Below are 144179 nucleotides of genomic sequence, written 5' to 3' on the forward strand. Positions count from 1 at the left end.
GTCGCCCCAAAATTCATATGTTGATTGAAATTCTAACCCCCATTGTGATGGTATTAGGAGGGTAGGGCCTTTGGGAGGTGATTAGGTCATGAGCTGTCATGAATGGGATTACTACTGTTATATAAGAGCCCAGAGAGCTCTCTCATCTCTTCTGCCATGTGTGCACAGAGCAAAAAGATGGCTTTCTATGAACCAGGAAATGAGCCCTCACCAGAACCCAACCATGCTGGAACCCTGACCTCAGACTTCTAGCCTCCAGAACTGTGAGAAATACAGATATACGTCGTTTTATTGCATCTTGCTTTATTGCACTTCACAGATAATGCTTTTTCTTTTTTAAAAATGGAAGGTTTGTGGCAACACTGCATCAAGCAAATCTATCAGCACTATTTTTTCAACAGCATTTGCTCACTTCATGTGTCTGTGTCACATTTCGGTAATTCTCACAATATCTCAAACTTTTTCGTTATTATTATACTTGTTAGGATGATCTATGATTAGTGGTCTTTGATGTTACCATTCTAATGGTTTTGGGATGCCACGAATCATACCCATATAAGATGGTGAAATTAGTAAATGTGTGTGTTCTGACTGCTCCGCTGACCTGCCATTCCCCCATTTCTCACTCTCTCTTCAGGAATTCCTATTCCTGAGACACAACAATATTGAAATTAGGCCATTTAATAACTCTACAATGGCCTCTAAGTGAAAGGAAGAGTCATAAGCCTCTCAATTTAAATCAAAAGCTAGAAATGATTAAGCTTAGTGAGAAAGACATGTCAAAAGTGGAGATAGGCCAAAAGTTAGGTCTCTTATGCCAAACAATTAGCCAAGTTGTGAATACCAAGGAAACGTTCTTGAAGGAAACTAAAATTGCTACTCCAGTGAACACATGAATGATAAGAAAGTAAAATAACCTTATTGCTGACATGGAGAAAGTTTTAATGGTCTGGACGGAAGATCAAACCAGCCACAACATTCCATTAAGCCAAAGCCTAATCCAGGGCAAGGCCCTAACTCCCTTCAATTCTATGAAGCTGAGGTGAGGAAGCTGAGGAAGAAAAGTTTGAAGCTAGCAGAGGTTGGTTCATGAGGTTTAAGGAAAGAAGCCATCTCCATAACATGAAGGTGCAAGCAGCAGCAGCAAGTGCTAATGTAGAAGCTGCAGCAAGTTATCCAGAAGATCTGGCTAAGATAATTAACGAAGGTGGCTACACTAAACAACAGACTTTCAATGTAGACGAAACAGCCTTCTACTGGAAGATGTCATCTAGGACTTTCATAGCTAGAGAAGTCAGTGCTATGGCCTCACAGCTTCAAAGTATAGGCTGACTCTCTTGTTAGGAGCTAATGCAGCTGGGGACTTTAAGTTGAAGCCAATGCTCGTTCACCATTCTGAAAATCCTAAGGCCCTTAATAATTATTCTAAATCTACTCTACCTTTGCTCTATAAATGGAGCAACAAAGCCTGGATGACAGCACATCTGTTTACAGTATGATTGACTGAATATTTTAAGTCCCTGTTGAGACTTACTGCTCAGAAAAAAAGATTCCTTTCAAAATACTACTGCTCATTGACAACGTATCTGGTCACCCGAAGGCTCTGATGGAGATATACAATGAGATGAATGTCATTCTCTTGCCTGCTAACACAACATCCATTCTTCAGCCCATGGATCAAAGAGTAATTTTGACTTTCAAGTCACATTATTTAAGAAATAGACTGTGCAAGGCTATAGCTGCCATACATAGAGATTCCTCTGATGGATCTAGACAAAGTAAATTCAAAACCTCTGGAAAGGATTCACCCTTCTAGAGGCCATTAAGAAACATTCATGATTCATAGGAAGAGGTAAAAATATCAACATTAACCAGAGTTTGAAAGAAGTTGATTCCAACCCTCATGGATGACTTTGAGGAGTTCCAGACTTCAGTGGAGGAAGTAACTGCAGGTGTGGTGGAAATACCAAGAGAACTAGAATTAGAAGTAGAGCCTAGGGGCCGGCCCTGTTGCCAAGTGGTTATGTTCGCACGCTATGCTTTGGCGGCCCAGGGTTTCACTGGTTCAGATCCTGGGCACAGACATGGCACTGCTCATCAGGTCAGGCTGAGGCGGAGTCCCACATGCCACAACTAGAAGGACCCACATCTAAAATACACAACTATGTACTCGGGTGATTTGGGGAGAAAAAGCAAAAATGAAAAAAAGGATTGGCAACAGTTGTTAGCTCAGGTGCCAATCTTTAAAAAAAAGAAAAGGGGGGGGGGTCTGTCCTCATGCCCAAGTGGTTAAGTTTGCACACTCTGCTTCTGAGGCCCAGGGTTTCACTGGTTCAAGTACTGGGTGTGGATATGGCACTGCTTGTCAGGCCGCGCTGAGGCGGCGTCCCACATGCCACAACTGGAGGGACCCACAACTAAAAATACACAACTACGTACTTTGGGAGAAAAAGAAAAATAAAATCTTTAAAAAAAAAAAAGAGCCTAAAGATGTGACTGACTTGCAATATCATGATAAAACTTTAATGGATGAGTTGTTTCATACAGATGAGCAAAGAAAGTGGTATCTTTCGATGGAATCTACTCCTGGTGAAGATGCTGTGAAGATTGTTGAAATGACAACAAAGGACTTAGAATATTACATAAACTTGGTTGATAAAGCAGTGGCAGGGTTTGAGAAGACTGACTCCAATTTTGAAGGAAGTTCTACTGTGGGTAAAATGCTATCAAACAGCATCACATACCACAGAGAAATCGTTCATGAAAGGAAGAGTCAATTGATGTAGCAAACTTCATTGTTGTCTTACTTTAAGAAATTGCCACAGCCACCTGTAGGGGAGGAAGACATTTCCTCTACCCACTTTAGGTCCTTCTGGCTGGACTACGAATTAAATTCACATGAGACAGAATAATAGGAGAAAATTAAATAAAGCTTTATAACATGTATACACGGGAGAGACCAAGAAAAACTGAGTAACTCACCAAAATGGCGGAAACTCTCACCTTAAATACCATCCTCAGCTAAAGACAAAGGAGGATGTTGGGGGTTGGGGGAGTCAGTTATGGGAGGTTACCAGAAAAGCACAGTAAACAAAAGTAAGGTTATTATGCAGATTTAAGTCCTTGCCTTCTGCATTGATAAGAGTTTCTAGAGATAAGGTCATCTTCCCTACTTCCTGGTACAGAGAGGGAGAAGCCTTTACAGATGGGATTTCCTTTACAAATGTAAATGCTTCAACAACTTTTCAGTTTCTCTCATGTCTGCAGTTTTTAAAAGTAACCAGCCCAAGATAATCCTCATGCCAAAGAGATGTATCTTGGGGTGGCCAATTCCAGTCCTCCACACACCCAAACCTTCAGCAACCACCTAAATCCTACTCATATCTGTAGGCATCCTGCTTTATCTTTGTATTTCACATTATGAATAAAGTTTAAAAAATTAAATAGAAACCCTAGCAGGCATATACAATTTATTCTAATGCCTGGCCACAAATAACAATGAATGAATGATGTGAATTTTCATGAAGGAGAGTGCCCAACTTTATCAACTATCTACTAAGTGCTGATTTATTCAATGTCATTCGATAAGGACACTAAAGTGCAAAGAGGTCAAGTGGCACATCTGATGTTTGATCTAAGCATTGTCTTACTTAAGAATACTGTACTTTTGCTTCTCCTCCAAATGGGATATTAAATCTGATATATTTACTTATTTTAAACTTTCCTTGACTCAAGCAGGCCTAAATTCATCAGAGTCAGGTCAATATGGGCATGTGACTATTCTAGGGAACTATTCAAAAGGACAGACAGTATGAAGCCTCACTATGACAAAAAAGATTGGTTTTATGAACTGGCGTACACTACTCCTTGTTCCACAACTTTAAATTAGACCTACTATTAGGTTATTTTTGAAGGTCCTTCTAAAATGTAGTCATTTATGTAAACACTGATTAACTTACCAAAGAAACATGACAGGCAGACTGAGTTTAGAGTGAGGTACTTCTGGGACATTTTTCATGGCTTTGTTTTCCCATGTTTTGAATTATCTGGGTGAGTGGTAAATGTAATCACAAGTGTCCTTATAGGAGAGAGGCAGATGCAAATTTGACCTGAGGGAAAGAAGGTAATGGGAAGTCTAAAGCAAGATGTTAATGGCTTTGAAAACGGAGCAAGGAACGCAGCTCAAGAATCCGGAAAAGGCAAGGAACTGGATTTTCCCCTAGATCTCTGGAAGGAGTGCCCTGCCAACACCTTGATTTGGGCATAGTGAAAATGATTGTGGACTTTCAACCTCCAAAACTATAGAATAAATGTGTGTTGTTTTAAGCCACAAAGTTTGTGGTATTCTGTTACAGCAACCATAAGAAACTAATACAAAGACTAAACAGCCTTATACTTACTAGTAGAACCACATTTTCTTTATGAAATTGCACCTAATCTTATTCAATTTCCATTTCTGATATTGTAGTAATCTTGATCTAAGCACCTACCAACCTACAAAGAGCTGTGCAACCTTTGAGCTTAAAAGATGATGCTTTTCATTTTAAAAATCCTTTATTGGTCTCCTCTATCCCTTATTTACCACCTCTTCCTCTTCACTTACCAAAAACATTTTCCCCAAAAGATTGTCCTTGACCTCTCCTCTTCATAATCTTGTACTTCTTACTTTATTCAGAGCTTTAATTATCACTGTACACCAATGCTCTTGGCCTGTCTGCTAAGCTCCAGAGCTACATTTCCAATGGTCTGCTGTTCATCTTCAGCTGGGTAGTTCACTGGCATATTCATTCAATATAACTCAAAATGAGTTCATCTTCCCATGCATAGATTTACAAACAGAAAACCAAATCACACCAGAAAATGAATGCTTCATCAAATAAGGTATGTTAAGAATTTTGCTTTGTTTTGTTTTACACAATAATGGAAAACTACAGAAGTATCTAATTTTTTGGTTTTTGCAGATGTCAAATTTGAGTAATATTTCTTACAACATTTCTTCACTTTGCCTTATTCCACATGGACCATCCTAGTCATGGCCAAAATGATTACAGGAATGGAAAATCTGACTTTCAGACAGTTCTGTATAGGAATTCTAACAATATGATCTTCTCAACCAAGTATCAACAACTTTATGTATCTATTTTTTAATTTATCCATCATAAGCCATATTAAATGCTCATAGATCAGGCATGTCATAAACTGCTGCTCTGACATCACACTGAGGGTCTTTAAAATATCTAAGTCAATTTTATTGAAGTACAATTTACATAGACTAAGATGTACCAATTTCAAATGCAAAACTGATACGGAGCACTTTCTAAGGTATACAGGAAATGTTATAAGGAAAAACAGCAAGGTACAAAAGAGTAGATAAAGTATGCTTCCTTTTGTGTAAGAAAGGGGAAAAATTAATAAGTATTTGCTTTTTATTGCAAAATGAAACGGAGGCAAAATCAGAAATAAAAATTGGTTGAACTTCAGAGGATGGGTAAGAAAGGAACTCCTCAGAATACAATTTTTTAATACAGTTTTGACTTTTGAACCACATTAAAATTTTTCATATTTAAAAAATAAAATTAGGGGCTGGCCTGGTTGCAGAGTGGTTAAGTTCACACACCCACTTCAGCAGGCCAGAGTTCACAGCTTCGGATCCCAGGCACGGACCTAGCACTGCTCGTCAAGCCACGCTGTGGCAGCTTCCCACATAAAATAGAGGAAGGTTGGTACAGACGTTAGTGCAGAGACAATCTTCCTCAAGCAAAACGAGGAAGACTGGCAACAGATGTTAGCTCAGGGCTAATCTTCCTCACAAACACACAAATAATAATGAATTAACTAATTAATTAACAAGAAAGAAAAAGCTCTAGAGGTGAATACAAAGGAACTAATGAACCTAATTATATATGAAAATTGATAATGTAAAGAATAAATTCAAGTAACTTGGGACACAGTACTGTAAGTCCTCTGCACTTTTTCTGAAAACAAAAAGAATTGTGGAAAAATCTTGAACTTTACCTTGTAGTTTTTTACTAGTGGTACTAGTGATTTTAAAACCATTTTGTGTGTAGTGTAGAATAGAATAAACGAGTAATACACTAATGTGGAGAAGCAGGATTCTCATTGTGAGAGAAGGGTGATAAAATATAAAATGGGGAGAAGCAGAAGAAGAACTCCGAGTGACTGGATTGCAATTTGAGGTTACCATGATATAAAGTATGTGCGTGTGTGGAAACTCTCTCCACTACATGGGTCTAGGTAGTACCCTAATCTTGATTTCTAAATATTATTTCCCACTAAAAGGAAACAGGTTCCTTGGAGAAATGATTGATTCCAGGTCTGAGGAAGGAATGTACAAGGTAAACCTAAAATATATTATTCCAGAAATCAAAGAACTGTTAAAAAATGGATGAAGATGTGCCAAAGGAACATAGAAGCCAGCTTAAAGGAGCTCCTAAGGGTCAAATCTGGGACATTAAATATGACAATAAAGTATATAAAATAAAAAAGAATCTATGTCAACAGTAATTAACAGCAACAACAACAAACCAGTGAGGCCACCTGGTCAGCGGAGAATTGACAGAACTAGAAAATGACCATTTGTAATCTCCAGTCTAATACCTGATTCAGGTATTATGTGCCTCCAGAAGTGATTCCTTGAGAAGAATATAAAATCACTAATTATTGGTGATGTTAATTTTGATCACTTGGTTAAGGTGCTACATGCCAGATTTCTCCATCATAAAGTACTTTTAGCTCTTTTAGTTACTACATAATCTATGGGTGAATACTTTGAGACTGCATAAATCCTGTTTCCCACCAAACGTTACCACATATTTTTAGCACTCTTTGGATTGTTAACAAAACTGTTTAACGTGAATGTCATCATGAGGAAACGAGGAAAAATCCAAATTGTGGAACATTTTATGAAATGACTAGCCTGAATTCTTCAAAAATGCTCAATATCATGAAAGAAAAAAAAAAGGTGAACTGTTGAAGATAAAAGGAAACTAAATTCAATGAATGATTATTGATTGGATCCTGGATTTTAAAAAATCAGTATAAAGAACAATATTGGGGCAACCTGGCAAAATCTGTGTATGAACTATATTTTGTTAAACTATCAACAAATTATTTTTAATTGTGACAATGTTATTGTGGTACGTAGAAGAATAATGTCTTTTTTCTGAAGAGATACATCACGAAGAATTTAGAGATGATATGTTGTCTGCACCTTACTTTTAAATGAAGGGGAAAATATATGTGACAAAATGTTAACTAGTAAATTTAAGAGAAGAGTAAACGAGTGTTTATTTTCAACCCTGTCTTTCTTTTAAAGATTGGCACCTGAGCTAACATCTGTTGCCAATCTTCTTTTTTTCTTCTTCTCCTCCCCAAAGCTCCTCAGTACATAGTTGTGTATTCTAGTTGTAGGTCCTTCTGGCTCTGCTGCGTGGGATGCTGCCTCAACATGGCTGGATGAGCGGTGCTAGATCTGTGCCCAGGATCCGAACCAGCAAAACCCTGGGCTGCCAAAGCAGAGCACGTGAACTTAACTGCTTGGCCACGGGGCTGGCCCCAACCTTTTTTTTAACAATAAAAATTTAGAGAAAATTCCAGTGAATAGAAAAGACTTTATCAGCGAACTTTAGATAAGGAGAAAATCTATTAAGTTATAATATATTATTACCACGTCACTGTTGGCAGGCTTTGTTCACAAAGTCAAGCATCATGTGCTTCCTACTTCCTGAACTTCTTGTTAAATTGACAACTGGAGACACTGATGCTTCTCCTCAGGTTTCCAGAGCTGCCATAAAATCCAGCATTCAATTTCCTCAGCCTAGATCTACCGCCACTAGGGTCCAAGGCACAGATGTAATCATGTCTGTATTTGTGTGCTATCAATTAAATCACAACTCATAATCTAATATTTTTTCAATTTGGTTATTTATCTTCATTACCCATGTGGGTTTCATATTTATCTTCCAAAGAAATCCACTGTAATAACTGTACAACTTTTTCCCGTTTTTGAGAATTTATGGGAGATTACTGTAACATTAAAAAGTCCATTTAAAAATAACTCAAGTGCTCAGTGTAATTTTTAGATGGGAGTAAACATCAACTCAAGCAGCTCTTGAGTAGTCCCAGTAAATACCCACTAACAGATTCAAAGACATTATCAACTGAAAACCAGAAGGGAATGGGACGTACCGGCTTTGGTCTGTATTCAGAATCATCTAAACAATCAAACTAACCATTGTTTTTTGAGCTTTCCCAGGAGCAAGCCTTTTTGGCACACACCAAAACAGGTATTACAATCCTTACCCTTCTAGTCCTTCAGTCTGGCTGGAAAGGTAACAGTTATACTTGTAAAAATATATAAGCAAAACACTGAAACAAATCTAAATGTTGAAGAATTAGAAGGTTAAATTGACCATTAGTTACCATGCTATAGAAAAATGTATTGGAAAACAATGATATACTCAGTGAAAAAAAGTGGTACCAATGCAATTTTGTTTCTTAAAAACATATATACCATCTTATTGCAATTTTGTTTTATTACAGCAACATACATGTATGTAGGGAACAGGAAAAAAAATACCAGAAACATATACCCCAACTGTATAACAATGGTTATCTGGGAGTGGTAGCATTTGTGATTATATTCTTCCTTATGATTTCTATATCCAATATTTTTGCAACACTTTTATAATCAGAGCACAAATATTTTAAAGAAGTCATTTAAAAACATAATTAAAAATAGAGAGCAGTATACGCTAAGCAGCAAACTGTCTCAATGGTTAGTTCTGTAAGACCAACTTCACAGGGCTGCAGTGCTCAAGGAGGCCTTCCTAGAAGAGGCAGAGCTCCCATACAATGCACTGCACAGTGCCCTGTACCTGACACAGGAAGAGCTCGATACACAGTCACTCTGATTCTAGCACTTAATCTTCACCTATCCCATTAGGTAGACACCTCCTTTTTGGAGTTGAGGAAACTGAGACTTAGAAAACTTTACTTAATTTTATAAGGTTCACAAAGCTAGTAAGCGGTCGAACCAGAATTGAAGCTCAAGTAGTCTAACTCAATCTTTACTCATACCAAGTAACTAGCAATTGCTGGCAGATTATAAACTCCCTCTTTAGGTCTCCAGGTAACATGAGAGCAGCAATCTAATCAGTCTTGTTCCACTGTGAACCCAGGGTGTAATAAAGTATATAACACAGTACATAGCACACAGCTGCTATCAAAGAAAAACTTAGTATGTTAATGAAAGATCACTTTTTTGTCACTATGGTTTACAACCAAAAACTGGATAACTTAAATCTGGGGTTCAGACTCAGTCAATAAAGGCAATAGCTTGGTATCTACAATCAAAATGGTGGTACAAAAATTTTTAAATTAAGATACTATAAAAAAGTAAGTTAAATATTTTAAAAGGTCATTAAAACATTTTTGTGTTGATACTAAATTTCAGGACTACTGGTGGAGTATTTGTTTTTTTGACGAAGAAAATTTATATCACAGGATCCCTTAGCATAAGACAGATACTATAAAAATGAGAGCCATCTAGGTTATTCTCTTTCTTTTTGGATTTGTCATACTTACCCCAAAAGGCAAAAATTCATTCAAAAACAACAAATGGGAGCCCCTTTATGCTAGTTCTACAGAAATAAATTATAGTATCGGCAGCACCTCTAGAATAATGAGAGAGATGGAAACAACCCAGAAACAGTTGGGCATTTATTAACTATGTAAATAAAGATAAGATATTACAAAAGCAAAGAACAATAGTGAATTTTTCAGCCAAGGCATGAGGTTACCTAGGAAGTTAGTTCTACCAGAGTAACAACAGATATAAAGAGTGCTATGTTAAAAACCAAAGTTAAGGTGGAAAGTATATCATTTTTTGAAGAAAACTTGCTTGTATTGCCTTATTGTATGGGATGTAAGTAGGTTTTTTTTTTTAAACTGAAATTTAAACTCATACTCATTGAAATATCTGTGCAACTTAGTTATATTTTATCATTTTGCAGTTTATTTACTTGAAATAAAACTCTAAATAAAATCATTAAGTAAAGCTTAAGATGGCAAGATATCATAGTGTAGAAGTACATTTATAATTATGTATTTAATTATACAAATAATACATCTGTACAGTAATATATTCAGTGTATTAAAAATTAAAATAAATGTGAAAGACCCCAGACTCCTCTCTGCCACAACCAGTGGTAACTAGTAAAATCACATTAATAGTTTCTTATATATCTCTCCTGAAATATTCTAGGTGCATAATGTAAGCATCTGCCATGTCACCTCACCCTCAGATATGTTATCTATTATTCGTTTGTTTTTTTCCACTTAGCAATATATCCTGAACATCATTCTGAATACCCTGTACAGTTATTTCTTGTTCTTTACAATAGCTGCATAATACTCCATTAAACTTCATTCACCTTTTAATAGACATTTAGATTGTTTCAACTTATTAGCTACTAGAAACAATTCTGCAGTATCTTTGTATATTCACCTCTGTGTACATCCATAGGCTGCTTGCCTAGAAGTAGATTTTTAGAATTAAATGGAATATGCAGTTAACATTTTGAAAAGAGACTGCCAACATGCTCTCCAAAATAAGATTGTACAAATTTATACTCAGATGTTTTCTTTACTGGGCTAGGTCAATGTGCTATTAGTGTTTTTATGAAATATAATTATGAAAGAATGTATTTAGTATATAACTTTTGAAACATCAAACAATGTATTAGCAATCCAAAGAGATCATCTGCCATTAATCACTCCTATTTCTTTATAACTAAAGCAATTAAGAGTATGGGGCTTTGAAGACAGACAAACGTGGGTTCAAGTCCCACCTTTGGCACTTAGGACCTATGTGATTTCGAGCAGGTTATTTAGTCCTTTTAAGCCTTGATTTATGTCTTTGCAAAATGAGGAACATAATAGTGCCTACCTAATAGAATTACTATGAAGCATAGTATACAAAGTGTTTATTGAAGAGCCTGACAAAGTATGGTTGCATGATAACATACTGTATGACTTAAATGATTAACATATAACAAAAGCCGTATCTACTTATATTTTCTAAAAACAGTGAACACTAAAAATCTCCAACAATGAACTGATTTTTATTTTCTCTGAGTCTCTCAATTCATAAGAATATAAAATCTCCATCTGAACCTCTCACAATCATGAAGCACTGATTTGTGGGCAGAGTTTAGTATGGAACATAATTCATTCAGGCTCAAAGAAGCTTAGAGAATATAAAGTTCTAATTAAAGAAGAGAACTTCAATAATAAGGAGATTTGGGTTTAGGTTTATCAGATTGCAACGTAATCACGAATTCCTCTCCCTATGATAAAACAGAAGAACTTCTAAGACAGCATTTTAATAATGATGGCTGGTAGTTTATAAACACTATTGAGAATGGCTATAAAAAGCAAGTGTAAACTTTAATGTTGCAGCTGATTTCAAGCATTCCTTTTAATGGATTCTACGTACTGAAACTGCTTAAAGGTATGATCACCTGAGATCTCCTCTATATATAGGGAATTGTAACATATTCAATTTGAGACATCAAAAAACATTTAAAATAGACACCACAAAATGTATCTGCAGTTTAAAGGTCAAATTTATTAGGAGATTAAGAGATGTATTATACATGGACTATAAATACTGCACAGCTGACTTTATTCCCAGTCAAGCACAGAGATATAGTCAGTGCCAACCTATTTTGTGGATACTCTTGTTCTTTTGTTCCAAGAAAAGTTTGCGCCATAAGACTTGGACTTGGGTTTCGGAACCTTCCTCTCTTCAACGTCATAGCTCCATCCTAGAAAACAAAAACAAAAACAAAAACAAGCCTACAGGAACAGAATTAAAGAGAATACCTGAAGAATACAGCAAGCAGAGGCTAACTTTCATAAATTTAATATTCATTTATCATCAGGAGTACATGTCAACACATCTGAAATATAAATACTTACTTAGTAATTTGTTCCCTTATAATCCTGTGTGACAAGAGGGTCCAAAACATTGCCTGAAGATGATTTACTTTATCTCAAATTAAGGGTGTGACCCATGATTCAATTTCTTCTTGCTCAGTATTCTTTGTTCAATTACCAGTGGTTATGTATAATGTAAAATTCTCCATTCCGTGTTGTTTAATATGTGACTTCTTGAATAACTGCAATGAGGAGCATTGAATAATATAACCTGTCTCACTGTATTCTAAAAGCTGGTCCATTTACAGCAGTTTGGAGCTCACTCGAAGCAATACAGAAAAACAAGTACATACTTATCTATAGAAAACACAAAGTTGAGATTACTTGGTTAAATTCCCTGGATTTTGTTGGGCTACTGATTAACTCAGAAAGTTTTCCTACATTTGCTTCAAGGGCTATCTACATTAGAATCCCATGGAAGTACTGATAATAATGAAAATTCTTATGCCTGCCCAAAGGCCACATGAGAATCTCTGGTGGGGCCTGGGAATCTGCACTTTAACTATTGATCCCAGGAGATTTTTATGCAGAGGTTTGAGAACCACTGGTCTAAAATATCTATTCTCTTCTAAGAGTTTCTCTTTTCTCAAAAGCCCTTTTCATGTTTTATAATTTTGAACACTGGATTTATTTATGTCTATTTCTTCTGCTTTAATTTAAGTCCAGCTCTTTAGTTCTAAAATATGGAGAAGAACCAAATCAACATCCTTAAAAATATAATTGTCACCTTTGTATTCCCTAGACCAAGCAACCTCTATAATTTTCACTTTTCTTCATACGATCCTTTTTCCATTCCTGTAATTGATCATTCTTCTCTCTCAGAACATTCTTCAAATAACTCATCTTGAAACATCTGATTCATAGCTGATCATGCAGTCATGTGTAAAATGTCCAAACTGAATATTATATAGTTGTCTAAGTGAGCTTCTTGATCCTGTGAGTTAGCACGAATTCTACTACCTCTTGGTGAGTACAGTATTTGTTGTCACAAAGCTTACATTTGAATTTGTTTTTGCCAGTGCCCTCGAGGCAATTTCAACTCCTAGTTACCCTGTGCACAGCAGAGCGGAACCCCGCCTGGTCTTTCTGCGCCATCCTCTCACCTTCCAGCACTACATCAGACAATGTTCCACTGCTACTCATAGGGTTTGTGTGGCCAATTTTTTCAGAAGTGGGTGGACTCCAGAAGCTCCGCTGAAACCTGTTCACCATGGGTGACCCCGCTGTTATTTGAAATACCAGTGTCATAGCTTTCAGCATCACAGCAACACACAGCAGCCACACACAGTATGATGGGTGATGTGGTTCCCTGAACTGGAAATGAACGTGGACCACCAAGGCTGCTTTACATTTCAACAGCCCCTTACTTAGAATTCAATTTTGCCACAAAAGTGAACCCTAAGAAACTCAAGTCATCAAAGTATACTGCTACTATTGCCTATTTCAGTGTCCAAAAGGGGGAATTAGCAATTCCACTGCTAGAACTCCACCTTTAAAGAAAGTCCATTTGCCATAAAAGGAAATGGAGGGCCCGCCCAGCGGCAGCGGCAGTTAAGTGCACACGTTCCGCTTCTCTGTGGCCCGGGGTTTGCTGGTTCAGATCCCGGGTGCGCACATGGCACCGCTTGGCAAAAGCCATGCTGTGGTAGGCGTCCCACGTATAAACTAGAGGAAGATGGGCATGGATGTTAGCTCAGAGCCAGGTCTTCTCAGCAAAAAGAGGAGGACTGGCAGTAGTTAGCTGAGGGCTAATCTTCCTCAAAAAAAAGAGGAAACGGAGAAGCAGAAAAGCAAAGGAAATAAATGGTTTAAAATTCAAATGAAACATCAGAAGCCAGGAGAGAAAATGCTGATTCAATTCACTTGCTTAACATAACCTTACTTTCACAGAGCAGAGAAAATGTTTTGAGAACTTTCCTACCCATTAAAACAAAAAAAATCACAAATATCTTACTTTAAGAGGACATAAAGTAAAAAATAAGTACATTAACAAGTGGTTATTTGCATTTCAAAAAATTTACTACAGGGCATAAAATAGTACCTACTTCCTTGGTTGTCATGAGGATGAAATAAGCTAATTCATGTAAAGTGCTGCGAAAGCACCTGGCACTTAACAGTTATTTGAGTTCTATGCGAAAGGTCCTTTTGTAAGACCTTTATATGAATTACTATTATTTCCTTTATATAACTGAAGAAACTGAGGCACAGGGTGATTAGGTAACTAGCACAAAGTCACTCAGCTAGGAAGGGGCAGAATCAGGATTTGAACACAGCCTGATTCTAGAGCCTGTGCTTCAACTATACTGTCTCTTGTGGTTTACAGTAAGTACTTGATAAATGCTAAGCGATTATTTCTCCCTGAAGTTTAATGTGCAACTTCCAAGAAACACATCTTCTATATGAAGTGAAGTATTAGTGTAAATAAAATTTCCATCACACTGGAATTCATGAATTTTGAATCTATGATGCTTTGGGTCTAGTTAGGGATAATTTGGCCTAGTTATTAACTATAGAATAGGGTTTTGGTAAGCAAATTAATACTGTGAACTGAGCATGACAACTTTAATATAAACTTCTCAAGCATTTCCTACATTAATCAGCAAATGATGCTGATAATTATAAAAATACTGAATTCAATGCAGCAGGTATAACAATAATAATTACTATTTACTGAGCATTTGCTATTCATTTAATAAATATTACTGATTGCCTACTCTGTGTCAGAAACTGTTTGGACACCAGAGGCAAAGCAGTGAATAAATTCCCAAACTTCCTCAAGTTAGTAGGGGAAGAGAAATTAATAAGTAAATGTATAGTATATTAGGTGCTAATACACCAATACCTAAGATTAAAAAAACATGCTAACAAGTACAAAGAAGAGAACATTTTAGAGAGGATAGATAGGCAAGCTTTCCCGCCCTGAGAAGGTCACATCTGAGTGAAGACGTGAAGGAGGTCAGAGAGTGCGCCCTGTGGCTATCGTGGACGTCACCGAAAATAGCCTGCGGGCAGCGAACAGCAAGTACAAACACTTTGGGGCAGGAGTGTGCCTGGTATTCTATGTTCTATGTTCTAGGCCCTGTGCTAAGTGCTTAAATGTATTTTTATTAAGTTTTAAAATTGAGTTGACATGTTGCTTGGCTTATGAGGTACACATTTTATATATCCTAATTTTATATTTAATTATGAGGAAAAATAAAGCATAGAGAAGATAAACAAGCAGCCTAAAGCCATACAGCTAGTAAGTGGCAAACCCAGGATTTAACTCAGGTTGACTTTAAAGCTATGCACCTGACCACCTCATAATTAAAACTCTATTTCTTTAGCCTGTAATTGCCATTTGTAACTATTCCATCCATTTCTTTTCAATCTCTGTGTTTCTGTAACTTTTTTTCCTTTTATTTCGGTAAATGTGTTGAAAAGACTATTTTAAGAATCCCTGGAAGGGCCGGCCCTGTGGCCGAGTGGTTAAGTTTGCACGCTCCGCTTCGGCGGCCCAGGGTTTCACCAGTTTGGATCCTGGGCGCAGACATGGCACCACTCGCCAGGCCATGTTGAGGGCAGCATCCCACATGCCACAACTAGAAGGACCCACAACTAAAATATACAGCTATGTACTGGGAGGATTCTGGGAGAAAAAGCACACACACACCCCCACAAAAGAATCCCTGGAAAGTCAGTCTGTAAGTTACCCAAGACTCCATGACCTTTTCTTGCCAAATGATGGGTGACAGAACCTATGTTCCCTCCCTGCTCTGCCTCCCAACACACATTCTCCAGCCCAGTAAAGACAGTATAAGAGGAACTGAAGAAGAAACGAAAAAGCATTTGGAAATATTTGGGAACTGGTATTATACACAAACACATACCTGATAATCACTCACTCATTTATATGGTTAATGTCTTTCAATCACCAGGGAGAGAAAGAATTTTTTTTTACTGCATCAGAAAGCAGACATAGCTCAATTATCTGTTCTGTTCATGGAGTCTCAAAATGCTGTCAGGGTCACTGCAATGTGAGAAGACTGGGCTTTTGTACACATAAAAGAACAACTGGTTTGGGTTTTCTTCTGGTAACTAAGGAGTGAGCTGGCTCTTGGGAATTGTGAGCCAGATAATACTTGCTGTTGATGGTGCTAACAACAATAAATAGAAGTATCATTATAGGGATTGGAATGCGGATGGGCAAAGCACCCTGTGAAACAAACAAAAACACACATGGAAGAAACCTGCCACGTGCTAACAGTACCAGCTCCATATTATCACTCCACCACAGCCACCCATGATTGTTAGGATGCAAAGGGGAAAAAGTTTCTTCCTCTCACGTTTTTCTACGGAAAACAACTTTGCTCCCAAAGCTGCACATGCAACAGTGCTTCTCTGATTAAGTAAAAGTGAAGAAGGGTGTGAGGAAGTCTAGTGACAATTCACAATAGAGACTGAAAACTCAAGTCAGTCTACATAAATCTCCCTTTGGATTTTCTGTCCACCATTCAGAAAACTTTTCTACTATGTATGTTACAATGAAAATTTGCTCTTTTTTGAGAACTCTGTTAAGAATCTGACCACATTTCCAAGCATCCCTCTCCGAAGTGTTTACCTTCCAGTACCTGGATGAACAAATTACTGGTCCCACTATCCTTCATACCACAATCTTTTCCAAATTACTTTTTGTAATACAGCGGCCATATACAGGCTACTGGAGCAAGCAGTGAGCTTTAGCTAACAACACAAAATAACTATAGAATAACACCACCTGAAAGGATACCAAACATTTATACTTAATGGGTAAGTTACATGAATTGTACTCATCTTTTCTACTTCCCATTTGAAACTTGTTCTAAAAAAGAAAGAACGCAATATAACTTGCAACAAATAAATGTAGAAATTTAAGAATGAAATCTTATTTGTGAAATATTTAAATGTCTATAAGAATTTTTCAACCCTAAAACAAGGGTTTTTTTTAAAGAAAAAACTCAAACGAGTTTCTGAGAGAGATCACGGAAGTGGAAACACTTGCACTTTCTGATGAATGCTTGTATAAAATCAAGGTGTGGTCTACGACAAAGGTCCCATATGTTATTCTATTAGGACGCTGAAAACCAGCCCTTGCTCTTCCCAGCTGTGCAACAGAAGAAGATCAAAGCAACTGAGTCCAAGGCAGCTGCCCCAGGGATGGGGTAAAGCTCCTAGGGCTGCCGTCACTTCCCACTGAGGAGAGCAGCCATATGGCATGGATTAACCACAAATCCAACCACCAGCACCTAAATGATGAGAAGCTGACTCGCTTTGCTGTTTCACACACTGGAATGCTTTCACGAAGATATTCTGAACTTTAAGCCCTAGTATCAGAGAAGTATCTCTGGCAAATGCTCTAGTAAACGTAAAACGTGATCTGTAACATCTATGCTCAATTTCTTTTTCAGAAATAAGCCCATTTATTTTGTTGATCTCCAGACTGTAGTTGGGATACTCTATTTCATATGATATGAATGTTTGATGTAATCTTTTCAAATGCCACCAAAAAAAAAAAGCCTCTGGAAAAAAAAACAGACCACAACAATTAACTTATGAATTCCATACATGAAACAGAAAAAGAAAATTAACTCCATTCATTTATATTTATAGAACCTTTTCATTTATGCTTCAGTAATGCAAAAATACAAAGTCACATTCATCAGTGCTTCTACTGCTTGTGAAATATGTTACCTCTAGTAACCTTGGTTCAAGTCCTGTAAAAGGTCTTTCGCCTCTAATAACCTAATCTCAAACCCTGACATTCGGAAGTGCACAGTTTAATGATTTTTCCTACTGTCCATTTGTGTACAAAGCAAGAACCACCACATAATTTGGCACAAAGTGACATAACTGGCAGTCACTGCTACCAGAGGCATGCGATCAGAATAGCAAAGGCTGTGGGAGGCCAACGCAAGCTATGTTGGTTGGTACTTGGAAGGTTTCAAGATTCCTCCTCAGGCTATGCACTCACATTATGCCTAAGTGAAAGCAAAGCATGCATTTAAAATGTAATTTCAAGGGGAGGGAAAAGGAAGAAAAATAGCTTTTCAGGAATTTCACTTTAAAAGTCTCTCTACTTTGAAATTCTTGATAATTCTAATATTTTGGGGGGAGGAGGAGGAAGTTCAGAACAATTTAAAAGTATCTTAGATCTTCTTTTAGAAAACATGGGGGAGAAATAACAGGGCTTTGGATACAATGGCAAAGCAATTCTTTCCAAGAACTTAGATAAAATGATTTAAGCAAGCAAATAGGGTGAAAATGTGAAGCACCTGAAATATTTATTAGATTAGTAACACCCTACACCTGCCACAGCTGCAACATCTCAAAAAAACCACCTTTGATGTGATAGTGAATGGCCCCCTTAAATTTTATCTTTTTAAATAATATAATTGCTATACAATATTATTATTATTATTTCCAAAGCAGTAATTAGAACCATACTATTCAGAACTTGCCACAAAACAAACTGGTTCCAAAAGTACATTTGAAGATCAGTCATTAGAAAGTTAGAACACATTTTTCTAGAGAAAAAAACTATCCAATGGTGGATGTCCAAAAATCACTCTCAGAGATTTTGATGCAATTGGTCTGGGGAGTGGTCTGTGCATGGGGATTTCCAGAATCTTATTTAACCTATAATACACTAGGAACCTCACTAAGCTACCATGTATAACGATATCTCTAAGAGAAAAATTATTTCAGACTTCCAATTGGGAATCTAAGGAATTCACCTCTTTCGCTCTCTCAGGAACCTTAGTAGTCAAGTTGAACATTTCCCTAGCCCCAAGACAGCCAGGACCTGGGACTGGAGATTAGGAAGAAAGAGTTCTGTAGAAAAAAAATTTTGTGCTTTAATAGAAAACCATGTAGTGTCCACAGCACGCCAGACGTTAGCCACGTTCACTATCTTTGAGTTATTTTGCAACTCTGTAAGCTGTAGGTACCAATAATCCTCACTATTTGCTGATTCTGTCTGTGAATTTGCGTATTCACTAAAATCTATTTGTAACCCCAAAACAATACTCACAATGCTTCCATGGTCATTGTGACATGCATAGAATGGTGAAAAACTTGTCACCAACACACACATTGCTAGCTGACGTCAAGCAAGGTAATGCTCTGTCTTCTTGTTTCAGCTCTCATATTGTAAACAAGTGTCCTTTTTGTGGTTTATTTACAGCCACTTTTTTTTTCATTTTTGTGCTTCTTGTTGGTAATTTCGCTGTTTACAATGGCCCCCAAATATAGTACTTTCCAGAGTTCCTGAATTAGTACTTTCCAGAGTTCCTGAATTCAAGAGGCTGTGATATGCCAATGTGTGGTGCGTTAGATAAGTTTCATTCAGACACAAGTTACAGTGCTGGTGACCATGAATTCAAGTTCAGGAATCAACAATATACACTAAATGAGGTGTTTTTAAACAGAAACATTCATAAAAACAAGATTACATATTAATCAGTTGACGAAGTTTTGTGATCAGAGGCTCACAGGAATCTAACCCTATATTTTCCCTAGGAGCAATATTTGAGTATTTGCAAATTTAGTGTATGTAGTGATTGTAGTGACTTTACAGAACATAACTACTATGAATAGCCAGAATCAACTGTAATTGATAGATACATAAATTCTGTCCTGTCTGGTGACTCCCCCAGCCCTCAAAACCCGTGTTGTCTCTATTTGTAATGATCTCAACATTCTTTTACTCTACAGAAATTAGTGTTGTATTGACTTTTCATTTGAACTGCTTATAACATCTCCCTGGCTCCCTTATTTCACGAGTAAAATAAATCCTTCAACACATGTTTATTTATATCTATATTAGAGTCATGGTTTTATTTTTTTTGGTAAATATCTTTTACCAATTTTGGAGGTCCCACTGAGACACCTATTAGATTCACCAACCAAAGCCAGGCAAACTTCTTCACCAGAAGAGGTACACATTATTTTAAGCCCAAGCAAGTCTTTTCTTGGCTCCAAGAAGTAAACACAAGAGAACTTTGCTGACTCTCTGGTTTTCTCATTTTAATTGTGCTGTCTACTAATTTTGGGAATTGGTTTTATGGTCTGATCATTTGATGACTCTTTTTAAATGGATTAACGGTTTTAGAGATGTATTATCTGTTAGGTGAGAAAAGACAGAAAATCTAGTTAGTCTTTTCTGTCTATTTGAACTCAAATAAATGAAGAACTTAAATTCACTGAGAAGAGAACAGCTCTTTAGTATGGACCAGTGAATTCATAATTCTGTGTTTCCTATTAACCCATAGCTGAAATTTTACGATTCAAGTTATAAGCTCTCTGTATGACTATATGTCTATCTACATGTCTGTTAATTCGGAAAGGTCTTTCTCTCCCATTATGTGGGTGGGTAATGTTTTTCTACCTCCAGATGATATTAATGAATTAGATTATAAAATCTCTTTAAGGGGCTCTGGGCTCTGTTCTGATTGGCTTACAGAGAAAAATAAGCACTTGCATAAGTGGAGTATTCCTAAAATTCCCAGAAACCAAAGAAATGGAACTTCGAATACTTTTAATGTGCTAGATTTAAAAAGTACTCTTATAGGACCTAGGAAACATTTAAGAATTCAAGTTCAGATAGTATACGCAGGTTTTTAGCAAACAAGACAAATTTAATAATTTTGGTTTCATAAAAACAGCTGTGCTGTCTATCAGGGTTAAATGTAACACAAACATAGATTTTTTTTTATTCCAGTTGGGTATGTTCTTTCTAAACTTATACAGGTTTACTGGTCAAATAAGCTAGTATTACTTCTTTCTAATGTTTATAATTCTGAAAAATGTAAATTTGTGTTTTTCCAAAATGATTCATTATTCTGAAAATTTTATTTCAACAGTAATTATGTTCTGTAATATGTCAGTTTGAAAATTAATTCCCAAGATCTCTGGGTAAATTAAAACATTAGATGATATCAACGGATATTTATTAGATACCCAGATCACTTCTAAGATAGGATACTGAACCACGGATTACTAAGCAGAAATTTTTTATATACTTTTTGCTTCCTATTTTTTATATGCTACAGAGAGACTGTATCTTTGGGTTTGTTAATGTACATCTTCACTTTTGCCACCTGGAGAAGCTGGACACTTTCTACACGCAGTTGTAGAAAGTTGTGTTATGTGTACTTAGGAGTTTTGCTAGTTTACTAAAATGCTGGTATGTAATAGTTTTCAATGATCTTTCAGTTTTCTTTATGAAATCAAAGTAACTTTGGTTAAAAGATATAATTAATATACATGAATGAAACTCTACTAGGAGCAATAGTGGCAAAGAGATATAACTTTGTATGCAAGGTAATAAGAGGTGTTTTCGTTTACTAAGGGAAAGAATATTTAGGTCCTAAAGTAAAATGACTGATTATTCCACAATGAGAAAGAGAATGGTGAAGGAAAAAACTTGAATGAATACAGAAAGTTGTTGTAAGAGATTTGCAAAAAGGACATTTTATTTGCCTTATAGTATGTCTAAAAAGTAAGTCTGAAAAGCTATGAAATGTATAAAAATCTCAGCAAAGTTTACTCAATTTTGATGGGCTTGTTTCATAGTTTACTGTTTATTGCCTTCCCTGACAATATGAAGAGTTATTCATTTTGTCTAATCTGCCCAGATTACAATGGGTCTGTGGTTTATCTGAATAACTGTACATGATTTATGCTGACTTTAAGTCCTTGGTGACTTATGTAAGAGCTTAAATTTTTTATAATCACATTACCTTCTATGTTTATAAGTTTCATTGTCACTTTGAAATGAGCAGCCAGAAAGTGCTTCCCGGGCACCCATAATCCTATTCCTATGCCAAGTGTTCAAATTTATGAGCCAAATACTGTTTCTAGGGCACCCATGATCCTATTCCTATCATAGTGTTCAAATCTACTGAAAAATTTTTATTTTTGCTTCTCCCAAATCAAATCCTAAATGTAAAATAAAATAAAACATTCAGAATACCTTTGCACCTTAAAACTATCTTTGAGATTCCCCAGAGGGCCTCCGGAAGATCACAAAGATATATTCTTTCAATCTTGTAAAAAAGGGAGGTGCTAGAAGTAATTAAGTTTATTTGACACATTACTATTGATGAGGTGCACTAAGAACAGTCAACTCAGAACAGATGCTTAACCATCCTGATGTTATTATCTTTATGGGTAAAATGTTATTAATAAGTATTTCAGAAATTATATGCCGTATGTGAAGTACAGAGATCTGTTAATGCCCTCAGCCTCCAAGATATGATGTTTTACTTATCACAGTCCTGGTACTGCTTTACCTGATATTAGACAACAGTATAGGTTATCAGTCACAATTTGAGTTATTTTAAAAAATATTAACTTGGTTGCATCTATCCTTCTTTACTTTGGATCTTGTATCTTCTAGGTAAGTATATGTCAACTGGAAATCCATATCATTTATTTATGGAATTTTATTAATACGCAGATGTTAGGACCTACCCCAGACTTACTGAATCTCTTCACTTGATATTCCTGATATATTTTTGGTATATTCTTACTATACGTTTGGCATATTTATGGTATGTCTCAGGATTATTACATCATATCTCAAGATTTTTTCTCTGTAAAGATTATGTTCATCCATTTTTATAAATCAGATAAACATTTATTGTCTTCTTTGAAAATAAGTTTAATGACTGTTTACAGATATTTTGTCTATAACATTGTTGGGATGACTTTAAGCTGCATATCTTGTTATGAACTCTTATATTTCACTTTTGAAATTTATCAGTAATGTTAACTATAGCCATTTTAAGTCTTTTATCATTTACGGATAGATTTTTTTGTTTTACTCTGATGATTCCCTTAAAGCTCTTGTAATCAGCTACAGGCCAGAGAGCTTTGTCATCAACGAAATAAGACTGTCTCAGAGCCCCGTGGAGAAGGACTATGTTAGGTACTTTTGGGTAGAGACTTCTGATGGCATCACTTAATTCTAAGCCAGTACCAGTGGACGGAGTCAGGATTTCCAGAACTTTAGTTGAGAAGCAGATAACTTTATGATCCAGTGAAACAAGAATTAATTTTATAGACTTGTGTGCTTCCTTCCCTGCTTCTACCTTCTATTACTTCCGAGGCGGGTTTTCTTCCTCAATAGACCCACTATGAACAGAAAGCAGTTTCACAGCTTATCCTCTGTCCTATTCGTGAAAGAAACTCTCCTCTATTTTGAGAATTTCAAAGAGTGTTTACAACTAACAACAATGAGAAAAACACAGGGGGTAAAATGGCATACCAGAGGAAAGTCACAAAGTTTCAAATCAGATCAAACGGAAAAAAAAGCCATTTCTGGTTTTCATTAGCATGTAAATAGTAGCAGAGCCTAGCCTTCTACCATTGAAATTTTCCACAGCTATCTTCCACCTCCTCTATCATTGATGCAGCTTCCTCCTCCTCCCCACCCACCCTTCAACTCTATCATGAAACACAAGGAAAGACAAAAGCCTCATGGGTGAGAGACAAAGAACTAAAGTAAGGTTCATCTACATTTCAGAGGAAACCCCAGATAACCTTTCTTTGTAAAAAGAGAAAGAGTATCTTGAAAGAGTTCCTCTGGAATATATGCTGAGCTCAAAAGGAGAGCTTTTGGATGAGGCCCTGAGGTTAAAGCCAAAAGACACAGGGGTATTTATATTTTCTTTACTTTGTGTGTAGGTTGGGGGATGAGAAGGAGGAGGTGGGGGAGTAGAAGGTGGGGAGCAGGGGGAGAAAGAAGTCATGGGAGGGCATTCAAGTCTTTTCTGCTTTCCCATTCCCCAGTTTCACAGAACCAGCCTTCCACAGGGAGTGAGGTCTGGTGGGGAGAGAGACCTAAGAAAAAAGACAGAAGCAGGGGGAGAGTAGCTGCAGGGATTATTACTAGCTGGAAGAAGAGAACTTCTTTTAGTCTCAGAGATGAAGACATTCATATATAAAATGATGGACTCACACAATAACTTTTTTTTTGGTGAGGAAGATTGGCCCTGAACTAACATCTGTTGCCAAACCTTTTTTTGCTTGAGGAAGACTGGCACTGAGCTAAGATCTGTGCTAGTCTTCCTCTTCTTTGTATGTGGGATGCTACCACAACATGGCTTGATGAGCAGTGGGGGCCCAGATTCTGAACCTGCAAACCCCAGGCCACCAAAGCAAGTGCATGAACTTAACCTCTATGCCACAGGGCTGGCCCCATACACAATAACTTATTTGCTTAAAAACTTGAAAACGTGTGGGGCCGGCCTGGTGGTGCAGCGGTTAAGTTAGCACGTTCCTTTTCGGCGGCCTGGGATTTGCCGGTTCGGATCCTGGGTGTGGACATGACACTGCTTGGCAAGCCATGCTATGGTAGGCGTCCCACATATAAAGTAAAGGAAGATGGGCACAGATGTTAGCTCAGGGCCAGTCTTCCTCAGCAAAAAGAGGAGGACTGGTAGCAGTTAGCTCTGGGCTAATCTTCCTCAAAAAAAAAAATTGAAAACGTGATTAACAGGTGATTTTTGTAATATAATATAGGTCTCTTTCAGCTATTTTATTTCTTTATTATAGTATATGTACTATAAGAGTTTCCACTTATCTGTGATTCATCCTGGGTAAGAGCATCGCAGAATAGAACTCTATTTCTTAAGTATAAAACGTGAACTTTTTGTTGGATAAGGTTCTCCTACTTATATCCACTATAGAATATATAAATGAAATATTTAGAATATGTATATAATGTATATCCTGTATATTGCTAAGTACTCTAGATTGGTGCTGTCCAATAGAAACATAATGTGAACCACACATATAATTTTAAATTTTCTAGTAGCCACATTTAAAAAATGGCTAAAAAGTTTTTAAAACAGGTAAAATTAATCATATGTTTTCCTAGTGCAATATATATCCAAAATATTCTAATTTCAATGTGATCAATATAAAAATTATTAGATATTTTATATGCTTTTTTATACTAAGTCATTGAAATCCAGTGTATATTTTACACTTACAGCACATATCAATTCGAACTAGAAACATTTCAAGTGCTAGACAGTCATGTGTAGTTACCATATTGGACAGTGCAGATCCTAGATGGTATTTTTTTTTCCCCTAAGGAAGATTAGCCCTGAGCTAACATCTGCTGCCAATCCTCCTCTTTTTGCTGAGGAAGACTGGCCCTGAGCTAACATCCATGTCCATCTTCCTCTACTTTTTTATATGTGGGATGCCTGACACAGCATGGCGTGCCAAGCAGTGCCATGTCCGCACTCGGGATCCGAACCAGTGAACCCTGGGCCGCCAAAGTGGAACATGTGCGCTTAACCACTGCACCACCAGGCTGGCCCCTAGATGGTTAATTTTTAAGGTCTACCAACAGCATAGTATCACAGAAAAAAACACGAGACTTGGAATCCAGAAACTTGCGCCCTATCAGTTAGGAACACATGATTGATCTTGGTCTTGTTTTATTAACTTCTCTAGGTCTTAATATCCTTAAAAAAGAAAGAGTTTAGAACGAATAACATACAGCTTGGAAACTACTCTAAGGTTATGAAATGATCATGTTGAGTACACTGCAATATACTTCAGGGTACTAACCCTTAATAAACTCAGGATAAATTCCAAATTAATTTGACATTAAAACATTTATTGGTTGTATTTTATTTTACAAAGACACCAAAATATAAGAAATTGCTCATCATTCTACTTGACAAGAGATTTTCACATATTGAGGTATATGGGCTATCTATTCAGGTTCAAAACTGATTCAGCTTGAACAAAAGAAGCCTGACTTAAGGCATATCAAATGTACATTGTACATGTGCTTTAACTATTAAAGAAAAGAATGAACTCTCTCAAGATAAGAATGCATACTTCCCCTCCTTTGCCCTATTGGTAAATATTAGTTCATTTCCAGACATCAGGTTCATGTTGACCTACTATTTTGCAACTAAATACCTCTTTGAAACTTTGAAAATGTACCCTGGGTGTATTTAATAAAGGTACACACTGTGCTGAAGACCATGCTTTTCTGGAAGGCGTTCTAAGGCCTTCCCGGTTATCATTCTCACTCTGGCTCAAGTAAAACTCACCTTATTTCTCTTGTCTATAGAATGGTTATTGGTTATTTTGCTAAAAATACTACAATTTTCTTTCTTCAGATTTCTAATTAGAGGGAATTAGCAGTTCTTCTAAAAGACAGAATAAGTAGCCAAATTAATTTAAAGTGATTTAAAGTAAAGTTTAAAACATGATCTGGAGAATAATTTATAACATCACTACGTGTACTGTTCAAATTCACCAATACTTTTACTGAGCACATTAAAAGATGAAGATGGGTGGGACTGGGTGTTTTCCCTGGTACGTACTTACAATCCAGTAGGCAGGATAAAATATTACACTTTGAGTAGGAGGACTATGCCTTATTTACTACTGATCCCCAGAGCCTAGCCACCAGCACTGGCATGTGAGAGAGTGCTCAACATACGTCTGATTGAATGCAATACAAAAAAAGTCAAATACAAAAACCACACTATAAGAGCTGTTAAGAAAAGAACAAATTATTGTGTAAGTGAAAAGGAAGAGACAGCACATCCAGTTGTGGGTGGGAGATGCAGGTGGGAAAGGGGAAAAGGGATCAGCAAGGAGATAACATTTAAAATGTATTTCGAAGACTAGGGTGGAGTTCATAAGCAGGGATAAGAATGAGAAAGGGAAAAGGATGAATAAGGTTGTGGATGAAGGAAAGTATATAGCCGGTTTGGGGACAAGGGCAGAAAGAGGGTTGGCATAGTAAGACAAAGATAGGCTAGTGCTTTACTAATTAAATTAGTGTTTAGATTGTGAAGAGCTTTGAATTACCAGTTCAGGAGTATATCTATTAAACATAAGCCCTTCAAGATGTTTGAATAAACAGTAGTTTGGATTTATAAAAATGTCAGAGAAGAAAGGGTCTCAGTATTGAGTCAGTATATATAATGGTTTAGACCAGGGGATCAGTAAATATTGTCTATAAATGGCCAAACAGAAAATATTTTTAGATTTTGGGGGCCATACAGTCTCCATTACAACTATTTAATTCTACTATTATAGCCGAGAAGCAGTCACAGACAATACATAAATGAATGAATATGATTGTTTAAATACAACTTGCTCACCCACTTATAGGTATGTGACCTTGTTAATGTTACTTAATGTCTCTAAAACCTCAGACTCCTTGAATTAGAAGAGGGGTAACTGTTCCTGCTTCATAGAGTTGTAGTGAGCATTAAATTAGAATGAACGAAAAGCACTTAGCAGAGTGACTAGCTCATGACTTAGTGCTTATGAACGTTAGCTTTTGTGATGATGATACTCATTACTTGAGTCTGAAATATAAACAGAAGGCATTAAAAATGTTTTCTAGAAAGCAACTGAATCTGAAAATCTTGTTTTTCATACTGATACTCTACAATACAGTCTTTTATGTCAAGGGAAATAATGCTTATAACTTTTTTGTTTTTTAACCATTTAAAAATAAGGGAAATGAGAAAACAGAGAAGAGGATGAAAAGTAGATTGTTCATTTTCAGAATAGTGCCTGAGTATACAAATTATCTTTTTTTGGTGGCAGTTTTACCCTAACCTCCTACTTCTAGACCCTACTGAAAGGCAAACATTTACTGCTCATAAATGGATAACCTTTCCCAGATTTCACTATCAACACAGAATCATCTCTATCAACAAAAACACATATTTCCCCTAGAGCATATAATGAATAAGCACTGGGCTAGACAGTAAAGACATAAAGATATATGTGAGCTAGTCCCTGGACTTAACATCCTTAAGTCTGTAGTTTTTGAGCATTACCCAATCCAACTTTCCATTTCAAAGATGAAGAAACATGCTTATCAAAGCCTACGTATAGTGAAACATGACTTGCTCAAGCTCTCCTGTGAGGCAGACAATTATGGAATGAGAATCCTAGTTACTATCCTCTTACTCCAAAAGTCTTTATATATCAGTGCTTCTGAACCACTTCTTTTTAATGCCTTAACTTACCAGAACATTGTTTCACCCAACTTTCAATAGCACTAACTCACAACAGAATGTTAGGTGTGGTAGGGAGAGAGGATTCATTTATATGTCTCCCACCACTATCCACCTACTAAGAGGCAAATCAGAATGGAGGGGATGCTGGGTAATTTGGGAAAGATTCTCCACCCCATGATTCTGTATCACTTCAACAGTGTTTGTTTAGGCTTGCTGCCACAACAGCTAGAGAAACAGGACTTGACTTATCTATTTAAGATATAAAAAGCTAAATGTTAAATAAATGAGGCAGATCACAATTAATACAGTGAATCCCAGAGTGGAATAATCATTGAGGACTTTCCCAGGAGATGACAGTGGCTTCAAATTCTTGAGTAGAGGAATACATTTTACAAAGTCAGTAATTTCACCAGATATCGAGTGTCCATTATGTAGGTTTTGTGCTGGGGACAAAGCAATGACTAAGAAAGATATAATTCCTGCTACCACTGTTAGCCTAGAGTTTTATAAGTACTATCCACTAAGCTTTTTCAAGTTTTACTGTCTATTGACTTTGATAACATTCCTCAGTTTTCTTTCCTGGGGAGGCAGAAATCAGATGGGAAAAGCACCTGATTTCAACAGCAGCAGTGGCTAGTTCACACCTGTAATTCACATGGCAACTGTAGTCAAGCAGTCCTTGTGACCACTTAGAGAGACACTAACCAGAGATTTAACAGTTTAATTAGATTTCCTGTTATTAAACTCATGTTACAGACCTCAAATGAATAATTTTCAAGGTGTCAGACATGAAATATGGTAGGCTGCAAAGATGGAAAACATTAATAGAACTGTTTTTGATAAGCTATATTACAGTTTAATTAAAAAGAAAGCAATGCTAATTTTAAGTCAAAATAATATTTTAAAGAATAGGACCACTTTAAGAATACTTAGGTAACTAAGAAATTTGGAAATTACCAAGCAAGTGTTAATAAGGAATTTTACTTACAAAATCTTAAGTTTTTAAAAGTCTATTCCTAATAAAATAATTGGATAAACTTATATACTATTTTATACTTGACTATGTTCCAAGCACTTTACTTTTATTAACCCATTGAATCCTCACAACAATTCCCATTGTACATAAGGGAAAATGGAAGTACAAAGTCACACAAATAGTAAGAAACGCAATATAAATTCAAACCCAGGCACTTTGGCTTCAGACTCTTAATCATAAACTATTTATAACACTAACTTGGGGTGAAAAGCAAATATTCTAGATAATAATAATAACCTTTATGGTGCTTTCACATTTATATGTCAAATATGTTACATAACACTCACAATCTTTTATATTTATATATTGACTCAGTAACAATACACTTAGACATTATCTCATTCAAATAGATAACTAAAATTAGATTCAAATTCAATATGACCAACTAGAACAACAGAATGCATTAGGTAAAAATGCATAGTAGTGCATGTAAACCAAAGAGAGGCAAACAGCAGAAATACCAGATGGAGGGAGGCAAGGGTCAGAACCAATAGGTACCAAGTGTCTACTATGTACCAGGTACTGGACTAGGTACACCATGAGATAAATACTGTTATTTCAACAATGAAAAACCATTAAGTCCATTATGAAATTAATCCAAAATCACATAGCTTCAAAGTGGCACAAAAAGGATTAGAATTCAGACTGGTCTGACTCCAAAGTCTCTTTTCACTACTGTGTTCCATGGCTTAACAGCAAAAAATGAGAAGAGACATTTTGCATTTCTGTTGGTAGCAAGATCAACATAAACCAATAGTGTTAGGTGGCTACTTCAAAAGCTAATATGCTCTTAGGCTGCATTAATATAATTGTAGAGTTGAGAATATGCTTGGTACTAGACCCACTATATCTAGATAAGTGGCAAATATAGACATTTAGGCTTACATGATATTTTAGAGGGAATATGATAATGATAACTATTTTCAAATAACTGAAGCGCTATTAGGTAGAATAAGAGACATGAGATTTTGGCTCAAGTAAAAAAAACAGAGGTGTCACAACTGGAGCAGGCTGCCTTATGAGATGTTCAATTAGAGTTTAAAAACAAATGTTAGGGATTTTGCAGAGGGATTCACAAACAAGGTAGGAGTTAGACAAGTAGTTTTATCCCCTGCCTCTACTTCAAATTAGAGCAGTTCAGCTTTTGCATGTTACATGGGCATTCCACGTTAGATTTTTTTTTTTGGAGAGGGAGTTCTGATACTGTAAAAAATCTGAGAACTACTGGATTAGATACATTGAAAGATTTCTTTCAACTCAAATTCTATATCCTTGACTGGTTGTAATTAACATTAAGAACTTAAAATCATATCTCGATTTTATTTGTCAAAGCAAAACAAAAACAGACCAAACATACCATTTTTTTCTGCAAAGGCAACTGCGTCTTCTTTAGTACTAAAGGTCAAAACCATGTTGGACAAGGGATCAGCCCTGTAAGAAACAATTTTTTTCCAGGATTTAACATTAAGCTTTGGCTGAAAAAAAACCCCAATATTTAAAATAAAGTATAGAAAACAAACAGTTGTTATAATATCAAATAAGCACACTACTGATGAAATATTGTGAATAATCTCTTTAAAACTGGTAACTGTTTGAAGATCTCTTTCTGTGTTAAATTTGGGAGATTTTCTAACAGGTGTTATCAAATTAAAAACTTTATAATTGCAAAGACATTCAGTAATTTTTAGTCTTTAATAAAATTATTTATTCAACTCGTAACAAAAGAGAGAGGGGCCAGCCCCTTGGCTGAGTGGTTAAGTTCGCATGCTCCACTTCAGCAGCTTGGGGTTTGCCAGTTCAGATCCTGGGCGCAGACCTAGCACTGCTCATCAAGCCATGCTGAGGCGGCGTCCCACGCAGCAGAACTAGAAGGACCTACAACTAGGATATACAACTATGTACTGGGGGGCTTTGGGGAGGAGAAGAAGAAGAAGAAAAAAAAGATTGGTAACAGATGTTAGCTCAGGGCCAATCTTAAAATGAAAAAAAAAAGGGGAGAAAAATAGAGTTGAATAAAAAAATCCAAGGGGATTCTCTAACTGACCTTATACATTCAATATAAAGAAAATTACTGATGAGTGCAACTGTCAGTACTATCATTACCCACCCCCCAAAATAGATGGCAAAAACATCCACTTTTCTTAATGAACCTTCAATCATTATGGACAATACTCTTCTAAGCATATGGCCATTTAACAAAATAAAGCTCCAAGATGTGACATCTAATTGAGTTCTTCAATTAGCATAATGGTAGTATTTACAAATCTATATAGACTCTTTACAAAATACCATTTAACTTCAGAAATGTCACCTTTATTTTTTTTGCAGTTTTGCTTTTTTTTTTTTTTTTTTAAGACTGGCCCTCAGCTAATATCTGTTGCCAATCTTCGTTTTTTTTTTTTTCCTCCCCAAAGCTCCCCAGTACATAGTTGTATATTCTAGTTGTAGGTCCTTCCAGTTCTGCTATGTGGGATGCCACCTCAGCATGGCTTGATGAGTGGTGCTAGCTCCACACTCAGGATCTGAACTGGCAAAACCCTGGGCCACCAAAGTACAGTGTGTGAACTCAATCATTTGGCCATTAATCATTATTAATATGTTTATGAAAAGGTAGAGCACTGTTTGCTACACATGTTTACTATGAATCTCTCAAAAGCAAATACAGCCAGCCCTCTGTATCCCCGGGGTCTGAATCCATGGAATCTGCATCCATGGATTCAACCAACTACACATGGAAAGGCCTACGATACCTGCATCATACTGAACATGTACAGACATATTTTTCTTGTCATTATTTCCTAAACAATACAGTATAACAACTATTTACATAGCATTTAAATTGCATTAAGCATTATAAGTAATCTAGAGATGCTTTAAAGCATATGGGAGGATGTGCCTAGGTTATATGCAAATACTACGCCATTTTATATAAGGGACTTGAGCATCTGCAGATTTTGGTATCCATGGAAGTCCTGGAACTAATCCCCTGCAGGTACCGAGGGACAGCCGTACAGCATTCTGTGAAACACTGTTTAGAAAGTGGAAGTAAAAAATATAGAAAAGAGGGTTCAGGAAGTAATTTGGATAGTGGAAAGATATGAGATATACACAGAAGAGAACACATGGGAAGTAGCTCTCACTGAAGATCCACAAGTTGTTGCTGCTTAAGTTCTGGTCATACACTGTGGTTACTATTCTGGGACTCCTATGAGATCCCTATAATGATCTTACCATGGTATGGTATTCTTACCGTAAACCCCACCTTGTAAGCAAAAGCGCTTCACATTGGCTGGCTGTATTAGTACTATAACAAATGGTAATTTTATATTGGTTCCTCCTTTTCAAAGCACATATGATTTCTCAGTTGATAGTTATATAAACTATAATGAGAACAGAAGTGTCAACATAAATATGATCCAATAATTTGATGAGTGTTGACATATATATAAGCTTAGTTGGGAATAAGAAATAATATAGAAAAAACTGTAGGAAAAACTTAGGAGCCAGGAGTTCTACTTCCCGCAAATGTGGAACAGCCTTTAGTATTATCCACACTTTATTTATGAAGAAATACATACATAGGTTAAATAGTAACCACTTGCATCAATAAGCCACCATTCACTCAGTTTCTACCCTTCTCATTTCCCTCATCTCCTATATTTTGCCGTTCTTTTTCTAGGTATGTTGCCACCACCAGCTTACACCATTTTTCACTCTTCACCAAACTACTATAATACTTTCCTAACCAATCTTTCTTGACTCCAATCCACCCTCTGCCATGTTGCCAGAATAATCTTCCTAAAGTTCATCTCCCAAACTCACTGCCCAATTCAAAAACTTTAGTTTCCACTGTCTACCAAATTAATTTCAATCTTCCACTCTGGCATTTAAGCACTTCTACAATATGATCAGAACCCACTTTCCAGCCTTCTTTTTAATTACTCCTCATGGAAGTAAACAAGTCAAACCACATTGCTAACTGTTCCTCTAAAGGTAGCCTGTATGTTCCCACCAGCTCAATCTGTTCCTTCCACTTGCAGTATAGCGGAAGACCACTATCTCAGCATATGGAAGTCTATCCCAATTATCTCTCATGGTTCACACTGAATATCAATCTTTTCCATATCCTACCCTCTTCCAATTGTATATAATCTCTCCTTTCAATCTTTACCAAATATAATTTGTGCTTATATTTTTAGATTTTATTAGCTCAATTTCTAATTACTGAGGTTCCAATTTGGGTAATGGCGGATATAACTGCCTTTAAAATCAATTTACCTGCCAAACAATTACATAGTAAGTATGAACTCTGGACAAAACAGGAAAAAAACTGTTTGAAGGGACTAGAGAACGACCAAAAACAGGAAAGAAAGTGGACCTCCCCAACCTTTGAAAGAAGAGAATCAAACTAGATTAGATCCAAGTTTACAGTTGTTCCCCTAAAGGTACTCTCTAGTCCAGACAGCTAGGGACATCAGGAACTCAAGCAGAAAGCCATAGTCTTGTCAGCACAAGGGAGTGTGGAGATGGACTGCCAGAGCAGCTGGAAATTTAGCGGGGAAAACAGTAAAAAGGAGGAATCTACTGAGCAGGGAACTGCTGAACTGCACGTGAATGCGCCAGGCTCTAAAACAACAGCTGAGAAGACTGAAAGAAATGAGCAGAGATTTCAGCAGCAGTCGGCTTGGTACAGAGGAGACTGCATTTGGAGTTCCACGGAGTCAGAAGGACTTGGTCAACACCCTGAACTTTCCATCGAAACTTCAGAAAGGCCATGCCTTTTTTACTTTTTAACACTATGTTCTAGGACTAAGATGAGGAGTAAAACTGAAACAGACCCACCGTAACAATTGTGGGGGACTGGAATTGGCCACCCCAAGATATGTCTCTTTGGCATGAGGATTATTTGGAGCTGGTTACTTTTAATAAACTGCAGACAGGAAAGCAACTCTAAAAAGTAGAATTTACTTACCCTTTGTTAAGAGACATTTACATTGTTAAGGAAATCTCCATCTGTCAAGGTGTCTTCCTCTCTGTACCAGGAAGAAGGGGGGGATGACCTTATCTCTAGAAACTCTTGATAAATCAATGTGGAAGGCAAGGACTTAAATCAGCATAATCTGGTAACCTCCTATAATTGACTCCCCCTACCCCCAACATCCTCCTTTATCTTTAGCTGAGGATGATATTTAAGGTGGTGGCTTCAGCCATTTTGGCAAGCTGCTCAGCTTGCCTCGGCCTCTCCCATGTATACACATGTTATAAAGCTTTGTTTAATTTTCTCCTGTTATTCTGTCTCATGTGAATTTAATTCGTTCTCCGGCCAGAAGAACCCACAGTGGGTAGAGGAAATGTCTTCTTCCCCTACACAATGCATAAAATATATCCTCCACAAGTTCAAGGTGATCTATCAGTAGTTTAACTGTGTGCTAGAACAAAACTCATCACAGTGCCATTATCATCAACTAGATAAGCATAAGGGATAGAGAATTAATAGATTATTGATACTTCTTAAGATAAGTTGGTTTGATTATTAACTAATAACTAATATTTCAGGGGTTAGTTAGCATATTAATAAGCAGTCATATGTTCACCAAAAGATATGTACAAGAATCTTCGTTTTAGTATTATGCATAAGAACCACAACTGAAAACTACCCAAAAGCCATCAATAAATAGTGCAATGGATAAATCTTGTATATAGATGAACACATAAAATCTCACGTGACTTAAAAAAGAGTAATCATAACATTTCAACCATTGGGTATGGACAAAGTTGTTCCTTATAAATTCCTTTAGTTTCTAGAAGCATGCAACTTACAATGCCACTCCATACATTACATGAAACATAAAATTTAAAGATACCAAAACACCTAAAAATCTGTGCCTATATATCATTTTGTCAAATAAAATATAATTCTATTTAAACTGCAAAATGGCAGATGTCTTTAACAAAAATTCTCCCAGGTACATCAACAAGAAAAGATGTTATATATCATACTTTTCTAAAATGAGACAAAATTTAAACTGATAACTACCTCCAACTGGAGACTGGACACATATAATGTTCTAGGAGTCTCAATAAGAATGACAATTTTCTAGCTTATCTGGCTGTTTTCTCTAGAAGCAGCTTCTTTTACTCGACTACAGGCAGTCTTGCTATTTTAACATTTGGGCCTTATTCCACCATAGAGATTTACGTCATTGACTTCATTGGTGCCACAGAATTTATGACTACTTTATTCCAAAGCACTGTAAATTTATTAATCGCAAGATCTCAGGGACTTACTAGTTTCCCCAAAATAGCTAAATTCTAAACTCACGTAGTCTCCTCTCCTTAAAAACAAAAAAATACTTTATAAAGAAGTTTTATTTTAGGGGGCCGGCCCCGTGGCGGAGTGGTTAAATTCACGTGCTCCACTTTGGCAGCCCAGGGTTTTACCGGTTTGGATCCTGGGCAGGAACATGGCACCGTGCATCAAGCCATGTTGAGGCAGCGTCCCACACAGCATAACCAGAGGGACCTACAACTAGAATATACAACTATGTACTGGGGGGCTTTGGGGAGAAGAAGAAAAAGAAGAAGGAGAAAAAAAAAAAGATTGGCAACATATGTTAGGTCAGGTGTCAATCTTTAAAAAGAAAGTTTTATTTTAATTTAAAAATAAGAAAGTGTCACTAAATTATTCACACTGTGTACCTTTTAAACTAAGATACATAGCTTGGGGACCGTGCTAAGAGTACTCACAATGTCAGCCATTTTATCCAATAAACAGTACTCTGAAAAGGACTGCTTCTATGGTTTGTTGTGCTGGGCTACACTTATATGAATATTAAAATATATATATGATACATGTAAATAAATGTAATATATCTATGTCATTGAACATAGTGACACCTATACAAATGGTCTCAAAAAGTATTATAAAGCATAGTATACATGAAAGAGTTTAAAAATCAGTATATTTAAAAGGAAAATCTACATAGAAAAAGAGAGTTGAAAACAATATTCAAATTAAACTAAAGTACTCACGTTGATGCCCAACCCATCAAAGGATTTTCCCATCGCTCCCTGGTATCAAACTCCATCTTCCATTTCTTCGTGTTGTTTACTCCAGCCTGCATGTTATTGCGAGCAGGAACAAAGATCCTGACTTTTCTAGTTTTGATATGCTCTTCTGGAACACCAGTTAAAGTAGTGATATCCTATAGAAAAACAAGCAAACAGTTTCTAACAGCCCATATACCCCCTAATGTACTTTTTTGCTTTCTATATTCATGCAACTCTATTCAGATTTATTTATAAACTGGGTTTTATTTATAAATTGGGCTTTTTAGCTTTCTGGCTTAGTTCACTACTCTGCTATTTTACCACATAAATTGCTATTTTGATATGTGGAAGAGGTATACTGGGGAGAGGGTTAGGGTACAGTGGGAAAGGATTCATAAAAAAAAAATTTAGGTCCCTCTTGTCCAACAAAGCATTGGTAATTTCTGAAGAATTTGCTGGTAGAAGACCCTCTGGTCAATAGATTCTTATTTCATGAGTAGGGGTTACTAGTCAGCAGAGAAAGAATGCAAAGGGATATTAAAAGTTAGGGAAGGGGCTGGCCCAGTGGTGTAGTGGTTAGGTTCACGTGCTCTGCTTCAGTGGTCCAGGGTTCGCCAGTTTGGATCCCGGGCCTGGACCTACACAGTGCTCATCAAGCCATGCTGTGGCAGCATCCCACATACAAAATAGAGGAGGACTGGCACAGATGTTAACTCAGCAACAATCTTCCTCAAGCTAAAAGAGGAAGATTGGCAACAGATGTTCGCTCAGGGCCAGTCTTCCTCACCAAAAAACAAAAAGGGGGGAGGGATAAAAAAAGTGACAAAATTTTACATAGGAAAAAATCTATTATCAGTGGCTTCTGTGTCAAACAGCTTACAACAAGGCATTCCCTTCAGAGGAAAGCCTGAATGTTTTTGTGAACAATTAAAATCAATTAACAACTTTAATCCCAGTTCTGATTTATCTCCCTTTGGTGAAACCTACTGAAGAGAAAATGATACATCAAATCTATCTGGCAAAGGTAAGCCAAAAAGTTGCAAGACTTTGGGGCTGGCCCCGTGGCCGAGTGGTTAAGTTCGCGCACTCCACTGCAGGCGGCCCAGTGTTTTGTTGGTTCGAATCCTGGGCGCGGACATGGCACTGCTCATCGGACCACGCTGAGGCGGCGTCCCACATGCCACGACTAGAAGGACCCACAACAAAGAATATACAACTATGTACTGGGAGGCTTTGGGGAGAAAAAGGAAAAACATAAAAAATCTTTAAAAAAAAAAAAGTTGCAAGATTTTTGCAGAAATGTGAGATGAAAACAATGGTAAATTTCCTTTCTTTATCTATAATTCTATCTAGTAACAAATGCTCAACTGATGAACGCATACCATTTTGATGCCTCAGATTAGATACATTTATCAAATTATAGTGGCAGCCAGGACACAAAATAATAAAGTAATTCAGAGTTTGTCTCCACTCAGTAATGGTAAAATACTTTATTCTGTCAAAATAAGATTATATTAAGGTCAACTATATCATTCTTATAAAGAAGTATTTTAAAATCATGGTTCACTTACTAAAGTATATTTTAAATAACTGGTTACAAACAAGAGTAACATGAAAATGATTATATCAAACTTGTAAAACTAGAAAACTAAAAAATTTAACCCATTTTGTGAATTTTCATTTTATTGTTAATAGCTCTCCTAATGAAGGCTAATGTTTATTTGTACTTCCACTCTAATCAATGCTATGGACCAAAGAATTAGTATAAATACTTAGCATTTTCCCAGTACATACTGCAGCATAAGTGTGTTTCTGACTTGATTAGTCTTTCTACCCAAAGATTAAAAAAACAATTCTTGAAAGTTATTTTAGCTGGCAACCAATCCTCTGCTTAACACAATACCTTTGCACTTGCACCAATACCTAGGTGTAGTTACTTTGTCACAGCTTGTCCGTTTGGAGAAACTATCAAAATGATCCATATAAATATTTACACAAACATGCAATTCTAATATGTGCCTACCTTTTTTAAAAGTTTCTTTGCATGTAGGATAAAAACAAAATGAGTGCAATTGGTACATGATTTTTAAAGGTATGAATATAACTTTTAATTGGTAATTTGTAATTGTCAAGTTCAACTTCAAAAAAAAATCATTTCAGGTATTATTACATTTAATGACTTTCTAAAGCATATTACTCTATTCAAGAAAGAACCTGAAAGAGACTCAGCTCCTGAGAAATCCTCAATGCTTATTTCCCCCTTTGAATCCACTACAGCATTTGTAATCTGTCATATTAACTTATTTAATATTAGATATTTTTGTGTTAATATATGCTATTTCTTCAGCTATTGCTGAAGCAGGGTATAAATAAACAATTTTTATGTGTTACAAAATTATGGGATAAGGCATCATTTCCAAACTCCACAGCAACCCCTCCATTCTGAGCTAAGTTCATAAAAACTGGAGCTATAAATTGGCTACTCCCAAAATTAAGACTTATAAGAAAGGAAACATATTACACTCTTAACACTAGTTACCTCAGGAAGACAAGATCATAGGAAAGAGACTTTTTCGTTATAAAATTCTATAATGTGATGCATATATGCCAAAGTAATTTAAAAACCAATAAAGTTTTTTAAAAATGGAAACTGTATTTCTTGATTTGTATTATCTTATTAAAGTACAAAGGGATAGAATGATTTTTTAGGATCGAAAGCCTCTTTAAAATAAGTGGCTACAAAATGTTGTGAACTCTTTATATTTTGAACTCCTAACAACCAGTGCTTCCATGCATTCTCAAATTATGGCAATTATTTATTGATATCTTCCCCCAATTTAAAGCTGGCACTCAAACAAATGAGTTTCTGAATTTTGAAACCCAAGTTCTTCTGACATAGAAGCCCTGTTTTTGCCTGCAGAAGACATGTAGGGTACTGCAGCCCAGTTGAGCTGCTGCCAAAGACAGAATAAAAAGGCTTGGCATCTCTCAACATACTTGACACCTAAAGGGCACAGAATCTCTAAAACTCCTAGTCCCTGTAGCCACACTCTTAGTCTAGACAAACTGATTTCTCACACTTTTAAAATGCATTACGACACTCTATTGTTATCATTTCATCCACACAGCTTCAGCAACTGACAGACGAACCTGTCCTTTAAGCGACATTTCAATGGGCTAAAGCTCCCACTCCAAGATTCCATTAAAACAATGTAATACTTGAAAAGAACTACGAGGCACTATGTTGAACTCTTTACTGTGTCTTCAACGCTTTGCTTTCTGTCAAAGTTCTCACTGATGTACCTGTGACTCAACTTTTGCAAAAAATGAATAAAACATGTGCAAACTACTGAAACTATATTGAACTAATGATATTCTCTCTAGATTGCTACTTCTGTATTGCAATATGAATCATCTGTAATTTTTCAAAAAAAACCTACCTATAAAAGAAAGAAATGCTTTGAAGATGTCAATATTGCCTTTTACAGATTTGTCATTTTATTACTAAAATAGACAATTTATAAATAATTCATAAATTTTCTGTGACTACAAACAAGTTAAATCACATAAGGTAGGAGAAGCCTTCAAGTTGGCACCTGAAGAACCTCAAGACTCACCAGTTAATAATTATCTATAAATTCTAACAAAGCAAGATAGCCTGTAGAAAATATAGACAGATTTACTGAATTTTAAAACTCTTAATTTTTAAGCAGTTGGGTCAAGCATGAAACCTACATTTCTATTAAAGAATGTCACTATCTTAATAGAATAAAGTTTCAGAAACACAATCTTACGTACAATATGCTATTTTATGAAATAGTAAGTAATTAATCACGATTCTTAGATTAAAAGGCACTCAAATAAACTTTGCTACTGAAAAGATGCATAATTCCAAAGTTCCACTCTTTCAGCACCATTTCTTCCACAATTTTAAATTCTGGAAGAGCTGATAGCTGATCTTCCATTTCACACGTCTAGTTAAATAGAATGGAGGAATTTAAAAATCATTAAGAAAGTATACGCCAGTATATGTAAAAAAACTTTATTCTTTCAAATACCAATTTCCATTACAAAATATTAGTTTTCCATATAAAAACTGTATGATTCGGTTATCAACTGTCCCCATTTATCTTATGTGAATTCAACTTTTTTTTTTAACAAAGGAAGCAGGGAACAAGCAATGGGAAGTTGGTGTCAAAATGCAGAAAAACCTCCCAGCAAGCTTCTTGCAACCACCCAGGATTTAGAGTCTTGCTGGCTGCTCTCTTTTCAATACCAGAATTTCACACATTTCAATGACTATTATGACTTCAAAGAATCAAATTTTCATCATTGTCCGTCATCTGCCGGTTGATTTGTATAAAGGAGTTCTTCTGCATGCACTCCAAACAAAAGCCTCCTTACTTTTGTGGCTATATATCAAGTTTAAAAGTTTTGTTTGTGACAGTTGTGTCTTTGGTAAATTAGGGTAACACTGAAGGAGTGCAGCTGCTCTGCAGGAACCTCCTTTTTGGCACCATTTCACTTAAATAAAAACTGAATAATTAGCTTCTGCCTTTATTAAACCACAAAAATGCCACTGGTCTTAGTAATTACTTCCGGTTGCCCCACCCACTTAACCTTAATAGTTTACACTAGTCATAAAGAGAAATAAATGAAAATGGTTTTTGCCACTCTGGATGAGTTTTTGATGGATCTCTTAATACACCTAGAAGAGCCAAAATTTTTATCAGGCTTTTGGGTGATAAGTTCACTAAACTGCATGTTATTATGAATCAATGTTGAAAAGTTTTAATAGAGCACATATTGGAAAATTAAGTAAAAATACTGCTTATAGAAATTTGTTTTATTGCAGGCTAGTAGTTACCAATTATGTGTTTAAATTTATTTTAGGGCTAAAACTGATCTAAGTTTGATGACTGTGTTTATATTCTACTTCAACCATGAAAGACGTTAAAAGGAAAACAATCTTAGATTTGTAATAAAAACTTCCTTTCAAGTACCCTACAGATACTTAACACAAGAAACTCATTAAATGGTCTCATAAATAATGAAGGACATTTCACAAAATAAGTTTTACAGTTTGGGAAATATAGAGTAGGCAGATATCATAACCATATATATTTACTTACCACGGAAGAACTTTAAACATTTCTAAAAAGTTAGTAGCCATACTCATTCAGATACAATCAAAACTGTAAAAGTAAGAGGTGTGCCAAAAAAAACCCAATTTTTGTTTGTTTAAGCAACACAGTGATGGGGAAGTCCATCAGGTAATGAAACAAATATTGGAATGTGACATCCATTATATTTTGAAAAGTGAGCAAAGCTGTCAGGGAACCAAAAGTTAAGTTTTAAATGGAATGTTGTGAAGATAGATTATGTAAATGATGCTGCCAATCATGTAACGGGTGAAAAACTAAGAAGTAGACACATGTGTCTCAATCTCAAACTATTTTCATTACTGCTAGGTCCTTCTGAGCAGGATAGGGTAGAGCAAAGGCTACAAGCAAAGGGCTGAGTCAAAACTGGGTTAGAATCCCAGCTCACAACTTTGGCCAAATTAATAGACTTCTCCTAATTCGTCATCCATAAAATCAATTAAATGAGATAAAATGGGGACTAAATCATGTATGTAAAGTGCTTACTTTAGGCAATAGAAAGAATATTGTCTCATTTATTCAACATATTTTTCAGCTCCTATATATTAGACACTGGATACAATACTCAACAGTATAGACATGATCTCTATTCGTGAAAATTACTACTGAATATTTTAGAAAGGACAGAGTGAAGAAGTAATGGGATGTTAGTGTCAAGATCCAGAAAATCTCCCACTTTCCTTGAAAGATATGAGTTAGGGGGCCGGCCCAGTGGCGCAGCAGTTAAGTGCGCACGTTCCGCTTCGGCAGCCCGGGGTTCGCGGGTTCAGATCCTGGGTGTGGACATGGCACAGCTTGGCAAGCCATGCTGTGGTAGGCGTCCCACAAATAAAGTAGAGGAAGATGGGCACGGACGTTAGCTCAGGGCCAGTCTTCCTCAGCAAAAAGAGGAGGATTGGCAGCAGTTAGCTCAGGACTAATCTTCCTCAAAAAAAAAAAAAAAGAAAGAAAGAAAAATAGGAGTTCGTAATTAAAATACAACAAACGGTTTTGTAATTAGAGTCAATAAGTTGCTTCAAGTCTGGAGGAGAGAAAAACCTAGCTTTTCTTTTTTAAGAAGGGCTTGAATGTTCCATTTCTTGTATACACCAAAAACACTTGAATACAACATATGTAAAATAAATTTGTTTTATTAAGTATGAAACCACATGCTGAAAAGCCTATGACATTCATTAAAATGAAGAAATAAGGTATAATTTACTTTGTTCGCTTCAATTCAAATTGAAAGATCCTACTACGCCAAGTTATCTATGCCAGGGGCAACAGAGGATCTAAGGATAAGACATCATTCCTGAACTTAAGAAGTATAATGTGTATACCCAAAGGAGGGAGGCAGGGGGATAACTAAATAATCATACTATGAAATACAATATTGGTTAAAAGCAAAGAATTAGGATTCAGATAAACCTGAAGGAACCCAAGCTCCATCATTTGCTACCTGCGCAGTACTGACAAGTTGCTTAAATACTCTCTATGTCAGTTTCCTCCTCTAAAAAATATACAACAAAATCTACCTCACAGCACTGTTTGGAAGGATTCAATTAGGATGTAAAGGAAAATATTATTAATGCCATGGGGGTCAAATAAAAGATAGATTGCATTTGATTTTAAGGGTGAAACGATATCAGAAAATACCTAACCAAAGAGAGAAACAGAAGATAATTTTTTCAAGGTACTTATGATTTTAAAAAGACTGTGTTAAAACATTATAACAATATTAAAGAGAAATTTAAAAAAATATATCCATATGCTTAATACCATAGCAACTGTTTTCTTAACTGTATTACCTACCAACAATCCATATACATATCTACTTTACACAGTTATAATAATGTTATTTTGCATTGATTATTTTCAAGTATCACTATTACTAACTTTTTTCCATTACCCAGTCTTCATTTTTCTTGTTTGAATTGTCTCATTAATAATCTATTAGGTTGATATGCCACCATTTCTTAGCCAATTTCTTATTATTGAAAAATTAAACTGTTTTGTTGTCATTGCTTTTTAAGTATAGATTACTGCAATGAAAATCTCACTAATCTAATTCCCTTACGGTTAGTCACTGAGGAGAGAATTAACTGAGTCAAAGGTTGTAAGAATTACCATGGTCCCTGACATGTTATCAAATTACTTCCCAAAAAGGTAGTAAAATTTTATATTGCCACCAACAAAGTAGGCCAATTTCCCTTTATCCTCTCAAGACACAGAGAAATAGGTATATATTAATTGGCTTGAATTTATTTAGTGTGTGTTCTTCCAAGCAAAACTATGAAAGAGACGATGAGGTTGATTTTTGACTTGTGAAAACATAAAAAAATAACAAAATTTCCTCAAAATTAATCCAAATGATGTAGGGGCTGGCCTGGCGGCACAGCAGTTAAGTTCACATGTTCTGCTTTGGTGGCCTGGAGTTCGCCAGTTTGGATTCTGGGTGCAGACCTACACACTGCTTGTCAAGCCATGCTGTGGCAGGCATCCCACATAAAATAGAGAAAGATGGGCACAGATGTTAGCTCAGGGCCAGTCTTCCTCAGCAAAAAGAGAAGGATTGGCAGCAGATGTTTAGCTCAGGGCTAATCTTCCTCAAAAAAAAAAAATTAATCCAAACGATGTAATGTTACTTTATAAGAGCTGCTACCAGAAGAAAGAGGCACAAAAAGGTAACACTCACCTAAACTCTAATTAACTGCTCAAATTATAAGTCTCGGACATCACAGAGTTGTACAATCTCTTTGTAATGGTGCTGGGATGGCAAATATTTTCAGATTTTTACTGCATATATAGTTATATTCTGTAGCACATGATTTGACATATGGCATAACCGAATCAAGTCTACTAAGCAGCTGTTTAGGGCAGAATGCTACAATTTTTAAAAATGATATAGCAATAAACTGTTTTCCCTAAAATCAGGAAAATCCATTGGAAGACTCCCCTCAATTTTACAAGGAAACACTTGAAACAATCTTCATTTTCTACTAACTTTGAAACAAATGAAAGTTACTAAAAAAAACAAACCATGCTTAACAAATAAATGAATGATCAAGACAGCCTCAATGAAAACCAGCAGGCTCCACTGAAGCATTTTGGAAGTATTAAGCTAATAAATTTTTTTAACTCATAAGAAGAAGGGTACAACATATTAATAATGATCAACTTTTTAACAGCCAGAAAGACATTTTTCTTTTTGGCTTTTTAATCTAATGATCCAGAATTTTTTGAATTTCTAAATCACTAAGTCACGTAGCTATATTAGGGTCACACAGAAGCTTTTTCAGAAACTAATATAAAAGAGAAAAAAGTTTGGCCACAAAGCATTGGAATATATACAGCAAATTACATTTCAAAAAGATCCAATCTGTTATTTCTTAATCAAACAGCCCTCCTCATAACCCTTGTGACAAATCAAAAGGCTGACACACATACAACGTACATTAAGAGTTGTGAGAGTAAAAGCCACAGCAGCAGAGAACTAAATATGAAATAACTGTTGAATAAACACCACGGGAAAGGAACGGAAGGTAAACAAACTTCCTAAAGTCAAGTGATGGTTTAAGCAATAAATGAAACTAAGCCTGGAAAGGAAGCTGGAAATAACAGAAAATAATGGATCCAAAGGTGAATGCTTCTGGCTTAATAAAGCAATATTCAAGAGGCAATGTGTGAAAGTCCAACTGGATTACAAGGAAGTACACCTAAGTTTAAGACAAGCCCTTGTTAACTTAGCATAAGAATAAAAGTAAAACTATGTAATAAAAGTCTCTTTTCTGACTTAGGAACTGATAGTTTGTCAGTTACCTGAAAATATCAGTGAAAATGGGATCGCCAAGTAAGTAAATGCATGCACGTGTGCATGTGTGCACACATACACACCCACACCTTAAACACTATATTATAACTCAAAAAGCATACATGTACATTCTTTTAATAATCTTCTGACATATGGCCAGTACCTTTGCTTTGAGTATACGTCCAGTGATAAGAATTCCAAGTGTTGTTTCTTCCATAAACTAACAAGAAAATACATCAACTACAATTTATAGTTGTGGTTTTTTAAAATGCGAAATGAGAATATAAAGAGATCTGCGAAACAATGTGAGTCCAAAATCTGTCTAGAATTTTATGATTCCTTTCACATTACAACCTTTTATAATCGCTTCACCTCTACCTAATCTGACAAAAATTGTTTGTTAGAAATTCACCAATATTGTCTTTTCAAAGTATTCAACAGAACTGTCATAGAAAGAACTCTTTGTCCCTGACATAGCATTCAGATTGCAGTATTCAATTAAGTTATATAATTACAATGTCAAATAAAACTGGCATAGAAAGGTGTGGAAACAAGCACAACTGAGTCTTTTTCTTTTCTTAAGGTTGGTTGAAGAGTACTATTCTTCTTCCTTCTTCTCCCCAAAGCCCCCCAGTACATACTTGTATATGTTAGTTGTGGGTCCTTCTAGTTGTGGCATGTCGGACACCACCTCAGCATGGCCTGATGAGTGGTGCTAGGTCTGCACCCAGGATCTGAACCAGTGAAACCACGGGCTGCTGAAGCAGAGCGCACAAACTGAACCACTCGGCCAAGTGGCTGGCCCCACAGCTGAGTCTTGGTAAGCCTAAGTCTGAACTACTGAGAAATGGTAGTATACTAAAACAAAACTTAAATTAAGCCATAGTGTGTAGCGTGTCAGGTGTTAGTATGTTTTATAGAAAGAATTGAGACCATCAATAACTATTAAAGTTTGCTTAAAAAAAGTAAAGATTTGGGGCCGGCCCGATGGCTGAGTTGGGTAAGTTTGCGTGTTCTGCTTCAGTGGCCCAGGGTTTCACCAGTTGGGATCCTGGGCATGAATATGGCACTGCTCATCAAGCCACGCTGAGGCAGTGTCCCACACAGCACAGCCAGAGGCACTCACAACTAGAATATACAGCTATGTACTTAGGGCCTTTGGGGAGAAGGAGAAGAAGAAAAAAAAATTAAAGACATAAATAAATGGAAAGATATCTCATGTTTATGCACTGGAGTTAAGATGATTGTTAAGATGACAATACTACCCAAATCAATCTAAAGATTCAAGGCAATCCCTAGCAAGATCCCAATGATGTATTTTACAGAAATAGAAAAATCCATCACAAAATTCATATGGAATTTTTGCTTAAAAACAATTTTGAAAAAGAACGAAGTTGGAGGACTCACATATCTTGATTTCAAAACTTACTACAAAGCTATAGTATTTGAAACAGTGTGGTACTGGCGTAAGGACAGATATATAGACCAATGAAATAGAATAGATTGCCCAGGTCTTGCATATATAGTCAAATGATTTCAAACAAGAGTGCCAAGACTATTCATTATGGAAAGCACCAACGAATGGTGCTGGGAAAACTGCATATCCAAATATCAAAGAATGAAATTGAATCCTTACCTTACATCATATATAAAAATTAACTCAAAATGGACCAAAGACCTAAATGTAAGAGCTAAAACTATAAAACTCTCAAAAGAAAACATAGAAGGAAATCTTCTCGACATTGAATTTGGTGAGAATTTCTTGGATATGTCAAAATCAAACGGAACAAAAGAAAAAATATATAAATTGGACTTGATCAAAAGTAAAACTTTTGTGCACCAAAGGACATATATCTGATAAAGAATTAATATCCAGAACAAAGAATTGCTACAACTCAACAAAAACAAACAACCCAAATTAAAATGTGCAAAGTACTTGAATAGACATTTCTCCAGAGAACATATACAAACGGCCAATGAACATATGAGAAGATGCTCAACATCACTAGTCATTAAGAAAATGCAGATCAAAACTATTAAAAATAATCAGCCACTACAGCAAAGTTGCAGGGTGCAAAATCAACATACAAAAATAAGTTGCATTTCTACATACTAATAACAAACTAGCAGAAAGAGAAGTCAAGAAGACAATCCCATTTACAATCACAACAAAAGGAATAAAATACTTAGGAATAAATTTAACCAAGGATATGAAAGTCCTATACACTGAAAACGCTAAGACATTATTGAAAGAAACCGAAGGTGACATAAAGGAATGGAAAGATATTCCATGCTCCTGGATGGGAAGAATAAACATAGTTAAAATGTCTGTATTACCTAAGGCAATCTACAGATTCAATGCAATCCTGATCAGAATCCTAATGACACTCTTCATGGAAACAGAACCCAAAATTTATAAGGAACAATAAAAGGTCCCAAATAGCGAAATCAATCATGAGGAAAAAGAACAAAGCTGGAGGTCTCAGACTTCTTGACTTCAAAATATACTACAGAGCTATAGTAATCAAAACAGCATGGTACTGGCAAAAACACACAGATCAATGGAACAGAATTGAAAGCCCAGAAATAAAACCACACATCCACATACACCTAATCTTTGACAAAGGAGCCGAGAACATACAGTGGAGAAAGGAAAGTCTCTTTAATAAATGGTGTTTGGAAAACTGGACAGCCACATGCAAAAGAATGAAAGTAGATCATTATCTTATACCATACACAAAAATTAACTCAAAATGGATAAAAGACTTGAATTTAAGACATGAAACCATAAAACTCCTAGAAGAAAACCTAGACAGCACATTTTTTGATATCAGTCTTAGGAGAATCTTTTGAATACCATGTCTACTCAGGCAAGGGAAACAAAAGAAAAAAATAAACAAATAAGACTACATCAGACTAAAAAGCTTCTGTAAGGCAAAGGAAACCCATCAACAAAATGAAAAGACAACATACCAACTAGGAGAAAATATGTGCAAATCATATTTCCAACAAAGGGTTAATTTCCAAAATATATACAGAACTTATACAACTCAACAACAAAAAAACAAACCTCATCAAAAGACGGGAGAGGATATGAACAGACATTTTTCCAAAGAAGATACACAGATGGCTAACAGGGACATGAAAAGATGTTCAACATCACTAATTATTAGAGAAATGCAAATCAAAACTACAATGAGATATCACCTTACACCTGTCAGAATGGCTATAATTAAAAAGACAAAAAATAACAAATGCTGGAGAGGATGTGGAGAAAAGGGAACCCTCATACATTGCTGGTAGGAATGCAAACTGGTGCAGCCATTAAGGAAAACAGTATGGAGATTTCTCAAAAAATTAAACAGAGAAATATCATATGATCCAACCACCCCATTACTGGGAATTTATCCAAAGAACACCAAATCAACAATTCAGAGATTTGTGCATCCCTATGTTCACTGCAGCATTATTCAGAGTAGCCAAGACGTGGAAGCAACCCAAACGCCCATCAAGGGATAAAGGGATAAAGAAGATGTAGTACATATATATATATGTGTATATATATATACACACAAGGGAATACTACTCAGCCATTAAAAAAAGACAAAATCGTGCCATTTGTGACAACATGGATGGACCTTGAGGGTATTATGCTAAGTGAAATAAGTCAGACAAAGAAAGACAAATATGGTATGATTTCACTCATATGTGGAAGATAAACAAACACATGGATAAGGAGAACAGATTAGTGGTTAGCAGAAGGGAGGAGGGTAGGGGGAGGGAGAGAGGGGTAATGGCAACTTACGTATGGTGATGAATAAAAACCAGACTACTGGTGGTGAAGACGATGCAGTCTATACAGAAACTGAAATATAATAATGTACACCTGAAACTTACACAATGTTATAAGCCAATATGACCTCAATAAAAAAAAGTGCAGAACAAAACCACAATAAGATGCCACTTCACACCCATTAGGATGGCTATTATCTAAAACATGGAAACTAAGTGTTGGTGAAGATGGAGAGAAAGTGGAACCCCTGTGTGTCACTGTTGGGAATGTGAAAATGGTACAGCCACTGTGGAAAACAGTATGGTAGTTCCTCAAAAAGTTAAACATAAAATTGCCATATAATCCAATAATTCCACTTCAGGTTATAAACCCCAAAGAACTGAAAGCAGGGGCTGGAAGAAAGATTTGTACATCATGTTCACAGCAGCATTATTCACAACAGCCAAAAGGTGGTAACAACCCAAATGTCCATCAATGGATGAATGGATAAACAAAATATAGCATATACATGCAATGGAATATTATGTAACCTTTAAAAGGAATAAAATTCTGACAGACACTACAACATGGATGAACCTTGAAAACATTATGCTCAATGAATTAGGCAAGACAGAGAAGGAAAGATATTGTATTATTCTGCTTATATGAGGTACCTATAGTAGGCAAATTCATAGAGACAGAGGTATAATAAAGGTGACCAGGGACTGGGAGAAGCAGGTAATGGGGAATTATTGTTTAACAAGTTCAGAGTTTCTGTTTGGAATCATGAAAAAGTTCAGGAAACGCATAGTGGTGATGGCTGTAAAACACCGTGAATGTACTTAACATCACTGAATTGTACACTTAAAAATGGTTAAAATGGTGAATTTTGTTACATATATTTACCACAATTACAAAAAGTAAGTGGAGTGATATCTTTAAAGTGCTAAAATAAAAGGCTTCAACCTAGAAATCTATATCTAATAAAAAGGTTGTTATAGACTGAACGTCCGTAACATTCAGTATCCCACTGACCCCTAAATTCATATACTGAAGCCTTACCCCCAAATATGATGGTATTTGAAGACAGGGCCTTTGGGAAGTAATTAAGATTAGCTGGGTCATGATGTGGGATCCTCATGACGTGATTAGTGCCTTTAGAAGAAGAGAGGCTGAGTGCTGCTCTTTCTCTCTCCCTGCCATGTGAGGATGCAGTTGAGAAGGCAGCCATCTACAAGCCAGGGAGGCAGTCCTGATCAGAAACCAATCATGCTGGCACCTGGATCTTGGACTTCTAGCCTCCAGAACTATGAGAAAATAAATTTCTGCTATTTAAGCCACTCAGTTGATGGCATTTTGTTATGGCAGCCTGAGCTAACACAAGGTCTTTCAAAGGCAGAGGCAAAATCAAGGTATTTCCAGATAAACAAAAGCTGAGAGATTCTGTCCCAATAGATTTGCACTGCAAGACATGTTAAATGAAGTTCAGGCTGAAGAAAAGAGAGACGAGATGAAAATCTGTATCTATATGGATAAATTAAGAGCATCAGAAATGGTAAATCTGTGATAAATATAAAAGATTTTTCTTCCTGTTTCTTCATTTCTTTAAAAGATAACTGATTATTCAAAGTGGTATTAATAATTTACTATGGAAGGGGCCAGCCCCGTGGCCAAGTAGTCAAGTTTGCACGCTCTGCTTCCGTGGCCCAGGGTCTCGCCAGTTTGAATCCTGGGCATGGACATGGCACTGCTCACCAAGCCATGCTGAAGTGGCATCCCACATGCCACAACTAGAAGGACCCACAACAACAACAACAAAAAAACAACAAAAAAACCTATGTAGCAGGGGTCTTTGGGAGAAAAAGGGAAAAATAATAATAATAATAATTTACTATGGGATTTATAACATATGTGGAAGTAAGATGTAAGTCAACATTAACACAAAGGACTAGAGTGATAGTTAGAAGCATTGTTTTAAGATTCTTATGTTACATATAAAGTGATATATTATTAGTTCACAATAGATTGTCAAAAGGATGCATACTGTAATCCCTAAAGCAACTGCTAAAAAAAAGAGATACAGCTAAAACATCAATAGAGGAGATAAAATGGCTTTCTAAAAATGTACCCAATACAAAATGAAGATGGGAAAGGTGGTGAGGGGGAGTGGGAGGAGAAGGGGAGAAAAGAAATCAGATGAGAATTAAAAGTCAGAGATAACACATTAACAGAGATACACCACATTAACAAAATGAAGAATAAAAATCATATAATCATCTCAATAGATGCAGAAAAAGCACTTGACAAAATTCAACATCCATTTATGACAAAAAACTCTCAACAAAGTGGGTACAGAGGGAACGTACCTCAACATAATAAAAGCCATATATGACAAGTCCACAGCTAACATCATAACATGAAAGTCTTCAGCTTTTTCCTCTATATCAGGAACAAGACAAGGATGCCCACTCTTACAACTTTTATTCAACACTGTAGTGGAAATCCTAGCCACAGCAATTATGCAAGAAAAGAATAAATAAATAAAAGACATCCAAAATGGGAATGAAGAAGTAAAACCGTCACTATTTGCAGATGACATGATATTATATATAGAAAACCCTAAAGACTCCATGAAAAAGCTGTTGGAACTAAAAAGGAATTCAGTAAAGTTGCAGGATACAAAATCAATACACAAAAATCTGTATTTCTATACACTATAAACAAACTATTAGAGAAATTAAGAGAATAATTCCATTTACAATTCCATCAAAAAGAATAAAATAGGAATAAATTTAGTCAAGGAGGTGACAGACCCGTATATCAAAAACTCCAAGACACTGATGAAAGAAATTGAAGATGACACAAATAAATGGAAAGATATTCCATGCTCACGGATTGGAAGAATCAATATTGTTAAAACGTCCATATTACACAAAGCAATCTACAGACTCAATATTCCAATAGCATTTTTCACAGAAACAGAACAAAAAATCCTAAAATTTGTATGGAACCAGGAAGGACTCCAAATAGTCAAAGCAATCTTGAGAAAGAACAAAGCTGGGGGTGTCACATTCCCTGATTTCAAACTATATTACAAAGCTATAGTAATTAAGACAGTGGCATTGGCATAAAAACAGACATATGGATCAATGGAACAGAGAGCCTAGATATAATCCACACAAATACAGTAAATTAATTTACAACAAAGGAGCCAAGAATATACAGAGGGGAAAGGACAGTCTCTTCAATAAATGGTGTTGAGAAAACTGGACAGCCACATGCAAAAGAATGAAACTCAATCACTATCTTACACTGCACACAAAAATTAACTCGAAATGGATTAAAGACTTAAAAATAAGACCCAAAACTATGAAATTCCTAGAAGAAAACATAGGTGGTAAGCTCCACAGGTCTTGTTAATGATTTTTTTCAATCTGACAACAAAAGCAAAAACAACTAAGTTGGGCTACATCAAACTGAAAAGCTTCTGCACAGCAAAAGAAACCATCAACAAAATGAAAAGGCAACCTACTGAACGGGAGAAAATATTTGCAAATAGTATATCTGATAAGGAGCTAATATCCAAAATACACAAAGAACTCTTACAACCCAATAGCAAAAAAAACCAAACAAACAGATTAAAAATGGGCAGAAGATCTGAATAGACATTTTTCCAAAGATGACATACAGAGAGCCAACAGATACACGAAAAGATGCTCAACATCATTAATCATCAGGGAAACGCATATCCAAACCACAATGTGATATCACTTCACACCTGTTAGAATGGCTGTTATCAAAACGATAAGAAAGAATAAGTGTTAGAGAGGATGTGGAGAAAAGAAAACCCTTGTGCACTGTTGGTGGGAATGTAAACTGGTGCTGCCACTATGGAAAACAGTTTGGAGGCTCCTCAAAAAATTAAAAATAGAACTACCATATGATCCAGCAATTCCACTTTTGTGTATTTACCTGAAGCTAATGAAACATTAATTCAAAAAGATATGTGACCCCCATGTTCACTGCAGCATGATTTACAAGAGCCAAGATATGAAAACAACCTAAGTGTCCATCAATGGATGAATGAATAAAGAACCTGTGGTGGGGCTGGCCCCGTGGCTGAGTGGTTAAGTTCACGCACTCCACTGCAGGCGGCCCAGTGTTTCGTTGGTTCGAATCCTGGGCGCGGACATGGCACTGCTCATCAGACCACGCTGAGGCAGCGTCCCACATGCCACAACTAGAAGGACCCACAACAAAGAATATACAACTATGTACCAGGGGGCTTTGGGGAGAAAAGGGGAAAAATAAAAAAAAAAAATCTTAAAAAAAAAAAAAGAACCTGTGGTATAGGTAAACAATGGAATATTATTCAGCCATAAAAAAGAATGAAATCTTGCCATTTGCGACAACATGGATGGACCTCCAGGGCATTATGCTAAGTGAAATAAAACAGAGAAAGATGGATATTGTATGATCTCTCTTATATGTGGAATCTAGAAAAAGAAAAAAGAAAAAAAAACCCACTAAGCTCATAGATACAGAGAACAGATTGGTGGTTGCCAGAGGTGAGGGGGTGTGGGGCTAAAGGAGTCAAAAAAAAAATCAGATGGGAATTAAAAGACAGAGATTTTCAAACTAGATAAAAGCAGGAATCAAACATATGTACAAGGGACAAACTTTAAATACAAGCTCACAAATAGGTTAAAAGTAAAAGGGTGAAATAAGATGCACCATGCAAAACTAAAAATAAGAAAACAGGAGCAGCTATATTAACATCATCAAAGTAGATTTCAGAACAAGGATTAACACCAGAATAAAGAGGGATGTTACATAAGGATAAAAACATGAATTTACCAAGAACACACAACAATCTTCAATGTCTATGCACCTAATAGTAGAGTTTCAAAATAAGTAAAGCAAAAATGTGATCTAACTAACAGAAGAAACAGACAAATTATAGTTGGAGATGTTAATACTTCTCTTTCTGTAATTGACAGGAGATGTAGACACAATATCAGCAAAGATAAAATTTGAACAACACTATTAACCAACTTAAAACTTAATTGAAATTTATAGAACACTAAACCCCAAAACTAGAAAATGCACATTGTTTCCAAACATACATGGAACATTAATCAAGATAGACCATACTCAGGCCATAAAAAAAAAGTCTCAAGAAATTTCAAAATCGAAATCCTAAAGAGTGTGTTGTTGGAGCCGGCCCAGTGGCATAGTGGTTAAGTTCGCCCACTCCACTTGGGCGGCCAGGGTTTGCAGGTCCGGATCTCAGGCATGGACCCACACACTACTCATCAAGCCATGCTGTGGCAGCATCCCACATACAAAGTAGAGGAAGACTAGCACAGATGTTAGCTCAGCGACAATCTTCCTCAAGCAAAACGAGGAAGACCGGCAACAGATGTTAGCTCAAGGCCAATCTTCCTCACTTCCCCAAAAATAATAAATAAATAAATAAAATGGCTAATTTTTTTTAAAAAAGTGTGTTGCTGACTACAATGAAATTAAATTAAAAATCAATAATAATGTAGTTCACCAAAAAAGATGATGAAGGTAAGTATTATAGATATTTTAGAGGATGATCACCTTGCATTGTTCTGGAAAGGCTTCGTAAAAAGAAAAATATAGACTGACCCATAAGATAGGGAGAATGTTTCATAACTTCCTTAGATACATTCTTTATAATACAAACTCTATTACAATGCATTACAAAATAACAGTAATAGCAGTCGTGGTACTAATTGCTATGTGTTAACCTAATATTTGACATATAGTTATGATAGAAATCTCATCAACCTGTGTATCCACCAATTGATAATCCACCAATGATAGCTCGGTTCATAATGTTGATCCTCAGGATATACTAAGCTCTGAAGTACTTCCTAATTCAATGCTACATCATTTAAGTATTATGTGTTTTTATTATTTTCTAATTCTTAGATGTATAGTATTTACCTATTATCTTAGAGGCAGAATTTGTTACAGCCCCGCGTCAGAGTCTGAAAGTCACCCACAGAACTGGACCAGGCATACCAGAAAAAAGCACAGGCTATGAAGAGCCCTATCTCTAAAATTACATAGAATTCAGTAGTAAAAACCTTTCTAGAACTACTCTGTATCAATTATCTCTGGGTATTAAAAAATATTTAAAATATTAATACTAAGCCCTTCGATTTGGTAATTCCACTTCAAAGAATCAATCCTAAAATAAATATGTTATCAAAGATTAGACTTAGGTATAAAGATGTTCATTCCAGAACTGTGTATAATTGTGAAAAATTGTAAACAATATGCAGCATAACAACAGATATTATGGTACAGTCATACAATGGGAGATCATATGTCCATTTACAATTATGCTTTTGAATAATTTTAAAGACACAAGGATATTCAAAATATAATGCAAATAAAGTGAAAAAAACAGGACATCAAACTATAAAGCATGATTTGTGTTATATATAAATATGGTTGGATATTGATATGTTTAAATATTCACATAAAAAAGAAGTAAATTCACCAAGACTATGAAATTAAAGGTGATTTTAATTTTTTTATATTTTAACATTTCCAACTTAATGTTCCTATAATGTGCATATTAATATTAAAATCAATATAAAAAATTTTTTAATTACATACAGTTTAATGACCAAATATAATGTAAAATAATATGAATAAGGGGGCTGGCCCCGTGACCAAGTGGTTGGGTTCGCACCCTCCAATTCCGCGGCACAGGGTTTCACTGGTTCGGATCCTGGGCACAGACATGGCACTGCTCATCAGGCCACGCTGAGGCGGCATCCCACATGTCACAACTAGAAGGACCCGCAACTAAAATATACAACTATGTACTGGGGGGGATTTGGTGAGAAAAAGCAGGGGAGAAAAAAAAAGACTGGCAACAGTTGTTAGCTCAGGTGCCAATCTTTAAAAAAATAAAATAAAAAATAACAATAATATGAATAAAGCCTTCAGAAACTTCTTTGGAGTAATACAGTTTATAATTCCTATCATTAAAAATAGGTTATAAATGACTACAGAAATTTCTCATTGGAATGATAAGCATATAGTAATACATCTACACAACTGATTGTCAGAAACTATGTCATGAGAAATAGTAGTATCACAGATGATTTAGTAAAATGCCACAGGCTGTCCGAAAAGGCAAGTTACACAACAAAAATTGTTAAATACCAACTATACACACATGTACATACACAAATTAACATATCTTTCTAATATAAGACCATTGTAATTGAGGCCAATATTTTGCTCCACGATCCCCTAGAACTCAGCATCTGAATAGTAAATGTGCAGAATACTAATCTTCTCAATTAATTCAGATTCAAATAAGAATAACAATTATATTTCCAGTCTGCTTCTGTCTTCAGACAACTCAAAATACGAAAAAAAAATAGAGGAAAAGAACTTTCATGAATGATGAAATAAACAAGATATTGCGTTCTCCTGTTGCTTAATGCAGGTATTCTCAAACATTGAAAACAACTCTAAAAAGGTGCTTTCATTTTATAATATGAAGACATTCACAGAGGTTAAATAACTTGCTAAAGGTTACACATCTAAAAGAGGGGGTTTAAAGACCTAATGCTAAGTCTATTTAATAAGTCCATGGTCTTCCCAGTATCCCAAGTTTCTCATTAGGGTGAAAATTTCAAATAATGTACAAATCATGGCATTTCTTTTTCCAGTTAGTAAATGTCTTCAAAAGTCCTGTATATTCCCAAAGGGGGAAATAAGACAATGGGAAAAAAAGGAATTAGAGAGTAGGGCCATCTCTGTCTCCGTCTAGATTTGATGTAGCTCTCCAGTCATTTTGGGAGAAGGAGAGGAAAAAAGAAGTAAAGAAAGAAGAAAAAGGACAAAAGCAACAGAAGTGTGGAAGAAAGGAGAGAAAGGGAAGAAGAACAACAAAGTGAGCAGAAGAGACATAGAGGACTGGAAAAGAATTATGATAGCCAATGAATTGACCAGAGAGCCATAACCAGACAGACAGAGGTGAAAGGGGCAGAGGAAAAGAAAGAAATAGCCAGCCACTGGAAGGGAGGACTTAAGGTGATGGGAGGAACACAAGCAGCTAGAAAGGGAGAGAGAGATGACTACCAGCTAAATAGTCAGCAAAGGAGGAACAGAGAGTCACAAAGACAGAGGGGAAAAGACATACAAACAGTGGAAAGAGAAATAAATTCCAAGAAGCAGAGAGAAAGAGGAAGAAAGCAGAGGCAGAGAGAGCAGTAGAGTCAAAGCTAAATGAAGACAATCATCACCATCAGCTGAAAGCAAGGTACAGAAGCTTAAATGTATTTGGGGCTTTGTCAGCACCTACCTGGTGGACAGCAGCTTAGTCAATTTCTTATCTTCCGCTACTGTGATGACAAATCTCCATCTTATCTTCCCTTCTGTGTTGACTAACTTGTTTCCCCCTTTTTGGGGGAAAAATTCCAGTTCTCAATATGACCTTTATTAAAAAGCAATTTCAACTTCAAAAGACGCTTTAATGGAAGAATCAGTGAATTGTTATACCATATGTAAAATCAAATGCAAAGACAAAAACTGAGATCCTTTAAAAAAAGTAGTTGTTAAAAATCCCATCACTTGCAGAAACCTTAATGTAGAAAAGTTCACGAAAACTATAAAAATTATTTCCTGAATGTCAAAAAAAGGCATACGAGTAACTAAAAATGGCAACAAATTAATCACTTCTTTTCAGTGTCTTTGAAGTGACCTTTGACCATAATAGCTAAGTAATTCTCAAGCTTTTTTATTAGTAAATCAGATCAAATCACTTTCCTACTTAAAACCCTACAATGGGGGCCGGCCCGGTGGCGCCTCGGTTAAGTTCACATGTTCCGCTTCTCAGCGTCCCGGGGTTCTCACAGGTTCGGATCCCGGGTGCGGACATGGCACACTTGGCAAAAGCCATGCTGTGGGAGGCATCCCACGTATAAAGTAGAGGAAGATGGGCACGGATGTTAGCTCAGGGCCAGTCTTCCTCAGCAAAAAGAGGAGGATTGGCAGAAGTTAGCTCAGGGCTAATCTTCCTCAAAAAAAAAAAAACAAAAACAAAAAAAACAGCCTACAATGGCTTTCCATTATAACTAAGATAAAATTCATATTTCTTACTATGGACCTAAAAATCATACCTGATCCCCTCTGACATTTTATATAACTGTCCCCCTTTTTCATTATGTCATAGGTTTCCTTCTTTTCTTTGACAACTACCAGATACTTTATACTTTTGGGCATCATGCTTTTTCCTCTACTTGGAATGCTCTCACCTTGGATTCTCACATAGCTGGCTCCTTCTCATCATTCAAATCTTAGTTCATATATCATACCTTTTCAAGGTGGCCTTCCTTGATTGCTCTATAAATATACCTTATTCCACCAAAAGCCCCCAACTACCCTCTATCCCATCACCTTGCTTGATCTTCTTCTATAACATTCACTAATCTGTGAAAATATCTTAATTATCTATAAATAAAATTGGCATATTCTTACACATGAGAATATAAATTCTAATGCTATATCCCCAGGAGCTAAAATATGGCATATAGCAGGTGCTTAAAATAACTGAATGAACCAATGAAAAAGTACAGTAATATTTTATATTCTAAATAAGAGACGAGTAAAAAATCCCTTGCAAGATCTTCACAAAAAACTACAGATTGTCATGGTTGACAACTCCTAGCCCTAGAGAAGGTTTACTCTCTACACAGTCTAGGCACAGGCCACATCAACCATATTTGAATGTTTAATACATTATAATGCTTACTAATCTGGAAACACTATTTTAATTTTTTGGATGTCACATTTCAAACTACTCAATTAGGTTTGAAAATCTTTTTAATTGATAGATTTTAATTACAACAATAAACAGTAGTCAATGTAATAAGTGCAAGTCAGTACACTAATCAGATTCTCAGTTCTTGAATTCAAATTAGTGTTCTCAGCCCAAGATTTTGGTATATCTGTGTCTCTGTGTTGCATGGAGAAAGCCAAGATCATTTTTTATACCTATTTTATTGGAAGCATTAAAATAAAATTTTTTAAAAACCTCATTAACTAATACGCAATATACTCATAGCTGAAAGAAACAAAGTATTAAACACGAAACAGGAACTGAACAAAAAGCCTATTCACACATTTCTGGAAAAGTATGCCTTATAAAGAGGCAGAGTTCTGTGGAGGCATAGTACACTGTATACAGTAAAGTTTCCATGTCATTACCCTGTTTTTTAAACTTCTTCATCTTGTAAAATATGAACGATATTTGCAAGCGTGCAAGTGGTATTTTGAAGAGTAGAACTGGAGCACAGACTAAGTCACACAAGATTAGAAAGCCTCAACACAGAAACAATCGAAGTTTGCTAGTCTCAAATTCTGAGGTCTACTTCTCCTTTCCTTGCTCCAATTCTATTCCCAGAGATAAACAATATAAAGAGAAAAAATAATTGTCACCAAAAACGTTGCTCCTATTTTTTTCACTTCCTCTCACCCCTGCCTTCATTAATAACTTACTATAAAATGACAAACATGAGGCATTAAAAATTTAAGGTAGGTATTTGGGTGAATTCTTGAGTTTTGAAATTATCTGGTAAGCTAGCCAATTAGAAAAACTATAACTCTAAAAACAAAATACTCTCTACTATCAATGAAACAAACAACAAAAAGCCCCACCTACATTCAAATACAGTATAAAATAAAACATCATGTTATCTCCATAGTCTGATATAAACCTTGATGATTAGTTTATAATTATATTCAGTTAAATGAATAAAATTAGACAAGCAATTTCCAAGGAGATAACGCATAGCTTACGTATTCTGAATTCACTAAAGAAAAATAGATAATGTATTTTCAAATATAAATTGTATAGTCTCTAGAATATGACCAAAAAATCCTGATATAAAATCCAAATAAATAAAATATTATCAATTCTACTTTATTGAAAGCCAAAACTCCTACATAATAACATGCAAGAATTTTAAATTCTTGAAAGCAAGTGTCAAGTACTATACACAATTTCCATACACAGCAGGTAGTAAAGCAAGAAAAGAACTGACACAGTTACTCTCCTTAAAAGAGACATACAATGGAGAACTGTTACACAGCGCTAGCATACCACAGATCTATGCATTAAAGATGTTGTGGCTATTAACAGTTTAAACCTTTACTGTATTTTGCTAATTGGTACATAGAACTTTAAAGCTTTTGAAAGATAAAACATTCCAGTCAGTTCAATTCTACAGCATTGTTCAAGTATTCCAAATAGGAACAAAGAGGAAAATAAATCTGCTTTAATTGCTGAAGAATCACAGATAATAGAGACGGCTGAATACTGCAGAGGAAAGAGCTTTTGTTCCTTAAATAATTTTAATATAGAAAGATCATTCTCTATTTTAAGTTTAACTGGTTCCTGTCTGCATATAAAAACTATTATTAAACATTCATTTCCTCTGTAAGCAGTAATAAGCACAAGTTTTATATAGCTTGTAATTGGGAGTACATTTTAGAAAACAAAGTTCTGAACTTAACAATATAATTTTATTTAAAATAATTGTATGTAATAAAGAATCTGACGTTTTAATCAACGTTAAATGTAAAAGTTAACTGAAGTTGTTTAAAACTAATGTCATTAATGAGAGTAGAAATATTTCAATTTTAAACACTGATTAACTCTAGATAAATTTTCAGTAAGAGCATGTTTTACCCAAAAACATAACAAGCTATTTTAATATTAGTTCAAATGCTTAGGTATATATGTCATGTGATAAGAATATTAACTGCAATTTAATAATGTTCTAAACATAGAAGCAATCACTCATTACGTGATTAATTTTATAGGTACGTAATACACTTACTGATTAACCTATCCCAAAAGTATAGAAAGAAGAACATTTACTTGTAGCTATACTAAGTCTTAACATTTTTTATTACTTGAGTTTTTGATATTTTTCAAAAGCACTCTCTCCGGCACTAACACACACACAAAATAGTACTTGAAAAAAGGCTAATTAAGGAATTGCCATTTCACTATAAAATTTACAGTTCTAAAATCATTAGTTATTACTATTTCTTTAGAATTTTAAGCAATAGCATTGCTACAATCCTAAAGGCTATTCACCAATTTTTTTTTCAATAGCTTGTGGGTAGTATGTATAACCAACAGAGAGAAGTACATTGTAAAAAACTACAGTTGTTTTTAAAACATAAAACTATACTGCAAATCAACATTTATATTTAGTCAATGCCTTTTCTCTTTTTATTTAAACGATCTCATCTAAATACAAGAATATAAAAAGCATCTGTAAACTGAGAAACATGAAGAAACATTATTCCATATTTAGTGAAAGTCCTAACGGAAAAAAAAACCCATGATAAACAGCCACCACGGAAGGTTCTCAAAGGCTGCAATTCTTTGATGTAAAATGAAATACTACTTAGTGAATAAAACATAAAAAACTCCTGTCTACCCTTCAAAGAGACATATCCTTTGACCCAGTGCTCCAGACTAAAGCCTTGAAATTTTTGCACAAGAATGCTGCACGAGGAAAGTCCAGACAAAACAGACACTTGAGATGCTAGAAGGCTGTATAACCCCAATCGCAGACACTACTCGCTCCAATAATCTAGCAGAGATAGCGCTGCCATACACCAAAAGAAAGTAACCTCACCAAAAGAAAACTGACCCCTTTAAAAAAAAAAAGAAAAAAGCAAGCAGTCAGAGCAAAGCTAAGCCTTTAACTTAGGTTTATCTTTTTGTGCAGGTCACCTCTTAATGACCGATTTTTAATTCAAGTTTGCAGACTTAGAAAAAAAATTTTCATCTATAAACTTTTAGTATGTTAGAACGCAAAAGCAAGATAAAACAAATACTTGTGTAGCAAATATAATTGCTTAATTTTTAAAGGCTTGAAAAAATCATTCATTTTTACAAATTTCTTAGATTAAGTTCAAGCAATGGAAAAATTTTAAACCTAATAAAGTGACAAAAAACTTCTATTAAATAACTTGCTGCTTGCAGACATTCTAAAACAGCAATAGTATCACCCAGCTGGCTGAGTGTGCTATTAATACACGTGTTTAATCAAACAGCAAGTACTTACTGCAAACATCAGCAAGTAACAAAGCTTTAACTGTTATTGTTATTTGGAAAAAATTGTTAAGCAATAAAACACAAAAAATTGGCAACATTCAAAACACTGACTATTTTACATGCATACCTAACTTCTAAATAAAGACGTCAATACAGACTACTTAAAATGTCCACAATAGTACAATTTAACATTAATGGTGTGTACTATAATTTCTCAAAAAAAGCTTACAAATAATAGCCATCCTTCCCCATCCCAAAAATTTGAGATAGTATTACAGACTGCTAAATAAAAAGTTTCCTTTTTCATATGCATTTATGTTGAGGATGCATGTATACTCATAATACCTTTGCAAGATTTCAAACAGGTGGTGCTTAATAGTTTTGAAACAAAATAACTAAGCTCCTAAATGAAAACAAACCACTGAAGTGTCAACATAAACACTGAAGCATAGTACCTAGCACATGTAAATACTCTGTAAGTATTTACTGAATAAATAAATGAAGTAAGGAAACATGGCAGCCAACATAATTTACAGAATTAATATACTAATGTAAACTCTTAAGGCTTATTTCACATTTTTCAATTAATAAATTGAAACAATTCCTACATTTTATGAGGGTATTTTTGCATTAAAATTTTAACTATATCAGTAGATAGTTAATATAAGGTGACTGTGACAAACAGGAATTAGTATTTAAAAATACCTAAGAAAAATGATTTTAAAACAAATAAAAAATATTATCTATGGAGGTCTAATTTATGCTTTGGTCCTTTTGTGGGGGAGCACCTACTCAAAATCTTTAGAATATTGAAAATCTAACTTCTCTCTTTTGTATAGTCGAAGTGAATATAAAAAGACAACATATTCATTGGACTTGAGTATTCACCAAATGTACTGAAAGGAGATTGGGGTGGGGTGGCATAAAGGAAAAAAAGTTACTCTCTTATAAAGCAGAAAGGCAAAGACATTCTTCACCCCACCTCCATAGCACAGCAACTCTTGCAACAAAAACCAAGGGCCAAGCAGACAACCATTTGTAAGCTGATAAATCTGGAGGAAGTATCACATATTTGGAAATAAAAATGGTGCAACCCACAAAAAGTTTTTTTTAAATCATTGTGCTTCTACATAAGTTGACAAGATTATTTTAAGATGCTGTCATCTACTCTTTCGATATTTAAAAATGTATTAGTTCTGAGACTAAATGTAAAGGATAGTTAACACTTTATACATAACAAACAAGAGAGAAGGCAGTCTTAAGATTGATTAGAAATTTATCATGTGCTCTGATATAAAATTCATTATTAAGAGTAATCCAGGAATTGCTACAATTTTATTATCTGAAGATTTGTACTCTAACAACGTCAACATTGTACATAGTTATAAAATGAGAGAACAGATTCTTTACACTAGAAAATGCCAGGCAGACTTTCCCCCTCTACATTCTATGCCTAATAAAAAGATAGGATACATATTGTCAATATACAATAGATGCCCAGAATAAAACATTTTTTCCTTTGTACTTATAATGGTACTGACATCCACAAAACACTATAAAAATTCCTTTAATTTGCTGTGTTCTATATATTATATTCTGCCCGTCAGACATAACAATTAAAAAAAAAGAAAATTAAGCTTCACTTAGTAACATGCCCTTTGAGCTAATCTGAGAATGAGAGTTAAAAATAATAAACAGCATACACTTAAGATGCAAGAAATGAAACATGACTTGATAATAGTACAAATAAAAAAGGATCTGAGGTTTTAGCTCTCCATGAAATCCACATAAGGAAGAAGTATGAGAACCTAAATTTTAAGTTGCCTTACTAGAACTGCTGAGATTAAAAGGAATAGAGATAATTCCCACCATACCCTGCACCATACATCTGGAGTATCAGAGAAATCCTGGCAACATTTTAAAAGGGATTCAGTCAAACTGGAAGATAATCAAGATGACGAATTAACTGGAACTCATGTGAAATGCATCAAAGCCCTGAGGATGTTTAACCCAGAAAAGAGAAGACTTAGGAGAACAATTGTCAAACATTTTGGTCTCGGGACTCTTACACATTTTTAGAAATTATTGGGACTCCAATGAAGTTTTGTTTATATGAGTTATATCTATAGATACTTAGCATATAAGAAATTAAAATAAAGAAAAATTTAAATATATACTTAATTTAAAATAAGAAACTGATTATATAGTAACATAAATAACATTATTATGAAAAATAACATTTTCAAAAACAAAGGTTAAGTGAGAAGAGTGGCAATGATTTGCATTTTTGAAACTCTTTAATGTCTAGCTAATAGAAAGTTGAATTCTAACATCTTGCATTCCAAGTGTTGTGCTAAGTTGTCTTGGTTGCAATATATGAAGAAAATTCATCCTCAGACAGATATGTAATTAGAAAAGGGAGCAATATTTTAACAGCCTTAATATTTTCATACTCAGTTTCATTAAATCCATTGTTCCCTCTTGTGCTTTAAATTAAACTTTTACCCATGTGTGATTTTATAACATCATACACTGGTCATATGGAAAATACTGGTTCATAGAGGTATGCAAATCTTCCAAACATTAACATATTTCATTACACAGTATTTTTAAAAATCACATTCATTAATACCACCACCAATCCCATTAGAACAGTCTTTATGAGGAAGTTGTCAAGTGTTGGAGAGGATGTAGAGAAAAGGGAACTCTCATACACTGCTGGTGGGAGTACAAACTGGTGCAGCCACTATGGAAGACAGTATGGAGATTCCTCAAAAAATTAAGAATAGAACTACCATATAATCCAGCTATTTCACTGCTGAGTATTCATCCAAAGAAGAGGAAAACACGAATGCATAAAGATACATGCACCCCTATGTTCACTGCAGCATTATTCACAATAACCAAGACTTAGAAGCAACCTAGGTGCCCATCAAGGGATGAATGGATAAAGAAGATGTGGTATATACACACAACAGAATACTACTCACCCACAAAAAAGATGAAACCTTGCCATTTGCAAGAACATGGATGGACCTTAAAGGTATTATGCTAAGCGAAATAAGTCGGGGGGGGGGGGAATCAAATATCATATGATCTCACTCATAAATAGAAGACAAAAACAAGAAAAAAGAAACACATAGAGACATAGATTGGATTGGTGGTTACCAGAGGGGAGGGAGGAGAGCAAAACGGGTGAGTAGGCATGTGTGTCTGATGACGAATGGTAATTAGTCTTTAGGTGGTGAACGTGATGTAATCTACATAGGAATGAAACTATAGTGATGCACACCTGAAATTTACATATTGTTATAAAACAATGCTACCTTAATAAAAAAAAAAGATTCTAGCTTCTATCCAATTTCACGTACAAATATAACAGTAATCTACTAACGAGTAGTTAATAAAAATGGTATACTAAGTTAATAAACAGGTTTACATTATGTAATAGTGACATTAAAGCACTATTTCCATATCTCCTTTTAAAATACTCATAAGGGTTTACTTCACATTTTGAAAAGTTATCATCATCGATGTTGAGATATATTTTTAGAATAATTTTTGTTCAAAACGCAAATATAATCAACTGCAATTGCTCAATATTTCTAGAAGTACCCTTCGGCCCCTGGTCTTGTCATTATGCTACTTACTGGACCCTCCATCTGACAGTGTGTAGGAACATGGAAGCCCTATGAGCATTACGTTACCTATTTGCTTATTTAATACTTTCATTTTAATATAAACCTAAATGAATGGCTAAAACTAAGATTTGAAAACTACCTATGGGTTTCAGTAATGCATATTAAATATTACTTCAATAACTATGAATAATTATACATAAGACTTCAAGTGATTTCAACTGGAATACCATACTGACATTTTGATTAATATATTCAAGAAACACATAACAAAGTTGGGGGAAATCTATACAGGGCAACAAAATTCATTGAAAGTGTGCAACTGATTTTATGAGATAGAATTAAAAACACAAAACTCAAAGTAGTCTGTATACCTCCTTGGTATGCTTCACAGTACCTTATTTAGAGCAATAAGTTGCTGTCTGACTCATTCATTCTTCAAACTAGAAAGAAGAGAACTTAGAAACATTACTAATGAACTCTGTAAAATTAAAAATTTTATATAGAGCAGATCCCATAACAGTGAAACAAGAAGGCAGTCTCCTGGAGCTTAAAAGAGACGTCACTAGAAAAATTAAAATAATAGTACTTTCATTAATTAATGAACACATGGCATGTGTAAATCATCATCCTCTCACACATACCTGCCTCATTTCTTTTATACTTGACTAAGCAAGTGATGTTTGATTAACATTTGAAGAATAAATAGACGGTACCTGGATGAAGAGCTAGAGGATTGGTAAAAAGCATCTAGGCATGGTGAACTGGAATCTGAATGCCCTGAAGCAGGAAAAAGAACAGCAAGTTCCAGGCTTTGTGAGAGTGGAGTACAGAGTATAAAAGACAGTGGCACAAGATAACCCTACAGAGGAAGGCAGAAGTTAAATCATGCAATACCTCAAAAGCCAGGTTAGAATTTTAATGTTTACTTTTAGGTCAGTAAGAAACACCAAAGGATTTTACACAAGAGGATGATAAAACTAGCATTTTAAAAAAGACTACTTTGGTTATCCTTTGGAAAATGAATAAGAGGAAGATTCAAGCATCTATGGAGATCAATCAAGAAACTACTGCAGCGGGGCCAGCCCCGTGGCTGAGTGGTTAAGTTCTCGCACTAGGCTGCAGCGGCCCAGAGTTTCACTGGTTCGAATCTTGGGTGTGGACATGGCATGGCTCATCAGGCCATGCTGAGGCGGCATCCCATATGCACAACTAGAAGGACTGACAACTAAGAATATACAACTACGTACCGGGGGGCTTTGGGAAGAAAAAGGAAAAAAAAATCTTTAAAAAAAAAAAAAGAAAGAAAGAAACTACTGCAGCAATCTAGGTGAAAGATACTGGCAGCCTAGACTAGCATGATGGCAGCCTAGACTGGGATGATGGCAATGTCAGTAAGTAGATCAAAGAGATAACTAAAGATAAAACCAAGCAGCCTTAAGCATAAGATGTGAGTTTTCCAAGTTGTCTGTTTGTTTACTTACTATTTATTTACCTGTATTATATCTTTAATGGTATAAATAAAAACTTAAGTGTGACCTAGTATTTAACTTATGCTTACAGGTTCAAAATTGACTGATAAAAGAATGTCCAACAATTATAAGGGGAGTAGTTAAGAAACACACCTAGCTATTTGATAATAGTAAACCAGATACAAAATGAAAAGCATGCTTATACTATTACACATTTTACTAGGAGTCTTAGAAACTTTACAAAATTTATGCTATTGTACAATATAAGCATAAACAACAAGTTGCATCTAAACTAAGATCACATTAAAAAATTTCAGAAGTGACAATTCTATCTGCTACTGATAACAGAAGAATATTATTCATTTGTTGCCAGTTGTAATCTCTCATGCATAATGTAGAAATGGGATGTATACGTGTGTAGGTACACATATACATACGCACAGTAACAACAACAATAAATGGTTCCAGAAAAAAAACAATATACTTAATTTTGGATAGTACCGGTGTCTTACAACTTATCAAATAAGAGAGTAACTGAGAAAATAAAAAATACATTTATTACAAAAATAAAAATGTTCTGATTGCTACTTATAAACATCACAAAAATGGAAGCCTTTTATAATTTTAATTTCTTAATGTATGACTTAATATTTGTGCATAATGCTTAACACAAATTATCTTTTAGTGATGAGCATTTCTTCCTAAAATTTACATATGATCTAGAAATTCAAATTTAAATCACTTTCTTAGAAGAACCCAGAACATCATACTGAAGATCTACTGCACAAAAATAACCCTGAAGGCAGAATCATAGCAGTGTGTAACAGAAAATTCTTACCAATTTTTCATCAACTGTTATGAGTTGCGTGTCTCGAGTTTGGTCCTGTGCCAGCCTCCATGTGGAAGTGCTCAATGACCTGCAGTGCAAAACTTTAAGTTAAAAAATGATCCATGCAATGAGACAAGAGAGGCAGACAAATGTTACATAAACAAACTACCTACTAACAATATCTGTCTTATAAGACAAAGAGAATAGAAAGAAAGAGAAGAGGGCACAAAAATCCTTTTTCTCCCCAATTAGTTCTGTCTGCTGAGTTTTTGGCAGACTCTCACTTGACAGTTGATAACAGGCTGCACTTAACATCAGTCTATAGGCTCTCCGTCACAGAAAGGCCACCAGTGACAAGTATTGTACTGCTATGAGTGTACAGTGGCTAGTTTGTCACTACCAGGAAGAAAAATGCAAAACTATATCAACTCTTCCAGCATGCTGATTCCTAAATTATGGCAGCAGAAAGAAAAAGAAAAAGCTCAACCAAATTCTTAATGGCCTAAATTAAGAAGAAAGAAAGATATGGAAGAATTATCCATACTTACTGGTTTGTAAAAGCTCTTTTACTTATTTTGGATATTGATTCTTTACTGTTTTATGTTGTAGATACTTTCTCCTTGTTTGTTATCTTATTCTTCATTTATAATACCTTTGGTTTAGAGGTTTTTATGTAGTAGCTTCTGTCATTTTTTCGTTTATGCTTCCCAGATTTTGTGTCTTTTTAGTAATGTTTTTATACTCTAATATTATTAAAAATACTTTTTTTACTTGGCCATTTCACTGATGTGACATTCTTTACAGGCTAATCAGTAAATAGATAGTTGCTATATAATTCACATTTAATCTAAAATTAACTGTAGATTATATTTTGTAGGTATAACTAATTAAATGCTGTGTTTGTAATTGACTCTGGACCTCTGTTGCTACCTTAACTATCTAGAATTGGAGGGGCATTTTTCTCCACATCTGAGATTTGATTTTTTAAATAATTTCTCTCTCCATGTTTGAGGAATAGTTACTTAGCAAATGACCTAATATAACCTGCACACACACACACACACACACATACGTATACATATACATACACGTGTATTATGTGTCCTTTTTACTTAAATTTTTCTGAAATAAATTATATGAATATATTGTTTCAAATAATAAATAAAAATTCTTTTTTATGATCTCTTTGCAATCTAGCCTATCAAAAGTTTTTTCTGACAAAAAATTTTGTGATTTTTAACTCTTTCTGGTAGGATTATTTTACTTAACATCTTTTGTCTTTTTTTTTATTGTGCTGCCTTTTATATATAGCCTGATAAAAATATGAGATTATGTGTTGTTTGTGTATTGGTTTATAAAAATTATCTGTTTACAGAAAATGATATATAACTTAATTCTTCTGATTAATTGGAAATTAAGTAAAATTACTAAAATATATCTCTGAAGCATATATGTTTTAAAAATTTAAAAATTTACCTTGTGTTATGACTAATGTACTTTAAGATTTTTTTTTTTTTCTTTTTGGAGGAAGATTAGCCCTGAGCTAACTACTGCCAATCCTCCTCTTTTTGCTGAGGAAGGCTGACCCTGAGCTCACATCTGTGCCCATCTTCCTCTACTTTATACGTGGGACGCCTACCACAGCATGGCTGCCAAGCAGTGCCATGTCCGCACCCGGGATCCGAAGCAGCGAACCCCGGGCCGCCGAGAAGCGGAACGTGCGAACTTAACCGCTGCGCCACTGGGCCGGCCCCTACTATAAGATTTTATTACACAATTTAAGAGAATATTGTTTAAATCGAATCTACTGTGCAGTCCAAAATTGCAGAGTTCATGGATTGTGGAGTTTTAATATATCTAATAATTTGCACTATTTTGATCTAATACCTGTTAGAGAAACTTCATTTTCTTAAAATGTAGCTAGATTTTCTAATATTTCAAGTTCTCTTAGTTTCTTTATCATTGCCTAATTTTTTCCTGTAATATTTGGATTTGGTTAAAAGTATTCAAGACGTTTTTAGTGTCATGTTGTTGGTCTTAATGATTTCCAGAGGAAATAGATTTTAAAAGGTGATTAATTATGCTTTAATATTATAAAAACCAGAATGTGTATTTTAACGGTTTGTATAAATGATTTAGAATAACTTCCATGTAGATGTATTTTGTGTAGATACGTTTCTGAGCAGGGTATTTACAGTGGTAAAGAATTATATTAATTTTGGGAAATAATTGACATAGATATTTCTAAAAACATTTTCATAAAGCAGAAGAGCCTTTTGTATTATGAGTTATCTTTAAATTATATTAGTAAGTAGATTTTCTCTAAAGCTGTGTACACCATAGCTATTGAAAGTTGAACCTCTGGCATGAAGTTTTGCATCAATTATTAGTGATTATGTTACAATAAAATTATGGTGATTATATTGCATTTAAAAAAGAACTGAACACTATATATTCATTTGGTTTATAAATTTGAGTCATAACTGTATATACTAACTTACTTTCAAAAGAGAAATCTCCATAAGATGGCTTAATGTTTTGGAAAACTTTAAAATGCTTAATTGTCACAATCAGTGATAGCTATGGCATCCATTACTGTAAACTACAATGTGTACATGAAATAAGACATCTGTTAGCTTTAAGTAATTTTTGGGGGGTGAGGATAGGACAATGCTAATATAAAAGAGCTAGATTCTGTGCCCATTTTATTTTTGACTTAATATTTCTCTTTTAACTATTCAGACTTTCTTCAATTCTGTGAATGGGATATAGGACTAAACTCATAACATTAGTTAAAATGATCATACAAATCCTTCCTATTTAAACTACTTTTGTTTTGAAATTAAAGTGAAGAAACTTTTTATTTGTTAATTAAATAATTAAATTCTACAACTTTTACTGGGCGAACCCCAGGCCGTCGAAGCGGAACGTGCGCACTTAACGGCTGCGCCACCAGGCTGGCCCCTATGGATAATTCTTAAGTTTCAAAAGAGGGTGTCACACAACAAAAAACAAACTACCAAATTAAAAATGAGAAAAGGACTTGAATGGGCATTTACCCAAAGATCTACAAATAGACAATAAGCACATGAAGAGATGCTCAACATTACTAGTCATTAGGGAAATGGAAATCAAAACTACGGTGAGATACCACTTCATACCCAACAGGATGGTTATCAAAAAAACAAGTCTTGGTGGGATATGGAGAGATTGGAACCCTTGTGCACTGTTGGTGGGAATGTAAAATCATGCAGTCGCTGTGGAAAACGGTATGGCACTTCCTAAAAAAGTAAACATAGACTTAACATATGACCCAGTGATTTAACTTCTGGGTATATACCCAAAAGAACTGAAAGAAGGGACTCGAATATATACTTGCACACCAAAGTACATAGCAGGGTTATTCACAATAGCCGAAAGTAACAATTACCAAAATAATAATCATATTTTACTGGACAACGTCTAACACTAGGAAGTTAAGTGTACATGGAGAAATGACTAATATGTAATCATCAGCAAGTAAATGCTAATTTTACTTTGCTATTTAGCAACCATTTTCAAGAAACTTAGAAATTTTATTTGCCTCGTGAGCTTGCCTTTCTGGCTACCCATTTGTTTTGTTAACTGGCCTGTTCATATTTCCAGGTTTCTCAAGTGTCAACCTTAATTCTGAGCCCAAAGGATAAACTCTGAGGGCTGTGACTGTTATCATCAATTATCACTATTAGAGTGTAAAAATCATTTATTATATTTAGTTTTTCTTTATAAGCTTCCTGGTAAGAAAATGATATATCCTGGAAATGGATATCAAGAGATCTTATTTCCAACTCTGGTTTTACTACTTACTAGTTGTGTCTATGGACAAATCACTTAACCTCTCTGCATCTCAATTTCATTCTCTGTAAATCTGTAAAATGAGGATTTATTACTCTAAAGTTTCTTTTAGTGATGAGTCTATGTGATGCTAAAAGTGGAACTGAGTATAGTTCTAGTTTGTTTTAATAATTCCCTATGGAAATGCTGTATCATAATTACTCAACTCATAATCTGTTTTCCTTTAAAAACCTAAGGAGGTACATCCTTCAAAAACATGTATATACACCACATTTGTTTATCCACTCATCTACTGATGAACATTTGGGTTGTTTCTCCTAATTCATTTGCAAGTTTCTGTGGGGGTCTAAGTTTGAAACTCATTTGGGTCAATATGTAGGGACCAATTGCTGGATTATATGTTAAGACTATGTTTAGCTTGTAAGAAACTGCCAAACTGTCTTCCAAAGTGGCTGTACCATGGTACATTCCCACCAGCAATGAATGAGACTTCCTGTCCTTGTTCTTGCCAGTGCTTGGTGTTGTCAGTGTTTTCGATTTTACCTATTTTAACAGGTGTGTAGTGGCATCTCACTGGTTTTCAATTTTCTAATGTCATAGGATGTTGAGGCACCTTTTCAGAAGCTTATTTGCCATCTATATATCTTCTTTCATGAGGCGTCTGTTGAGATATTTTGCCTATTTTTTAATTGGGTTGTTTGTTTTCTTGTTGAATTTTAAGAGTTCTTTGTATATTGTGGAGGCAAGCTCTTTATCAGATATGTGTTTTGGAAATATTTTCTTCCGTTTTGTGCTTGTCTTTCATTCTCTTAAAGTCTCTTTCACAGAGCAGAAGCTTTTAATTTTAATGAAGTCCAACTTACCTATTCTTTTCTTTCATGGATTGTGCTTATGATGTTGTATCTAAAAACTCAGCACCAAACCAAGCTACCTAGATTTGTTCTTATGTTAATTTTTGTGAAAAGTGTAAGGTCAATGTACGGATTCGTTTTTTTGCACGTGGATATGTTCCACTTCCACTTATTGAAAAGATTATCTTTTCTCCATTGGATTACCTTTGCTCTTTTCTCAAAGATCGGTTGACTATATTTCAGTGATCTATTTCTGGGCTATTGATTCTGTCCATTGATCTATTTATCTATTCCTTTGCCAATTCCACACTGTCTTGATTACTGTAGCTGTGTACTAAATCTTGAAGTCAGTTAATGTTAGTCTGCTGACTTTGTCATTCTTCTCCAGTATTATATTGAATTTTCGGTCTTTTGCCTTTCTATATAAACTTAGAATCAATTTCTTTTTTATTCCTCCCCAAATCCCCCCAGTACATAGTTGTGTATTTTAGTTATGAGTCCTAGTTGTGGCATGTGGGACGCCACCTCAGTGTGACCTGACAAGAGCTGCCATGTCTGCGCCCAGGATCTCAACCAGTGAAACCCTGAGCCACCGAAGCAGAGTGTGCGAACTTAACCACTCGGCCACACAGCCGGCCCCTAGGAGCAGTTTCTTGATAGCTATGAAGTAGCTTGCTGAGGTTTTGATTCAGATTATGCTGAATCGGAAGGGGCGGAGCAAAATGGCGGGGTGAGCTGAGCAGATTATGCTGAATCTATAGATCAAGTCAGGAAGAACTGACATCTTAACAATATGGAGTCCTATCCATGTATATTTATTAGGATCGTCTCTGATTTCTTTTTATTTATGTATTTATTTTGCTATGAAAGATTAGCCCTGAGCCGACATCTGTTGTCAGTCTTTCTCTTTTTCTGCTTGAGGAAAATTAGTCCTAAGTTAACACCTGTGCCAATCTTCCTCTATTTCACGTGTGGGTTGCTGCCACAGCATGGTGTGTAAGCCTGCAGGTACAGGCCCACGCCCAGGATCTGAACCCACAAAACCTGGGCCACTGAAGCAGAGCACGCTGAACTCAACCACTAGGCCATGGGGCCAGCCCTGTCTCTCTGATTTCTTTCATCAGAGTTTTGGAGTTTTCTTCATATATATCTTGCAAATACTGTTTTTATACTTCAAAATATACTCTTCAAAAAGTCTTAATGGTGAAAAGATAAAAAGAAATCATTTGCAATGGAAAATAGTATCTGAATAAGAATAATATTACTGACAAAGCACTAACACAATTCTCCCTTTAAAGCAAATTAAACTTATCAACCCCGAACAGTAAAATTCCCATATCTCTTGTAGCAGTTTGAATACCTGGCTCCAAATTTCTGTGGACACTCCTCTTTCCCACCAAGAGCTAGAGGTCTTTGTTCCCTGTTCCTAGAATCTGAACCTTGTGACTCCTTGATCAGTATAATACAGAAGTGAGGCTATGCATGTTTCCAGGCTCAGGCCTTAAAAAACTAGCAGCTTCCATTTCCTGTCTCATAACATTGTTTCTTGGGATATTCACTCTTGGAATCCAGTCACCAGGTTGTGAGGAAATCCAAGCTGCCTCACAGAAAGACTCCCGTGAAGAGGAATCAATAGCCAATATCACTTTGCCAGCCATGTGAGTGAGCTGTTGGACATGGATCCTCTAGTCCATTAAGTCATCCCAGCAGACACCACATGGAGCAGAGACAAGCTTCCCTGCCAAATCCTGCCCAAATTACAGATCTGTGAGCAAAACAAATGACTGTTGTGTTTTAAACAACTTAATTGAGTAGTGGGGTAGTTTGTACCTAACTATAGATAATGAAAACATCCCTACAAATAATTAAATATGGTTTTATTTTATTTTCAAAGATTGGCACCTGAGCTAACATCTCTTACCAATCTTTTTTTTTTTCTCCTCCTTCGTCTCCTCCTGATGGCCCCCTGGTACATAGTTGTACATTCTAGCTGTGGGTCCTTCTGGTTGTGCTGTGTGGGACGCCACCTCAGCATGATTGATGAGCAGTGTCATGTCCGTGCCCAGGATCTGAACTGGTGAAACCCTGGGTCACCAAAGCAGAGCCCACGAACTTAACCACTTGGCCACACAGCTGGCCCCTAAATATGGTTTTATAAATATTAAAACTGAATCAGCAACTTCAAGGGACGAGAAGTAATCTGCTGGACTCGTAGACAAAGTAGAATTCCTAATTCTAGAGAAATTATTAAGGAATCAATTAATCCTCAGCCTTTTGATTAAAACCAATTACGTTTGTTGTCCATAAATTGCAAATTGAATTAACCCAAATTCACATTAAATCCGAAAGTGTTTATAGTTCCATACTAAACCAAAAGGAAACATTACTAAGAGTTTTAACTGAAATAACCCAATAACAATACATACATATACTCTATGCCACAATAATTATCTCAGACTTAGAATATGTTGATATTTGGGTAAATCACCTTCAAGTTAATGACCTTGAAGCTTTTCAAGATCTTGACTCAACAGAAAAAATTTAAACTGTCTTCATCATACTGTACTCACTAGACAGAAGCAACAAAGAACTAATTGTTAACAGAAAAAATAAAGATGAGGGGTCAAGGGATCATTTTAATTTGGGGGGAAAATCTGTGGAGAAGGCACATATGTCCCTACACAGACATACAGAGAAAGGCAAAGATCCTACAAATGCTTTGATTAAGTTCAATGGAAATAACAGTGAAGACAGTCTATAACCTATTCACAAGTTCTTTGATTCTAATTCAGGTTTATGACATCAAGTTCTAATCTTCACCTACAGTACTTAATATTATCTTAAAATGTTCGACTGGTCAAGTCAGTAAAAAATTAATAATCTCCTGCTCATAGATGTCCTTTTTCCCATTCTTCTGAGCCAGGTGGAACGTGTAGGAGGAACTAATAGCAGTTGTGCCTCTGGACACAACTCAAGCCAAAAACTTAAAATAATCCTTTGAGAATCATCCAACAACTAAGGAAAGATTTGTGCAAGAGGGATAAGGGTAATTATGCTCACATACCAGACTTAGGAATGGAACTGAGAAGTAATAAGGAGAATGTGGGCAAGGTTTTAGAGGGTGATAACAAAGAAACTCGAGGGCATGATGGAAAATGTAAAGGAGAAAGACATATACCTAAGTTTACAGCAAGAGGTTATCAAAATAAATATAAATGAGGTGAAAATAAAGTGAATAAGAAATATAGAAGTCATGGTGATGATAATTATATTATAAAACACAATTAATACATGAAAAGTTCATATTTAGGAAGGTCAAATCATTGAGTTGTTTTGGCCACTAAAGAATAACTCTACTGGTTTGGAATGCCGTAAAGGAAGGAACTGAGTTGTACTTTAGCACGTCTTGTAAATAGCTGGAAGAAAATTTACCATGAAGATATCAATTATTAATCTATAAATTAAATATAATAATAATAATTCTAACCAAATTTTTATAAAATTACATGATTCTCAACAGGAAGAAAAAAATCACAAAAATAACAAGAAAATTTTGAAAAACAACTATAAGGCAGGATTTGCCTTGCCAGTTAATGACCTACAGTAACTAAAATATCATGGTATTAGCAGAAGCACACACACATAGATCAAATAAACAGGGCAGATCAGAGTAAAAAGATTGACTATGCAGATCTTTAAATTTATTATATAATAAAAGTACAACTTCAAATCAGTGGTAAAAGGCTGAACTAGTCAATAAATGATACTGAAACATCTGGCTATCCCTTCATGGAAAAAATGTTTGCATCATTTTATAAAATAGTTATATCATATACCAAAGAACTCCAGAGGGATTAATACATACACATATATACACATTGTGTTGTGTGTGTAAATTACTGGAATAAAGTATTAGAGTTTTTAAAATAACTTTTGGGCGTAAAAGTTTTCTTAATCAAGACACAATACCACAAACTGTGAAAGAAAACTAACTTATGAACAATAAAAGGTGCTACAAACTAAATTAAAATAAAGGAAATATCAGAGATAATAGAAATAGACATACCAGATAAAAGACTAATATCTAGAATATACAAAGGACTTTTAGAAAGCAAGACAAAAATCACCCCAAAAAGGGAAGGAGAGCAGAGGATATGAACATGGTAGATATTAATACCAACTACAACAATAATCACTTTAAAATCAAATAGTCTAAATACACCAACTGGAAGACAGAATGTGTCGGAGTGGTTAACAAAAACGAGGATCCAGGATCCAACTATATGTTGCCTAAAAGAAATGCATTTTAAATACAAAGGCACAGATAGATTAAAAGTAAAGAGATGGAGAAAGATATACTATACTAACAATAATCAAATCTTATAGCAGTAGCTATAATAATCTCAAACAAAGTGGACTTCAGAACAAGGAAAATTATCAGGAATAAAGAGGGGCATGTCATCATGATAAAGGGGTCAATTCTCCAAGAAGACATTAATAATCCTTAAGGTGGATACACCAAAGAAGAGAATATCAAATTATGTGAGGCAAAAACTGAAAGAAGTACAAGAAGAAAAAGACAAATTCATTATTAATAGATAAGACTTCAACACTCTTCTAATAGTAACTAACAGTGCCAGCAAGCAGAATATCAGTAAGGATATAGCTGAACTGAACAGCACCATCAATAAACTGGATTTAACTGACATTTACAGAATACTTCAAAATACAACAGCAGAATATAATTCTTCTCAAGTTCATATGGAACATTCACCAAGATAGGCCACATTCTAGGCCATAAAGACCCCTTAACAAATTTAAAAGAAGAGAAATCACACAACATACGCTCTCAGTCAAAAATGGAATTAAACTAGAAATCACTAATAGAAAACTGGAAAATCCCCAATAATTTGGAGATTAAACAACACACTTCTAAATAACTTACAGCTCAAAGAAGTCTCAAGAGAAATTTTCAAATATTTTGAACTAAATGAAAATGAAAACACAACTTTTCAAAATCTGTGGGATGCAGTAAATGCAGTGTTTAGAAATTTATAGCATCGAATACATATATTAGAAAAGAACCCTTGGCGGCCAAGGGTTTCACTGGTTTGGATCCTGGGCGTGGACATGACACTGCTTGTCAGGCCATGCTGAGGTGGTATCCCACATGCCACAGCTAGAAGGACCCACAACTAAAATATACAACTATGTACTGGGGGGATTTGGGGATAAAAAGAAAAAAAAAAAGATTGGCAACAGTTATTAGTTCAGGTGCCAACCTTTAAAGAAAAAAAAGAAGAAAAAAAGAAAAGTCTAAATTCAGTAATCTAAGTTTCCACCATAGGAAACTGTAGAAAAAAGAGCAATACAAACCTAAGGCATACAGAAGAAAAAAATAATAAAAATTATAGCAGAAGTCAATGAAGTTGTAAACAAGAAATTGGTAAAGAAAAATTAACAAAACCAAGAACTGGTCTTTGAAAAGACCAGTAGGATTGAAAAGTCTCTAGCCAAGCTAACCAAGAAAGAGAGAAGCCACAAATTACTGATACCAAAAACAAAAGAGGTGTCATCACTACTGATACCATGGAAATTAAAAGAATAATAAAGAAATACTATGAACAACTTCATGCCCACAAATGTGATAACCTGGATGAATTGGACTAATTATTTGAAAAACACAAACTATCAAAACTCATACAAGGAGAAATTATCTGAATAGGCCTACAACTATTAAAGAAACTGAATCAATAATTAATAACCTTCCAAAAAAGGAGGCACCAGGCCCAGATTGGTTTCCTGGTGAATTCTACCACTTAAGAAGAAATGACACTAATTCTCTATAATTTCATACAGAAAATAGAAGCAAGAGAACATGTCCTAATTTATTCTATGAGATCAGCATCACTTTAATACCAAAACTGGATAAACAGACATTTAAATAAAGGAAAACTACAAACCAATATCTCTTACGATTACAGATGCAAAAATCCTCAACAAAATATGAGCACATCAGATCCAACAATGTATAAAAAGATTTATACACTATGACCAAATGGGATTTACTCCAGGTATGCAAGACTGGTTCAGTATTCAAAAATCAATTAACGTAATCCAGCACCTAATCCAGGCTAAAACAGAAAATCACATGATCATATTGTCACATAAAAGGCATGTGACAAAATCCAACACCTATTCATGCTAAAAACTCTCAGCAAACTAGGAATTGAGGGGAACTTTTACAACTGGATAAAGAACATACACATAAAATCTACAACTGACATACATAATGGTTAGTAACTAGACGCTTCCTCTAAGACTGGGAAAAAGGTACGGATAGCCCCCCTTGCTACTCCTGTTTAACATTGTACTGAAAGTCCTAGCTAAAGCAATAAGACAAGAAAATGGAATGCAAAGTATGCATATTGGGAAGGAAGATATAAAACTGTCCTGGTCTGCAGATGACATCATTGTCTATAGAGAAAAACCCCAAAGAATCAACAAAAAAACCCCTAGAACTAAAAAGTAATTCAATATCAATTTGCAGGATACAACGTTAATATACAAAAGTCAACTGCTTTCCTATATAACCAGCAATGAATAACTGGAATTTAATACTAAAAACACAATACCATTTACATTAGCACCAAAAAATAAATAAATATTTAGGGGTAAATCTAACAAAATATGTATAAGATCTATATGAGCAAAACTAGAAAACTCTGATGAAACAAATCACAAAATATCTACATCAATGAATATTCCCTGTTCATAGATAGGAAGACTCAATATCATTAAGATGTCAATTCTTCCCCTAAATGATTGATCTATAGATCCAACACATCCAAATCAAAATTCCAGCAAGTTATTTTGTTGGATATCAAGAAGCTGATTCTAAATGCATATGGAAATACGAAGACTCAAACTAGTCAACATAACACTGAAAAAGAATAACAAAGTCAGAGGACAGACACTAACTGATTTCAGACTCACTACACATATTAGTAATCAAGATAGTATGGTATTGGTAAAAGAACAGATAAATAGATCAATGAAATAGAATCAAGAGCCCAGAAAGAGACTACTGAAATACAGTCAACTGATCTTTGAGAAAGGAGTAAATGCAATCCAATGGAAAAAAGATAATCTTTTCAATAAGTGGAACTGAAACATATCCACATGCAAAAAAATGAATCTACACAGTGACCTTACACTTTTTACAAAATTAACTCAAAATGGATCATACACCTAAATGAAAAAAGCAAACTATCATACTGCTAGAAGATAACATAAGAGAAAAGTCTAGAAGAACTTGGCTTGGTGCTGAGTTTTTAGATACAACATCAAACACAAAATTCATGAAAGAAAAAATGGATGAGCTGGACTTCATTAAAATTAAAAGCTTCTGTTCTGTGAAAGAGACTTTAAGAGAATGAAAAGACAAGCACAGACCAGAAGAAAATATTTGCAAAACACGTATCTGATAAAGAGCTTGCCTCCACAATATACAAAGACCTCTTAAAATTCAACAATAAGAAAACAAGCCCTTTAAAAGGTAGGCAAAAGATCTGGTTAGACACCTCACCAAAGAAGATATATAGATGAGAAATAAGCATATGAAAAGGTGCTCAACATCATATGTCACTAGGGAATTGAAAATTCAAACAACAATGAGATGCCACTATGCACCTATTAGAATGGCTAAAAATCCCCAAAAGTGACAACACCAAATACTAGTGAGCATGTGGAGCAACAAGAAGTCTCATCCATACTGCTGGGAGTGCAAAATGGTACAGTCACTTTGAAAGACAGTCTGGCAAAGCTAAACATAGTCTTAACATACAATCCAGCAGTTGTGCTACTAGGTATTTACACAATTTAACTGAAATCATATGCCCACACAAAAATCTGCACAAGAATATTTATCATAGTTTTATTAATAATTGCCAAAAACAAATCTTTCAATCAGTGAATTGATAAATTGTGGTAGAGCTATACAATGGAATGTAATTCAGTGATAAAAAGAAATGGGCTGGAGAAAATATTTGCAAATCACATATCTGACAAGGGATTAATGTCCAGAATTATAGAGGGAACTACTAAAATTCAACAACAAAACAATAATCCAATTCAAAAATGAGCCAAGGACTCAAATAGACATTTCCTCAAAGCAGATAATGAATGGCCAATAAGCATATGAAAAGATGTTCAACATCACTAATTATCAGGAAAATGCAAATAAAAACCAAGCAATACCACATCATACTCATTAGGATGGAGAAGGAAGGAAGGGAGGGAGGGATGGAGGGAGAGGAGGAAAGGAAGGAAGGGAGGGAGGGGAAGGGAGGGTGGGGGGAAGGGAGGAAGGTGCAAGTGTTGGCAAGGATGTGGAGAAACTGGAACCACTGGTGGGAATGTAAAATCATATAGGCACTAAGCAAAACAGTATGATAATTCCTAAAAAGAATTAAAAATGGAATTACCATCAAGCAATTCTACTTCTGGATATATATCCAAAAGAAGTGAAAGCAGGGACTTGACTAGGTATTTGTTCACCAATGTTTATAGCAGCATTATTCACAGTAGCCAAAAAACGGAAGAAACCCATGTCCACTGATGGATGAATGAATTAAAAACAATGTGGTATATACATATACTGAATTATTATTCAGCCTTAAAAAGGAAGGAAATTCTGATACATGCTACAACAGGGATGAACCTTGAAGAAATGCTAAGTGAAATAAGCCAGTCACAAAAGGACAAAGAGTGTACGATTCCACACATGAAGTACCTAGAGAAAATCAGAGACAGAAAGTAGAATGGTGGTTGCCAGAGGCTTGGGCAGAGGAGAGTAGAGAGTTATTGTTTAATGGTCATAGAGTTTCAGTTTTGGAAGATGAAAAAACATCTAGAGATGTATGGTGGTGATGGTGGCACAACAATATGCATGTACTTAATGTCACTAAACTACACTTAAAAATGATGAAAATGTTAAATTTTGTTTATGTGCATTTAATTTTACACTTAAAAAAAAAGAATACGCCTTGTGAGAAAACTGTGGTATTGCTTGGTTTTTATTTGCATTTTCCTGATAATTAGTGATTTACACCCCAACAGAGAGGAACACACACATAAAAGTTTGATAAAACTGAAGATTTATGACTTTGCCTGAGAAAGCCTCGTCATGTATGTATGCATGTATATATGTAGGAGTACGTCATATATACCTATAGCAATCACGAATCTCTTCACAAATTTTTAGAAGACCAAATTGAAGCTGTTGACCTTCAAGAGGATTATTCATTTCTATTGCCTCATTAGCATATTTTCCAACATCATACACTTTTAAAAAATTTCTAGTGCGTGTCTATGTAAACACAAAATAAGTGATACTTTGTTACCATACTTAATACCAATTACCACCCTTCTGATTTTCAGACCATTAGCACCATTATTGAACACATTCTGCATAAAAATAGCTGATAATTTTGAATTTTTCTTCACTAACAGATTTATGTCACAAATAAGCACATAAGAGCAAATCCTCTTTAATATATTTACAAAAATGTAAAGGACAAAGCAGAAAGAAAAGCAAGCCCATATAAACCAGCTGACTCCTCTAAGCAAGTAAGTACTGGACATTTTCAGTTATCTATCTTGTTCACCTTTCAGCATCAAGACGCTTACTTCAATTACAGCATTTAGAGGTACTTAGCATCTTTTGCAAAATAATGATTCTACTGATCAACCATGCACAATTCTCTATGCTCCTCATAAGGCCTGAGTGCTAGTCATACAGCTGCGCACCAGTATTCCAGCCCCTTCCAAGCAGACGGCGAGGTAACACTTCACAGCCGTCTCTGAAGTTAGATGTGGGCTACTGACTTACTTTGGCCAACGAAGTGAGAGGAAGTGACGCTACCTAGCAGAAGCTTTAAAAGTCAGTGCATAATAGCCTATCTCTTTTCCTCAGTCAGAATAATTAACGGTGGTCAGTCTGGGTCCCAAGCAAGGACAAATGGAGGAGTAGTGCTCCAGGCTACCCTACAAGGTACATGCAGCACGAACAAGAAATAAATTTTTGTTATTTTAAGCCACAGATATTTTGGGGTTTAGTATCCTGACTGATAGAGCTTCATAAGCAATTCTCTATTCATGTACTCCTCCAGGGAATGTCATATAAGAACTTAAATTGTATGACATCTGTTTTACATTGACTGTTTGAGGTTGAAAGTGTTACATATTGATAGTTTACTATTTTCAAGTAAATCAAGATGTCACTTTTAAAAAGCTACATTTTTGGTCTAGAGGGGAACAGTATTTATTTTCTTATGCCTCCAAAGCTTAGAAAGGGTATAAAAGTCACTCGATGATTTGCTTCACATGAGCTTTAATGCTACTGTTTCATTTTGGATAGCTCAGCTAATTTATAAAAAAATGGCTACGAGGCCAGCCTGGTGGCACAACGTTAAGTTCACAGGCTCCGCTTCACAGCCCAGGGTTCACAGGTTCAGATCCCAGGCGCAGACCTACACATGACTCATCAAGCCATGCTGTGGTAGGCATCCCACATACAAAGTAAGTAGAGGAAGACTGGCACAGAAGTTAGCTCAGGGCCAATGTTCCTCATCAAAAAAAAAAGTATGTATTTTATCTTCATTTCACTTTGAAGTATTCCAACTTGTTGCTTATTTGCTTCAGTTTAGGAATCTTTTGGTTTAAAACTTCTGCCATAAAACCACTGGAATTATGTTTATATCATGTATTTAAAATAAATTAAATAGTAAATTTGGGGCTGGCCGGGTGGCACCGTGGTTAAGTGCGCATGTTCCGCTTTGGCGGCCCAGGGTTCGCCAGTTCGGATCTCAGGTGCGGACATGGCACCGCTTGGCAAGCCACGCTGTGGCAAAAGGCCCACATAAAAAGTAGAGGAAGATGGGCACGGATCTTAGTTCAGGGACAGTCTTCCTCAGCAAAAAGAGGAGGATTGGCAGCAGATGTTAGCTCAGGGCTGATCTTCCTCAAAACAACAAAAAACAAAAAAAAACAAAATAGTAAATTCAATCACAGAAAATATGCTGACATTATAAAACATGATAGTTGAACAGACCAGCATTCATGATCCAGCAAAGAGAAAGCCAGTTGGTAGGTGTCACTTATTCTTCAATTCAAAGATGAAATATCTATCCATCAGCAAATCTGGCACTCTTGGGGACACTATTTCTTAAAGACTGATGATTACATGATTAAGAATAATTACAAATACATTTAGAAGAAAAAAATCATAACATTCAAATTTTTTTTTAACTTCATGAAACAATTTAGAAAACAGCCATGTAGTGACTTCAGAGTTAGTCAGACCCATGTTAATATTCCAGATCTGCCACTTAAGAGCAATATGATCTTGAACAAATTACTTCACAACTCCGCACTTCAATTTCCTCATCTGCAAAAATAAGGATAATAATACCTCACAGAATGACTGGCAGAATTAAATAACATGTTAAGTAATTGGCCCATGGAGTGCCTGGTGTAAAGAGAAATAAATGTTCATTTCTTTCCCTCTAGAAACAAGCAGGACCAGTTCCTTTAGTGGCAAGAGAGGGAAAGGGAACCCTACAAAAGACTAACAAACACATCTTTTCCATTTTCTCTCAAACATATAAACAGCTAATTTTTCTTTTTTACTAAATCTACTACTCTATGTCATTCCCTCTCACCTGGACTAATACAACAATCACTTAATGGGCCTCAGTGCCTCTAGTCTTATCTCCCTTGAAGGCATCTTCCACATCACCAAGTAATTATATTCAATCATGCCACTCTTTTGCTTAAAATCCTTCATTGGCTGGTGATAACGTATTTTAAAAAATGGAAGTATTTAGGGATGGAGCACCACGATAGCTATAATTTACTTTCAAATAGCTTAGGTAAAAAAGAATTTATGTATAAGTACATTTTAAACATATATATGTATATATATGCATATATACTCCTATATCTGCTTTTTGCTGATCTATATGCATACAATACAGAAATATGCAAAATGAGCAAAAAACAGAAAAATATTAACAATGTTAAAGCTAGGTGGTGAGTTTACGGATTCACTGTATTATAACTTTTTTGGATGTGTGAAGATTTTAACAAAAAGTAGAAAATTGAAAGCAAAACGAAAAATATTATCATTAGGATGCTTCATTTGTGGAAAACGGAAAACAATAAAAATGTATTTGCTTTTTGGGGCCGGTCCTGTGGCCGAGTGGTTAAGTTCATGCACTCCGCTTCAGCGGCCCACGGTTTCTCAGGTTTGGATCCTGGGCAAGGACATGGTGCCGCTCATGAAGCCATGCTGAGGTGGGATCCCACATGCCACAACTAGAAGGACCCACAACTAAAAATATACAACTATGTACTGGGGGGCTTTGGGGAGAAAAAGGAAAAAATAAAATAAAATCTTTAAAAAAAAAAAAAAGAGAGAAATGTATTTGCTTAAATATACATAGACAAACTCCAAGTATAAGAAACTAATAACAATGGTTTCTTGGGAGGTGGGGAGAGCAGTGGTAAATGAGCAGATTGGGGTGAGAAATAAGAGGAAGACTTTTACATCTAATTTACTTTGTATACGCATAACTCTGTGATTGCATTGTCTATCCAAATATTGCACTGAAAAGCAATGTTGATTATTTTTACTTACTGCATATGGTTACTATGAGGGCTAAATGAGACTACCTATGTAAAGCCAAGTGTTTGGCACTCGGTCAAGGTTCAACAAATCTTAGCTAGTTCGGCTGTTAAAGTAAGAAAAAAAAGTCGTCAGTATTAATAGTACCATCTATTGTGCACAAGTTATTTTTAACCCACATCCTAGGGATGGTTAGTTATACTCTCCAGAAGTGGCTACTTACAGATATGAATTTCAAATACTAGTATCAAAATTTACATCAAAGAACGTTTTTGATTTGGAATACATCAAGATTGAAATTATTTTTTCTTGATGAAATGAGTGGTATTTGAAATATATGACTGGCTAGAAAAACTGCATGGGCACCACTGAACAAGGTTTAACAATCTAACAAGCTCAGCAGCCTAGACTTTCAGAACAACGCTCAAGGGCTACAGCTCCATCTGGGCCTAGGATCGCCTACTTTGAGGAAGACACTGCTGCCTGACTTGACCAGTCCTGCCATCAGACTACTATTATTATTTATCTTTAGTGGACCACAATTCTCATCATAGGGCCAGTGAATCACCTCTTCATAGAGGACCCCGCTACCTGAACTGTCTAGATGGCAGGCCATTCCTATCATCAGAATTTATCATCCACCTTGAGTGAATCCAGGTATCGCCTCATAGAGCTACTGAAAAGATTAAAAGAGATCCAAATGATAAGCACTTAGCACAGTTCCTGATATATTCTAAGAATATTATTAGCAATCATTATTATTTATTTTGAGAAACTCAAGTTGTTAAATTAACAAGTAAATTCTGTATACAAGTTTTAAGTTTTTATTCGGTTACCCTGAAATTCATGCCAATTCTAAGACATGGATTCAACTACAAAAAAATGTTCAGATTAAAAATAAGTAAACGACAATTCATGTCCCTAAGCAGCCACAGTAGATGTCTGTTACCTATGACCTGATTTTGAAATCAGGCACAAATCAAGGAAGGATTCAGTAAACTACTGTAACTAGAGGTGAGTTGTTAAAAGAAAAACTGAAAATATCCTGTACTAGTTAACACAGCAGTGCCACTTTGAAATATAATATTTTTTTTAAATAATGCATGTCTGTAAACTGGAGAGACCTAGTGATTTGTTTAAACAAATTCAAAGAGAATTTTTTTTAAAAAAGTGTAAAATACAATCTAGACTTTATCACCTCCTAAACGTAACACAACAAAATATATATTCACTAGAGCACAAAAGGCCACATAAAAATAAAGACACACACACACTAAACTTCACTATGGTTAGCTTAATAGCCTGTTATTCAATTAATAGTTTTACAGAGCTTTATACCATTTAAGAAAAACTGGACAATCACTATTAGATTTATCCAAATCTAATCAGTAAAGCTGCAGACTACTAGACCTGAAAAGAGCAATTAAAACTCCCGCTGACTTCTCTGAGTAAATTACTTAAATACCTAAGTTTATGACTTTTAAATAAAAAATAGTCAGAACTGTATATGCAATTTGATTTCAATCACAAAACTAATATAATTAATAAGAAAATGAGACATGAAACCAGTACTTTTTCCAATGATTTTTCATAAAAACATTCCATCTTTTAAAAATATTCACTTAGGGGGGCTGGCCCCGTGGCCGAGTGGTTAAGTTCGCGCGCTCCGCTGCAGGCGGCCCAGTGTTTCGTTGGTTCGAATCCTGGGCGCGGACATGGCACTGCTCGTCAGACCACGCTGAGGCAGCGTCCCACATGCCACAACTAGAAGAACCCACAACGAAGAATACACAACTATGTACCCGGGGGCTTTGGGGAGAAAAAGGAAAAAATAAAATCTTTAAAAAAAAAAAAAAAAAAAAAAAAAAAAAAATATTCACTTAGGGGACCAGCCCGGTGGCTCAGCGGTTAAGTACACACGTTCCACTTCGGGCAGCCCAAGGTTCGCCGGTTCGGATCCCAGGTGCGGACATGGCACAGCTTGGCAAGCCATGCTGTGGCAGGCATCCCACATACAAAGTAGAGGAAGATGGGGGGGCCAGCCCCATGGCCGAGAGGTTAAGTTCGAGTGCTCTGCTGCAGGCAGCCCAGTGTTTCGTCAGTTTGAATACTGGGCGTGGACATGGCACGGCTCATCAAGCCATGCTGAGGTGGCGTCTCACATGCCATAACTAGAAGGACCCACAACTAAGAACATACAACTGTGTACCGGGGGGCTTTGGGGAGAAAAAGGAAAAAAATAAAAAACTCTTTAAAGTAGAGGAAGATGGGCATGGATGTTAGCCCAGGGCCAGTCTTCCTCAGCAAAAAGAGAAGGATTGGCAGCAGATGTTAGCTCAGGGCTGATCTTCCTCAAAAAAGAAAATTCACTTGAGATTTTTTTAACTGAAGTATAATTACCATATAACAGTATATTAGTTTCAAGTGTACAACATAATGATTCAATATTTGCATATATTGTGAAATGATCACCACAATAGGTCTAGTTATCATCCATCACCATACATAGCTACCAAATTTCGTGAGATGAGACGTTTTAAGATCTATTCTTTTAGCAGCTTTCAAATATGCAATACAGTATTATTTACTATAGTCACTATGCCATACCTAAAGAAGTCGCTTTAACTTTAAAATATTTTTTGTTATGTTACCAAACATCCAGGCAATAAATTACTTGCTGAAAAGAAGTTTGGAAGATCTGGCAAGAGTTAATACTTATCAACTAAAAAATAGTGTATGTATGTTCAAAAAAGCCCAGCTGAACTCTGTTGACCACATATACTTAAGAATGTATACCAAGATTCTAATTCCTATTCTTAATTCATCAAACATCTATTGAAACATCTACTATGTCTGGTGCACAATGCTAGATCCAGTAGCTGGCTTTAAAGATTTTATTGGAGGAAGGCAGACATATAAACAACAATTTCAATGTCACTACTTTAAATGCTAGTGGTAATTTCTATGATAAGAGAATATACAAGGTGTTTTTCTATGAATGGAGGAACAACTGCTTCTTCTTCAATTGTGGTTTCACAGCATAACACCGTGCTTAGTATATAATAAGCATTCAGTAAACATGTTTAGAGAAACGAATTGTTGTGGGTATTTTTGGGGGTTTTTTTAAAGATTTTATTTTTTCCTTTTTCTCCCCAAGCCCCCTGGTACATAATTGTATATTCTTCGTTGTGGGTCGTTCTAGTTGTGGCATGTGGGACGCTGCCTCAGCGTGGTCTGATGAGCAGTGCCATGTCCACGCCCAGCATTCGAACCAACGAAACACTGGGACGCCTGCAGCAGAGCGCGCGAACTTAACCACTCGGCCACGGGGCCAGCCCCTGTTGTTATTTTTAATCTGAACAGTTTTTGTAGTTGAATCCATGTCTTAGAATTGGTCTGAATTTCAGGGTTAAGCTAATAAAAATGTAAAATTTCTAAACAGAATTTACTTGTTAATTTAACAACTTTAGTTTTCCAAAATAAGTAACAAGATTGCTAATAATTTTCTTGGAATATATCATGAACTGAGCTAAGTGCTTATCATTTAGATCTCTTTTAATTTTCTCAGTAGCTCTCTGAGGTGATACCTGGGTTCACTAAATGAATAGGACTTAAATAGGCAATGGGTGTAGAGGCAGGGAGAACAGAGGGGAAGGCAGAAGACTGACAACGGAATTAAAAAACATTTAGCATATCACTTTGATCCATTCACATATTTAGTGCCTATTATGTGTGTTATACAGTTTTATTACTAAATTAGGTATAGTACCACAAAACCAGTAGTTTACATTCTGGTCATGAATTCTTTATTTTCCCAAAAATGCTTATCTTTTCACCAATACTTCTTATTTTGCCTGCTCCTAACTCCCTTCCAGTAAATTAAATAAAATGGTAAAATTTAACAGTATCCAAAATATTCCAAAATGACTTAAACTCTAATAGATTCCATTTTTTATTTGCTTTTATTTCTAAAATAAATAGAACTGAACAAATTTAACTAAGCAAAATCACGTGGTTTGTTTAATGTGGACTGTAACAGCAGAATGTGTAATTCTCAATCTCAAAGATCAGGGTTTATTCTGTATATTGAGCATTCTGCCATCCCAAAATCTATAGTATAATAGCTACACAGCTATTTATTACAGAAAAAAAATTACTTTATTATTGACAATTCTTTAAATTTGCAATACATTTCCATCTTTTCCATTCTTTCTTTGATGGAAAATTTTGGAGTCCTAGTAAAAACGCAAATCACACAAAAAGCTATCTTTCTGACAGAATTCCACTTACACATTTTAGTAAATATTGCCTTAAGATAAAGTCTGCAATACTGTTATTCAATATACGGAAGAAGCAGGACTCATCATAAAACTATAAAAGTCATCATTTTTCAGTAATCTAAAACATCATTGTCCATGATGGTTACATTTAAAACCCAAATAGTCATTCCATAAGGAAAACAAAAATCTAAAATGCTATGCTGCTTAAGGAGATGCTAGAAAATATTTTTAAATTTCTACACTATTCCATAATCAAATGAGCCCACATGTTTACTAAATATTTATCATATGCTAAGCACTGTGTTACGCTGTGAAAACACAAAGGTGACAAAGAAACAGCTCCTGCTCTCAAAGAACTTAAGTCTAGTGGGAAACACAGACAAGGAAACAGGCAATCACAATGAAGCATAATAAGTACTAGAAAGAGGTAAGAGGTAAGAACAGGGGGCTCTAAGACCACACAGGACTAGTATTTAATCTAAGATTGTGACTCAAATAATGCTCCTTACAAAAAGTGATGTTTAAAGTGCCACCTGGTGCCGGCCCAGCAGCTAACTGGGTAAAGTTCCTTGCTCTGCTTTGGTGGCCCCTGTTCATGGGTTTGATCCCAGGTGCAGACCTACTCCACTTGTCAGCCATGCTGTGGAGGCATCCCACATACAAAGTAGAGGAAGACTGGCACAGATGTTAGCTCAAGGCGTATCTTCCTCACCAAAAAAATAAAGTGCTACCTGAAGGATGAATAGGACTTAAATAGGCAAAGGGTGTTGAAGTTGGGTAAAGGCAAAGAGAACAGAGGGGAAAGCAGAAAAACAGTCTAGGGAGACAGGACCTTAATTATAGGAGAGGGGGAATGGGGGCGGGGGGGAGACAGAAGATGAGCGTGAGCAGTGTGGGATTGCAAGTAGTTCAGAATCATTAAAATATAGTTTGTGTATGGGTAGAGATTGGGCCAGAAGGAAACTGATGAGAGAATGCCAAAGAGTAAACAATAGATATGAGCAGGGAATATGAAGGACTCTGTGGCATGCTGAGAGGTTTGGACATTAGCCTATAGGCAACAGAGAATCAACTAAGACTGATGACATGGAGACCAGTTAAGAGGTAGGATGATAGTAACCACAGTTGCATTAAGGATGGAAATTAAATGATAGTTAGGAAAATGAATGCTAGGACTGAATGACTGATAAGAAAAGGCTTAAGAGAGGGAGGAGACAAGAATGTTACACAGGTTTCTGGCTTAGATAACCAGCTGGCTGTTGGTGACAGTACTAAGAGGGAAAACGAGCGGAGCGGTGAGGGGGTGATCATCAAACTGTTTCAGATATGCCGTGACTGAGACAGATGTCTGTGGAAAATCCAAGTGGAGATGTCTTGGTTAGACCTAAGGGGTCTAGAATCAAGACAAAAGATTCAGAGTTACATCTTACATGGACAGTAGGTCCTAAAGTGAGTGTGTTAGGCAAAAATTGTAAAAAGTAAAAATTATCTTTGGAAATCCTTTCGGAAGCGCCCTCTCCCCTCAGTGGAGACCCACATACCATCTCTTAATGAGCCAGTCCTCTATCACTGGAACCAACTGCTGTTTTTTTGGTTGGGTACTAAATGATCACTAAATAGAATAATGAGAGAATTAACTTGAATTTCTAAATGTTTTAAAAAACCTTTTCTACACTTTTTTAGTTACCATGTGCGTTGACTTTCTTGAGTGAAAAGTGTATACAATGCGAATGAACTATATACATTTAAGCTTTAGTGTAATTAGTTGGTAACTGAAGTCATGGTAGATAACAAGATATAGGCAGAGTGCATTAGGTTCCTATTGCTACTTAACAAATTACCACAAAGTAGGTGGATTAAAACATCACAAATTTAGGGGCTGGCCCCATGGAGTAGTGACTAAATTCATGTACTCTGATTTGGTGGCCCGGGGTTCACTGGTTCAGATCGCGTGCACAGACCTAGCACTGCTCATCAAGCCATGCTGTGGCAGGCACCCCACATATAAAGTAGAGGAAGATGGGCATGGATGTTAGCTCAGGGCCAATCTTCCTCAAAAAAATAAAAAATAAATAAAAACACAACACAAATTTATTGTCTTATAGTTCTGAACATCAGAAGTCCAAAATGAGTCTCACAGGGCTAATATCATATGTCAGTAAGGCTGGTTCCCTCCGGAGGCTCCAAGGGAAAATCTGTTCCTTGTATTTTCCAGCTTTGAAAGACCATTTGCATTCCTTAGCAGGTGGTCACAGCACTCCAGTCTCTGCTTCCATAGTGACATTTCCTTCTCCTCTGACTCCTCCTGCATCTTTCTTCTTAGAAGAACCATTGTGATTACATTGGGCCCACCAGAATAATCTCCCATCTCAAGATCCGTTACTGTATCTGCAAAAGTCCCTTCTGCTATCTAAGGCAACATTCACAGTTCTGGGGATTAGGACATGGACATACTGGAGGGGGAACATTATTCAGCCTACCAGAGAGTATGCAAAGAATAAAGGTACTGGTAATTCTCTCGCTTTTAAATTGGACAGTGGGTTCATACAAACTCATTTTGCCATTATGTTTTCTAACCTTTATATGTTACATATATTCATACGTTTATAAAATATTATATAATATAAAACATTTTAAAAAGAGTAAAGGGCTATAAATCAAACTCTGAGAAACACTGACAGTTCAAGGAGTGGGCAAAAGATGATGGGCATTCAAAGGGAAGTGAGAAGGAGGAAAGCCAAAAGAGTAGTCAAAGGAAGAATCTCTCAAGAATGACAAAGTCATTTTTTTGGATTGCAAAGATCAAGTAAGATAAGGACTGAGAAGAGTCTAGAGTCTATTCATGTATCAAGAGGATCACTGTCGACCTTGATGAAAGCTATTTCCACAGAATGGTGGATGCCAAAAATAGACTGCATTGAGCTGACGAGTGCATGGGAGGTCACAATCTGGAAAAAGCCAGGTGCAGATAATTCCTTTATATACTCATGAATAAAAACTGTAAATAGACAAAATCCAAGATGCTCTGATAAGCCAGGAAGAGGAACTAAAATCTAGGTAAGATTTACAAAAGGAAAAAAACAGGGTTTGGGGGTGGGCAAAAGGGCTAAAGGGGCACATATATATGGTGACAGATAAAAATTAGAATATTGGTGGTGAGCACAATGCAGTCTATATAGGATACTAATGATCAGGGCTGGCCCCATGGCTGAGTGGTTAAGTTCACACACTCTTCTTCAGCGGCCCGGGGTTTCGCCGGTTCAAATCCTGGGCGCAGACATGGCACTGCTCATCAGGCCATGCTGAGGTGGCATCCCACATACCACAACTAGAAGGACCCACAACTAAAATATACATCTATGTACTGGGGAGATTTGGGAGAAAAAGGAAAAAATAAAATCTTTAAAAAAAAAAAGAATACTGATGAATAATAATGTACACCTGAAATTTCATAACGTTATAAACCATTATGACCTCATTAAAATAATAAAACAAAACAAAACACCACGATGAGATATCACCTCACACCTGTTAGAATAGCTGTCGTCAAAAAGACAAGAGATAAGTGTGGCAAGGATGTGGAGAAAAGTGAACCCTGATGCACTGTTGAGGGGAATGTAAACTGGTGCAGCCATTATGGAAAACACTACACAGGCTCCTTAAAAAGTTAAAAATAGAATTACCATTAAAAAAAATGGTGGAGAAGAAACAAAGGAACAAAAAGGAAAAGAAAAGGGGCTGGCCTCATGGCTGAGTGGTTAAGAGTTCCACATGCTGTGCTTTGGCAGCCCAGGTTTGTGGGTTTGGATCCCAGGTGCAGACCTACATCACTCACCAGCCATGCTGTGGTAGAGGCCCACATACAAAATAGAGGAAGACAGGCACAGATGTTAGCTCAGGACTAATCTTCCTCAAGCAAAAAAAGAGGAAGACTGGCAAGAGATGTTAGCACAGGGCAAATCTTCCTCAGCAAAAAGTAAAAAGAGAAGGGAAAGAAACAAGTCAGCAAAGAAAGAATAATGCTGTTGAGGATGATGATAATGTTGTCATTACAATTTATCAGGCACTTCGCATATGCCAGGCACTGCCCTAAACACTTTATGTACTTTTTGAAGCAAAGATTATTATGTCCATTTGACTGAAGAGAAAACAGGCACAAAGTAGGCACAGAGCTAGGAAGTGTCAGATCTGGAACTCAAATGTAGGTAGAGCTCACTGCAAAACATGTGCTCCTAACTACTATTTTAGACTGATGTGATGGATCCAATAGAGTAGTTCAAGTGTGAGGAAGCTAAGAACACAGCCTGGCAGCACAGCTAATATCAGGACCTAATAGGAAATCTCTGGAAAGCAGTTTTTCCCAAAGCTAGAGTCAAGGACGCTAGTAAGAGATTATTAAGGGAGTTGGAAGAGTTTGAACTCAAAGCCAAAAGATTAAATTTGAGACCAAAATAAAAACTTGAGCCCTAATGAGGGGCCACTTACAAGCAGTAACTAAGATGAACTTAAATCCTCTGTTGTTCCTTAGCAACAGAATAACAACGTTTTTAGTCTCAACTAAGGGAAGAGGAAATTGAAATTTGTGAAATAACCTCAGACGCACGTTATACCCCTCCCAGTGTTAACAATGCATGAAAATGGTATGCTAAAACACATTAATAAGATGGAAGACAAGGCCACTACCACAGTAATCAGTTAGACATGACAGTGGGACAGGAGCAAGAGCTTAAAAGGCAACTGTAGAAAAAAATTCCCTTAACTATCTTTGAATCATTTAGGTAGTATCAGTGAAGAGAAAATATATGCTCACCCAGAGAATGAGATCATCTAGGTTACTGGCTACTAACCTTATCTGTTATAGTCTCAAATTCAAAGAAAACGTTGTAGGTTGATCTTTGTTTGCTGGGATGTTGTTATACGCAGTTCCTGGTCAACCATCTGGTAGAGAATATGGGAGTATTCTGCCTTTACGAATTTTTTAAACATGGAATTGTATAGAAGAAACCATCTCTTCCCTGGAGAACTTCTATTATTATTTACAGTTAAGTGAGTTATAAGATCTCAGCTTCCTGATCCTTTGTCATGTCCTTCAGAATACTGGTGAATAAAGCAAATTCCAATAAATATGAGTTATTTACAACCCTAGGAACAGATTAAACTATAACATAATTGTCAACAGACCATCTAAAATGAGATCATTCACTTTCATGAGATGAAATAACATATATAAAGCAATTACCTCAGTGCCCAAGTGCTCAATATATGATAGCTATTCTTATATATAGAACTCATTATTAGAATTCTAGAATTATTATTCTAGAATAGAATTCTTATCATTAATAATCTTTATTAATGATAAGAATTCTTACTATTAGCACCCCCTAAAAAAATAGGTTACAGGGACTCTTGAGTTGTAAGGAAGCCTGTAATGGACACCTTTGGTACTCAAGTCACATTCCCTTGACCCATCTGTCATTCAGCCATAGCTATAGGAGCTCAGACTCAGGTCCTCCTCCAGCATACCACCTCAAGCGATCCCATTATGCTTCAGGGTCTTTAGAAGCACAAGTATAGCTCAAAGTACAGAAGAGTTAACACCTTCAACCAAAGAGAAATGAGAACCAGTGGATAAATGCTCAAGCCTTCCATCTTTCAAGTGGACAATACTGAAAGGCATTCTGTAAGCTTCTCAAGAGGTGCCAGTGGAACTGAGCCTCTACTGCTCACAGCAGCAATCTCAGCATCACACTTTTTTCCTTCTTCCCTGTCTCATTCCTGGGCTCCTCACTTCTAGTTCCTAGGTCAACTCTCAAATAAACCACCTACACCCAAGTCCTTGTCTCAGACTCAACTTTAGGAAATGCCAATCTAAGACAAAGCCCTTCTGCAAGACTCTTGAGAAATGATCAACTAGCCTTTGCTTGACTATTTCTTCCCTATACATTCATCCTCAAAGCAGAAGTTCCAAAGGCATATATCCTAGTAAAGTCTGTAGAAATGCAGTCCTCTGAGACTAGAAAAGAAATACAAATATTTCTATAACGAGTGAACAAACTTTAGCAAGCAAAGACCCCAGAGTTCATTAGGAAAAAAGTTAAGAGGTCAGCTGCCACAATTATATATAAACATTATTTGTTCCCTAAAGATATCTCAATATAAAATATTCGTGTTCATAATTTTTGTTCAGGGAGCCCAGCTTTCACTATACCTGACTTTCAGGGTTCCATGATCTACATGCATATGATACAGCAGTGTAAGTAAAATTACAAACAATGACCGTACCCTTAGTCACTTTAATCTAACTCAATTCAATATTTCCCCAGGATTTTCCAAACATGGTACCAAAGACACGGATTTTCAGTTCCTCTCGAGAACTGAAAAACCTTCCATCAGCTATGATACCTGCCACATAGGAAAAAACAATCTGAAGTAGTAGCTGTCACTCAAGAGAATGACAGAGACAAACCAGAAAGAGAGCCTAGTTGCTTTCTAGCTCTGGTCCCTGAGACCAGTTAGCTATACCCTTGCCCTTTCCATTGCTTGGTGACGTAAACCAATTCCCTTTTCTTCCCTAAGTCAGTCATCTGAGTTTCTAGGATTCTGTGACTTGTTACTGAGAAAGGTCTAACACAAGAGCTAGTCATAAACAAAACTTGTAAGATCTAATACTCTCTACAGGCTGTAAAGCCTGGGATCCATGAATCCCCTAAAAATTCTGATATTATATATATGAGTATACATATTTCTAGAGAGAAGTCACCAAAACTTCCATCAGTTACTCAAAATAAAACTCTGACTCCCACATTCTCACAAAGAAGTTAAGATTTATTGGTTGATGGTCTAAACCAGTGACTCAATGTATTTTTCTGTCCACTTATATGGACAACAAACTTCCATCTTTTATTAAATGCCATGATTTTCAACCCAGGGCACACGTATTTTGAAACCCTTTCTCTGCCCCATTTCTAAGATTCTGATATGTTAACTCCTCCCTTCCTCCCACCACAGTTGAGAATCAATGGTGTAGAATCTGAAGGTATGAACAACTTTTTTGAATCATTTTTAGATCTTCCAAATCTATTTAGACGTGCTAAAATATAAGAAATATTAGAATTTAGCTTTAAAAATAATTCGTCTTAGAGGCCGGCCCCGTGGTCAAGTGGTTGAGCTTGCACGTTCTGCTTTGGCGGCCCAGGGTTTCGCCAGTTCAGATCCTGGGAGCTGACATGGCACCGCTCATCAGGCCATGCTGAGGCGGCGTCCCACATAGCACAACCAGAAAGACCTACAACTAGAATACACAACTATGTAGTGGGGGGCTTTGGGGAGGAGAAGAAGAAGAAGAAAGAAGATTGGTGACAGATATTAGCTCAGGTGCCAATCTTTGAAAAAAATAGTATTAAAAATAATTCCTCTTAGGATGGCTGGTCCTGGTAATATGTAGTTAAGCACACTCTGGCCTCTCTCCCCCGCTGAATGCAACCACGAACTGTGGACAGGATGCACAGAACAGTTATTTGACGACTCTGAAAAGCAAATAGCAGGCAGCTCAGAGATCACCAGAATTGGAAGTACCACTGAACCAGCAGTGAGTTTACCATGTTTTTTCCCACCAGTATCCCCTGCTTGAACTTCTTTTTTTTTAAAGATTGGCACCTGAGCTAACAACTGTTGCCAATCTTTTTTTTTTCTTCTGCTTTTTCTCCCCAAATCCCCCCATTACATAGTTGTATATTACAGTTGTGGGTCCTAGTTGCGGCATGTGGGACACCGCCTCAATGTGGCCTGATGAGCAGTGCCATGTCCATGCCCAGGATCTGAACCAGCGAAACCCTGGGCTGCCCAAAGTGGAGCGCATGATTAACCACTTGGCCAGGGGGTCCATCGCCGCCCTGCCCCCCACGCCTGAACTTAATGCAGCTGGAAACCCAAAAGTGAGCACTACTCCAAAAGAAGCACTCTGCTCCAAAGAACTAGAAAGGGAACTAATAGAAATGGGTGAGAGTGCAAGTCAACCATTTTTTCTCTTTTCTCCGTTCTCTCATCACCATATACCAGCCAGAGGCAATCTTGTGGCCACATGGAAACCTGCAAGAGCCAAAACTCTGAGAGAAGGAAACCATTCTCTCCATTCACTGAAGTTGCAATTCTAAGAAGGTAGAACCAACATCTATTTTCCTGTTGTTTTTTCTCTCTGTCCTCCTGTTCCTTAGCCCCTGATACGAGTGTAACTGTAGGACTGCACTACAGAGCAGGCTAACAACAGCCACAAGTTTCTGGATGGAATCTGCAAAGGGAAATCCCAGGGAATTGCGTTTTCAAAACATAGGAAAATCTCCAAATACTTGGAAATTAAATAAAACATTTATAAATAATCCATGCATCGAAGAGGAAGTTTCAAGGAAAATAAGAAAATACTTTGAACCAAAAGAAAATAAAACACAACATATCAAAATTTGTATGAAACTAAAGTAATTCAAAAGAAAATAGAAGATTAGGAAAGACTTCCAAGCTCATTTTATGAGTCTAGCATTACCCTGATACCAAATCTAAACAAAAACAGTACAAAAAAGAAAGCTACAGACCAATATCCTTCAAAAACATAGACATAAAAATCCTCAACAAAATACTAGCAAATCAAATATGGCAATATATAAAAAGAATTAACACAATCAAGTGGGGCCTATCCTGAGAACACAAGGCTGGTTCAATATTTGAAAACCAATCAATATAATCCACCATCGTAACAGTTTAAATAAGAAAAACCACAAGAATATATCAATTGATGCAGAAAAGGGATTAGACAAAATATAACACCCATTCTTGATAAAAAACTATTAGCAAACTAGAAGTAGAAGGAAACTTCCTTGGGGCCGGCCCTGTAGCGGAGTGGTTAAGTTCGAGCACTCTGCTTTGGCAACCCAGGGTTTGATGGGTTCGGATCCTGGGTGCAGACATGGCACCACTCATCAGGCCATGCTGAGATGGCATCCCACATGCCACAACTAGAAGGACCCACAACTAAAATATACAACTATGTACTGAGGGGATTTGAGGAGAAAAAGGAAAAAAAAAAAAAAAGGAAACTTCCTCAATCTGATAAAAGGCATTTCTACAAAAAAACTTTAGCTAACATTTTACTTAATGGTGAAAAATTGAATGCTTTTCCCTAAGACTGGCAAATGCCAAGGGTGTCTACTGTCACCACTCTTATTTAACATCCTTCCAGAAACCAAAAAGAAACAAAAGCCATAGGGATTGGAACAGAAAAAATAAACTGTCCCTATTCACAGAGTGCATGACTACCTATTTAAAAAGTCCCAAAGAATCTACAAAATATTTATGGAACTAACAGGTGAATTTAGCAAGGTTGCAGGATACAAAGTCAACACACAAAATAAATCCTATTTTTCAATGCAGCAACGTAAAATTAGAAATTGAAATTTTAAAAACAATGCTATTTACCATAGTCCCCCAAAATTCAGATACTTACGCGTAAATCTAACAAAACATATACAGGATCTGCACATTCAAAACTACAAAACTCTGATGAAAGAAATCAATCAATAAGTGAAGAGACATACCACATTTATGGGTTGGAAGACTCAACATAGTAAAAATGACAACTCTCCTCAAATTAATCTATAGATTTAAAACAACACCAATCAAAATCCCAGATGAATTTTACATAGATAATAGACAAGCTGCTTCTAAAATTTAGATGAAAAGGCAAAGGAACTAGAACAGCTTAAAAATTTCTGAAAAAGAATGAAATTGGAAGAATCACAACTATGCAATTATAATACACATTTATTATAAAGCTACAGTAATCAAGACTGTGATACTGGCAAAGGGATTTAAAGCAATGGAACAGAACAGAGAGTACAAAAACTGACCCAGACAAATACAGACAACTGATTGTTGACAAAGGTACAAAAGCAATTCATTGGAAAAGGATAGTCTTTACAATAAATGGTGTTGGAACAAGTATACATCCATACGCAAAAACACTAACCTCAATCTAAATTTCATAATTTATAAAAAAAATTCATTCAGCGGCTGGCCCAGAGGCGCAGCAGTTAAGTTCACATGTTCCGCTTCTCGGCAGCCCAGGGTTCGCCGGTTCAGATCCTGGGTGCAGACATGGCACCACTTGGCAAAAGCCATGCTGTGATAGGCGTCCCACATATAAAGTAGAGGAAGATGGGCATGGAGGTTAGCTCAGGGCCAGTCTTCCTCAACAAAAAGAGGAGGATTGGCGGTGTTAGCTCAGAACCAATCTTCCTCAGAAAAAAAAAAAATTCATTCAGGGCTAGCCCTCGTGGCCTAGTGGTTAAGTCCAGCACGCTCCACTTCGGTGGCCTGGGTTCCGTTCCCAGTGCAGACCTACATGGCTCTGTTAGCAGCCATGTTGTGCTGGTGAACCACACACTGAAAAAAAAAAAATAGAGGAAGATTGGCACAGATGTTAGCTCAGGGTGAATCTTCCTCAGCAGAAAAAAAAATCCACTCAAAATGGATCAAAACTTCAAGAAGAAAATATAGGAAAAAACCTTCATGGCCTGGGGTTAAGCAGAGTTCTTAGATATGACAACAAAAGTACAATCCATAAAAGAAAACAACTGGTAAATTGGACTTTATAAAAATTAAGAATGTTTACTGTATGAAAACTACTTCTAAAAGAACGAAAAGAAAATCTACAGATTAGGAGAAAGTATCTGCAAACCACATATCTGACAAAGGACTTCTATCCAGAATATTTTAAGAACTCAAAGCTCAACAATAAGAAAATAAACCACCCAATTAAAAAATGGGTAAAAGACATGAATAGACACTTCACCAAAGTCCAACATCATTATCCATTGGGGAAATGCATATTAAAATCACAATGAGTTAGCCACATGGAAATGCAAATCAAAACCACCAGACACCACTTCATACTAACTAGGATGGTTATAATAAGGAAGATAATAATAAGCATTGATGAGTGTAAGGCTGCACAACCAGCTGAGCTAGGGCAGTGGGATATTGTGCCGAGAGACCGAAGAAACGACCTGGAGACCACAGGCGAGACACAGAGATTTACTGGGACTTACGTAAAGGGAAAGAGTTCAGGGGCTGCCGGCTGGACGTATATCTGCGCACCACTACAGCCTCCCCAAAGAAGTTTGTTTAAGTAGGCAGAGGAACAAAGGCTGCGTGCTTGCCAAGGGGGATCATACCTGTATCACCTGCATTCCAAGGACCAGAACCCCTCCTCCCAAAGGGCCTCTGTTTTCCTCCAGACCTCGATGGTCTTTGTGCCAATTATCCCACAAGAAAGCAGCTGGGTTGACCAAGCCCAGGACTGTTACCATGATGTGTTATCATGATGAGTGCTGGCACACAGCCCAGATAAGGAGCCTCAAGGACACATGGGGGGCCGCCAGCTAATGCCCCTACAATGAGGTTGTGAAGACACTGGAACCTTTATTCACTGCTGGTGGGAACGTAAAATGGTGCAACCATTTCGGAAAAAGAGTCTGGCAGTTACTCAAAAGACTAAACATAGAGTTACCACATTACCCAGCAATTCAACTCCTCGGTATATAACCAAAAGAATGTAAACATATGTCCATGCAAAAACTTGTGCAGGAATGTTCATAGGACATTATTCATAATAGCCAAAAAGTGGAAACAAACCAAACATTCATCAACTAATGGATAAATAAAATATCGTCAGGCCGCCATGTGGCTGAGTGGTTAAGTTCGCTCGCTCTGCTTCAGCGGCCTGGGGTTTCGCAGGTTCAGATCCTGGGCGCAGACATGGCACTGCTCATCTCGCCACACTGAGGCAGCATACCACATGCCACAACTAGAAGGCCCCAAAACTAAAATATACAACTATGTACTGGGGAGATTTGGGGAGAAAAATCAGGAAAAAAAAAATACATCAGGGCCAATCCAGTGGTGCAGCGGTTAAGTGCACACATTCCACTTCGGTGCCCCGGGGTTCACTGGTTTGGATGCCGGGTGCGGACATGGCACCACTTGGCAAGCCATGCTGTGGTAGGCATCCCACATATAAAGTAGAGGAAGATGGGCACGGATGTTAGCTCAGGGCCAGTCTTTCTCAGCAAAAAAAGGAGGATTGGCAGCAGATGTTAGCTCAGGGCTGATCTTCCTCAAAAAAAAAAAAAATCGTATGTCCTTTCAATAAAATATTTGTCATCAATAAGAAGGAATAAAGTACTAATAGTTGCTACAACTTGGACAAACCTTGAAAACATTATGCTAAGGAAAAGAGGCATCACAAAAGATGACACAATTGCATTCATAAGAAATATGCAGAGTAGACAAATCTATAGAGATAGAAAGGAGACTGGTGGTTACCTAGGGCTAGGGGGAAGGGAGAAACAGGGAGTGTCTGCTGGTGGGCATGGGGTTTCTTTTTGGGGTGATGAAAATGTTCTAAAATTGACTGTGAATAGTTGCACAACTCTGTTAAAATACCAAAAACCATCAACTCATACACTTTATATGAGTGAATTTTATGGTATGTTAATTATATGTCAATAAAGTTGTTATAAAACAATCACAATGAAATACCATTCTACACCTATTAAAATGGCTAAATTTAAAAATACTGACAATACCAAAAGCAAAACAGTACAACCACTCTGCAAAGTGGTTTGGCAGTATCTTATAAAATTAAGCATATGTTCCCTACAATCCAGGAATCTCCCTCCTGGGTATCTACTCTAGAGACATGAAATCATGCTCACACAAAATCCAGTACAAAAGTGTTTACAACGGCTCTATTTGCAACTGTCAAAAACTGGAAATAATCCAAATGTCTTTCAAGAGGTGAATGGATAAACTGTGGTACATCTACATAATGGAATACTACTTAGCAATTAAAAGGAATGAACTATTGATATACACAACTTGGATGAATCTCAAAGGCACTGTGCTGAGTGAAGAAAACAATCTTCACAAAGTTGTATACTGTATGGTTCCATTTATATTAGTTTCAATATTAGAAAACCATGGAGATGAAGAAAAGATAACTTGTTGCCATGGATTAGAGGCATTGGGAGGGATAACATGAGGGAGTCTTTTGGCGTAAAGCCTTTCGTTATTCTATACCCTGATCATTATGGTTACACAATCTATACATGTGTTAAAATTCTAAAAACTGCTCACCAAAAGGAAAAATGTAAACTTTTCTTTATAATTTTAAAAATAAAAAAATTTTAAATCCAACCTAGAGTCAACTCTTTACTTTCAACTCACTAATAATCTCATTTAATTAAAAGTACAATATATAGTTCATTTAGTTAAAAGTACAGTATATAGTTCAAAGAAACATGCTGGCAAAATGAAATACATCCTAAGGAGTACCCGGAGGTAGTAAAGCATTAGGAAATCTGGTCACTAATAAAGGGTAAACAAACTGGACATGCTAAGCCCAGCACACAGACTTGGAGGGAGAATGAGTGATGACAAACGTCTTCAATTATCTGAACGGCTGACATGTGCATGGGAGTTAGAATTTTTCTATGTAGTATTCAAGGGAAACACCAGTTTCTGAGTCTAAAAGTATAGAGGGTTTTCTAGGGCTACCAGAAATTCTCATATATTCCTCAACTGCTAGATAATCAACACGCAGAAAGTTCTAGAGATTCTCGCCTTAAATTCTTCCAACTCAAACATTAAGTGAATCTATGAACTATAATTTCTAGAGTTAACCCACCAAAGTAGAAGGCATTGAACATCTAAAAGCTTATCCCTTCCTGCCAAAATATCACCTTTCATTGCACAAAAGTAAATACTACAAAGCACTTCAAGTTACAAATTTTTAAAAAGACTAAAGTACAAAATCTTAACGAAAGCCATATTGAGACCTATTTTATTTCTCCAAATCTCATTTATACTAAGGATATTAAAATTAAATTCAAATTACTAATGTCAAATTAAATCTAATTTCATTAGACAAAGACAAAAAGTTATTAAATACAAATTTCATGCAAATTTCTATAAGTATATTGAAGAAATCTCTTGAAAAAAAAGTACTCTTTCCACACAAAGAGTGGTAGTCCTCAAAAGAGCCAAAACATCTGTATTCACTTTAAAACTCATCGAGACAGACTGACAGTTTCAGAAGGAGCATATGGCTTGCTGAACAGTCATCTAGAACAGGATCTTTTGTCTAGTAAACCCTATTCAAGGACCATCTACTTATGTACGGAGTGGCTGAATAAAGGAAAGAACATATTTTTGAGTCCTAGAAAACACAAAGAAAGAAACTCTTCATCTAGCTTTGTTAAGGATATAGCAAAACATATTACAAAGCAGCCAGATCTTTACTCTCAGAGATAGTGCTCACATCTGAAACAATTCTTAAAAACATCACTGAAACAAAAGAACTCTAGAAAAGCATGAAACTTTCTTAGAGAACTACATCCACCCAAAGACCACCTCCCTAAAAAAGCCATTTCCATTTTAAAGGACAAAACACTTTCTTAAAACTTTGAAGGGCAGAGTTCAACAGCTGCGCTATATTAAACCTGAGCCCTTCCAAAAGGAAGACCAAGAGTCTCTAGAGAGTGAATAACATGGCCTGCCTTCTCCAAAATTATCACAATGCCTGCTTTGCCTCAAAGGAAAGTTTCTCCAAGAAAAAGCCTCTATACGGTGCATGGGTGAAAAACATAAAGCTTAGATTAGGAAAATATGCAAAAATGTGAGCATTTGTGTGTGTTTCTGGAAATCTCCTTCACCCCTCCCACAAGGAAAAAAGCATTTTGAAGTCTTTCAAGATATAGCATGGAAACTATTTAAAAAATAAAATAAAACAGTAGTTCTCAGCCCTAGCTTCCCATTAGAATAGCCATGGAGCTAAACCTTAACCTAAACTTACTGAACCAATATATATTGGGGCCAAGGCATCTGAACTTTTTATGTTCACAACAGGTGATTTTGATGCACTGCAAGCATTTAAAAACACTGAAAAGGAACATGATCCTATAAAGAAAAAATTAAGTCTAGTGAGTAAAGGCAAAAAGAAAATGTCTCGGGGCTGGCCCCGTGGCCGAGTGGTTTAGTCCGCGCGCTCCGCTGCCAGCGACCCAGTGTTTCGTTGGTTCGAATCCTGGGCGCGGACATGGCACTGCTCATCAAACCACACTGAGGCAGCGTCCCACATGCCACAACTAGAAGGACCCGCAACGAAGAATATACAACTATGTACCGGGGGGCTTCGGGGAGAAAAAAGGAAAAAATAAAAAATCTTTAAAAAAAAAAAAAAAAGAAAATGTCTCATGTAAGCAACTAACTAGTTCTAAAGAAACTAAGGTTGTATTCACCTATCAAAATGCCCAATAACAAATAACAGAAAGAGAATTTGAAAGCAGAAATTCTGAACTGCTCTCATGCCATTACTTAAAGGACAAAAGACTTAGACTAGTTTGCTAAAATATCCAAATATTTAGATGAAACTCATTATGAAGAATGTGGCCACTGCGTAATTCAGGTACAATAAGGTTCCATCTGGGTCTTTGGACACTGAAAACTAAAAAGAAAAGTGATAGGGGGCCAGCCAAGTGGTTAAGTTCATGCACTCCGCTTCAGCGGCCCAGGGTTTCACTGGTTCGAATCCTCGGCGCCGACATGGCACCACTCATCAGGCCATGCTGAGATGGCATCCCACATGCCACAACTGGAAGGACCCACAACTAAAAATATACAACTATGTACCGGGGGGCTTTGGGTAGAAAAAGGAAAAATAAATCTTTAAAAAAAAAGAAAAAGAAAAGTTATAAGACTTCATGTATTATATGTAATTATCTGTCAATCTTAAAAATGCTCAAGGCTTTAATCACAACAATATAAATTGTGGCCATCATCAGAGCTTCATCAAGCCTACTTTATCTTACACAAAATTCTAACAGGTTTCCTTGCTTGGTATTCAAACCCATGATAAATGAAAAGGGGTAGTGAAACTGCTAAAAGGAAGCAGACCAACCAAGGAAGGATACAAAAACCCTATCAAAAGACAGACACAAGAACTCTGAAATCACAGCAGACACCTGATAGTTTTTAAAGGCAGCAGAACACAATACTTGTTTTTCCTAATGATCACTGGAGTAAAAGAAAAAAATGTTTTCAGTATACCTTGTTTAATACACATATTATATGTGTTTTGTTTAAGAGGGTAAGAAAATATAAGAAGTCATTTATAGAAAGTCTCTCACCACAAATAATTACAAAATTTAGAGGAAAAAATCCATACTATTAAAAAACAAGGGGGGCTGGCTGGTGGCGTAGCAGTTGAGTTCATGTGCTCCACTTCAGCAGCCCAGGGTTCGCAGGTTCAGATCCCAGGCGTGGACCTAGCACTGCTAGTCAAGCCACACTGTGGTGGCATCCCACATAAAATAGAGGAAGACTGGCACAGATGTTAGCTCATCGACAATCTTCCTCAAGCAAAAAGAGGAAGCTTGGCAAGAGATGTTAGCTCAGGGCCAATCTTCCTCACACACACACATAAAAGCCCTAATTCCTCAATTGGAGACCCTCACTGTACAAAAGGAACAGTGGAGTGAAAGTAAAGACCATTGGATAGTCTCTCATATAAAGAACATATCTTGTTAAAAGGAAAAGAAAACAGAGAAGACACTGGGGTTTTAATTTACTATTATCAGACAAAATATTTCTCACTGCAAAAGTCAACATATTCCTTTAGACTGCTAAATTTCCTAGTAAACTTATTTCTGTTTTTCCTCGTATTTCCTAGTAAACTTAAAAATCTGTTTCCTCAGCTGTATCTGTTTCCTCATCTGAAAAATGAGACTAAGAACACCTGAGTTCACAGGATTACTGTGAAAATTACATGATGATGCAGATCAAGTCCTTGACACAGTGGCTAACACAAGGTAAGTGAGAAATAAATGTTAACTGCTATTATTAATTTGTGCTCAAAATAAGTACAATAAAAATGATTCTCAACTTTCACGAAGGGATATGATATATTTTAGAAGCCTCCCCATTTGAAATTGTCTTATTTTGTATTCAACCCATACCCAGAGACCTCTTCTAACATGCATTTCATAGGAACCAAGCTGCTGCATCTTTCCCCATTAAGCCTCAGGTATTATTAATTTTTAAAAACTTCATGTAAAGCAGCTTGCAGAGAGCAAGTCTAATCATCCCATTTAGTTACCATTATTCCTAAAAAGCTTTCATGTTCCATGAGTACCCTTTCCCAAATAAATTCATTTCCACTTCTTTTTTTAAATCTGAATACAGGAGTCAGAACACTTGTCAAAGAAATATATAAGTACAAAGAAAATCTATCTATGAGACAAGTTCAATCCAGAAGTTAACAGAGGGTTAGGTGAATATCCTAAACTCAGACCACTGCAAATAATTAGAAAAGAATGTTATAGATATTTTATATTCACATTTATGTAGGTTAGTGCCTACTTGGTTTTCACTGATAAGGCTATTAACAGAAATACTGCCTATGGCTCCTGTCTGTTCTCACAATCATGTATCTCTAAATATATATTTACTCATCTATGTGATAATCATCTACCTGTTACATGTGAGCCATCAAACTAGGTGCTGTGAAGTATACAAAAATAAATAAAATCTTTTCCAGCCTTCTAAAAGTGTGTGACTTCACCAGACCATCAGTCCAAGTGCTAAAACCTGCTGATCTGCAAATGTGTGTGTGTGCAAATGTGTATCCGTATGTATAAAAAAGAGTCAGTAAAGGTAACCAACAATCTAAACATCTTTGTGGCTTACAACAAAGGTTTATTTCTTAGTCACTTTATATGTTATATAACCTACAAGAATCAGCTTCCACTTTGCTCCATGTTATCGTCATTCCAGGAGAAAGGGGACCTGGCAAAACACTCATTTCCAAGGGAAAAGGGACATTGAAAACATGAGACAGCTCTTAAAGATTCTGCTTGACATGCCATATCATTTCCAGTAACATTTCATTGGCCAAAACAAGACACTTAGCCAATGGCGCAGTGATATATAATGCTGTCACAGGGAATGGAAGAAAATATTTTAAACAATAATACCATCTACCACAGTATCTACCACCAAAATTAAAGAAAAGAAATATATTAAGGCTATTCAAACCAAAAATAAAATTAGCATTTATTTAGATAAAGTTTACTATGTGTCAGACACTATTCTAATATTTATTAGTATTAAAATATTTAATTCTCAGGGCTGGTCTGGTAGCGTAGTGGTTAAGTTTGCACGTTCCACATTGGGGGCCCGGGGTTCTTGGGTTCAGATCCCCAGTGTGCACCTATACACCACTTGTCAAACTATGCTGTAGCAGGCGTCCCACATATAAAATAGAGGAAGATGGGTGCAGATGTTAGCTCAGGGCCAATCTTCCTCGGCAAAAAGAGGAGGGTTGACGGCACATGTTAGCTCAGGGTTAATCTTCCTCAAAAAAAAAAAATCTAATTCTCCTAAGAATTCAACAAAGAGTCTGCTACTGATGAAAACAGACCAACTAAATATAGTTATTTTTAATGAGGAAAATAAGCAAAACAATGAAACCTATTAGAGGATACTTTAGAAACATTTCATGCTCACAATACTAGGCTTTGATACGTTCAAAGACAGCAAAAGTATCTGCCCTTCAGAGATGAATTTGTTTATCCAGCCTATCTAAAGAAGTCCACTTACTGATTTTTAAATGTCCTAAATGCTTCTCAAATTTGGGCTAAAAGAGTTTCCTAGCAAGGTGTAATATACACAGAACTCCTGTCACCCTTAGGACCTCTTACTCATTGGAGGTTCCTGCAGACTCATAACTTCATACTGCCTTATCTAATGCTGAAAAAGGAAATAGAGCAACAGAATAAAGCCAGAGATTGGAGCATAAAATAGGCCTCACAAACAGGTCCCAGAGAGGCTTAGTCCCCAAAACAGTGATTAATTAATATCCTCTGAGGACCCTAAGGAGCTATGATGGGGTAAACACAAGACTCAGTCTAACTGAGAAGTGATGAAACAAGGCTGAGAAAAGTATACATGAATAGGTTAAAGAAAACGAAAACAAAAACCACTGCACCAAATGTTCTGAGTCCTAAGTATTACTATTTTGAAATAGAGTGCTATTTGATCTGGCTTTCAGATTAAAATCCTAAATAGTTAAACTTACCCTGGACAAGCGCTTAGGAAAGTAAGGACAAGCGTAGGCCATTTATCCAGAGTTTTGCCCCCTCTCATTGAGTCCAGGGAAATGAGAAGCATGTGGAAACCGGGACTCACTCTAGAGCATGAGTTCAGTAACTAGCAGCTGAATCATCTACACTGTTAAAACAATTTTTTTCTCTCTCTCTTGTGTGTATATGTTGTTGGGTTTCTTGGTTTGCTTGTTTTTTACTGATATACTATAGTTTAATTCATATAAGCTAATGTAGCAGTTAACTGCTTCCTGCCTTCAACTGACACTTCCTTTTCTTCAATATCCGTATTTCTTCACTTCTCTCCTCCTTACCAAGTGCCTTACTGATTTTACTCTCCCTCATTTTACTCAAGTGATCTGAAATGGTACATCATTTGCAAATGTTTTCTAAGCATTACGATACAGTGAATTTTAGATGTAGACTTCCCCATTTACTGTTCTCTGTCCACACTCAACTTTTTTGGATCCTCATTACTATCAAACCATAATGGAAAGAGTGCTTAAAGACGAAAAGCAAATAAGATGTAAGGGAGAAGGGCCATAAATCTCCCTCAAAGTGAGACAGACATCGTAAGCTCTTTGGGTAAAAAAGTGGTATATACGGAAAGCAAATAAATGTCATTTGGTTTGTTTAAAATTTGTTTTCCTTGGCTTTTAAGTCTTTTAAAGTGTGAAACAAAGGCGATCTAATACGATTTAAAATTTTATTTCCAAATGTCTTCTAATACATTTTCAAGCAGAAATTCTTTAAATTTGGGTAAGTAGCACTAATTATCATGAAAGTTTCCAAAATCTAGTATCTTAACTTCAACTACTTAATTGCTGACAAAATGTGACTTAAGTTTAGATTTACAATCATGTTTTGATTAGCCATGCACCAGAGGACCCTAAAAATCTGTTTCCAGTTCTAGGGCTACTGTGAACACATTATTATTCAGGAATGCAAAATTGGGGCTGGCCCAGTTGCGCAGCGGTTAAGTTCGCACGTTCCGCTTCTCGGAGGCCTGGGGTTCGCCGGTTCAGATCCCGGGTGTGGACATGGCGCCGCTTGGCACACCATGCTGTGGTAGGCGCCACATGTATAAAGTAGAGGAAGATGGGAATGGATGTTAGCTCAGGGCCAGGCTTCCTCAGCAAAAAAAGGAGGAGGACTGGCAGTAGTTAGCTCAGAGCTAATCTTCCTCAAAAAAAAAAAAAAACAACAACAAAGGAATGCAAAATTAATCTCCATAATGTCTAGGGAAACAAAAACTAACCCGGGTACCTCGATTCTATTCCTAAGTCAACCAGTGGAGTTTTTTACCTCAGAGAAATACTTTCCATTCTTCAAGTTCCCCACATGTAGAACAGTTAACTAAAAATTTTTTACCTTTCCCCAATCTTAGCATCCTTATTTTTCAATGACTATATTATGCATATATGTCTCTACTATTGCCTTCAAGTCTTTTCACAAGCCATTGACCCGACCCAGGACATCCTCTTCTTTCCCATCCAACACCCACTATTTAAAACCTTAATAAAACTTACCTTCAAAAATCCTTTCTAATTAACTCTAGTTCTAACTCTGCTTTCCCTTCGTATTTATTTAATGAAACACTAATTAGCATTTGACTAGACCCTTTTTTCAATTTTAATCACCCCCAATCCTCCCACCTCCTTCACATCTGTCCATTCAGTCTTTCCATCCTTGTTCTACGCACCTTAATGCAGTCGCCACAGCATGTAGAAGACACTCAACATAAGCCCTGGTTTATACTTATACTAACAAGCTGCGAAAACAGCGATAAAAAATTCTTCGCAGATAAAAATGCTAGTGTGTGTGCATGTACGCTGTTGTGGTCGTATTATAACCAAATGGGGAAAATTCGGAAAAATAGGGAAATGGAGAATTAAGTAAAGCAGTCAGAAAAAAAGAATTCATCAGCACAAAAATGCTTCAAGGCAAAACAATAACGACAATCTGTGAATTATTGTGAGGCTTTAATAAAATTCTGGATGGGCACCCTCCCGACATCACCACCAGCCTTTTAAAAATTACCTTCCAAGGTTCCTAGCAGTGAGATTTTTACTAACATTGAATTCCAACCAAGTTTTCCTCCCAAGCGGACTGATGAATAAAACAATCTTTCTGTTCAGAAACCAAATCAACACCACTTGAAGCCGCGGAACGAAGAGATGGATTTATCCCTCCAGCAAGGACTGGAGTGATGGGTGAACAGGTGAAAAATGGAGGGGTGCGGAAGGGGAGAGGAAACGCGTGAGGCTCCGCCCCTTTTCCAGAGGCTGGGGCCGGGCTCCCGCTCCGGAGACAACGCCACCCTACAGAACCTGTCCCAGACCAACAGCCCCAAAGTTTCCAAGAAACCAGAGGGCCTGCTCGCCCCTGCCCGCAGTGACGCCCCCACTCGCCTGGCCAGCGCGCCTTGATCACAGCTAGTCCCAAATCCGCCCGCCCTCTCCCGAGGAAAGGGTCAAGAGAGGACGCTTTCCCCGAGGTCCGGGCCCTGGCCGGTAGACATCACCGCAAAAGTGGAGAGACGCGAGAAGCCTGAAGGAGAGGAAATGCACAGAAATCCTATTACCTGGTTGGACCCCTGGAAACAGAAACGGCAGCTACAGCCACTGCCCTTCTCCCCCACAACGCTTGCCTCAGCGCCACTGACATTGAGACCGCCGCCATCTTGCTGCAGGCAAACACCAGGACGGATCACCGCAAGGGACAAACTTCCTTCGTTCGCAAGCTAGCGCAACCACACTGTAATGGAGTGGTTTTTTGGTTTATTTTATTTTTTTGTTTGACGTTTTGTTAAATACTGGAGTTTAGAAAAGAGGTGAAAGGTTTGGTTGAAAGAGATAAAAATGAAAATGGATGGAAGAAAAATGCAGAAGTACATTAAGTGTAAATATTACCCCCATAAATTGTAATCCTTGTTTGTTGTTAGGACTGGTTATTTAATGAAAAGACCAAAAGAAAATACTTGAAAACTTAAACACCTGCAACTCATAATTTTTTCAAAGGACTCAGAATATTTAGGGCTGAACCCACTGGAAGAGCCAGAGGGCTCTTTGGGTTCTTGAGAACCTAAAGTATTACTTTTCCAAAGTGTTGCCAGATTCAGTTTGCAAGCCCTCAGGAAAGGGCTGTATTCAGTTTGATGTTCTGTAGTTGTAACGATCATATTTTCCAAACGGCAAGTCTGGACACATGGCCTGGAAAAAGATTATTTTTATGACGTGCGGATTTATATTAAAAACTAATGGAACATAGTATTTGATATCACTGTTTTCCCAGTAAATTCTGAATGTGTAATCATCAATTGCCACTAAGAATCTGATTAGTGCTCTATTCATATAAAACAAAATTATCTTCTGAGGCGAGTGTTGGAAACATGTTTGTATTATGGGATACTGACCTTAAGAACAATGATTCACTGTGGATTATATAAAATAAAAAGCAGGTTAATTTGCAGGATTTGTTTTTTAAGAGATTTTTTTAAACGCTGGAACATTGCTGCTCTTAAAATTAAGCACGTGAGGGGCCGGCCCCGAGGCCGAGTGGTTGGGTTAGCTCACTCTGCTTCGGTGGCCCAGGGTTTCACTGGTTCAGATCCTGGGTGAGGACATGGCACAGCTCATTGGGCCATGTTGAGGCGGTATCCCACATGCCACAACTGGAAAGACCCACAACTAAAGTATATAACTATGTACTGGCCGGATTTGGGGAGAAAAAGCAGAAACAAACAAAAAGATGGCAACAGTTGTTAGCTCACGCACAGAAAGATGAAGGAAAGCTAAGGAGAGCTGTCTCAGAGGGAATTTTCTTTTAAACTTTTTATTTTGAAATAATGATAGATTTCACAGGAAGTTGCAAAAATAGTACAGAGAGGTCTTGTGTATCCTTCACACAGTTTCCCCCACTGATGACACCTTATATAACTCTAGTACAATATCAAAGCCAGAAAACTGACAGTGATGTAAAGTGTTTGTATAGTCCTACGTCATTTTATCACGTGTCAGTTCATGAAACCACTGCCACAATCAAGATACAGAACTATTCGGGGCTGGCCTGGTGGTGCAGCAGTTCAGTTCACGCACTCCACTTTGGCCACCTGGGGTTCACCAGTGTGGATCCCAGGCGTGTACCTACACACTGCTTATCAAGCCATCCTGTGGCAGGTGTCCCACATATAAAATAGAGAAAGATGGGCACAGCTGTTAGCTCAGGGCCAATCATCCTCAGCATAAAGAAGAGGATTGGCAGCAGATGTTAGCTCAGGGCTAATCTTCCTCAAAAAAAGAAACAGTATTCAAGAATAAAAGCAAGAGGGGCCAGCCCAGTGGCACAGCAGTTAAGTGCACACGTTCTGCTTTGGCGGCCTGGGCTTCGCCAGTTCGGATCCCGGGTGCGGACATGGCACCGCTTGGCAAGCCATGCTGTGGTAGGCGTCCCACATATAAGATAGAGGAAGATGGGCACGGATGTTAGCTCAGGGCCAGTCTTCCTCAGCAAAAAGAGGAGGATTGGCAGCAGATGTTAGCTCAGAGCTAATCTTCCTGAAAAGAAAATAAATAAATAAAAGCAAGAAATTAAAAAAAAATACAGAACTACTCCATCACCACAAAGATCTCCCCCATGCTACCCTTTTATAGTAATGCCCACCCACCCCTAACTCCTGGCCCCTACTATCCTGTTTCCATTTTTATAATTTTGACATTTTAGCAATGTTCTATGAATGGACACATGCAGTGTATGACTTTTTGAGATTCACTTCTTTCACTCGGTATAATGTCCTTGAGATCTGTCCAAGTTATTGTGTGTATCAATAGTGTATTCCTTCTTATTGCTGAGTAGCATGCCATAGTGTATTGTTGGGATTCTCCGGAAAAACAAAACCAATAGGATAGATATATAGATATGGATGGACCACAGTTGGTTTAACCATTCCCCTGTTGCAGAACATTTTGGTTGTTTCCCGTTTTTGGCTATCACAAATAAAACTGCTATGAACAATTATGTACAGGTTTTTGTGTGAACATAAATTTTCACTTCTCTGGAACAACTTCTCAAAAGTGCAAAACTGGGTCATGTGATACATGTATGTTTAGTTTTTTAAGAAACTGCCGAACTATTTTCCAGAGTAGCTATACCATTTCACATTCTTACTAGCAATGTGCGAGATCCAGTTTCTCCATATCCTCACCAATATTTGGCATTGTTACTATTTAACTTCAGCTCAGCTAACATAAATAATAGGTATGATAGGTATCTAGTGATATCTCATTATGGTCTTAATTTTCATTCCCCTAATGGCTAATGATGTTAAATATCTTTTCATGTGTTCATTTGCCACATGTATATTCTATTTAGTTAAATGTCTTATGTCTTTTGCCCATTTGCTAATTGCATTATTTGTTTTTTGCTGTTGCATTTTGAGAGGTCTTTATATATCCAAGATACAAGTCTTGTATCAGAAATGTTGTTTAGTAATATTTTCTCCTATCTGTAGCTTGTCTTTTCATCCTCTTAACAGGATCTGTTGCTTAGTAAATGTTTTTAAACTTCACGAAGCCCACTTTAGTCATTTTTCAATTTATGGATTGTGCTTTTGGTGTCATGTCCAAGTACTGTTCACCAACCCTAGGTCCTAAAGATTTTCTCCTATGTTTGCTTCTAAAGGTGTTTTTAGTTTTACCTTTTACATTTAACTCCATGATCCATTTTGAGTTAGTTTTTAAGTTTTTAGTTAATAAGATGTGAGGTTTAGGTTGAGATTCAGTTTTTACCTGTGGATATCCACTTGGTCCATCACTATATGTTAAGAAGACTATCCTTCTTCCATTGAATTGTGTTGTACATTTGTCAAAAAATCAGTTGGCCATACATATGTGTGACTGCTTCGGGTTTCTCTATTTCAGAGGGAATTTTAAGGCCAAGGGTGGCTTTAATGTTTGGGTTAAATTTTAATGAAGATTTTTTCTTTTTTAAGGAGTAACTTATGCTCTGTGCCAATGTTCATGAGGACAACCTTTTGTAGCCCTGACCCGAGTCCCATTGACCAGAACCCAACCTCTCTTCCTACCACGTATTCTAGTCCCCTCCTTCTATGAATTTAGAATCCCCAGGGAAGCCTCCACTTTCCGGCTTTTTGCCTTTCTACACAGCCCATGATCCAAAAGCAGCATTGCCAGCAATACACTCCTGTAGAATCTCTGGTTCTCTTGACCTTCTGCTGGATTCTTTCAGCCGCCCCTACCTGAGGTCTTGCTGACCTCACATACAGGATATAGGCTTAAGAATGGAACAGAAAAAACTTGCTGTGTTGTTTTTTTTTTTTACAATTTCATCTGAACTATAGATTCTACCACTAAGCTTAAGAGAATGTCTAGATGCAAGTACCATTTTATTATTTCAATAGGAGTACTAAAATATGAATTGACTTTACTTTTTGCTTGCATTTCATACTTGGTGACCAGAAACCTCCTCTTGAGCTGCTCATCATTGCTAAACAAAACAGCAACCTAAGACACTTGTTTTACCAATGAGTACTCACTATCTCACCTTATCTAACTTCTCAGTAGTTTAGCATAGCTTTTAACTCACTTAGTATCTTTAACCTCATTTCCCAAATGATATTCTGGGGAACACTAATTGTGAGAGAGTTTTTTTTTTTTTAAAGATTTTGTTATTCCTTTTTTTCCCCAAAGCCTCCCGGTACATAGTTGTATATATATACTTTTTAGTTGTTGGTCCTTCTAGTTGTGGCATGGGGGATGCCGCCTCAGCGTGGCCTGACAAGCGGTGGCATGTCTGCACCCAGGATCCGAACCGGTGAAACCCTGGGCCACCGAAGCAGACGGAGCACGTGAACTTAACCACTCGGCCACGGAGCTGGCCCCATGAGAGACTTTAATAGGTACTCCTAAAACTTGATTCTATACTGTTAATGTTAGAGGCTCGAATAGTCATAATATCCTTGGAATCATTGTTTTTTCTCCAGCTTTATTGAGATATAACTGACACAGTAACATTGTGTAAATTCAAAGTGTACAACATGATGATATGATATATGCATATATTGTGAAAAGATTACCACAATAAAGTTAGTTAACACATCTATCACCTCAGATAGTTACCTTTTTGTGTGTGAGTGGTGAGAATTTTTAAGATTTACTCTCTTAGCTACTTTCAAGCAAACAATACGATATTGTTAACTATAGTCCCCACACTATACCTTAGATCCCCAAAACTTGTTCATCTTCTAACTGGAAGTTTGTACCTTTTGTCTACCTTCATCCATTCCCCACCACTAACACTTCCCCACTCCCACAACCCCCACCTCCCTCCTGGAAACCACCCATCTACTCTGTGTCAGTGACTTTGGTATTTTTAGATTCCACATATAAGTGAGATCATACAGTATTTGTCTTTCTCTGACTTATTTCACTTAACATAATGCGTTCAAAGTTCATCCATGTTGTCACAAATGGCAGGAATTCCATCTTTTTTATGGCTGAATAATATTCCATTGTGTATATATACAGCACAGTTTCTTTATCCATTCATCCACAATGAACACTTAGGTTGTTTCCATGTCTTGGCTGTTGTAAATAATCCTGCAATGAACACAAAGGTGCAGATATCTCTCAAAGATAGTGATTTTATTTCCTTTGGATTTATGCCCAGAAGTGGGATTGCTCAGTCATGTGGTAACTTTGGAATCTTTCTTAAAATTCCTCCCTTTCTTTCACCTTCCACCTCAATCTTCGGAAGATATCCAGAATTTGACTGTTTTCCTTTCTTCTGCTATTACTACTCTCATCCAAGCCACCATCGCCTCTTGCATGGTCCATTACAGTATCCTTCTAACTGCTTCCACATAGCAATCAGAGCTGTTGAAGCAAAAGTCAGGTCATGCCATTCCTCTGTTCACAACCCTTGAGGGACTTTCTATCTCAGTCAGAGCAAAAGCCAAAGACCTTATTATAACATATAAAGCCCTGTACATGGGCCGGCCCCATGGACAAGTGATTAAGTTCGTGCGCTCCGCTTTGGTGGCCCACGGTTTCACCAGTTCAGATCCTGGGTGCGGACATGGCACCATTCATCAGGCCGTGCTGAGGCAGTGTCCCACATGCCACAACTAGAAGGACCCACAACTAAAAGTACACAACTATGTACCGAGGGGCTTTGGGGAGAAAAAGGAAAAATAAAATCTTTAAAGCCCTATACAATGGGCACCCTAAAGGTTCTCCAACCTCATTTTCTACTACTATCCAGTTCACTTACTACATTCTAGACCCAATTGCCTCCTTTTTTTTTTTAAAGATTGGCACCTGTGCTAACATCTGTTGCCAATCTTTTTTTTTCTTTTTTCCTTCTCCCCCAAGGCCCCGGTACATAGTTGTATATTCTAGTTGTGAGTGCCTCTGGTTGTGCTATGTGGGACGCAGCCTCAACATGACCTGATGAGCAGTGCTACATCCGCACCCAGGATCCGAACTGGTGAAACCCTGGGCCGCTGAAATGGAGCGTGCAAACTTAACCACTCAGCCACAGGCCAACTCCAATGGCCTCCTTGATATTGCCAAAATACACCAGGCCCACTCCTATCTCAGGGTCTTTGTGCTTGCTGTTCTCTGTGCTTAGAATCTTGTTCCCTGTGTCTGGAACACTCTTCTTTTCTCTCTCTCTCTCCCTCTCTCTCTCTGACCTCCTTCAAGTCTTTGCTCACATCACCTTCTCAGTGAGATCCTTCCTGACTACCCTCTCTAAAATTTTGGCCACACTCCAACACTTTCTATACATCCTCTCCGCTTTATTTTTCCTCCTTAGCATTTTTGTAAGTTTCAGTACTTTATGAACTTTCTATGATAAATATGAATTATAAAGTAAGGAGGGAAAATCCCTCAGTAAATGAGGTCAATCTCCCTCCAGCTATGGAGGTAAACTTTTCCTTACCTTCACAGTAATGCTTCCAGGAACAATTGTTTTAAGTCTGCAATAAATGTTGATCAAATGAGGAAATTTTTACTTCACCTACAATAATTAGTAAACTATATAATTTTACTCTCACTTGGAATTGGAGATCTGCAATGGCTCCTACTGGGTTACCACACTCCTTCTGGCCTCCAATTTATATTCCACTCTGGAAATGAACATATGATCATGTCACCTCTATAAATCTCTCCAATGGCTTACCACTGCCCCCAGGATAAAGACAAAATCCTGATCTGACAGATTCCGCATGGTCTGTCCCCCACCTTCTTCTCTGGCTCTCCTTCTGTCCCAGCCCAGAGGCTTTCACAAGCTGTTGCCCACAGGAGTGCTCTTCCTTGCCTCTTCCCGAATCATCCTCCTTGCCCTCCAGATCACAGCCGGTGAGTCACTCCCTGTAGTAGAAACTGTTGGTGTCTTAGAAGCATTTCCCACCTCCCCCTTCCTTGCTGCCAGAGCCTGACTCCTACTATAGAGACTAAAAAAGGTCGTATACTTCCCATCAGCTCTTGCAGCTAGCACGTGACATGCCCAAGGCCGAGGGGAACTGAAATCCTTTCTGGGATAAAAGGCTTCCAGAAAAAAAGAGACACACAAGGAAAAACATCTCTTTTCCTGCCTTTGGATGCAGTTGTATGAGGACATGATGCCTAGAGCTGTGACATCTCAGCATGAGGGAACAAGCATAAGAACGTAGCCACAAGGCGGAATGGAAGAGTAGAGAGAGGGAAAGAGCCTAGCGCTCTAATGGCATTGTTGAGCTTCTGAATCAACTCTGATCAAAATACCTCCAGACTCTTGTTATATGGAAAAACAATTGGCTAAATTGTTTAAGCCTCCATTTGCTAGATAGCCTGCAGCCAAAAGCATCTTTACCAATGCTCTTACACAAGGAATACTTCTCTGACTTCCTTCACTATGTCAGCTCCTCTTTTTGTAGACCCACCTAGCACTGTATCTTTCTCCCTTAGAGCACCTCCCATGGTGCAGTTATAATGCAATGTAATCATGTCTTTCTTCAGAAGGTAAAGTAAGTTCTCTGAACTTATTTTTTTTATCCATTTTTGCTCATCATTTTCCCATACCTAGCCTAGTCCCTGACACATAATAGACCCCAAAGAAGGTGTAGAACAAATGAATGAATGAATGAATAAATGAAGCTAATTGGAACTTTAAAAATGTCAAAAATAGGAAGGTAGTGGCTTTTCTTTATTTAACTTTTGCTTAGAAAAAGCTTGTACAAATTATTTTTAATGTGATTGTTCTCTCAGGTCTACAGATCTTATTGGCTTCTAATATTTCATCTTTGATCAAGTGCCATTTCCTGAAGACCTTGGTGGGATGTTGCGGGAGGGGCCCAGTGTTGCTGGCAAGAGACTGGATACCATAAATCTACTTTTCACTTGGCTTGCATTAAAAAAAATTTAATAACCCCTTTCATTTCCTTATTTCTCACATTTCAAATACAGGATATAGACCTGAAAATGGAACAGTAATACTTCGTTGTGTGCATTTATGTTTTTCACAGTTTCACCGAAACTATAGATACTACGACTAGGCTTAATTATTGTCTGGATCCAAATACCATTTTATTATTTCAAATAGGAGTATTAAAATGTGAATTGATTTGACTTTTTGCTTGCATTTCAAGCATGGTGGCCAAAAGAAACATTTAGTTTAGTCTTTCTGATGGCATGTGAAATTTACAGTGGATCTAAAGTTGTCTGGTTTTAATTTTTTCCCCTTGCACATGGGTCTTCAGCAAAGCATCCAGAAGAAAATAAATTAAAACCAGACATTTCGATCAGAAGTTTCACATGCAATCACTATAGACATGAGAAAATTCCACCATCACTTATTGGCTACAAACTAATGTTTTAAATCACATCTTATTTTTCACTGCTAATTTAATTGAAAATCTTGAATTAATATCTTATCATCTTATAAAGTTATCATGACATCTGGCAGGGCTTCCAAGGCTTTGGCAACAAATGAGATAATTTCTACCTATAGTGAAGAACAGCCACTGAAATTATTTTTGGAAAACAAGAGGTACAAACAATCAAGACTCCTAAGAACTCAGGAATTTTCCCATGTAAATTTGATCACATGCCCCATCACAGTCTGGAGTTCCAATCCTAAATTTTCAACTGTTCATAGGATATTCTCAAACTTAACATGTAGAAAACCAAACTAATTATATTCTTTCCCTTTCTCTTAACTGAAGCAAATCTGTTCCTCGCATCCAGTATTCTCTGTCTTGGCAAAATTCTACCATCTTTCTTCCAATAAAAGATGTCATCAACTGTAAAACGCATCGTTATTTTCTGTACTATTAAGCATGAAAAAATGCAGCAATTAAACCATGACACACTATCAACTATATTATATATCCTGATTTCAGGGAAGTAAAATTGGGACAATGTACATTTTAGAAGTAAAGAAATATAGTAATTGCCTAACCCAATATATTTTCTGCCCTTTGTCTTAGTAATAGAAGTCTCCAGAATAAAGACATTATTTTTCAGCCTCTCCATTGCTAGGAATAGCCATGTAACAATTTCTGGCCATTGAAATGTAAAAAAAAAAGAATCATGTGACAACTTCTGGGAAACTTTCTTTAAACATAGATAGTAGTTGCACCTCTTTCCCCCTGCCTTTTCTTTATTTCTTCTATCATCCTGCTAACTGGATATAAATGTGAAGATTCAGATCATGAAGACAAGATCTCTATGATGAGCAAACAATGAGGTGGAAGGAGCTTGGTACTCCAAGTATCGTTTAATTCCACAAGAACTGCCAATCCCTTGATCCTACCACTATTTCCCTGTTCTTCTCTCCCTTGATGAGCACTCTCCCTCCTTATCAAGATTAAATTCCATAGCCAATTACTATAATCATTTCCTTGCTTACACTCACAACTCCATTTCCCCTCTATCACTTTGTACTCAGTGACACTGCCACCTAAGTTAAATCCAACTCTCTTTCTATCTTGCACCTGCAACCACACAACTGAACACAACTGAGGAAAAGCACCAAACCATACTGACTTGCCTCACTGGACCACAAACCTCAAGTTGGCCCTGAACACTACTTGGTAGTCATATTATACTTTCCTGTATTCTATATTTGTATATTCCTATCCCATTCATTTTCTCACTTTATTAAATCACTCCTACCTTCTTCTCTCTCCTCAAACCTCTGTTATTTCTTCTTCTATCGTCACTTCTTGCTGATGACTTTCCAAATTCACTGAGAAAATGGAATTAATCAGAAGAATCAGATTACCCACCACCATATCACTTACCAGCAGCTGCACTTACATACTCTGCCTTCCATCATTTTCCTTAGAAGAACTCTTCAGGCCCCTTTCTAAAGCGAATTCTTCCACTTGTGCACCAGATCTCATCCCATCCTAAACCACCTAACCAAGAACATTGTTCCAGTAGTTCAGTCCCTTCTCTTCTACACTGTAAATATTTCACTATTTCCTGGAATATTTTCCTCCATTCACAAGCATGCTGTCATTTCTCCCATTTTAAAAAACAAAACTTGTCTTGACTCAATTTGTCCCACCAACTACTGCCCCATCTCTTTGCAACAGCAATCCTCTAAAGAGTTGCCTATATACACTGTCTCCAATTCTCCCATTCTCTCTTCAACCCACCCCACGGGCTTTCTCTCCCACCACTTCACTGAAACTGCTCTTTCAAGGTCACCAATGTCCTCCATGTTGCTAAAGCCAATGATCAATTCTCAGACTTCATGTTATTTGAACTATCATTTGACACAGTTGATTACTCAGTCCACAATCCACTTGCTTCACTTGGTTTCCGGGACCCCACACTGTCCTGCTTTTCCTCCCACTTCATTTATGTGCTCCTTCTCAGACTCCAGTGCTGGTTCCTCCTTCTCTCCCAAAGTTGTTCTTGTTGGAGTCCCAAGGCTCAATCCTTGGCCTTCTTTTCCCCTCCCTTGACAACCTTATTCAGTCTCATGGTTTTTAAATGTCATCTATTTACCAACAGCTCCCAAACCTTTATCTCCAGCTCGGTCTTTTCTCATGAATTAAAGACTTGCATTTATACTTGTTTACTTGATTTCTTCCATTGCATATTTAATAGATATCACACACTTATCATGGCAAAAACTGAATTCCTGATCTCCCCAAAATCTGTTTAATCCATCTCCTTTCTCCATCTTAACTGGTGGCAACTTCATCTTTTCAGTAGTTCAGGCTAAAAACTTTGGAGTTATCCTTGACTTCCCACACTTTCTTTGGAACACTAGTTCTGAAATATGTTGGGATGTTTCTTGAAAATGATTCTATACGACAGAGTGGCCACAGTCTTTATACATGAGCTTGAACAACAGTCAAAGAACTAAAGACAGCAGAAATGGCTTTAGTGCTTTCAACCATTAACATTAGAAGATGTCCAAAAGAACATAAATAAAAAAATAAAATTTGTGCAGATATTAGAGGAACACATGCAGGTAACTTCTCACTACCGTGCTTAAAGACTTTTGGCCACTTTGTATATCCCTCGTTAGATATTCACAACATCATTGGAGTCCTCCATAACTCTTCTCTTTCTTTCTCACTACAATAAATTCTTCTGGCTCTACCTTCAAAGTATAGCTGTAATACAACCACTCGCACTACCTTTATTGCTAGCTCACAGGTCCCAGCTACCATCATCTCTTACCTACAGTACTGATAGCCTTTTAACACATATCCCGTCTTTTGTCTTTGCCCCCTACAGTATATTCTCAACACATTTGCCACAATGGTCCTTTTAAAATATAAGGCAGGCAATTCATGTCACCCCCTTGTTCAAAACTCTCCAATGGGTCCTCATATCAGAGATGATTTGGCTCCATTGCCAATCTTACCTCATCTCCTATTATTCTTTCCTTCCTCACTCTGTTGTTTTCTTCAACATGCCAGGCATCTTCTCACCTTAGGGACTTTGCATGGATTGTTCCCTCTGCCTGGAATTCACTCCCCCCACCCAGATATCAACATGGCCAACTCCTTCCTCTCTTAAGTCTTTGATCAAATGTCACCTTTTCAATGAGGGTTTCCCTGACATACATATCAGTCAATGTCCTGCCAGGAAAACAGAGACCATTATTTCAAACAGAGGAAATTTAATTCAGGGAATTGTTTACACAGCTGATGGAACTGCTGAGGAGCCAAACAAGGGAGATCAAGAGGCAACTCAGATATCAGAATTAGCAGGAGCTGCTGTCACCCCCTGGGGCTAAGCACCACAGGGAATCAGTGGTGTTACCAGAGGGGCCATCCAGCGGGATCTGAAACCATAGCAAGGGATGCTAAGTGGGAGCTAGGACCAGGAAGGGAGAGGCTGTCCAACAGGAATTAGAATAGAATCATGGGAAAAGTGCCTGAGATCAGCCCCCAAGCTGGCAAGGGGGCAGATAAATACCCCAACTTGCCCTCCCGTCTGCCAGTGCCTCTTATTAACTGACCCTACCAAGAAGCCCGAAGTCAAGAGAACCTGGGAGATATTATTCCTTTGAAATGGCAGAGCAGGGAAATCAGGGAAGAAATCTAAGGGAAGCCAGCAAAAGTTGAGCTTACCACCCTATCTAAAATTGCAAGATCCCAAGCCTCACATCTACCGCATACTACCAGTCCCCCTTACCCTGCTGCACTTTCTTATCTATCAAGATTCCTAGATGTACACAACAGAAACCTACTGTGACTGTAGAAAAGGAGGTTATTCAAAGTGTATTGAGTAGGAGATAGAATCACAGGTCTGAAGAACTGAGCTCCACTAGAAAGCGGCAGCAACAAGGGAAGCTAGACAGAAAGCCAGACCAAAGCCAAAGCATGCCATAGAAACTAGCCCAGTGAGGACTCTAGTATGGCTGTGTTAAATACAGATGCATAGCTGCCTGGAGTGTCACTGGACACTAGACCCCACTGCTGGAACCATGGCCACTGCTGTCATGAAAACTGGGTATCGCTGCCACTACTACTGCCACTTGTCTCCATAAAGGGTTCTTCACTGCCCTGGGCCCTTGGCATCAATGGCTCCCTATCCAAAATCCAGGGCAAATGTGTCTAAATGCCTGAGTCTGGGTCACATGCTTATATCCTAGCTGCACAGGGGGCTAGGAAAGGGTATGTGTTATTTTCAGGTTTCTTGGTGACATGCAGTCTCTACCTCTCATCAGTATTCATAAGCTGATAATTTCTCAAACTTACAAAGGGGATTTACACACTGGGCAGCCAAAAATTAACAAATGTTCACTGTATCTTTGTATATATCCAAAATGCTGTGGCTTTTCTCTCTTGGACACCCTTTACACTATCTTATCCTTTTAGAAAAGTCCAACGCAACCTTCAAGACTCAGCGTAACAATTTCTTCTCTCATTTAATGTTGCCCCTCCCCCCACGCCCTCAGGGGTATCCATCGTCTTTCCCTTGTGCCACCACTGTACACTGTACAAATTTTCGCCACGGTACTATTAAAAATAAAAAAGTAAATCTTATGTACCTACTATGTGCTGGATAATGTGCTAAGTGCTTTACACATTTCATTTAATCTTTAATCATCCCTACAACATAAGCACTAACATTTTCTTTACATTGCATATGAGAATATTGCACTTTACAGAGGACACAGTAACTTGAGCAAGCTGGATACCACTAGAAAGAGACAAATACAAGATACGAAGCCCAGTCCATCACATCCCAGAATCTAAATTTTTTTTTCTTTCAGTTTTCAAAGATTAGCAGCTGAGCTAACAACTGTTGCCAATCTTCTTTTTTTTCTTCTCCCCAAAGCCCCCCAGTACATAGTTGTATATTTCAGTTGTGGGTTTTTCTAGTTGTGGCATGTGGGACGCCGCCTCAGCATGGCCTGGTGAGCGGTGCCATGTCCGCGCCCTGGATTCGAACCAGCGAAACCCTGGGCCTGCTGAAGTGGAGCGCGCAAACTTAACCACTCGGCCACCAGACTGGCCCCCAGAATCTAAATTTTTAACCACACAAAAGATACACTGTCTAAAAAAGTGTGTTTGTATGTGTGTGTGTGTTTGCGGGTACACACATAGAAGCAAGAGTGGCAAAATGCTGATAGTTGTTGATGCTGGCTAATGAGTACATGGGGGTTTATTACACTATTCTCATATTTTTAAAAAATTAAGACCCGCAACAAAAGACCCCGAATTGCTAAAGCAATCCTGAGAAAAAAGAACAAAACGGGAGGCATCACAATCCCTGACTTAAAAACATACTACAAAGCTACAGTAATCAAAACAGCATGGAACTGGTACAAAAACAGGTGCACAGATCAATGGAACAGAATTGAAAGCCCAGAAATAAAACCACACATCTATGGACAGCTAATCTTCGACAAAGGAGCTGAGGGCATACAATGGAGAAAAGAAAGTCTCTTCAACAAATGGTACTGGGAAAACCGGAAAGCCACATGTAAAAGAATGAAAATTGACCATTCTTTCTCACCATTCACCAAAATAAACTCAAAATGGATCAAAGACCTAAAGATTAGACCTGAAACCGTAAGGCTACTAGAAGAAAACGTAGGCAGTACACTCTTTGACATCAGTATTAAAAGGATATTTTCGGACACCGTGTCTACTCAGAGAAGGGAAACAATAGAAAGAATTAACAAATGGGACTTCATCAGACTAAAGAGCTTCTTCAAGGCAAATGAAAATAGGATTGAAAGAAAAAAACAACCCACTAACTGGGAAAAAATATTTGCAAGTCATATATCTGACAAAGGCTTAATATCCATAATATCTAAAGAATTCACACAACTCAACAACAAAAAAATCAAACAACCTGATTAAAAAATGGGCTGGAGACACGAACAGACGTTTCTCCAAAGAAGATATACAGATAGCCAATAGGCATGTGAAAAGATGTTCATCATCGCTAATCATCAGGGAAATGCAAATCAAAGACTACACTAAGATATCACCTTACACCCATTAGAATGACAAAAATATCTAAAACTAATAGTAACAAATGTTGGAGAGGTTGTGGAGAAAAAGGAACTCTCATACACTGCTGGTGGGAATGCAAACTGGTGCAGCCACTATGGAAAACAGTATGGAGATTCCTCAAAAAATTAAAAATAGAACTACCATACGACCCAGCTATTCCACTACTGGGTATCTATCCAAAGAGCTTGAAGTCAGCAATTCCTAAAGTCCTATGCACCCCAATGTTTATTGCAGCATTATTTACAATAGCCAAGACATGAAAGCAACCTAAGTGCCCATCAACAGATGAATGGATAAAGAAGATGTGGTATATATATACAATGGAATACTACTCAGCTGTAAAACAGAACAAAAGCATTCCATTTGCAATAACATGGATGGACCTTGAGGGAATTATGTTAAGTGAAATAAGCCAATTAGAGAAGGACAATCTCTGTATGACTCCACTCATATGAGGAATTTCAAAATGTAGACAGAGAGAACAGATTGGTGGCTACCAGGGGAGAGGTGGGGTGGGGGGTGGGCACAGGGGGTGGAGTGGTGCACCTGCAACACGACTGACAATCAATAATGTACAACTGAAATTTTACAAGTTTGTAACCTATCATTAACTCAATAAAAAAAAAAATTAAGACCCATATACACACATGTCCTCCTCAACATTTTTTTCTGGAGTATTTTAAAACAAATCTTGGACATCATATATTTCACTCATTAATCAGCAGAAGCTTATGGAGTTCACATTAAGATCCCACCATTAAAATTACTCAGTTATGCCCTACTTAGTAGTTTTCCAGTACCAACTTCCTGTGGCAGAGGAATCAGATTGATCCATCTTGGGTCAGATCTCCACCCCTGTCAATCAGCTGGACTAGATGGTGGTACTACATGGGCTAGATATGGTTGCCTGTGCCTATCTCTTCAGAAGAGACAAATTTTAAAAGAAAGCGTGTGAGCCAGGTAATATCCCAACTTTTGCCTAAGAGATACATGTTTTATTTTTATCCTAAACCCATAAAAGAAAATAAAAACTTAAGAATGTTTTTTGACAATGAACACATTTGGATTTATTCATCATAAACAAGACTAACCCTATAATAATTTGTGAATCACATAACATTTATCTCTGGTACATTTAATTTCCTTGTATTAGTTAAGATGAGGCTAACTGCCTTAATAAATAAACCCTAAATTCTCGATGGCTCATCAAAATAAAAGTTTGTTTCTCACATATCAGTAAAATAAAGTGTTCCCAGTCAGGCCAGGGACCCAAGCTCTACCTTTCTCGAGGTCTTTGGAGAACGTTACATTCAGTAAATGGATAAGAAAAGCAACTATGAAGATGATGGGGAAACTTTTTTTTTTAAAGATTTTACTTTTTTCCTTTTTCTCCCCAAAGCCCCCCGGTACATAGTTGTATATTCTTCGTTGTGGGTCCTTCTAGTTGTGGCATGTGGGACGCTGCCTCAGTGTGGTTTGATGAGCAGTGCCATCTCCGCGCCCAGGATTCGAACCAATGAAACACTGGGCCGCCTGCAGCGGAGCGCATGAACTTAACCACTTGGCCACGGGGCCAGCCCCATGATGGGGAAATTTTTAATGGATCAGACTTGGAAGTGGCATATATCACTTCTATCCACATTCCATTGTCTGTAATTCAGTCACATAGTCACACTTAACTGCATAAGGAATCCTGGAACAAGTAGTGTGTCTATGTACTTTGAAGAAAAAGGGAACGGATTTTGGTTAACACATAAAGGTCTCTACCACAGTCTGCTCTTCTGATCACCAAGTATCTATTTTTCTCTTTTCTCCTTACATACGGAAAACACTCATTCCCTTCCCAAGGAAAACAAACCAAAGTTCCATGCAAGATACCACATCCAGATGAAGTCCATATTGATGTACCAATCCATAGCCTACCAACATGAAATAAACAGACATGTGCCATCAACATATACACTCAAATTACAATGGTGGATTGGGAACAGATAATTGCAATAAACACTCCTATTCAGGAAAGGAAAGACTTAGAGATAAACAGCCATCAATCCTCTTTGCAACTTTGAAATTTTGTTGAATGGGCATTATGAATGCTCCCTACCTTGATTAGACCCTGATTCTTCTCCCTGGTAGGAAGTCCCTTGTTGTTTGTTCTCTGGTTTCTAGACCCTGCCCTCTGGGAGGTACTTCCTTGTCCAATATCCTCCATAGATACATCTGAAGTGTGCCTTTCTTGAAAGCTGCTGAGTTTTTACCACTTACTCCTGATGTGAAAGTTTGGGCTTGTAATTGTGTTGATAGTTCAATTCCTTCAAAATCATAGTAGATTTCTGAATTCGTATACTTTTCAGTCAGTTCCATGTGTCGGTAACCACACCTAAAGGTCCTTCTTAGACATAATTCTCAAGCCTCATTTATTTCTTTGCTTCCTTGCCTCTTATGGCAAACAGTGTTCCAGTTAAATGCAACTATTGAGTGACCCCAGCTGATTCCTTGTGGAGCAGAGATGAGACATCCACACTGAGCTCTTTCCCAACTGTGCAATCATGAGTAGATAAAAGATTGTGCTTTAATCTACTAAGTTTGGGGTTATTTGTCACACAGCAATAGATAACTATATTATCCTATGTCCTGTTCTTTTCTCTTAACAACCTAGCTACTTTCATGGCACCTGGACTTTGGGTAGGAAGGCCACACCTGTGATCTGATTTTTGCTTCAGAATTAGTCACATTAATACTATTAATATTTAGGCAGAAACAACAGGCATAAACCATGACTATCCTGGCCAAACTAGAATGTACAATTGCTTTATGGCCCTTTGTTTCTCAAACCTTTTTTTTTTTCAGTCTTCTTTCCTATTCTGTAGGGTTTAGAAGTAGTTGACTTTTCCAGTCCTTCGAGGAACTAGATTTCTGGACGCTTTCATTTCTGTTTGCAAACTGTCCTTTTCTGAGTACATCAGTTTCTTGTGATAACTTGCTAAAAGAAGTCACTGTTGCTTTTTCTAGTCACTTCCACTAGTGCTACAGGGCCAGTGGTTATATGGGCTTCCTTCAAGCTTTCGTTGGAGACAGTTTTACCATGTGTTCTGCTTCTAGCTATCATGATTTTCTACCTTTCTAGCCTCCAATATCAGTTTCCTCACTGCTTGATGCTCAACCACTAAACCAATGTCACCAATTTGGGGTTGTTATTTTCAGCAGTACTCCACTTCCAATATGTAAAGTGCAATGGCTCAAAAATCATTGAAGTTTATTTCTCACTCACGTAAAGTCCAATATAAGTATTCCCGATTGGTGGGCAGTTCTCCTCTCAGCAGTGTTTCCTGAATAGAGGCTAGTTCTAGCCTGTGGGCCTGCCCTCTTGGTCACAGGTTTTCAGTACTGTGCTCTGAATCAGGCTGGCAGGTGGAGAAAGGGCACAAAAGATCGTACGTGGGAGACTTTTCTGGACCAGTCCTGGCAGTGAAGTACACCCTATTAGCTAAATACACCCTACAGCTGAAACTGTCACATAATTATACCTAACTGCAGGGAAGGCAGGGATGTGTGGTCTAGATGTGTGCCCAGGAAAAAAAAAGAAACAAGTTTTTTGAAAAGCCAGGCAGTCTCTGATATTTTAGGTCACAATGTGACAAGATATTTGTAGTTCTCAGTTTTTCACCCATTAGGAATAAAGGCACATTTGTCAACAATGTATACATTAATAATCTAAAAAACATTGTGTGTTGGACTTTGGCAGGCATTTTCTCTTCTATATTTGAACATGCATGTGGCTGATATTCCTGGAATACCCCTCTAACCAAATAACACGCACTATATAGGTCTCATTCCCGCAAGGCTGAGAAACTGATCCATTTTGTCAACCCCTCTCCCCTGGTTAGCTCTTCCTTTGGTACCGCTAGCAAACTAATCTAAAGTATATCATCTTTCAAATCTTCTTTGGAGCTAAATGTGCTATTTCAATAAACTTCCTTGTTGGTTTTCAGGCTAAACGTAGAATAAGAATAAGACATAATAAAATAAATAAGTATAGAATCAGAAATCATCTGGTTCAGTTCCTTTAATTTTCAAATGAGTGTTTCATGCTTATTCTGCTATACTACAGGCGCTGGCAGTTAATAAGTATGAAAAAAATATTTTCAAGAAGTGCAAAAGAAATACCAGTGCTAGGTAATAAAGAGTTGACTATACAAAAAAAGTTACCGTAAACATTTTTATAGTTAATTCCAGTTTAAAAAAATTGCTTTCAAAGTCTAATTGTCACCGTTCTTTGTAGAATTTTAAAAAATGAAGGACATGATAAAAGCTGTCAACAGTTTTTCCAAACAGATTAGACTTGTCTTTTTAAACTCTTAAAACCCAATCATGAGAGAAACTAGCAATTTTGTTTGTTGAGGCTTCTGTTTTCTTATTGTTCGGGAGTTTTACTAAAACTTTGCCTCCTTTCTGGCTTTAAAGAACTGAGCAGGAGGAGTCAATAGATTATATTACTAGAAGGAATATTAATTTCTGGAAGATATCAAGATTCCAAAGCTTGCCTTGAAATCATCAGTTAATCACGTGGCCCAATTGCAACAATTGAGGAAAGCAGGATGGAGCTATCCCATGCCACTAAAAGGCTTAGCATACTAATGGCCCTTTGACACCACCAGCCATTCAGAAATCAGACTTTGTCATGCTGAAGAATAGACCACTCACCCCCAACAGGAAGCATTGGGGAGGCAAACGTGACAGTAATTCCCTGTCAGATAAAACTGAGGTATTGTTTTGGATTCCATCATATGTGAAAAGAATTACCCAGTCATAAATTTAAAATATTCTTTCTTTACCTGTTAGTCGCTCTGTGTTAGAGTTAAGTATTTGTGACAGGTTAAGGTTAACAATTTTTAGAAGCTAGGTGTTTTTGAACAGGTTGTGGAAATTGGGATATGGCCACCTGCTATGTTTTGATAATCTAAGTGTTGCTAAAGATTATAAATGCAGCTATAGAAGAGAAACACTAATCAAGATTCAAATCTCTTCTTAACCCTTGGAAAAGAGAAGACAGTGTGAGAAAATAAAGCAAAGTAGGAAATGATCTGCTTTAGAGTTATTTTTCTCTGTATTTACATAGCTTTAAATGACCTTGTATTAACATGCAACAAAACACTAGAAACAGTTCAGTGGAAAGCCAGCATAAAAACCCAGTAATGGTCCATGGAAACTTGAGGAGGTGGGGAACTTACACATTAACACATCAAAACTAATTTGAAGAGGATTTAATTGATCCGTGGGCTGTCAAAGGAAGACTTCAGCTCGTAAATTACAAGTGGGTGTCTGCTCATTACCTTTTTTCTTTTGAAAACAGAATGGAGAGATATAATCTTAGTGTTTTATGTGTTTACATTTACTTAATATTTCCCACCGTAACGATGTATTCTGTACCTTATTTTGCCCAATTATTTTTTGTTTGAATCATTTTTCAAAGGGGGAAATATTTATTTCAGGGAGATTATCTCTTGTTCCATGAAAGAGGAAAAAACAGGTTCAAATCAGGGAGACTTCATCAAAGAGACTTGTAATCCCTATTGTGTCTGTGTATTCTTCCCATCAGTTTAGGGAATGTGATAAATATCTCTTTGAATCAAGCATTGGCATCTACTTTTCAAGCTCCAACAATTTAAATGTGGTGCAAAAATAGAATATTCAGATACAGTAATTTAGTACACTGAGTTGCTTTTCAATGTAAAAAAACTACTTGTAGTTCTTTTTAAATGCCCCTTTTTGCTAAAAGTAGATTAATTTTTTCTATAATTTTAAATTTATAACACTATCTTTTTTTAGGGAAGAAAATAAAATTAGATCATTCTTTGTAACCTAACACGTTTCACTGAACCCAAGAAATGAATAACTGCAAAAGAAAAAGAAGCCTTTTAAAGTTCCATTTAGCACTGAAAATCTTCCTCTGACCATCAGCTCCAGCTACATTCTCCTGCAGAAAGATATATTATTTTGGAGTTTTTGAACAGTAACTGGTTTACAAAATAGAATTTATTTTTCCTGATTACTCAGTTACCAAAAATTCAAAGAAGATTAATTTTTAAATTGTAATTTGGTTGTCTTGATCCTCTTGCCAATTTTCCACATGGTTTTAATTTAATATTCATCAATTGGTATCTTTATTACTCCTTGCCCCCCCTTATTGAGATATACTGGGTAATTACATTTTTCCTTTCTGAACTAGAAGAGTGATAAAAGTCATGAATAGATATGGAGTTATTAAAAGCTTTATTAAAAGATTTTTTCCCTTAATTTCAAGGATTGTGAGAACAGTTTTTTTAGAGAGAAAAACTTCATGTTTTAAAAGATAGCATTATCATCTAGAGGATTAGATACATATAAATTTTGTTATGTTGTCCTGGAAGAGGAGGACGTCACCCTTTATTTTAAAATTAAATTTGATATTGTGGATAATTTATGAACATCTGGGATTATTCATTTTCTAATAAACGTTTGTATACATTTTAAATTTTACAAAACATTTGTATTAAAGGCATAATATTGTCAGAATACCAATAAGATTCTTCACACACAAAATCTTGAAATAAAAAATTTATTTCAGCTTTTCCCTGATTTTTCGATGTACTGATACGAGTACTTAGTAACTAATGTTTTATTTACCTTACCGGTCCATATTTTACTTTTTTAAATACTATTTTAATTCTTAGGACTTGAATGTTGAACAGAGAGAACTAGTAAAATGAACAATATTTTTTAAATGAACAGTAAGCACGATCGAATGTATTCTATTCTCATCACGTGTTTTCCTTCCCTGTTCCGTGATTTTCATCAGGTGCTGAGACCTCCTGGGCAAAGTTGCAGCCTTATTTCACAAGAGCAGGCAATCTGTCAGTGATATGGATTTTACACACTGATTCTTCTCCACGGGGATGTTACCCCACCCCCTCAGCCCCCCAGGCGCTCAAACCACGAGGAAAATGTGGCCAGCTTTTTCTTGGAGCATCAATTTTACTCTAGGATAAATAAATTTAAACCTCATTTTGCATTAAAATTACAGATGTACTCTGGAATACAACCCAAAATCCTCAAAATTTTAAAATCAAACATAAGACTTTAAAGAAATTTCAAGATTGTGGAGAGCTTCCGGATTCTTTTCTCTACAATTAGGGTGCCCAAGTAGAAAAGTGTGAGAAATGCTGTATTAACACACAGAAAGGTGCAATCCTCTTTTTCTTTCCTTACCTTTGTAGTCGTTCATATATACACCCTTATCTTTAATGAGTTTTCCTCATCCAAATTCTTCTGTCTCTGAAAAACACAGGGCTTTTGAACAAGAGAAGACGTGGGATAGCAGAATGGATTCTTTTGAAATCCAAACTGAGTGATGAATAGTGTTTCAAGGATACTGCATTACGTGTAGGAAACTAACAATATTATTATTTTCTTGTTTTCTTTTTCTTTCTAAAAAAAATGAAAATGTTTTTCTGCTTTTAATTGTTTGTTTGGCAAAAATGGATAGAAAAAGAAGGGACTGAAATTCACTCCAGGTCTTATTATCCTGAGATTAACTGTGTTCATTTAACAAAATATTTATTCGATGCTCGCTGTATGACAGACATATTTCTACACACACACACATACATATACACAATTTTACATAAATAGGGACACAACATACATGCTGTCCTGTTACTTGCTTTTTTATAACAAAAAACATCACAGACAACAAATATGTCTATATCATCATTTTTAACGGTTGTCTAGTGTTTCCTTATGCAGTCTAGACTACTTATAATCACTGTTTTTATGGCCTGTCTTAATTTCTTATCCCCACACCAATTTCTTGAGACCGGAGCTTTCTCAAGTTTACTCCAAAAATGAATATTTCTATCATTTCGTGATTTTCAACTGAGGAATGCAAAAAACAGTCCTTGTATGTATTTATGAGTTTATAAACCCATATATGTGTATAACTTTGAAATATGTATGTATCCTTGACATACATATGTACTTATTTTTGCCATATTTATTCTTAAGTCTCACTCTCCATTTAAAATTATTCCCGCCACAGGTTATGGTAAGAAAACACAAGTATTTTTACCAACTTCATCAAATAACAGAGTACTTGCAAATCAAGCCTACATAAATTCCTTGCTTGTAACATAGTCCCTTCCTTTGAAAGATGACTTTCAGAACTGTAACCACTGTCTTGAGGATGAATACACCTAACTGGATCTTAATTCTGAGGATAATTGCACGACTTCAGCTTGTCTTGCTTGGTTATTCTTGTCCCTTTCTTTGTGCTTCATCTTCTCATGGAGTTAGTCACCCAAACTGAATTTCCTCTGGGGAAACTGTATGCACATTTTCTGCATAATCTCTCGAGGTTAAAGGCTTTGAGGATCTTTGTACATAATGGGAGAGGAGAGTCCTTTGACTACAATTGTCTTAATCCTTAAGATGTTTTGTGTGTCATGAATGGGGAAGCCATCATTTCTTCTAAGTCTTCCTGAGACAGGATCTGCAAGATGTTTACTTCTCAGTGATTTTATTGAGTAATGCATTGAATAGATGAAGTTAATAATTACTAAATAAGCACATGCTAAATAAACTCACTGTAACTATATTTTCAGGTTAATTAGTGCCCTCAGGTTACCTTTAACTGTATGTGATAACATTTCATAATGAAAAAAACATTTGTTTTGTTGAACTATGTGATTTCTTCCGAAAATGATGCGGGTTGAACACATTACTCCTAGCTGGATGTGGCACATTTAAAAAATTTCTTTTTTTTTCCTTCTCTCTCTTTTTTTTTGAGGAAGATTAGCCCTGAGCTAACTGCTGGCAATCCTCCTCTTTTTGCTGAGGAAGACTGGCCCTGAGCTAACATCCGTCCCCATCTTCCTCTACTTTATATGTGGGACGCCTACCACAGCATGGCTTGCCAAGCAGTCCCATGTCCGCACCGGGGATCCAAACCAGCGGACTCCAGGTGGCCAAAGCAGAACGTGCGAACTTAACCACTGTGCCACCGGCTGGCCCCTAAAAAATTTCTTATTGTAGGAGAAATTTTATTTTTTTTAACGATATTTTACATAAAGATAGCCTTTGCTTAAAAATTATTTTGTTACCAAGTCCTTGATCTTAAACCAGAATTCATACAGGAGTCTGTTATAAATAGAATCATAAAATAATTTTGTGCTGTATGTAGCTAGATTTAGCATAGAATCAAAGGAATAGACTCTCCTTTGTTTCTTTAATTGTTCCCAAAAGAAAATTCATAAACTCACATCTCTCCTCCAGTTACTTAACCTGCAGAACATTGTCAAATGTAATTGATATATTTAAGAACATGGAAGCCCACTGGAGATATTGGATTTCTCTTTCTAGAGTACTTTTTTTAAAAAGGAGGCTTTTACATTTCTCTAGAGTGCAGCTGCTTGCCTTTAGGTAGTACAATGAACAAGGTGACTTCTTGAGTCCTCTTTAGCCACATGGCAGGGTGATCCTAGCAGGCCATGCCAGCTTCACTTCTCTCTCTCTTATTTTATTTTATTTTTTTTTGTGAGGAAGATTGGCCCTGAGCTAAGATCTGTTGCCAATCTTCCTCTTTTTGCTTGAGGAGATTATCACTGAGCTAACATCTCTGCTAATCTTCCCCTATTTTAGTGGGACGCTGCCACAGCGTGACCTGACAAGTGGTGCTAGGTCTGTGCTCAGGATCCGAACCTGCGAATCCCGGGCCACCAAAGCGGAGTGTGTGGACTTAACCAGTATGCCACTGGGCCGGCCCCTCTCTCTTTAAATTTTCTCCAGAGACAGATGAACCCTGACACATTGGGAGTTTAATCACAAATGCCAGAAGTTTGATTCCCAGCATCCATTTTTTATTCTGTCTTCCTTTGGCTCTAGAGATATAGCCAAATAGGATTTGAAACATTTTGGAAAGTAATTCTCAAATCTTCAATGGCTAGTCATTTACTCCTTCATTGTGAATCAAACTCCAATCCACATTTCGTATGATTAAACTTGAAAAGAGACTTAAATGATTCTTAAAGTAATGCATGCTTATCATAAAATTTTTGAAAACCATAAACAAGTATAAATAAGAATGTGTTACTGTCCAGAGATAACCATCATAGGCAGCTTTTTCCATTAAGTTTTGGAAAGATATTTTTTCCTAGTCTTTTCTGGATATGTGTATAGATTTGTATACATATATAAATTTGAATCTTCTGTTTGTATTTAAATGCATTTGTCTAAGACAGATTTCTACATGTGAGATTACTAGATAGGAGTATGAATATTTTTAAAAGTCTTAATTCGTACTGCCACATTGTTTTGAACAGAGTTGTACCAATTTATAGCCTCACCAGCTGTGGATGTGTACGCATCTTGTTTTTTGGCTCTCATGCCTGCATTGAGTCTGCATTGTAATGAAAGCCTTGCTAATTTGATAGGTGAGTTGGCTGAATGATGGTCCCCCCAAGAAAGATAAATCTACATCCTTATATCCGGAGTCTGTGAATATTACCTTGCATTGCAAAAGATGCGATTAAGTTAAAGATTTTGACAGGAGGGTTTATCCTGGATTATCCAGGTGGGCCCTCAGTGCGATCGTGTGTATTTTTATGAGACAGGCAGAGGAAGTTTTGAGACAGACACGCAAAGAAGACAATGTGAAGATGGAGGCAGAGAGTGGAGTGGTGGGGACACAAACCCAGGGATGCGGTCCCGGCAGTCCCCAAAAGATGGAAGAGCTAAGGAACAGATTTTCCCTGAAGACTCTAGAAAGAACGTGGCCCTGCCAATACCTTAACTTCAGACTTCTGGCCTCCAAAACTGTGAGACACGAGATTTCTGTTCTTTGAAGCCACCAAGTTGTAGTGATGTCATACCAGCTGAAGGAAACGAATACAAGGGGTAAAAATCGTATTTCAACGTTGCTTTAATCTGTATTTCCCTCACCAGAGACATAGTCATTTTAACTTTTGTTTATTTAATTAATAATAAGGTTGGGTGAAGATGGGACACAAAGCAGAAAGGAGAGAAACCAGTTTGGAGGCTGCTGCAATATTTTAGAGGAGAAAAAAGTCATGGCTTGAAATAAGATAGCAGAGTGAAGATGAAGAGAATGGACTGGGGAGATGGTTGAAGTTTAAAAAGACAAGACAGTGACTGAATAAGACTGTGGAGAGGAGGAGAGGAGGATGATGGATAACTGTGCTATTTACTGAGATCGAAAATACTAGAGGAGGAGAAGCAGGTTTGGAGGGGAGAAAAGAATTCATTTAGGACATCTTAAGGTGCCTGTGAGGCATGTGAGCAAAATGTCTAGTGGGCTTTAGGCTATATGGGTCTGGAGCTTAGGACAGAGATCTTGGCTAGAGCCATACAATTGTAAGTCATCAACATCTTTGAAACTATCAACATGTATGAGACTTTTCTAGATAGAGACTTCAGGGTACAAAACGAACAAGACCTGGGACAGAACCCTGAGGAACAACATAAGTGGGATGGCCAGAGAAAGAGAATCATTCAAATGTGATTGAGAAGAAGCTGAGAGAGTAATAGGTGAGAATCAGAGAAGAATGGTTCTTAAGGACAGAGTGATCAATAGCATTGAGCTGAGAGAGTCCAGTTTTTAGCACATTCGGAATCTGCCTCAGCTTTCAGACCTGAGGCCGAACTCTTCCTGGATAGCCCACAGCCAATGGTGGAGCATGACAAGGACATCGAGTAAGTAAGGACATGTCTGCCAAACACAGGACTCCTTTAAGGAACAATTTTTGCCCCAGAGCTTCCTGTTGATTGACTGAGAATTTTTCATATTTGCATCACCATCTGAAGGCTTTCCATGCCCAAATCCTGCTTCCTTCCTCTTTCATATTTCACAGGTGCTATTCCCAAATAAACCTCTTGCACTCTTCACTCTCTCCACCTCTGACACAGTGATCTTGCAAGAGAAGTTTCCATGGAATTATAGATATTAGAGGAAGTTGAAGAGTAAATGCATAGTAAAGTTCAAGACTCTTAATGGTGATGGGGAAGAAAAAGGATAGAAAATGGAAGGGACTGGAACCAATGGGGACTTCTCTTTAAGATAGGACAGGCATGAAATGTTTCAATCTGGTAACGGGGAGTGAGTAGAAAGTAAGGATGATAGCCCAAAATCCCTGAGAAAAGTGAAGGAATGAAATCATGAGTATGGCTGGAGGAATTAAGCTGACACAAGAGAAGTCACTCTTGCATTATGAGAGGAGGGAGAGAAGGAAGGAAGGATGTGCAGGTAAGTTTGCAAATGTAGTAGCAGGTGAGACCATTTGCTGAGAGGGAGAGGAAGAGGTGATAAAGTGGGTGTTCAAAGACATTATAGAGAGTTTGATGTAGCTGCAATATAGGATGGTTATTGGTGACACACTAGATGCATTCCAATGTAAGCCAGGACTAGAGAGAAGTATTCACTATTACCACTTGGATCAGTAATGTTCCCAGCAAGAGACAGATGACACACTCAAGTTGGGATATGGAGAAGAGAAGGTTAAAAAACAACTATTTATAAAGATTTGGGCAGCAGATAAGGGAAATTGGGGGATCTAGTGCAACACTCTAGGACTGGTAACCCAGGGCACTGTTATGGCTCCCAGGACTGAAGTGGGAAAAACAGGAAACAGTTACTGGAACCCAGAGACTTAGGAAGCTGTGCGGAGAGGCCAGCTTTCAGGAGCAGGCACTTTTGAAAGGTTGAGAGACACAGTCATTGATAGGGACCCACAAGTGGGGAGCAGGGAGAATGAATACTTGGACATCACTATCCTTAATCCCTTGCATCTCTTTGTTGGCCAACCCCAACCAGAAGCCAGAGAGCAAAGGAATCTGTGTTGTAGTTCCTGACACATCAGCCTCTTGGGGACAGATCAGATGGAGAAGGGCGAATCTAGACGATGATGATATGTCTTACCATACATTAAAATGTACCATAAAGTTACCAGTAAAAAAAAAAAAGCCAGTGTTATTGGTTCAAAAATGAGTTTGTAGAAAAAGCTGGTAAGTCTAGAAATGAGACCAAGTTTATATATGGGCATTTATTATATGGTAAGGATGAATTCAAACCAGTAGAACAAAAGATGAATCATTCATCAAATGATATTTTAACCTTTGGCTAGTGATTTAGAAGAGACAAGTTAAATTTCTGCTTTTGGATCCCTATAAGCCTAAAGATAAACCGATGATTTTAATGTAAGAAAACTTGAAAATATAAGTGTATATATTGATATTTCATTGTTAGGAAATTATCACAGAAACTGGAAACTGCATTAAATTTTAAAAAAATATTTATTTTTCCCTTTTCTCCCCAAAGCCCCCCTGTACATAGTTCTGTATTTTTAGTTGTGGGTCCTTCTAGTTGTAGCATGTGGGACGCCGCCTCATCATGGCCTGATGAGGGGTGCCATGTGCGCGCACAGGATTTGAACTGGCGAAACCCTGGGCCTCCAAAGCAGAGCGTGCGAGTTAACCACTTGGCCATGGGGCCGGCCCCTGCTTTAAATTTTAAAACATCTTTATGGCAAAGAATACTGTAAGCAAGCTGAAAGATGAATAAAAAATTAGGAAAAATTCACAACAGATGGCAAAAGATTAATAGCCATAATGCACAAATGAAGAAATCTATAAAAAATAACAATTCAATAGAAAAAAATCAGTGATGAGTTTTAACAGACCAGTGATACATGAAGAAACACAATTAGTAAATAAGTATAAGAATATATTCAACTTTATTAATAATCAAAGACATGTAACTAAAAATAACTGTGAAATATAATTTCCACATCTATAAAGTTTTAAAAGATTTAAGTGCCCCATTTGTGTAGGAAGTGAAGGAAAACACACGCTCATTCACTGTGGACATATAAATCAATACAATAGCCTACAAGTCAATTTGACACAAAGTATCAAAACACAAAATGTATATACCTTTTGAGCCACCAATCTCACTTCTAGAGTTTATTCCAAGGGGTAATTGCACAAGCACAAAATGATGTATCTATTAGGATGTCCATCATGGCTTTGTTTATTTTACCCCCCCACCCCAATCTATTAACATGGGACAAGAAAATAGAGTACAACTTGACAGTGGAATACTTTATGGCCATTAAAATTAATATATGTTTCTATATTAATTCATGTGAAAATATATCCACAAGATTCTAACAGTGAAAAAGACAGTATGTATAGAATAATCCTACTTATGTAAAACTGATTACTAAACACAGTAATCTGGAATCATAGTATCTGGAAAGATAATCACAAAATTGTTAGCAGCACTTATCATTAGGTGTTGGTATTTTGGTCTTTTTCTGTACTGAGTTTTTTAATGAATATGTGTAAATTACAAGAATATATAGAGAGCTACAGCTATTTTTAACATATAATAAAGGAAGGAATGAAATAGCTTATGTGAAGACTAGAAGCAATTGTTATGTAGAGAATTACAGGATTTCAGGAAATACAGACATGTCAGGTAAAATTGGAAATCATGCACTAATGTTAGTGATGATAAGGTATTTTCCAGCAGAGCTCAGTGGCTCTATAGCCTATCTTCTAAAACGCGTCTTTGAATATTGACAAGAGATTTTCACATATTGAGGTTAAAAGGGGTAACTATTCGAGTTCAAAACTGGTTCAGCTTGAACTAAAAAGCCTGATTTATGGTCTATCAAACATACATTGTGCATCTGCTTACCTTTAAAGCAGAGAATGCCCTCTCTTAAGATAAGAATGCTTACTTCCCCTCCTACACCCTATTGGTAACACCCTATTGGTAACGCCCAGATTAGTCCCTTTCTTGACGTCAGAGTCATGTTGACCAGCTAATTTGCAACTGAATACCTCTTTGAAACTTTGAGGGAAATGCATCCTGGGTGTGTTTACTGTATGTTCTTTGTTCCAAAAAGATATAAGACTGTACTGAAACCCATGCTTCTCTGGAACTCCTTCTAAGGCCTTCCCGGGTTATAGTCCTCACTCTGGCTCATAATAAACTCACCCCAATTTTGATTTATAGGTTGGTTATGGATTATTTGTGTCGGCAATATCAAGAGCCAATCTTGTGAACTCAGATTATAGAGTTTTACTATAACCCTTAGTATAAAGAGCATGGAGAACATGCTAGATGGGCATTACTTATCAGATAGACAGTAAGAGGAAGGAGAAAGTTTTATAGGATGGGAGAAACTCAGACTGATTAGGAATGAGTGCAACAAGATAAGCATAGTTGGATCTCGAATAGGGATTTAGTGAGCCATCATTGTTGTTCTTGGACAAAGGAGGGTGTGGCCAGATGTTAGTAACCCCAGATAGCTTGAGGGGGAATCTGAGAACATCCAGGCTTGTAGTCGGCCTCATTGCTTTATCTATCAAAGCTCTGGAAAGGTTAATCAGCAAGGGCACTGGGAAGATTCTAGACATGGGCCTGGGATATTATCCACAGCCTGTAACCTTCATACGCTACTAGGTGGTAGGAAGCAGAAATGCTGCAAGGCCTGTAAGAGTTCTACGCCCAATTCTAATGAGGAGGTGCATGGGGTGAGCTTCCCACACCACCAAGGAAGCAATTCTTGGACACCAGCTGGGTGTCCAAAATTCAACTCAATTCTGACACTACCCAGAGATAGTGTCAGATTCCATAGGTTGAAGGTTCAGCCCTACAAGACTGTCCTCTACCCCCTGCACCTCACCCACCCCACCCCGTGCCCACTTTAGATGCTAACCACAAGTCCAGGTTGTTACCTGTGCTTCTGACAGAATGACTATAAATCAGAGGTTCCCATGACCCCCTCCTTGGGTTTGATTAATTTGCTAGAGCAGCTCATAGAACTCAGAGAAATGTTTTACTTACTAGATTATTGGTGTGTTATTGAAGAATATAACTCAGGAACAGCCAGATGGTGGAGATGAATAGGGCAAGGTATGGGGAAGGGCGAGAAGCTTCCATTCCCTCTCCCAGGGGGCCACTCTCCCCAAATCTCCACATGTTGACCAACCCAGAAGCTATCAAACCCCCTTCTTTTGGGCTTTTAAGGAGGCTTCACTGCACAGGCGTGATTGATTAAATAGTTGGCCTTTGGCGATTGATTCAACCTCCAGCCCCTCACCTCTCCCCAGAGGTCAGGGGGATGGGACTGAAAGTTCCAACCCTCTAATCACGTGATTGGTTCTCCAGGCAACCAGCCCCCATCCTAAGGTGCATTCCCAAAGTCTCCTCATTACCATAACAAGAGACACCTTTATCTGCTCTTATCACTGGAAATTCCAAGGGTTTTTAGGAGCTCTTTTCGAGAAATGGGGACAAAGACCAAACATGTATTTCTTATTATAAATCACAATATCATAGACCCACAGATCAAAGTGTTTTGGGCTTGGAAAAGAAAGCTGGTGTTGATGGAGAACTTGAAACTGGAGGCCGTGACGGGGACGGTAGTCATTGCAGGGGAGTGGTTACCATGCAGGACCAGACACTCCACAGCAGATGCCTGTGCCCACTGCTGAGAAAACAGACAGATGAGCGATACTGCATTGGAGATAGGAGAAGACCCAGAGCAACATGTCCCATGGAAATAGAGTGGAAGCTATACATGTAATTTAAAATTTTCTAGTACTCACATTACAAAGGTTAGAAAACAAGGTGGAATTAATTTTAATAGTTAACATATTTTATTTAGCCCAATATGTCCAAAATATTTCTATTTCAACTTGTAATCAATATAAAAATATTAATGAGATTATATAGGTATATGTCTACTTTTTTTGGTACTAAGTCTTTGAAATCCAGTGTGTATGTTACACTTACAGTACATCTTAATCTGGCCTAGCCACATTTCAAGTGCTCAAGACTTTGTGTGGCTAGTGTCTACTGTATTGGATAGCATAGATCAAGAGAACAGCAGGGATGGGTCAGCCCATTGGCACAGCTGTTCTGCTTCGTGTGGCCCGTTCTGCTTCAGTGGCCCGGGGTTCAACGGTTCGGATCCCAGGTGCAGACCTACGCACTGCTTGTCAAGCCATGCTGTGGTAGGAGTCCCAGATAAAAAGGAGGAAGATGGGCACGGATGTTAGCTCAGGACCAGTCTTCCTCAACAATGAGAGGAGGATTGGCGGCAGATGTTAGATCAGGGCTAATCTTCCTCAAAAAAAAAAAAAAGAGAACAACAGGTAAGCTGAAGGCCCTGCTCCTCACCGTCATAAATATGTAGAAGCTTCCCTCTCTATTCAGAAACAAGCTTGGTGAGAAAGAAGGGAGAGGAATCCCTTCCAGCAGTAAGAAATGTCTTTGATAGGGAGTTAAAATTATGGATTCATGGGGAGACTTTTAACTTGAGAGGGCAGCTAATGGACGCCAAGTTTTTCTTCAATTGCCAGTGGCAGTAGGGACTCAATAACAAGATGAGATCATTTAAAATAAAGAAATGTATAATTTTTTGCACATCTAATACTGGGTGCATTTCAACCCGTATTACTAAAGTTTGCAGAATTGTTTTTCCTGTGAGGGAACCTAGCATTTGTTAAGCGCCTTGATGAAGTAGGTCCCTATTCATCTCACTGTATTTAGGTATAGGTCTACAGAAGTTAAGGTGGTATTGCTTGAATCTTCCCGACACTTTGTAACCTAAAGCCAACACTACATGACACTCATCATTACAAATAAGTCATGATAATTGGGGACAGGGTTTCTGGGGGACAGGAGCTTCAGAACTAATTGGGTTTCAAACAGCAAGTCAGCATGAATGCAATGCTTTAGAAAAGCTCTTCTCCAAGCTGTTTAGATTACTGTGTTGCAACCACCAGGCTGACTCGCTCTTCTCTGTCTTCACTTCTGATGTTCTCCTATCTAAAATACCTTCATCCTCCTTTCTTCTTTTTTTTTTTTAAAGATTTTACTTTTCCCGGGTGGGCCCGGTGGCGCAGTGGTTAAGTTTGCACGTTCTGCTTCTCAACGGCCTGGGGTTCCCCAATTTGGATCCTGGGTGCGGACATGGCACCACTTGGCAAAAGCCATGCTGTGGTAGGCATCCCGCATATAAAGCAGAGGAAGATGGGCAAGGATGTTAGCTCAGGGCCAGTCTTCCCCAGCAAGAAGAGGAGGATTGGCAGTAGTTAGCTCAGGGCTAATCTTCCTCAAAAAAAAAAAAAAAAATTATTTTTCCTTTTTCTCCCCAAAACCCCCTGGTACATAGTTGTGTATTTTTAATTGTGGGTCCTTCTAGTTGTGGCATGTGGGATGCCGCCTCAACATGGCCTGATGAGCGGTGCCATGTCCACGCCCAGGATCCGAACTCACGAATCCCTGGGCTGCTGAAGTGGAGCACTTG

General features: G+C 36.9%; 1 protein-coding gene across 2 annotated transcripts; it reads right to left on the bottom strand.

Moving 5' to 3' along the window:
* Positions 1-11630: 11630 nt before the first annotated feature.
* Positions 11631-111559, bottom strand: NDUFS4 (NADH:ubiquinone oxidoreductase subunit S4). Of its 2 annotated transcripts, XR_011530602.1 has the most exons (6): positions 111388-111539; positions 67952-68030; positions 36127-36299; positions 30452-30525; positions 12004-12203; positions 11631-11849 (listed from the first exon to the last, which is right to left on the bottom strand). XR_011530602.1 is itself a non-coding variant. In XM_008530947.2 (5 exons), exons 1-5 carry the CDS (start codon positions 111483-111485, stop codon positions 11746-11748), a joined length of 528 nt encoding a protein of 175 aa, XP_008529169.1. In that variant the 5' UTR covers positions 111486-111559; the 3' UTR covers positions 11631-11745. The 2 variants fall into 2 exon arrangements, 1 of the variants encoding a protein (XP_008529169.1); XM_008530947.2 differs by lacking the exon at positions 12004-12203 and having other exon boundaries at positions 111388-111559.
* Positions 111560-144179: the final 32620 nt, after the last annotated feature.

This window comes from Equus przewalskii, chromosome 20 (genome assembly GCF_037783145.1).
Source record: "Equus przewalskii isolate Varuska chromosome 20, EquPr2, whole genome shotgun sequence".
NCBI lineage: Eukaryota > Metazoa > Chordata > Mammalia > Perissodactyla > Equidae > Equus > Equus przewalskii.

Excerpts from the sequence above, each read along its gene's own strand:
- NDUFS4 (XM_008530947.2), bottom strand. The coding sequence starts at position 111,485 with ATGGCGGCGGTCTCAATGTCAGTGGCGCTGAGGCAAGCGTTGTGGGGG. Across the intron at positions 36,300-67,951 it reads TAACAGTTGATGAAAAATTG|GATATCACTACTTTAACTGG; the intron begins GTAAGAATTTTC and ends GTTTTTCTATAG. Across the intron at positions 30,526-36,126 it reads TTGATGGGTTGGGCATCAAC|GGCTGATCCCTTGTCCAACA; the intron begins GTGAGTACTTTA and ends TGTTTCTTACAG.